Here is a 141114-nt window from a genome sequence, read left to right as displayed (position 1 = left end):
TGTTTTATCTCTATTTACACAGAGCTAGACCAAACCCATGTTACTTCTGAGCTACTTAGGACTGAAGATTTATATTTGGGCATCACCTTTCTCAAGATATCAGGGACAATTTCCAAAGATCTTTTGGCACCTAAAGACTAAAGATACAAGCTTTTTAGGAATTCCAAACAGCATTTAATTAATACCGGCCAGGAACTTCACAACCCTAAAAGCCTAAATACTCTCCCTACCCCCCAACTCATCCCCAAAATCTCAGACATGTTTAATTTTAACTTTCACCATAGGCCAGCCCAGCTAAACAGGTGTGTTTGGGACTTCAGCTGGTCACTGGCTTCTTCATGTGGCCAACTTGGGAATTGACAACCTCCTAAACAACATTATTCCTCTCCCTCCCCAAAAAGTAGTGACACCTTTATTATTGAACAAGACAAGGCGGAAATTGCTGCGGCTCTCAAGAGCTCGTGCTTCTGAATTCCCATCCCCTTCCCTGAGCACGAACCCAGCATTAGGAGTTGAGCGCACAAGTGGAAGTTTGATTGTGATTGTTGGAAAGGATTAATCCCTGCCTGGGCAGCTGACTTCTAAAGTGCAATAATTAAGTGGAACCGTTGCACAAGATGAAGCATGAGGAAGGAAATTAGAGTATGCCATGCCAGGGTTGTTTTGTGCTAGAGCTGTCCCCACCTGGGCTTACACTCCATCACCATCACTTTACGCAATTCTACCAAGCATCTGGACTAATCCATTGTCCCAGTATTAAGTGAGGAGTACACAGGGCCAATCTCATCGCTCCTCTTTGTAACTAATTGCAGGAGACAGTGACTTGCTACTGTGTGGGAATAGAGGTAGAAAGACCACAAGAAGAGGTAGAGCCCACAAGAAAGCATATATAAGACAATCAAAGCTGAAAGTAAATACAGACATCATCTTTCAGCAACAAAACTTGTGCCCTTCCTAAACACCAGGCATAGAATTGCACACCCAGATAACATTAAAAAACAAAATAAAAACTATGTTGCAACAAATGCATGACACAAAATATAGAAAGGCGGAAAGTCCTGATGAGCAAAGCATACACAAAAACCTGCGGCTGCCCAATAAAGCTCTGACTTATGTCAACAAATCACTTCAGAGGCAGAAGGTTTTGGCCTGCCTAGCCTGACACTGACACAGGGCCCCACACTGAGGATGGCAGTGCTCTGCTGGGAATACCCTTTACCTGAAAACTCCAAGAGCATCATGGAAGACTTAATGGTAAAAGGCACAAGGTCCCTGCTCCCATCCTAGCTCAGTGCCAGGTCTTCCAGAAGCCCTCTTCATTCCCCAAAGCAAAACCAACAAAATAAAGACAAACCAAAAAACCCATTGTTTTGCAGTCATCAGATGATAGATGGTGCTGCTTGGCAAGGAAATTTCTCTCCTGCAATGTGTCTGGATTAGGTGATGGCCTCATGGTTCAAAGCAAATTTCCTTTGGACTTCTGTGTAAAGTTGCTTTTACATGAGACAACTCCAGAATCAAAAGCTCAAAATACCGAGACAGATATGTATTTAATATATAGCTAAAAACATCACTCTTGAGGTCCATTCCTCATCCTGGATGGCTGCTCCTGCCGCAGCGACGATGATACCGGGGGCACAACAGATCCTACTCACAAGCTCTTCCGCAAATCCTAGCTACCAGCAGTGGTTCAGCGCAGGAATAAAAGGAAGCAGCACGGGTCTTGGGGTGGAACAGGGATGGCTTTATTTACCCACAAGGAGAACGAAAGATCTTAAGGCCCCGAGACATGGAATTGGGGCAAACAAGGGCTTTTATAACCTCACTCAGAAGGAGGGGTTTAGGGTAACGAGCTAATAGGGGTATGGTTGGGGAGGGGTTGAAGGCAGGACATTTTACACATAAACCAATAAGGGAGCAATAGAGAGGAACCTAACTTGGGTAAACCAATAGGGTGCTAAAAGACGCAGGATAGACAGGGAGTTTTCCAGAAGGGAGGGCAGGTTCAAGGGAGGATTGACACTCTGGGGGAAGAAGGGACAAGAGGGATTGACAACTGGGGAGACTGAGGATTAACACTTGATAGGGAGTGGCTGGGTGGCAAACAAAGAGATTGACATCTAACTGAACTGAATAACAATAAGGGAGCAGGTCTAATTTTAGAAACACAAGATACAAAATGAGGAGCCTGTGCCACTCCGAAGGCAGGGGGAGGACAATACAGGAGGATAACAAAACCCACAGATCAAACAGTGAACAAAACCACAAATTAAGAAATGAACCTGTCAAACAAAGAAAACACACTACAACCTGCCCCATTCCTCAAAGTGTTCCAGGAACAGTCTTCCAGGGTCTAATGGAAGGTTCCTAGTGGAAGGTGTCCCTGCCCATGGCAAGGGGGGTTGGAACAAGATCATCTTAAAAGTCCCTTCCAATGCAGACCATTCTGTGATTCCTTAAGAACTGACAGGACTCTAGTCAAATGAATCAAGTTACACTGGTTGAATGGCATCAAGACATCATGTGACAGAGCAATTCACAGAAATTGAGGGCTAAACAGCTCTCAGACTCTCTTTGAAATTAAAACCCCTAAAAATTAGGTCTCCAAGAGATGCTGTGCACATAGAACATCATCTGGTGTGCGAGAGAAAACTGCATACAGTCCAGCCTGTGAACTGTGCACTACCATAGCACCAGGACACAACAGAGTTACTGCTCCTGGGGGTGCTGGAAATTCTGGATTTCAGTGAGCCAGGTCCAGGACAAGCCCTTCCCACCTCAGAGATGCACAAACTGCAACCTGGCCACATCTGAGTTTCCAGCCTTGTACCATGCCTGGCCCAAGAGAGGTAGGACGCCGTAATGGAGATTTCCCTCACCATGCCTCCTCACCAAGCTGCAGGGCAACTGTGCTGAAGCTCAGATACAAATTCATACCTCCCTGCCCCAAAAGTGGCCACAATTTGAAAAACTAAGCCAAGCATTTTCCCATTCCATGATATTTAACAGAAATATCAGTCTTATCCATACAATTCTCATATCTTGTGTCTGTCTTGTATTTAAAAACAATGTAATTTTTCTTATTAGCCAAAGGGTAAGGTCACACAAATCATTACAGAGCCTAAAAGCCAGATATTAATTTTAAAATACTGTAATAGCTTTGTGATCTGTGCAAAAAAAGAAAAATCATCATTGTTCCAGATGATGTCTGATATGCACTGGCTTCTTTGCAAAATGCATTTACCTTTTCATTACTATTTACTGACTGTGCTTGTATTTCATTTGTATGGATTTTATGCAGCACAAAAAGAGCTTTAAAAATTTTAATAAAAATATGGAGACACTGAACAATCAGTGGAGTCTGTATCTTGACTCTTGAAGCCACAGGTCTGCTGGTTTTATTACGTTCATTTCAGAGAAACAAAACACCGTTTTTAATGAGAACAAATCAGGATTGGTAAGTGCGTGGCCACATTCTGCGTGGCACAGCAGCACCCAAAAACACGTCTGGGACAAAATCAAAGAATTCACCCTCACTGCTAGGCTCAAGCAGCCAGCTTATCACACACATGAATATTAAAAATCCCCATGACTTTTAGTAGCTCAGTCCACCTGCATATCCTCAACACAGGGCTGAGTCAAGCTCTGTTCTGCAGCACATACTGGCCTACATCATGCTCTAGTGGTGTCCCTCAGGGGATGCACTGGAACCAGTATTAACTTCATCCATACATACTGGGATCCAGTACCCCCTCAGCACGTTTGCAGATGACACCAAGCTGAGTGGTGCTGTTGACACATCTGGAAGACAGGATACCTGAACAAGCTCGAGAAGTGGGCCCAGGGAGACTTTGTGGTGGCCTTTCAGTATTTGTAGGAGGCTTACCTCAAAGATGGGGACAGACTTTTTAGTAGGATATAGGACAAGGTGTAATGTTTTAAGCTAAAATGTAAATTTAGACTAGAGATAAGGATGAATTTTTCCACAATGAGGGTAGCAAAATGCTAACACAGGTTTCCCAGAGAGGTGGTTGAGGCCCCATCCCTGGAAACATTTGAAGTCAGGTTGGACAGGGCTCTGAACAGAGTGGTCTAGTTGAAAATGTCCCTGCTCACTGCAGGGGGGTTGGACAGGATGGCCTTTAAAAGTCCCTTCCAACCCAAATCACTGTAATAACACTGTATTGTACCACAGTTTCAATCAGAGCTTGCAGTCTAAGCTGAAGCACAATTACATACAAAATCAGGCTTCCTTAGTGCTAGTACTGATAAATACTTTTGTTTATCCAACAGCTACTTTATGTCCCCATCCAAAAATAATCAGAACTAGGAACGTCCTTCCAGAGCATTAGTACTGATACCTTGGAGAAGGCTTCCCAGCCAAAGTCAGCTTCCACCTTGGTTGTGTATCTTTGGGGTTTTCTTTGGCCCTTTCCTTAAATATCTCAGTACTGTCTCAAACAATTTCCATTCCTCAAGCAAGAATTTGATAATATCAGGACTATCCAATTCTTGAGACGCACTAGTTAAAAATAAGGAAGAGCAGGAATACATCACATTTGCCAATCTGACACTTGAAGTCTTCTTTGAATTAGACCAGATAAATATTGGGGGAAGACCTAAATCTTGACTAGAAACCTTTTTATCAATCTGTTCAGTAATAGGAGGGACAAGGACATTTTTAAGTACCTTAAATTTCAGGATTGGGCCAGGAACTTCCAGAATCACACTGATATTTTTAAAACAAGTTTCCAAAGAGTCTCAATTGAGTTTTTCTTCATTAGCCTCCTTCATGTCAATTAGGAGCTGTCCATAATGACAGTCTGCATATATTTAATGTATTAGAGGCAGAGCAGCTTAACAGGATACAAATGGAACCCTTGGCTATACCCACAGTGCTCAAGGTAGAAATAACAGATTTCAGCAGCAGAAAAATTATCATTAACATTTGAATTGGATTTTATCATCACCTTTAAAACCACCTACCTGTCCAAATCCTGTAGAGTTTTATCAGAGGCTGAAAGGAGCCAACCCTTCTTAAACTCAAAGGTCTTTCTCAAATCTAAACAAAAATATGCATTTAGGTCCTAAAATAAGAATCAATGCTCTGTGCTCAGCACCAGAAATTAAAACTTCCAGTTCAACCATTGATTTCTTGAGCTATCGCTACTCATTCAATCCAATACAGCTGCAAAATTTCCCATCTGTCAGTGGAAAAAATGTACAAAAAGCTTTCCAAAGGCAGTAGAGAGGTCTAACTGGCAGTGAGTCAAGTCACACCTTCCATGCACTGGCCCTCTGCTATTAGTCATCTCTGCTGCCCTACAAAAATACTTCTCCGAAGTCAAAACTAAACCACCCCAAAAAAGTGGATCTCATGTCTGTAACAAATCTGGGACACAATCCAGAACCACCTATTAGTTTTCACCACTGACCACATAGCCTCTCTGAATACATTTTCAGAGCTAACTGAAAAGTCTGGGGCTATACCGCCAAGAGTCAAAGAACACACAGGACTTTCTGCTTAGTAAAGATGTACAAGCTGCTGCAGGTTCAAGAAACCTTAGCCTATTCACCTATATATTCTCTATTCAGAAATGACTGCATGATGCCTCTGGTCATTGCCCATGCCACTGACACAGCTAAATCTACACAATTCCTTGACAAATTCTCTTCAAAATAAGGCAGATTTTGTTAAAAATTAGTTAGATTTGTAATTAAGTCACAGAACTCCCTTTGGCTTGTCAGACATTTCATTACAGCATCATTGGATTACCTTGTCATTATCATTTAACTTGGCAGAGCTTTTTGCCTTAAAATTCAGTTTTGCCCTAAGCAAGAAGCAAACTGCAGCCTTGAGCACTTTTGCCAAAGCTCACAATCCTGTTGCTGTAAACACATGCACCTAACAGAGCATCCAAAAAAAACCTGCAGTTCAGTTACTGATGATCAACTCAAAAAGCAGGAAGAAAGCAAGAGGGCCAATAAACTGGCTGTGAAGGTTCTCTTAGGAATCATGTATTTAAACCTTCAACCAGAACAATTCTTGTTCCATCTGCAGATAAATACATCATAATCTATACCTTATAAGAAACATTCAAAAAAGATATCCCAATATTTATACAGAGTAGATTTTTAAATGTGTTACCTAAACTGTATTTTAGGTGTGTAGGTATATAAAATAGGCAGGCATGTTTTTGTAAGGGCTGTCCTTACAAAGCTTCCTATTGTGAGTGCAATCCAGGAAAGCTCAAGCTCACAGCTAATATCCATAAATTATGACAAACACTTTCATTAGCCCAAAGCTTGCATGACCAGATCATCTTAACCGTAATAACAACTCAGACCACAGCTGAACTCTGTTCACCTTAAGCAAAAAAAGCCTTTGGTGTGTCTCACTTGTCCTACCATTCTAAACCTGAAAACACTTCCCTATATATTTGTTTGTGTAAGTGCATAATAGGAAACAGGAATTCTTTTTCTAGGAGAATATGCTCTATCAGATTTTTAAGTTTTGATTTATAGGACAGTAATTTTCTTCCATCATTAAATTTAATTTCTAAAAATTAGAAATTAATTAATTTCTAGTCTTTTTACTAAAAGGAAAACACTACCTAGAAATGAACTCAGTTAAAAATTTAGAAGCGCAGTTCTTTCCCAGTTAATTACATATTCATTAATTGAGTCTCCCTGATATGACTTCATGCTGTAATTTCAAGATGAGCCTGCATGAGTTACTGCTACTCTAACCAGGATAAACACCAAGCCATCTATGTGCCTTAGAGTCCAAGAAGAGGGTAAAAAAGGAAAGAAAGGTTAGAAATCTGTAGAACTCAACTACAATTGGTCCTTTATGTCACTGATTGAAGTTTCCATGATTCCATGTTAAGGTCTCAGGAAGTATAACTTTTTCATTATATAGAAAACAGTAGTAATGCCACACAAGACCCATTAGAAATATAGAATTTATTTCTCATACATTCAGACAGCAATATATTGCAGATTTGGACATGTAACGTCTCATATCAAAGCTGACTTACTAATCCTATGTTTATAGTTGTGATAGCTATTGCTAGCCCAGGAAACACAAGATGTGTTTCTGGAGTGGCCCTCTTGAGAATTTCAAGCCATTAACCATAATTTTTGCAGATGGGCACTCTTGACAATCCACAAAGATTCATCTGTCATAGCCTACATTATCCAACCTTTACTGTACCTTAACTTTACAGCTCCAGAGCTCAAGACAGCAATTTCAACAACAGCAATGGACAGGGAGATTGAGGACTTGCCAATTATCTTCCCTCAGGAAAGAGTTCTCAATAAAGGCAATACCATGTTATAAGGCCACCGAATTCCTCATGTTCCATGGTCTGTGCTTTTGGCAGCTCCTTTCCCATCTTGTAGGGTCTCTGCAACCCTTGCTTCCATTCCCTCCTTGCACATCCAAGTGCAAGCTAACAAAAAGAGTCAATCTCAGTTCTGACAACATCCTAAAGCATGTGATTTAAGTCATCTACAACAAAAAGTCTGTGAGCAACAGGCAAATAAAAGGACAAAATTTTGTTATGTTTAAACCTTTAAAGTACCATGAAAGAGGTATCTTCATAAGCAGCGTGCTGACAGCATCTGTTCAGTGTACTTCCCTTCATTCTTACCAACTCAAAAAAACTGGGGTGTTTTTTTTTCATCTTCTAACTCTGCAGGCATTCAGCTTGGGAATACCAAGAGCTGCAGTGCATCATCACATGAAGATGGAGAGGGGCAGGATAGTAAAAGAATGAACAGGAAAGAACACAGAGACACTGCCGTTGGCAGGCTCTGCACCAGCCACACAGACAATATGAATACACACAATGAAGGATTTGTTGTTTTCTTGCTCTATTTTTTGACAGTTTTTTTTTTAATTTAGAAAAACCACATTCCTGCTAAGGCTGGTTGTGCAAAGTTACTTTTCAATAACCACCATTCAGTCTGACTCAGTTTCTGCAGACAAGCTTCCTACAGATCCATTTCTCACTAGCATTTTGCTGTAGTTCTTCTGCTGTTCTTCTTTGAAAGTATCTTTGACTTTTGCTCGTTTCAGTCCTCCATCCCTGGAACAGAGAAAGAGAGAACAGTAAACCATCAGAGCTGTAATGGCTATTGTTATCAAACTATGCATTACACTAAAACTCTACAGTTGATTAAGGTAGGTAATCTAAATTATTATTATTAAAGGCTTTTCTTCAGAACTTCTACAACATTCAATTTTAAGCAGGTTAATTAAAGACTTTACCTTGAGCACAATGTTTACAGAGTTCAAATTTTGAATTCAGCTCATTAAAGCAGTCTATTCATGTTGGTAACATGCTGTACCTACAATAGAAATCTTTGGCATTCTGGGATGCTACTTCCCCAGACTGTAGAGTCAGTCAGTTTTTTGCAACACTGCAGCTGTGTCTTGCCTTAGATTATTCAGAGCTGGGTTTCATAGGTCTCACAGTTGAATCTATTTGCTCATTCTCATCATCTGAATTTCACTCTCAAGTTTGTGTCACATGAAATCTAGGCATTATCCTGCTACTTACTGAGGCAGGACATCAGAAGTCAGAGCAGGAAGTCTCAAGACCTGTTAAATTTTTTGTTGTTCATCAGATTTGCCAAGAAACTTCACTTTTGTTACTTAACCTCAATGTCAGAAACAAGTGTGAATGGACCTACTTCAAAAGCATCAAGCCTTTAGATAAGACTCACTGCATGCTACGTGCTTCAAAGACTTCATACATCTTTTAATTTCACATATGTTCATGTGAAGTTACTCCATTGTTTCCCCTGAGTGGAATAAAGTGATGTTCAATGTTATTTGTCAGAAAGCTAAGGATGAAAACACCTATCAGTCAAACTAATCACAAATAGTCCATGAATTCTAACAAGGAGAGCATCACTCACCATGGGAGTTCAGTCAGTCCTCCTTGGCGAGCAATGGCTGACCTTACTCTGTTGGCAAACTGAACAGCATCTTCATCTTCCTTCAAGAGCCACAAATTCAACATAATCAAAGAGAGAAGGCAATGGAAGCAGACTTTCATAACATTTTTCATCTGTTGCCTCATCAAAATAGCTCACTTTCAAACTACCCATTCCTTATCATGCCAACACCATAATCTGATGTTCCCATGTGATAATAGCTCATTTTTCCCCTATAGTGTTGAAATTAGGAGAAAATCTTGCTTCAACAAGATGGAACATTATCATTATTGCTACTGCGAACAGCACTGTATTTACTGTTATCCTTTGTATGTTTGATGCACCGCTGATAGTACCATGCTGCATCAGGAAAAGCAGAGTCCAATCATACATCAGTCAGCACTGACAAAAATCCAGTATAAAACTGATTTGGAGACATGGGGTGGGCAGAGCTTTTTTGGGGGAAAAAAAAGAGTAAAAGTGCACTTGCAGACACAGTCAAGTTTTTAAATAGCAGCCAGGCAACCAGACACGGGATTACCTTTCTAACCATTGGTGGCAAGTACCACACGTTGCAAACGATGGCCCAGCTGGTCATTATTCGCAGCAGATAGCTCACGATATTGTATTTGCTGCTGTTCCAGAAGGCATCTCCAAACTGAGGATCATACTGCAAAGGATCACAAAAAACTATTGATTAAGCATTTCCCCAGACAATCACAGCCTCTCAGACCTGGGATTACATAACAGAACCAGCAGCAGACGTCACCCATTTGCCTGAACAACCAAAAGAATTAAGTCTGCTGTGAGCAGGATGCTTCCCTTCAGCACTGGGAAAGACTAGCTGGATTTCTCTTCCTTCCAGCTTTCTGGAGGAAGAAGCTGACTCCATCAGGCCTACCATTCAGGCTCTACAGGCCAAAGGACTTAACTTTAATTTCAGCCACTTATTCTCCAGGAGCCATCCACAGCATTCACCCAATTGCCAGAGCGACTGTGCTTTTAATAGCAGCTGTATTGAGACAGCTTCCTGCCCCTCTGACAAAAATCAATCCCACACTCTGAAATCCAGCAGCCACCTATTTGCACTTACTTTTATTGCAACAGGATAGATTGTCCCTCCTATTTCAAAGCTCCCCTTCTTGAACATCATCACAGATGTATTGTTTATGCAGGTTCCTGTCCAGAAGAAAGTCATTGCTTCACACAGCCATTTCAGTACAACACAACATCCACAAACAGGTCTTACCAATAAAGAGCCTGCATTTGCTGTTCACTGAGTTAAGCATCTCTCCCCTGCTTGCTTTTAGCCTTTGTCTTGTGACTGACTCCCTGAATGAAGCCAGAAGGTGTGCAAGACAAAAATCAGAGTGCTGCGGTTAAATCTGTAGGACAGCAAATTAATAATCTCAGGGCAAAATAAACTATCTTTCCCTTCTTCTGCTTGCAGCTTCTGCCAGGAGAAGCAACATCCAGAGACAGTATTGTGTTGTCTCCATGTATATTCATCTTATAGTAAAGATGAAAACTAGGACTGCCCTAATAAAGTTGAAGCCAGAGGTGAAGACAGATTCGAGCAGCAGAAGCCATGAAGAGAGAACAGGGATGACATCTACACTGAATGGAGATAAGTAGTTCAGCTTCTTACCTTCTGGAAAAATTAAGATTGGGAGCTTGCTTTTATCTGCCACATGTTCCCTGAGTCTGCGGAAGCAGAAGGAAAGCTTAAAAAACAACTCCTTTCCACTCTTCTTTCCCCACGCTGGTGCATTAAAAACACCTTTATATATCACATATGTATGAAACCAAAACCTTTTACTAGACACTAATTTGCACTTGCCTCTTTCTTCTACAGAAACTGAAGCTTTGGGCCTGCCATCCCTTAGGCCCCTGGAGCATTACATAAAGGCAACATCCTGTTTTCTTTCCCCCACATTATTTTACTAATGACTGCCAGAGCAGCCAACAATTATATGCCATTAAGCCAGTCTAACTAACTGATCCACTCAACCTTCAAGAAATTGCCTATATAAAAAATATAAAGCATATTGATGCAGTGGTCCATCCAGCCTCTGCTACTTAGCAGCATATTCCTTAAAAGGGGACTTGTAAATGCCTACAGCTCACAGTACTTGGACAACTTGGCAAAACTGTCCTGCTGTGCAGAGGTCAATAATCCAGTGAAGAAGTTAAGCTGTCAAAATTAACCTAAAAAGTTCTCTACAAATTAGGAAGATTTTTTATCCCTGTACTACACTGTTCACAGGTATGCTTTTGGTGACATCCTGCAGAAAACCAATTTTGTACACAGCTTATATTCTTATAACAAGATTTTTGCCTTTCACCCAAACAAATAAAGCTTTTTATTTCTAGAGGTTCACAATTTCCAGTGATACTGAGTTTTTGTCACAAAAATCCAATTTTATCATCAGTATTTCTCTTTAACAGAAAGTACCAGAATTTAAGTATCTTCACATTGTTTCCAAGTACACACCTGAATTCATCAGACATTAATTATTATGCTGATGGCTTCCCAACTGAGATGTTTTGTGACAGTCTGCAATCCAAAGCTTCCCAGAACCTTTGGTCTAAACAATGACACGCTATATAAATGTTTCAAGCCTTTCCTGGTGACCTGGGAACCTGACATTTTGACCTCAGTACTACACCAAAGCCCACACAAGCAAGCACACTCAGGTCATTCTGAGTGATGCAGTGTGCTGCACACGACCCCTGTAACTCATTCCCAAATCCAGGTCTTTGACTGCCCAATGCCTCTCCAGGGAGGCAACCCAGCACACACCTCACCTTTTGGTCACTAGATGGCGGTCCTTGATCTCCGAGCGCTCAAACCAGACATGAGGACAGGCCTTGACCGTGGCTCGCTGGATAATGCCCATCAGCCCACCGTGAACCTGGCCCACCTGCAAGCCCAGCAAGGCACATCAGTATGAGAGACACCTAAAAGGCAAAACTTCCTACTCTCCACCCCTCCAAAAACATCCAACAAACACATATGCACTGGGAGGCTGCAAGCCAGGATTGAGCAATGACCACAGAACTGTTAAAATGCATTCACTTGAAAGAATTGAGACATTCACATGGTACTATCTCAGGTACTTCAACAGAAGAAGAGCCCAGCATTGGCAGTCCAAGGACAACATCTCCAGCACACAATACAGACCAATTTCAACACAATTTACACTTTTCCCCACTGACTAGTGCAAAGCAAACATCAAGCAAACATCTCTGCTGTGAAAATTACTGTGAAAAGTACTGAAGTCCACAAGCAATACCCCACAGTCTTTCCTTTTCCTGGTCCCTTTGCTGTGGTTATCTTAGATCTCCTCATACCATTGCATAGCATCCATCATTGGTCAAAATGATCGCATCTATTGGTGATGTATGGTTGGCAACACAAATTCCTCCTTTCTGAGGTCTGTTTTCCCTGCAATTACATATTTTTTTGTTAGACTGCTAGTGCATTAAAGCACCACATTACACACCAAATAGTTCCATGAAGCTGTCAGATGAGTCAGCCTCTAGAGTGCGACATCAACTTGCAGCTCAGGAGAGAGCAGTCCCCATTTTCAATGGGATGTCACACGCACATAAGCATATACACACTTTTGCTCACTCACTTGTTATGGTAATGGATAGTACCAGACAGAGCTCTGACAAGGATGCGGGAGCACGTGAGGTGAACCACTTCACTCAGGTAGCTTTTAACACTGAAAGAAATTAGACATCTGAAGCATCCTGGAAAGCAGCTAGACACACATGCAATATTCTCCCGCCTACTTGACACAACTTAGGGCTGAAATCTTCCTGGTATTCTGAAGCACAGAGGGATATTCCCAGCTCTACTACTCACTTGCTACAGGAGCTCAGCCAAGATACATCATGCCCTTGGCACCACTTTGCTAGGCAAGGCTGTCCTCTCTCTTCTGGGTGTTTCTCATCCCAACGCTACTACCTGCCCTACAATGCTCCATTTGAGTATCTCATGCCAGCAGGAGAAGCCCACAAGAAATCATCAACCTCAATGCCAAGACTGACAAGAACCCAACCCCAGCCCAAATTAAAAATGCCACTAAAACAGGGTCCACAAATTTGTGGGTGGAATGGACTATTGGTAGTCCGTTATAGGTAAAAATCTGTCCACTCCTAGTCTTCAGCTGTTTGCACTGATGCAATGTGGAGAGTTCATCCTTCACACACAGTACCTACCTGCCATTTGGCAGCTGTCCCACCATAGTTGTTCCCACAATCATTGATGTAATCCCAATGGCAGCGAGGCTAAAGCTACAGACAAAACAGACATTAAACCTAAGTAAGTAGTTTTGCTCATTGTAATAACGCTTTCCCCTCTTTAAAATGGAAAGGGGTTGCAGAAATTCAATTATTCCTCAGATACTCAACATATGCAGTTCTCTAATTCAGCAATTCCTGAACATGTTGCTTAAAGTCATGGTGTAGCAAAGGCAGAAGATCCGGATATTCCAAAGCACAAAGCATCAGGGAGCTTTAGAGCTTACATTTATTTTGCTAAAACACATTGACTTAAGGGAAGCATTCATGGAAAAGATGACCACCAGCTCTACTCTACTCTCCACAGCAAGTAAGTACTTCTTAACATAAAAGGAGCCTTTAAGCAAGTTAATATTTTATATCTGCCAATGCTGCTTTTGGGTTAAAGAAAACTGAGATGACATTTACCAAGAAAGCACAAATTTACCCATTCTCAGGCTGACAAAACCCCTCAGCACCAGAGCTTACCGTAGGGGCAGCAGGAAGCAGTACCGCACAACTACCCCAATGACCCACACAACAGTCAGCCTCAGGCTGATGTAATGAAAGTTGACATTAGTTCTCGTGAGCAGATTCCAGGAGAGCAGCTCTTCTGAGGAAAATCGCTGAGTGACTTCATCTTCCACAATAGCCTCAAACCCCTTTCTGCAGAAGTAAAAAATGTGGGAGAATTCGAAGTCTGCTCGATGCAGAAGAGCAATTTCTTTCTCCATAGGCGTTTCATCCCTTTCAATGATACCTTGGGAAGGAAAAGGGTAACCACCTGAGAAAATAATTCTGTGATGTAAATAACAGTCACCCTCCAGACCACTAGTCACTTTGTATTACTCAAGACAAATTTACAGTCAGAACCCCTCCTCGGACAGGAAGAGAAACTGCGCAGTTGAACACAGCATACCCTGCAGGAAGCCACTTCCAGCTCCCCTTCTTCACACCAACACCTTGAGCAGCAACTATATCAAGCTCTGTTACCTACTGAACGTGAAGCAAGAAGGCAAACTCTTTCCCACCATCTGACATGTTCTCAACTCAAACTTTATCCAGGACTCTCTTATGCATTAAGAAGAAACCAAATGAGACCTTGGCTTTTTCATTCCCTCCTGTGCTCTGTGTATTTAAGGGCATTCAATCTCCTCGATGGAGGCCTCCCTATTCCCATCTTGTCTGACATTCTGGTGTCCCACAGCCACAATACTGCCAAAGCCCCAAACCACAACACTGTGCAAGGACCAGCTCTGAACCAAACACACCTCCCTGCCATCACAGCACAAATATTTTCTATAAGTACAGGCAGACCACACTATTTTTTTTTTATTTTACTTAAAATCAAGCAAAGAAAAACCCTCCAAAACACTACATCAAAGAAAGTTGTGCCTAGAGAAGCTTTAATTTAGCTCAGCACCAACAACTGTTTCAGCGGAACTCTGACTACATAATGCATGGAGAGAAACCTAGAGAGTTCACAATTGCAGTGCAAACAAGAAGTATTCCTCTTCCTCCAACCTGTTCATTTTTTAAGCTTATGGTCTGATAAGCACAAATTTCTCATCAGAGCTTTCAAAGGCAAGAGCAAATTGTGTAAGCTAAACACAGATCAAGTAGCTGCTTGCTGGTAAGCAAGTCTGGCTCCAGAAACTGATGACCAAAGAAATCTAGAGTAACAGTTAACCAGAACAACCATCCCCTGAGACACTCAACTTGGATTACAGAGGTCCAAGTTCAAGTTGCCACTCTGTCAGATGCCCTCTGATAAATTGCATAATCTCTGTGCTTCCATGCTGAGTTAAAAAAAAGGTAAAGGACATAGCACCCAATTTCATCAAGCTACTAGGAACTTTCCACATCCTAGAATATGTTTTTGTACAAAATCTTCCTCCCAATTAAGTCTTGTCAGCAGAAAATCTCTCAATATATTTCCTGTGCCAATAATTGTAACATTTAAATTACAAGTGATATGGAAAATCTTATCGCACATACTGATATGGCACATATGGGATAACATGGGAAGCTTCAAGATACAAGTCGCACAAACCACTGTAAACATTAAAGAACAACAACACTGCAACAAAACCTATTGGCACCTTCAGCTTGGAACCTGGCAGGCACGACTCCCAATTGTACCAGCAGGTCACCTCACTACATTGCCCTATAACAAGCCTACAAATATAAAACATTAGTATGGCACACCCAAAAAGGCACATGCTCTTCAGGATCAAAATTACACAAGCATGCATCGCAAACATTTACCAAAAGAGACTACACTTATGTCATACGTTAAGCCCAAATCAGAGCTCTAGCTTTTGATTCAATTTTTCTCGCACTCAGAAAATCTCCAAACTGTGAAATATCCAGGACTGTAGGTGAGTCAGTGCAACCTGTCTGCTCCATGCTGCTAGAAACAGGTTGTAGGCAAGAAACCAGGGGAACGCTCCAGCACCCATCACACAAGTACCACCCCTCTCTCTAGCTCCCAGAGCTGGGAATGTTTACTCCTTATCCAGCTGTTATCCTTCCCTTATTCAGCACCACTCAAGCAGCTGATCTAACTGCAGCTCCTCAGCTGAACCCAGCTGAGAAGTTTAGCATACTGCTAGCAAGCTGAGATAGCAGGGCTGGAGTGTCTAGCCTCATCAGCCTGTGCTGTCGTTGTCACATAAGACCCCCAGGCACCAACTGCCCTGCAGCCTTGGGACAGCTACTCCAAGCTAAGATCTCAGTGCACGTGAAGGTATTACGAACAGAATTACACACACACTGCTCTCTCTGGTGATGTACTTAGCCTTCTTGTAATCACAAGTCACATTTAATGGCCTTTAATCCCTTGGCCATAGGCAGAGCTGAGCTGGCCAAAGACAGCACTATGCAGGAGTAGAGTAAATATTACTCTCAACAAAAAAAGCCACAGTCACTGTTTTCCTCAGCCTTCAAGCTCACATACTCCAGACAACTAATTATACCAGGATCAAATTTAACACCATCTACTTACAAAGCAAGTAGATCTACTTAGTAGTATGTAGTAATTAGCTCCTTAGTAGTATCTACTTATGTAGTAACTAGATACTACTAACAGTATTTGCATAAGCTTTTCTTTTATTGAATGTAATTTTCAAATCTCTTATTAGCACTTTTGTCATTTTTAAACCCACCACCTTGAAGACAACACAGCCAGCACCCACACAAAGAGCTGAGAGCTGGTTGTTCAGTTGCAGTGAGATAGACACCTACCCTCCAAACACCTACTCAGCCAAGAGCTATCACGGGGTCCAGCACACACTGCCCTCTAACAGAGAAGGATCTTGAGGTGACAGCATCACATAATTCCCCATGTAATTACACCAGCCAACTTTTCTTTTGAAACTATTGCTTATCACACCACCAATACAGAGGCACCTGCAGCCCTTTCTGCCAAAAGATGTAAAGCACAGTGGATTTGATGCTGCAGAGAAAGGTGGTGTCTCTTCAATCATCTCCACTTGGTTTTGGGGTTGGTCTTTTTTTTTGCTTGATTTTGTTTGTTTTTTTACTGAGGGACAAAATTTCAAAGTGTTTGGGGAGGACCATTTTTGCTCTGCCAGGGAACAGGAAAACTTGACTTAGCACATACATCTGCAGTGCTCCCTTCTATCCTGACCCAACTCCTAGTACTGTCTGAGTGGTCAAGGAAATCATAAGAGATTATACACACATCTGTTCAGCACTTACACATAGGTGCATACACACACACATTTACCTTTACCCTGTTTTAATCAACTACTCTGTAATTCATTATCAGCAGGAGTTTCTCCTCCCTCAGTAAATATTGTGTAATGCATTTAGGCCTCTGTCTGACTGTGTTCTGTCACCTCAGCAGTAACCACCTTATATAATGCACTATTGGACCTACACCTGCCCTGGCCCTCAAGTACTTTCTTCCACAGCCAGGAACTCCTAATCAACAAGTCAGTTATTCCTGTGCTTTAAAAATTCCCAAGAGCAAGATATGGAGCACAGCTTGGCACCACGTCTCCCCATACTTTCTTAAGTAAGGAACAGTTAAGATTCCAGCTTCCAGCAGAAAGAGCCACCTCCAGTGGGGAAAGATTTTAACTTTTTATTTCAGATATACGAAGGACATTAAAAGGGACTTCTGACTACCATTGTGATTGTGTATCCCCTTCCATAAGACTGCTTGAACATAGCCTGCATGCAATCATCTATATGAATCACCTCAGGCCATTTTTACTATCTCTAGTAGTAAAAATAGTCCTCCAGACAGCAAAGCACACTCAACTTTGTGCAGGTTCTGAACCACAGCACATATTAACACTACACACCCCTCAGCTGCAGGAGAAATAGCTACTTGTAGATTTTTTTTAAGGGTAGCTCAAAGAACAATCTACTAGCTGGGACCTCCTTCCCTTGATGTCTGTTTACTAGAGAAAAAATAACTATGCATAAGAATGATCAGACGTCTAGGAGGATGACAGCTAAATCAGCACAGTAGGATCTCTTGCCATCTCACTGGCCCATGATGTGATGGGGCACCATCAGCCTTACAGGAAGAAAAAGGATATCTTCCTGCATCATTGACAACCTGGGAAGCAGACAACATGTCAATGACAATTAGCTGAAAGGACCACTACCTTTGCCTTTCCCCCTTTCCTCCCAAAAAAACCCACAATTTTCAGGACATTGGTGAGTGATATAGATGTACTTTTTCTCAGCCACTTGTAAGTCAGCAACTAAGCAAGACAAGTTTTAACCTGTTTTCAAAGGTGCTGTGCAGTACCTCCAGTTTATTATCACAGATGCTGACAGTTGCATCGGCTGCCATGGAAGCCAGTTCTATGCCTGGCCTGCAGACAGTGAGATCCCAGTGTTTGCAGTATTGATAAGGATATCCCTTTGGAGCTGAAACACACATACCCGGCTCAGCAATTCAGTCCCCACTACTGGATCATGTTCACATGAGCTAATCCACAGGCTCAGGTAACAGCTGACTTGTCTGCTAACTAGCAGGCTGGGCCTGCTTCCAGTTGTGTAGCCTAAGGAAGGAACACACAGAAAATGCTCACACTGCTGACAAATGCTGTCAAAACAGAGCAATTGAATAACAAAACTGAAGCATTCAGGAACCAGGAGGAACCCAAGTGCTGACTGCAATGCTTTGTTCAGCCTTCACCTGTTTCCTGGGCAAACTCAGACTTCTCTCATGGCTCCAAAATCATAAAGACAACTCTGACCTACTACAGTCTACCACAACTCACACACAGTACAGGTTAAGATATAGTTAAAGAACTAATTTCAAAACTAGGCTAAAGGAAGAAAGATGAAGCAACTTTTCAGCTGTCTTTCTACAGACAGTGAGTGCAAGAACTTTGGCAAACACTGATACTAACTCCAGAAAGTAAAAGGTCAATAGCAGCAGACTGAAAAAAAGACAAGCCCACCACACACTTTCAACAGTCCTACCACAGAAAAAGCACTGAGCTTGGGAAAGAAAGGTGCTGTCCAACAAACACTTTGATCTCTTCAGAGAATATTCAAGTGCACTCTAATGCTGTTAGGACTGAGATAGCTTGCCAGCAACCCTGGAAGCATCAGGGTAAAGACAGATTTCAAGATGAAAATTAACCTCATATTTAAACACAAAAAATTCCATCAACTAAGAACAGTCTCGATTTTAAGCTCTACTTTGTTTTTGTTAAATTTCATGTTGTTTCATACCCTTCATTTCCTCATCCCTGATTTTTCAATGACTCAGTATGAACCAGTAAAAGCAGCATTTTATGCTGCAGGAACTGCTTGCTAGCTAGTAGCATTGCAAAACGATTAGATATCTAAGCGTGCTGGTTTTCAGTGGGGTAGAGTGAATTTTTTTCAGAGTAGCTGGTATGGAGCTGTGTTATGGATTTGTGCTGAACACACAGTTGATAATATAGGGATGTTTTTGTTATTTACTGAGCAGCATTTACAGAGCCTGGGGCTTTCCTGTTTTTCATACAACCAGGCTGGTGAGGAAGTTGGGGGTGCTTGGGAGAATGGGAGGAGACACAGCTTGGACAAGTGACACAAAGTGACCTTCCAGACCATATGGCATCATGCTCAGGATATAAAGTGGGAAGAAGAAGGAGGAAAGCAGTACATTTGGAGTGATGGTGTTTGTCTTCCCAAGTCACTGCTACCCATGATGGGGCACTGTTCTGTGGCCTGCCCATAGGAAAGCAGGGAATTCATTCCTTGTTTTGCTTTGTTTGTGTGTGTGACCTTTGCTTTCCCTGTTAAACTACCTCTATCTCAATCCATGGGTTTTCAGGCTTTTACCCTTGTGATCCTCTCCCCAGTCCCACTGGGGCAGTGAGTGAGCTCATATCCTCAGTGCCTGAGGATATACCATGACTTTCAGTGAGCATGTAACACCCCACCTCTTCACAGGCTCTCTCACACACACATCTAACTGCTTCATTTGAGAAGGCCTCAGTACTCCAACATCACAACATTAGTCTCATCAATGTGACTTGACCCCAAGCTCTCACCATTGGCAGTAGGAGTCCGTGGCATCTGCAGCTGCGGCTTTTTGGCACCTTTCTGTAACCGGATAGTGGCCCACTGTTGAACAGAATGAAAACATTATTTCACAAATGCAGTATTCACTTAAGGAAAAAAGTCACCAAAAAAACCCCAACAGTTAGACAAAGACATGTTGTGATTTTCAAAGAGTATCTTCATCAGGTAATCATCATTCATCCTCCTCAGATGTGTCCACAAACCCAAAGCCATACACAGTTCTTATGAAGAAACTCAGAGTAATTAATAATAATTAAAAAAAAAATCAAAACAACACCCAGTGCTAGTCAGTACTTCTCAACTCTGCTTTCAGCCTTCAGAGAGCCAACTCGGTGCTCCACACGTTTCAGTTCCAGTTCAGGTACACAGGTACCAAGAGCCTGAAAGGCCTCTGTCAGCCTTACTACTGCCACAGCAGCCACCAAGTCCAGGTGGCATGGAAAGCCCCAGGAGCTGAACTAGACACAGGACACACACAGCATGTGTTCACAAAGCTGACAGATATATCACAATCCAGACTGTCTCCTTTCAGAGTAGTTTCATCATACTGAAGCAAAAAAACAAAACAAAACAAAAAAAAAACAAAAAAAAAAAAAAAAAGAACCACCAAAAAGTCCTATCTGGCTCAAGTGAAACTGAAGCCTGCACACAACTGATTTCACTAAAAACCAAAACCAGCATTTGCAGCCATGAGAAATTTCAATTAAATTCAGACTCAACCCAAAAAGGATAGCACCCAAGAACTTTCCAAGCTGCAAACACCTGACATTTCCCTTGAGACTGCAATTGCTCGTTTCTTGGCATCTTCACAGAATCACAGAATGGTTTGAGTTGGAATAAATCTTAGAGATCACCTAGTTCCAACCTTCTTCCATGGACAGGAACACCTTCTACCAGATCAGGTTGCTCAGAGCCCCATACAGCCAGGTGTCAAACACCTCCAGGGATGGAGAGTCCACAGCTTCCCTGGTCAATGGGTTCCAGGTGCCTTCTCCAGGCTGAACAACCCCAACCCTCTCAGCTCTCATTTTGAAGCTCTGAGCAGCAGAAAAACAGGCCAATTCACCAGCTTTGGGGTGAGCTACAGAGAGAGCCCCTTCATTCTCAGTTTTGCTGCTGCTAAGGCAATAGCTCTTCCAGGAATTATTTTTACCAGATGATATGCTGAAGCTGCTCCGGTGACATCTGTTGCCTCCTCACTCCTGGAGATACAGCTGCCACAGTCCCTGAGTTTAACGGACTTGCCCACGCCTCCCATGTGGCAAACAGTAGGAATAACTCACTTCTTTCTGTAGTACTCAAGTACTTTCAGTAACTTTCTGGCTACATTCTTAGCAGTACCGTGACCATAAAAGTTCTGTGAAATACCACACCAAAGCAATGTTCAAAGAAGAACCTATTCAGAGCACTATCATTTTATGTTTTGTCTGTGGAATGGATTTGGGGGTACAGAGGGACCAGCAAATACATTCAGGCAATCATTTCTGACCAAACTTGAATCACTGCATTCAACAAATTACTATCTCCACAAACAGCTAACTCACTTATCACACAGAAGAACAAGAGCATATTTGGCCAATGGTCTCAGCCATACACCCCAGCAGAAAAAAAAAAGCTTTCATCTTTCAAATCCTCTCAAAGGGATAATTAAAACCCGAAAGAACACTTTGGTGCTCAGAAAGAGAATGCAACACTACATTCAGAAAGCTCTTGCTACAGAAATCTTCCAGTTACGGGTTCATTCTAGACTGTGTCAAAGCCTGAGCCTCAGCACAAATCACAAGGACACAGGTTATTGAGACATGCATTTGTAATGCGCAAAAGCTTGCAACACCCCCCTATACTGCAGTATCTTGACATTTTGCTACGGAAAGGAGGCAGTTCAATCTTCCCAAAGCAGAGAAATTGTAGGGTCATGTAATTCAGGTGAGTTTCTACTGCTCAGATACATTCATTCATACATTCAACCCTATTCAGAAAAGCCCATTTCTTCTTCCTAAGTGGTCTGACCTTTGCTCTTCCTGTCCATCTAACTCCAGAAAGGTGCAGCAACCCACCTAGGGGATGGAGGAACAGTGGCAAAGAGAAAGGCTGGAGAGGACAGCTCCCTTTGCACTCTACCTGTGCCTTCCCAGGAGATGGGAGCACTGCCACAAGCCTGACAAGAGCGTAGCATCATGTACAAGGGTTGCACAGTGCATTCCAGGGGACAACTGACCTGTGCTCCACAAGTCAGTGGCTGAGGCATTTTTACATTCCATGCCAGGTCTCTTAGGGGATTTAAGCACACTTAATAAAATAAGCAATAATGACACCAGCTCTCCCTCTTGATCAGGAGCATTTAAGCATTCTTAAGGACCCACATCTAGCAGATGACAGAGTAAACAAGTTTTAAGTTCTCTGTCAGGTTTTTTCTTACCTCAATCCATCATATTTCCAAAAAATGATGTATGTTTCAGCAACCAAGGAGTGAGAAATGAGAAATTTTTACTTAACATCTAATTCTTTCACATATTCTCAGGCACCTGAATTCAAGTCACTACCATCAAAGCCAGAATCTCAGCTTTGAGATGAGATTTGATCAAGTAAAAAGCTTGTTTATATCCAGGCTGGGAAACAAAAGACACAGCACCTGCACTAATATGAGTAATTCTCCTTCCTTCCTGCTAATCAGGGATATGTGCCATCCATCGCTGCTTCAGCGATGGTTCCTATGCTGAAGGACAACAAGGTTATGCTACAAAGAGCTATCACAATGTGAGCCGATCCATCCCACAGATGGGAAAACATGTTTGTGTATTAGAGATCAAAGCATGAAACTATTACAAGTCATAGCCTCCCTTCTACCCAGGAAATGAGCAAAAAGCAGACTGGCAAGTCTTTTGGATCTCTCAGTAACACTAGCACAAATCTAAGTGGCTTCTCCTATCTGGTGCTGAGCTGGCAGTCCCAAGAAATTGGTGCAGACCTGCATTTTTAGTAGGGATTTCTTGAAGCATTTTTGGGGAATAAGTATAAAACACCAGGCTCCTGAACAGACTAAAAATAGTTCTACACTGGGGCTACCCAATGGACTGAAAATATAAAGTTAGAAAACAGCATGATCCCAGAACTATAAGCATCACCACAAGTCTGATTTTGAAACTTTAGTATCCTAACCGCTAACAAGAAAGTAGCTTGGATGCTTTAATTATGCAGTGCAGAATCTGAAGATATCGCGCTTCACTAGGCAAGGAAAACATCAACTTTCCCCTGAAAAGTTCTCCCTTCTTATCCTCCTAGAAAAGTCCTCTAATTTATCAGCCAAAAGATCAAATGCGCTTACACATCACTAAGCAACTGCCACACATACAGGACCTATGCAGTATTTGAGAAAGATAGTTGTCTATTTAGCAACTGTCTTATCTGGAGTTAGGAAGGGTTTTTGATATCTCTTGTGAATGTGAGATCTTTGCCTCTGATGTCTGACTATGTCCAAAGCCAAGCTGGACATAGTCAGACATGACTATGTCATTTCATCAAAGCACATCTAGACATTTTTTGCTGGGATCAAAATACAAATCATTAGGAACATCTCAAAGTGTTGCCTGTTCCCCTAAGAACTGGGGCTCAGCCTTTCACCTCATACATCACCTTTACACCACCTCTGACTTAACAATGTTTGACAATTTTTTGGAAGGGAGAGATGACTTAAATCTGCAATCACATAGAGACAGACCACTGGCGTTCCTCTTTTAAAAGCACCACTGGATCAGAGCCAAAAGTTTATGTGCTAGTTTAGGTGAGCACTCCGCCTTGGAATCTCTCCAAACCTCAGTAACAACAGAAAGATTGCAGAGCACATCCCACACAATGCCACCTTGTTTAACACAGCAAAATCTGCATGGCAGTTATTGAGTTGTTTAGTGTGAGGAAAGAACACCAACACCACCAAGAGGAGCAATAATTTCTGAGTCAGGACAAAATGTCCTCTCTCATCTCCCATGCACCTCTTATTCTGATGGGACACCCCTGGCACTGCCTCCAAGGAGCTTCCCAAATTCTTCTGCACACAGGAGTTGCATAGCAAGTCCTTCCTGGTGGACAGGTATTCAGTGAGCAATTCAGAGTCCAGCTTTATAGGATAACACCAATGACATCAGCAAAAGGAATGTCAAGCAGCTTCTTTTACAGCAGCTTCACAAACTCCTACTTCAAGGCAAGCTCTGAATACAGCTGCTGTTATTTTTTTAACAGTATTTGATTATTAACAGTGTTCACATGCTGTAAAATTGAGAGCAGTTTCAGACAAGAGCTGTTGATCTGGAATATGGTGCATTAATTACTGATGCAACTACAGCAAAGAGCAACCCCCTGCTCTGCCAATCTTACTGATATACAGGGACTCATGATTTTTTAAAACTGTGGTAAACATAAAGGCTTTCAAAGGACTGGGGTCTACATTAATACAGGCCAGGGATTTACTTCAAGATTCTGCACAAAATTTGCTAAAATACTATTCCAAAAGTCAGCATGAGCCGTGTAAACAAGGGTGCATCATTCACACCAGGCATGTCTCCAAGACATGCTTCTCATTACCATCTGAGCTGACAGCTTTCAGAGCTCTCTTGGATTCTCCTATGCCCAGCAGTCCTTGAAGGATACCAATTACACAGAGGCCTTCACAGACTCAGTGCAATGACATTAGTCAGCAAAGCTTGATGCTGAGGCCAGTGAGTTACACAAGCAGCAGTCAAAGCCCACAATGATTCATCTATTTATCAGCTTACATCCTCTTCTTCTCCATTCCCTACACTCATGGCCAGCACCACACAGAATCCTGATGGTGACTCATGGGAAGAAGCTGCAGCCTGGCATACCTAGTACCAGTTCATCCCACCGGCCCTGCACAGCCACAATCTCCAGTTTGACCAAAGGCACTGAGAGGTCCTTTCTTCCTCATATCTAGGGCCATTCATATTGCCAAGGTCATCTGCAACACAAGGAACTTGGGCTTAACCTCCAGCTACAGAATAATATTATACTCTTGTCCAGAAAAAATACATTCCCTACAGGCAGCATAATACAGTATCAGAAATCGCTTCTGTTACAAGGGGCTGCTGTTAAACCCTGATGGATCAGTTACAGGACTTGAACAACACCTACAAGTGCAGCATCTGCTGTGCATTACAGCCAGCAAAACCAGCCACACAAGAAGCACTCTCTGCTCGCCACAAACCCCCCCAAAAAGCCTCGAGAGACTGGGAAGGGGAGTACACTAAAAGTGCTTACAGTCATCAACAAACCATTAGTCCAGAAATAGACAATAATGTGATGTTAGTTAATAGCCAGATTGTTTGTTTCCTGACTGAAATGTGACCTAAACACCTCACTTCCCTCAGGCTTTCTTGTTTCTTCATGTTTCACAAGTATTATGCACAGCACAGTTTAAAAAACACATGAATCTTTCCCACTAGAAAGGGCAAGAAGGGCAGTCTGTACAAAGTGCTGCTGACAACACTACTGTCTCAGGCAGAAAGGCACACCCCCAAAAAAACCCCCAGCAGACTGGGAAAAAAAACCCAAGTATTTAACAAGATGAACTGCAATCCATCCAAGCAGAGATCATTACTGGGGGGGGTGCTTTGCTACTGCCAAATATACAGAGACACAGTCCAAACCAGTCCTCCAGATGTTCTACAATCTGATGGAAATAGAGAAACTGATCCTCTGTGTCAGTGACTGCTCTATGAGCCTCAATGAAAGACAAAGGACTTGATAAAAGGTTGGATTCTCCAGTGCTTAGCAAGACACCTCCAGTGGCATGTTTGCAGGGGCCTCCACAGCCCCAAATCACATTAAGAGTTCACAAGAGGCAATGAATTGAAATAGAGCAAAAATGGGACCAAGATGTAAAAATGCACTAAATTTAAAATTGGAAGCAATCTGTTGATGTTGAAAAAAAAATAGGGAGCAATGCAGCATGCTGTGATGACTGCAAGAGACAGTCTCCAGCATTTCAGCAGTAGATAATATTTCTGTAGCAAGAGACTTGACAAGCATCAGGACAGCAGGTGCCTAGTCCAGACTAGCTCCTCATAGGGCCAAACAGCTGCTAGAGATGTTTCTCCAGCAGTACTCCCCCATTTTAAAAAACCATACTAACATGGTGCCAGAAATCCTTCTATTAACACTGGAAGGAAAGCCATAAGCAAAAATGAGCTATCTCCTAAAAGTCTGATGAGTTTGGTAAGGCAATTCAGAAGCAAGTCCATGCACTTTCAGGAATACCCACATAAAGGGGGGAAGCAGGCTTTCAAATAGCAAGGGCTGCCTGCTGCACTTCTTTAGCACAACTTTCTACACATTTCCCCTTATCATGTGGAAAAAAATACAATCACATAGGAAAAAATATATCCATATAAAGCTGGTAATCCCTAGTGCAGTACTTAAGGGTCAAATGCAACCCAACAGCCTCATTTGTACATGCTGCATTTTCTTAGCAGCATGTGCTTGCTGAGGCAGCTCAGCAGAGAGAAAAATCTATTGTGCACCAACTGATGTCCCTTGTCAGAAATGTAGGATGGTCAAGATACAAAACCACTTTGTTCCTAAAAGGAGTTTCCCCCTCCCTTTTCTCAGATCATGCTTGCAGCACCAAGAACAAGCTTCTGCCCTCCTGAAACAAGCAGAAAAGGATTTTTTTTAATTGGCAGGAAAAAAAAATCAAGCACAAGCCCCCATCATCTTAACTTGCTCCATCTCACAGCCTACACAACAACTGAGCACCACAGACTCATTCTTGGATGTTTTGTTTTGTCTGACATGACCTGATGAGGTATAACAGCAAACTATAGAATTGTCCCTGACCTGTGGACAGACTTGGACCCTCAAAAGAGATTGACTTGAATAAAGCAGATGTTGTAGCCTGACAACACAGGCCATGTAGGAAACCACGGTCACTGTGTCCTTCCACTACACCAAGACATGGGATATAAACAGGCAAGGCCAGAGTATCGCCTGTGATACACAAACAGCCACCACTTTGCAGACAGTTCCTGTAATCTGGCTCATTAAAGAGGCAACAAAAGCAGCAGCATCTTGACTGAACACTGTGCAGGTGCAAGAGCCCACCCTCCTCCTGGAAAAGAGGGGGAAATGCCTGGGGAGAACCAGGGCTGGGAGTGGAAGAGGAAGCTTAAGGAAGCTATTAAGTTAACGCTGCTGAAAAAGGCCTCAGCTATCAGAGACTTAAGCATCATGGGACTTCACAGAGCCAAAAAGCTCTTCTCAGGAGAAAATGTGCACACTCAATTCAACATTCTAGGGAGTCTCAGACACCCAGCTAGCAGCACATTTCACTGTTAACAAGAGAGCTATTAATAATTATCCCTTATAAAAGAAACACACCTTCCCAAATTATTTAAATAATCTACTTCTTAAAAGTTTGACATGCAAGGATACAGTACTTTTCCCAATATTATTCTGATTAATATCCACAGTGTTGCATGAACCTGGCTGCAGACAATCATCTTCTGTCGGGCTTCTAACCAAGACAGACGTGTGAGCAAATTAAGAGGAGACATCCCACAACGAACCACTTCCTTTCAGGTATTATCCCCATGCAAGTATTCTGAGGACAAAGAATTCACAGGCAAAGCAAGGCCAAGTTGAGATAAGCAGAATACCTGCGTGGATTGAGCTTCTTCACTCTCCCATAGCAAGTCAAATTTAGCTGACTCTTCTCAGAATACTTTCCAATTTTTCATTGCCTTTCCTTTACAGATACATTATTTTATATCATATCTATGTCCAATATAATTATGTATTAATAAAATTTTTAGTATATTGAGCAGCATGCAACCCCAGAAAGTATTTAATGCAAAAGTAATGGTAGCCACCGTCAATATGCCACCAGATACTTCTCCACAATTTTGCCCAAAACATTTTGAGTCACCTCTTGTTGCAACATTTGATGACACTAAAAAATAATTATTAATGATCTACGAATAAAGAATGTAAATTGTGGTTATTCACAGGTGAAGGCAAGTCATCCAAACAAGACTATCTCACTAGGCCATCTGGATTGCTCCCTCAGGCTAGGGTGATCTTTACCTCCTCAGCTCCTGCCATTCAAATCCTTTTTTCCACTAACAATTGCATCTTCTCTCCTCAACAGTCATCCTGATACCATTCACAGTCCCAGAAATTACTGAGAGTAGATTCATTCTCACCCAAAAGCCTAAAAACATTTTGCCTGAAGATGTATTCAACAAATGCTGATTTAATAGGTGGAATTTTTTAGCCAGGCACGGAAGTACACGAACAAGGCTTGCCTAAAAAACTCGAAGAACAAGAAGAAATTAGACAAAATCTACTTTCCATAGTCGCATAGTGATGTATATTGCATAGCCACTGACTGTGCTGTGAGTCATTTCACTTTTCCTCCTTATAGCTGTTTCCGTAGTTTGGGTGTGCCTCCTCCTTGGAAAAAACGTAGTTTGAAAAGATTCAAATCTGATCGCGTCCAGCAACAATTTAAAAACACGATTGCTCACCACTACCATGAGCTTCAGAGGGAGGGTTTTCACACACATATTAAATATGCCCCATGCAGAAAGCAGTTCCTCTGCGAGAAACTGGCTATCCCTGAGAATTTTAGAGGCAGATGGCGACTAAGGTGTTAGACATGCTCAACTTGGATGGGAGTCCGCGTCTCTGAGCATCAGCACTTCTGGCACCAGACCTTTGCACCCTCCGAGAGCATGACCCGGCATCATTTTCCCCAAGTGGAGCGCAGCTGCCACAGCGACAGCCTCGCCCAGGCCATGGTACAGCCGTAGGTAACAAGGTTTATTCCGCTCTCTTGCGGGTTCAGGGACAGCACTCCAGAGCCTAGGCAACCACAGAATCAACACAGATCTCCAGTTTTACTTGAGGGCTTTAAGCCCAAAGCTATAGCCGGGCAGAGCTGATGCCAGGCAGGATATGACCCACCCGCTCTCCTCTACAGGACACTATAGACGCTCCTCCGGGATATCCATCCCCACACACGCCCCGGCCGGAGAGAGCCATGCCCGGCCCGCCGGCCCGCCTCGCCCCGGGGGAAGGGAGTGAGGCGCAGCCCCGCGGGGGCCGCAGCGCCAGGGACACCCCCCCCTTCCCCTCCAGAGCTCCCGCCTACCTCCAGTGTCTTCACCAGCACCCACATATAGGCTTCAGAGATGCCCAGCGAGATGCCCAGCGCCGAGGGCAGCATGACGAGCCCGAGCACCACCGCCACCCACACGGCGCCCACATGCCCCAGGGCACACACGACCTCCATGGCGGGGAGGGCCGCGCGACGCCAGCGTCGGCAGCAGGGACCGGACAGCGCCGCCTCCCGCCGGCCCTAAAGGCCCGCGGCCGCCCCGGCCCGCCCCGGCCCGCCTCGCTCCGCTGCGCTCCGCCCCGCCCCGCCCGGGGGGGACCGTGCGCCCGGCGGCTGGCCGAGAGCGGCTGGGCTGGTGCAGAGTTGGAAGCTGGTATGCCTCGGGAGAGGGCGCCCGCGGGGCGGGAAGCAGCTAAACCTGGATTTAGCGGACGGCACGGAAGGCTGCTCGTGTAGGAAAAACGGCTCCAACGGGTGCGGGCGGGAGCGCGGTGGCACTGCCGTGGCCAGCCGGCTGCCTCGAGGCAGCAGCGTGGGCTGGAAAGCCGTAGGAAACCCGAAACGAGCAGCTCGAGGAGCAAAAATGAAAAAGAAAGCTGGGGAAAGCGCATGTGTCTGTGAATATCAAAGAGGATAAGGATAAGTAAAGAAAGGCAAAGGGGCAAAGTCTGGACTCCTGTGTTTTTCTTCTAATTTGAGCAGGGAAGACGGATCCACTGAGGGTTCAAGAGAGCGGAAACTTGGTGGCAACTGGCTGGAGAAGGGTTTGCCCGCCCCGGCCTGGGCGCAGCCAGTCCTACAGCACTTGGCGTGACACAATCCAAGGAAGTGGTGTTAGCAGAAAAAGGCTGAAGAGGAATGTCAGCCCAAAGCATCAGTAGATTCTGTCTAAATCCTGAGGAAAACAGTACAGTGTTCACAGTAATGGGTCATACAGTTTTGTATCTCCCTGACATTTCAGTACCTTCATTTAGACAGCAACCAATGGCATCTAATATTGCCATCTGAAGCAGGAATTGCAATACAGGTAATCCTGTGCAAGGCTAAGTGTTGCCTTGTGTGTTTGTTGAGAAACCAAACCTTGAAAACTGAAAATAATTTTGCTTAGTCTATGTGCTTGTTAACCTCTGCTTTAGTGAAATGGCGCACTGTATGTCAAATTTGATGGCATGTGGCAAATTCCTGAATCTCAGAAGGCTGGAATCCATTAGTGTATCTGGAGAAAAAAAAGATTCTGGAGACCTCTCCTTGTAATATTCATCACATGGAATTAAGGCATTGCTTTTTTTTTTGCTGCAATAGCCTGGCTATTGGACCGCTGGCACTGTCCTCAGGCTCCATAAACAAAGAGTAGGAAGGGAGCAGTCTCTACCAACATTTGTGTTTTAAGAGCAGGGGAAGGTAGCTGGGTTGACCCCTGCTCTCACTATGCAACAGTGGGAAAAAACACTCATGACAGGAACACTCAGTGAAAATGAAAACACTCAGTGAAAATGCCTCATGACAGGAGGCAATTTTAGGCACAGGCAGCCATCCTGTGTGAGCTAAACAGACCAAGACAGAGGCAAGACTTGCACATAAACACATACTCTTATTTATTGCATCCAGGCTTCACCTCCATGCTTGCATGAATAATTCACAAAGCAATTAATGTTAAATGGGAAGGAAAAAAAGTCAATTCTGTTATTGAGTTGCTTGAAAAATTACCTGCTCCACCTGGGACAACAGGAAGGAAACATGCCTGCTCATCCAATAGCCTCCTGGTGACAGAGCTGCTACCAAAGTCCTATCATAACTATGCTGAAGTCTGGCCTTTGCACAAATCTTGCACTCCCACTGAAGAATAGTTGGCTGTTTACTGCAAAAAACTGTTGACTTATATAAAAAACCAACAAACGTACTTGTTCTCTTTACTAGTGGCGTTTGCCTTTTAAAGATAAAGCTGTTAAAAAATACTGATCACCTATCTACTGACAATTTCATTTCAAGTTGATTACATCATTACATTTTATTTGTTTGCACTGTAATCTGTGAGAGCATAAAATTTCTCTGCCTCACTTTTACCAGTGAGCCTGTTTTCCTAAGAGAGAATGGATTTTTTTTTTTTTTTTTTTGGTTCAAGCACTCAGACCGCAACTGTCAGTATGGGTAAGACAGTATTATATACATTGAAGATACAAAAAAAGTGCCAGTTTTAAAAAATTTCCATGCTTTAATTTTTTCAAGGCCTATTTCATGTAGAAAGCCTACAGTTAGTCATGTTTCTAATGGAGTATTTCTAAAAAAAAAAATCCCTTGAGAATATACCAGTGTTGCTATACTTGGAAGAAAACATTTTCATATATCCTTATTTTTCAATTTATTTCACCAAATACAGTGCATACAAAAAACGTTGCGGTTGAAGTGATATGCTTCAAGTTTACCTAAATCAGACACTCCAAATGGGTGCAAAAAGTTTTGTTGTTTTTTTCCTTTAACTTTGTGAGAAGTTTCTGAGATTCTTAATTTTGTCCTATTAATACTAGCAATAGTGTATTTTTACATCTATAGCAAAAGTATGTTTATTGTCCAAATAAACATGACTCTCTGATGTAACACATGCTTTTAATGGGGATTGGATTGAATCAAAGACAGAGGAAAAGGATCAGTCTCACCACAATACCTTTCTGAATTTTTTTTGGTTTTTTGTTTGTTTGTTTGGCCACACTGATTTTATCCCCCCCAATTATCAGCACCTCTAAAGTTTTGGTGGTATGGAACATGGCTACAAATTTCGTTTCCGGGATGGGGGAAATCTTATTAACCAGTCTGGGAAGAGAGCCTGTACCTCATGAGGTTGTCCCAGACTCCCTTTGCTAAGTTATTGCATGTGTTATTGGCTTCTGGTAGGCCAGATCTAATGAAAAGTGGCATTTAATTTGTCTCTTGTCACTGGAGCTGGGCAGCTTCAGAATATCAAACAGTTTCATCTCATGTAAATATCAGTGTTTTATTGTAAGTAAATAGGGTCAGGGTGGTTATCCCAGTGCTTGTTTTTATCTTGTGCTGTTGAGGAATGGCAGGTAGCCAGCAAACCACTCAGGGGAATTCTGCACTCTCTCATCTTTCTTCTGCCTGCTTGCTCTCTACCACTGTATTGCTATAACTCACTGTAAAAATTGATACCTTTTATAAAAGGAGTCAGATGTTTTCAGCTTCACTTTGTATAATAAGTGGAATTTTACTGTCTGCTGTCAGGGACTTCCAATTCTTATTACAGTGAAAATAAATAGAAGTAGTTTGGCTTCCACACAGCCTTTGAGCCTGGCAATGTGCACTGATGGAGCTACAGCCTCGTGTGTTGTCTCCAGCAACAGCAAGGGCTTATAAGCACTGTGTGCTTCATGAACACAGTGGGCACCCAGGCTTGCCCCACCTCAAACAATTAAATTTCCATAGTTTAGAAATTTAGATTTCTAGGAATTAATTAATCCAACTCAATTAAAATGAACTGACCCAGCAGACGTGCTAGAATTTGTTACACCAATACAAGGAGCAGGCCACAAGGATGGCAGCTCCTTTGGCTGTTGGCCATGACCTGGCAGCATGGATTTCCACTGCATTGAGAGAGAGGAAACAGTCAACAAAAACACATGGAAGTATTATTCCAGAACTCCACAATCTCCTTACTGACTGAAACTTCCAGGGCAATAAAATTAACCACTTAAAAAGAAAATTTTTTCTATTCACAGCCACATTTTAAGGAAAGGCAAAACATGCTGATAGCCAGTAAATTATCTTTACATCTTAGTTTGTTTGCTTTCTTGGGTTTTTTTTGGGTTTTTTTTTTGAGTGACATTAAAGCTTGCACTTCCCAAAGGAGCATTAATAAAGCTGTAGTCCTCATGGCAGCTCAGATGCGCACACAGGGGTGCCACTTCCTAGTGCTGCTGTGCAGTATAATCCTTGAGCTCGATGCAACCACCTTGTGTCACCCGTACACTGCAACATGCAAAGAATAACTTTAAAGCCCAAATGTCTTAAGACAGCATCTGGATAAAAATCACCCTCAGCTCAAATCTAACTAGAGTGTATTTTTTATATCAATTTCCATCCTTCTAATCCCTTGTAGGTGGATTTCAGAAAATTATATTAATAAAACACTGGACAGAGTGGTTATTTGAAGTGTAACAAATTTCAATTATTATTTTATTCAATGCATGTACATACATCTTGTTAAAAGTCATAAATTACATGAGAAAAGGAGGCTGTCCATAGCCACATACAATGAGCATTTTAGGAAAAAAACATCTATTATATAATTGATAAATGCAGTATTTAATGTATGAACTCGTGAATGCTTACAAAAAAGGTTATTTAACAGATAAACTTAAAGGATAGTTATTACTATAATAATATACTGTATAAACTTAAAAGATAGTAACTTTAGTAACTATTAGTTACTAAAGTATTAGCTATTAGTAACTATCCCTTATAAAAAGAATACACATTTTCAAATTATTTAATAACCTACTTTTTAAAATTTTGATATGCAAGGATATAGTACTTTTCCAAATATTACTCTGATTATTAGCCACAGTTTAGATATTACACATCTTTCATCACACACATCTTTCATACTGTCAAATAGAAATACTAGGGGACATCAACTGATATCAATAATGCACAGCTGCACACAAATCATGACTACTGATTAGTAAAGCAATTATCATATTAAATGAGTTCAACAGGGCCCAACATACTGTAAAATTAGAAATCAGTCATTACCATAGCTGTTATATAGAATAGCATTGATTGGATGTACTAAACATGAGTCTTGATGACAATTGATTACAATGAACTCTGCTCACAGAGGAGTCTGGTACACTAATTGAGGAGCCATCCTTAAATAGAACAATAAATAGAAGAGGAGGGGAGAAGAGAAATGGCTACAGAGCTAAGGTGCTGCCTGTCTGTGCAACGAAACAATAAAAAACCAAAGAACCAGGAAGGCCTCTGTATGCTGGATGTCTTCTAACTTCCAAGTCCCATTTTCAAACACCAAATGAACCTGTGAACTCCTCACAGGTCATCTCCACGATCTGTGCCACAGCTGGCAAACCTGCTCAAAAGAGTCTGAACAACACCTCAGAAGAAACATTTCCAAAGGCAAATCCCACAAAGAGGCCATAAACCCCAGAAGTCTCATCTGCGACACACGTGACCAACCTCCATTAGTCTGCTTGAAATCAGGCCTCAGACTGCATGTGTAACCAAAACTTGTTCCTTAGAGTGAGGAGCTGCCTGGGCTGCCTTTCTTGGTTTTGTTCACGGCAAGCTGCACATGGAAGAGTTTGAATGAAACACTGCATTATTAAATATGGCACTAACAGTTTGTAGTTCTCACTACAGCTCAAGGAAATGCATGCTGGTAGAAAACAAGTTCTGAACATCTTCATTATCCTGAAAACTTATTCTGAAAGTATATAGCCCCAGATCAAGATCAAACAGCTTCAAAGTACTGAAGGAACATCCCGCTCTACAGAGTGTTAAAATACAAAAAAAAAAAAAAAAAAAAAAAAAAAAAAAAAAAAAAAAAAAAAAGCTCAGGGGTTAGACCCCTACCTGATTTTGAATGAAATAAATGAAATAAAGGACATAATTTGGTTTTGATTTTGGTTTGTGACAGGGAAGAGATGGCCTGGAGAAACCCCACACAGCAAAGGCTGCTGAAACTTCAAGCAAGCACAAGTTTTGCAGGTAGTAAACCACAATCAATGTTCGAAAACGCAGTTTCCAGAGTATGCTACGTTATTTCTACGTTTCCGTGGTTTCCTAGAAATGGGAGAGCCGGCTGTGCGAAGCAGTTTGCTGCCACTGACTGGACGCCACCAGATGGCCTCCTTTGCATATCTCTTCTAACCCTCAGCCATGCACCTTGAACAGCCAGTCAGACAGGAAAAGTCAGACATTTAAACGTTCCGAAATGTAAGACCACAGTAGAAAAAGACATTTGGAGCCAAGGGAATAAAGGATTTGAGTTACACCAATCAGTTTTGCAGGGATGTTACAGGGAAAGATCATTATAAAAATGAGCACACTGCCGAAGTTTCGCTAAAGGAGAAAATTTTAAAATATATCTGGTTTTCTATCCACACAGCTGTTAAAACAGTGATATCTTCAAGAATTAGAAGCAGCAGCTATTTTTGTTCAGCATCAAATTAAAAAGCAAGTCTCCCTAGACCGTAGGTCTTCCCTGCACTTATTAGCTGTATCATACTTAATTTGGAGATTAGGTCATCCAGTCAATTAAAAGAACAAGGCTCCTTGGTTAAGGTCAAATATATTAAATGGTAAACAATAGAGGAAATTTGTGCTCTGGAGGAAGACAGTGTTCACAGGCTTGTTCAAGATGATGATACATCTTGTCTATGTTGTTTGCACAGCTATCAGATAATAAATACATTTAAAAATATAACAAGCAAAAACATTACTGACACTGACAGGGTTTGGGGTTTTTTTGGTTTTTTTCTTTGACTGGTTTTGTTTTGGGCATTAACTGCCTGGTCCACCCAAATACTCCACTTGCTTCCATTTTAGACTATCATTTCTCACAAATGAGCACAAGACCCTGCTGCATTTGATCCTGCAAAGGTACATGGTAAAAAAGAGGAGCTCTAATGATATAACATCTCCTCGAGCCAGGTCTTATGAGCTGTCAGAGAAACATCACACCCGAGATAGCCCAGCTACCTCAGATGGCATAAAATCAGCAGGATGGCTTCTGTGGTAGTGTTGGAAACAGAAAAGTTTTAATAAAAGGCAAAATAACAAAGCTCTTAACAGAGAAAAACTGAGCCAGAGCCAAGAGGCTCTTGCTCCTGGTAAAAACACCCCACAAAACTGATTACTTCCTTTGCACTCTTTCTAGTGAATTGCTTAAGCGGGACCTTTTGGCTTCTGTCCAATTGGGTATCCTTAGTTTGAGGTAAAATCCTAAAGGTCCTATGAGGCATCTTTTACCAAATGGAGGAGGGAAACTTCTGGACTTTTTTCATTTTTAAGGAGACAAAGGATAATTTGTTCACTCTGTCAACAGGGGGCACATTCCTACACTCTAATAGTTTAGAAACCTGGTTCCTGCAAGACCAGTGAAAGATAAGGAGTAACACAAGTGCAAGATCCTTGATTGTAAAAAATAAGCTGTTCGTCAGCTTCCCACTCGTGTTGTTGTCATAACATGTTCTTTTTTACTGTCACCATGCCCTCCTAGTGGAGGAGGAAAACACACTTATCTGTGGAGACCTTTTGGATAATAATCAATTCCTCCATAACCTTGGCAGTCAAAAGGCAATACACAATTTCAGATAAAACCAATTGCGAAGGCCTATGCTGATACATGCCTTATTTCATTTGCATTGAAAGAGAAAAGAAAGGAGGTGGAAAGCAAGTAGAGAAAATAACACCAAAAATCAGAAACACTTTTTTAAAGTGTTTCTGATTTTTAAAGCAGGACAAGACAAAGTAGTCTCTATTTCAAGACAGACTGGCATTTTTATCAGCAGGTAACAAAGTATGCTCCACTTGTAACTGACAAGTTTGTGGGCTCATCACTTGTTTTATATTTCCCCATTTCTATATGTAAGTACCCACTTCACGGAGTTTTCAGCTTGCTTTGCTAAGACAGCCAAAAGATGACTGAGAGAATACTGACAATCCCACCATCCTCTCACAAATGATACGTAATACTCATACATTCAGAGGCCTGAGCTTTACTTTTACATAACTTGGAGTCATAACCATAATGAGGATTGCACTTTCCAAGGCTCCTCTTGATGAGCTGGAGAAATGTTGCAGGACAGGAAAAAAAGGTATATCAATCTCCTAATTTCTTACAGAAGCAGAAAATTTCTCTTCCAGCAGTTGTTCTTTATCTCCCCATATTTTCCTGTGTCTGGCCCCTCTTTTTGCCTATTCAGTCTCCCATTTTACCTCTGAGAACAAAGAAAGCACACAGTAGTGCAGAAAGAATGGTCTCAACACTTCTCTTACTGCAGTGTCTATTAGCAACTCTCAGAAATCAATCACACAGAAAGACAATCTCCCAGTTTTAAACTCTGGCACACTGAAAACATTTGAGAGTAATCAGGATTTTCAATCACATTTCTTCACATTTTTATACGTAGAAAATAAATCAACAGCTTAAACAGCCATGGAAGCACATCTTACTATAGCTGGGAGTAAGTAGACCTGTTCCAAATCAGGAGAGCATGAAGCAATTTTCCTTACTGCCTGGTGGCTTTCCTTTTAGCCTGCGTAGCTAAAAGCTGCACAAAAGGGCAGATTCTCCTACTGCTTACCCATGACACCAACACTTAGACTGACTGATCCACCAAAGAAAATGATACACCTGTAGCAATGCCAGGCCTGGCCAGAAAAGAGGAGAGCTCAGTTCTGTGCTACCTCTGTGCCATGCAGCCCCAGGGCAATTATCACTTCTGTTAGTCCGTCCATGGGATATTGTTTTTCTAGACTCTTTAGGGCTGGGTAGAGTTGTATCTGTGCATCTGTCCCTCTGTAGGATGTATTTATTTGTGCTCACCAAGACTGATCCTCTGTCTTTTCTGAGACTTCAGCCCATGGGCTGCTGTCATGTAAACATTATTAACTGTTCTTACCAAGGTCTGTCTTAACAGCACCTTGGCCAAAACAGCAGCTATTTGTGTGTTTCATTAGGGACATTCAGATAGTTTAAAAAGCCTGATCCTTTGATATGAGAGCTACTTACCAGGAGAGAAAATATTTTATACCAATAAATGCTGTAGGAGACAGAAACATTCCCACTGCATACTCCTTAAGTGCACTTGCTCTGTTCCTGGAGGGTGGGCATGTCAGAGGCCAAATCCTCAGCTTTCACATCCAGTGGTAACACAAGCAAGCAGCTATCCAGAAATAACAGCAGCAGAGGACAGTGGATGTCACATCATAGGCTTTCTTTAATTTGTGTAATGCATACAAACAGACTCAAAAAGGACTCTAACAAAACCACAAGATATGATTTAAAAACACAGGATATTTTCTATTACAATGTCCTTGGCTGTGATTAATTTACCTCAACTTCACACACCCAGACATCAGGGACATGATGCCCTGGACACTGTTCTGCTCTTTGTCATAGCAGAAAATATTCTACCATGCCATCCCTGGTCTTGTGACATGGAGGAGAAAGTCAACATCTGCTTTTTCCCTCTGACATGCAACATTTCCTCTCCAACATGCAATTCAGAAAACATATTTTGGTGAAATGCTTCATGTCTTCTGACATCAGGAGATCTATCTCTAGAGCAACATGGTTACTGTGGCTCACAGGAGTATTCCTAGTCTAAGTCGCTGAGAGAGTCTAGCAGTACAGAAGTGATTTATTAAAGTAAGCATTTAAGTCCTCAAGGTATTGCAAATATTTTAAAGTTGAATTTTAATGAACATAATTAATTTTACTGCAGATTCTTCTCAGCATCAGGGAGAACTTTATTAGCATATTTTATGTTTTCCTATTTATAAAATTACAGTTCTTTGCTTTAAATAAGGAAATTTCTTTGTTGTTTCCCTGCTGTGTCACCTGCAAAATATCTTACGGGAACAGAAGGAAAACATGTTTGGTTTAATAAAAAGACAGTCTATTTTCTGGTAGAGATAAGTCATGGAAAAATGAGATAAAATAAATAGCATTTAACAAACATTTCCATTTCCCACAGATCCATTTTCTATTACTATCTGGCAATATTTTTTCTGTTGCTCTTCCTTGAAAGACTCTTTGGCCTTTTTCCTTTTCAGTCCCCCATCCCTGAAAGATAAAGAAAAGAAACAGCCTTAAACTCACTTCAGGGTAAAGGCAGAAAAACATTACTATATTTAGACTATGTAGTCAAAGCAGTTTCCCCTCTTAATGTTGACATCTCTAAAACAATGCTAAGTGATTTATACTGCCAAGACTTACAATACCACAATACCCTGCTTTTAACCCAGTATTTAACAGGAAAGTAATTAATTTTCACCTAATACTGCCTGCTGTCTAGATCCACCTGTCAGCTCTGTTTCTCTCTATCTACTATATTATTTTAATGTAATTTTTCAAGTAATAAAGTAACATTTTCTGACTCAGAGTCAGTAAGTGTGGTGGACTACAGTGTAAACAAAGCAGGTTTTAAAGGATTCCATGCTAATATTTCAGAATACAGAGTACCTTTAAAAACAATTCCAGAGCTGTTGCTTCTTACCAAGGAAGCACAGACATTCCTGCCCGAGCAGCAATGACAGCCTTGACTCTGTCAGCAAAGTGAACAGCATCTTCTTCTTCCTGGAAAGAACATATGCATTAATTGCTTTACAATATAGACATTTTCTCTGTGCCTCACTTAAAAAGATAGGTTTTGTGAGACAGCAGGCAGTGGGGTTTATGCCTGACCCATGAGCCAAATGTGAGCAGTTCCAGCTGATCCTGGTTTGCCACTATTTGGTGCCAAAATGAACTACATGGGAGGCTCTCTGGTTTCTGAGACAGCCTGAAACAGCACACAGCCTGAAGTCCCAGGTCTGGCCAGAGCAGGGGATGTATCCTAGATAAATCCAAGACTTGGAGTGTAGTGTTGCTTCCTGGCCTTTGTCCATTAAATTATCAATAAGGATTGAGAGCACCTTGTGTGGTAATGCAGACCTCCTTCCAGACAACATTTCACAAGCACTTTCAAAACATACAAAAGTATAAGAACCTCTTTGACCATCGGTGGCAGGTACCACACATTGCAGACAATAGCCCAGCTGGTTAACACATTAAAAGCATAGGTCATCATGGAATGCTTTGTGCTGTTCCAGAAGGCATCTCCAAAGCGGGGGTCATACTGGAAGACAAGAAGAATAAGCTGCCTTGGTTTAAATCACATAAACAGCTTTTTTTTTTTTTTTTTTTTTTTTTGGCCACAAAGTCTCAATTCAACTTATTAAATAATGGGCAAATCTAATCACAGCTCCTGAAAGCATCAGTAAATTCAGAGTAAAGTTCCAACATTTATTACAAGTTTCTAACAGTTACCATTTACAAGCAATGCATGACATCAAACTGTAACAGACCTGCAACAAAACTATAGCAAAAGATTTATACAAAACGTAGAAACTTGTCATCTACATATATGCTGATTACAAAGGTTTCCTTGACAATACTCACTCCAGTTTTAAGAACTTCCAAAAGATCAGGTAACATTATAGTGCCAGAAAAAGTAACTAATATTTCCAGATCTAGAGTGACATGGCTAAAGCTGTCCAAGAAAGACTTGAAAGTGCCAAGAAAACTGCCCTTATCCTCAGAGCACATAAGAGCCAGGACAGAAATTACAGGTTTCCCATACTGCTTAAAACCACAAGTTTCTGTCTCTCAGGGCTTATTCAGTACTTTATGCACACCAAACATATCCCTTTTCAAGGCTTACACATGAACAGCTTCTCTGGCATTAGAAGTGTTTGCAACCAATCCTTCCATGTTTGGAAAATTGCAGTTACAGTACCTTGATTGCCACTGGATGGATGGTTCCTCCTACCTCAAAGCTTCCCTTCTTAAACATCATTACTGATGTGTTGTTAATGCAGGTGCCTGGTAGGAATTAAAATAGATGAAGGGCTTAATCCACTCTGAGAAAAGTATCAGGAAATTAATCCTAACCTGTCTTAAGGGGACTTAGTTGTTAAAGGAGAAAGTAAGCTTTAGTTCTGGAACATAATCCCAGAGACTTGTATGTCTTTATTCTGTTATATGCTAAAGCAAATAAACTGTCATAAAACTTTTGTAAAATACTAGAACCTGACCTTTAATATCTCACAATAACTAATTAATTCTACATATTAAAAACAACCACAATTCTAAAGACTGGATATAATAAACTGCACTCAATGGCAAGAAGTGAGAAGAGCAAAAAAAAATCAATACAGTTGCTTCTTACCTTCTGGGAAAATTAAAATGGGTAACTTGGCCTTATCTGCAATGTGTTCTCTAATTCTGTGGAGAGAAAATAAAATTTCAGTGTACACTTCATATTTATTTTGTCCAAGAATCAACATTCATTACCTCTCACATAGGACAAAAGCCCTTGCCTAATTGCCTTTTGCCCAGTCAGTTGCCTCATCTGGAATATGTTCTGATTTCAGACCTTTATCTCAGTGTCTCTTGATAATTAAAAAAGTAGATTTTCTACAAAGCTCTATGAAGTTCCATTTTAACCAGAGAACTGTGGTACTTGAAGCATGTGAAAATAACTTCCCAGATTCCAGCTATGAATGCAGTCAAATTTTTTTTTAGACTGAAATATATTCCAAATTTCTAGTTTTCATGCTTTCTAGGTTCCCAACATCAGTTTTACATGTATCTCATGATTCTCCATGTTTAGTTAAGTGACAGGTCACTATCTTACTACATTTGCTGCATCACTTAAAACCACAAATATCACCACTAAACAGATTACTGACACTAAAATTGGTCATTTCGAAGACAACTGTGTTTCCTACAACTCAAAAGCATGGAGATCCTCTTTGGCCTACATTAAAGGACAAAATCAAAACACAAAACATCAAAAAAAAAAAAAAAAACCCAAAAAAAAAAACCAAACCAAAAAAACCCCCAAAAACATAGCAAAACAAAACCAAACCAAAACAAACCCCCCCCCCCCCAAAAAAAGAGACGATGACAAAAAATGTCAACACTGATGACAAATTACCACACCAGACCAGACAATGAAGCAAACACCTCACTACCTTACTTTTTCCTCACCAGGTGACGGTCTTTCATTTCCGAGCGTTCAAATAAGACATGCTGAGAGGTTTGCATGCAGGATTTTTGAATAAGTCCCATAAGCCCTCCATGTACCTGGCCAACCTGCAAGTCCAAAAGAAACTTGTTACAAAGCAAACACACACACTTAAATTATTAAATTCTAAACACAGATGCAACCATTTCTAAGCTTATTGACAAATTATACCAATCTCCTTGGTCATACATGTGCACATACCTGCCTGCATCTAGTTTTTTGCAGTTCAGAATGTGAATTTGAATGCTGTGAAATCCCAAATGTTCTGTGAGGAAGTTCATCCTCTTAACCAATGCTACATCTATGGGCATCTCAACATTACTGGTATTTACCAACTGTCTTGTTCATACCAAGGAATAGCATCCATCACTGGCCAGGATTAGGACATCCAATGGAGATGTGTGGTTGGCTACACAGATGCCTCCCTCCTGTGGTTTGTTTTCCCTACAAGGATAACCATAAAAGTAATTAGTTAATGTTTATTCTCCAGACTACAATCCCAATCAGGTGGCAAGCACTGAAAAATACCCAAGTGTCTGAAGAGTACTACATCATCTACACACACCCTGCCAATACACAGCAGGAAACACAGGAGGGCATGTGAACATCCTGAGAGAGTCTGGATGATCCAAACAGCTTTTTGGATCAAGTTGTACCATCACCAAGTATCCAGGCAGTAATGGAATAAGAATCCTGCTCCAAAACTTGAGCTGTTAAATACTGCAAGAAACAAATTCCAGACTAATAAAGGGCGAGGTGGCAGCACTCACCTGTTATGGAAATTAACAAGGCCACTCAGACATCGGACACCTAAGGTGGCACATATCATCTGGACCTGGTTGCTCAGCCAGCCTTTAACTCTAAAAGAAATGAAGCCATAGATACATTTCTATGGAGTCACACATGCAATGTAAACTCTCTGAGTTATCCCAAATTGCTGTTACCTCAAAGACCATACTAAGGCTCAAACTGCATGTCTGCTTTCAGATGCCATTGCCATACCTTTCTCTCATAACACTCTATAATTTTACAGGAGAGAAAAAGCCACCCCATGATAGTCCACATCAATCCTCTGGACCTCAGCAGAGTTCCAACTACTAGTTCAAATCCTTAAAGAAATACAGAAGAAATTGAAAGAGCCCTCAGCAAATACCTACCTGCCATTTGGAAACTGTCCCACTACAGTAGTGGCTAACACCAACAACAGGATGCTGAAAACAGACAAGCAGATGCTACAAAGTAAAATAATCTTAATTAAATGGCAAGAAGCAAAACTGGAGGAGTAAGCAAGAAAGTATTCTTATTTGACTCTTTAATCCACTTCACAATGCTTCCTTTCAGCATTAATAGCTAACTAGCAACAAACTACTAGCTAACCAGCACACAAACCCCTTAATCCAGCTTTGCTGAATTTTAAAAGCAAATTAATCACTAATAAAACATATGAAATTTGAGAATTTTTTTTTAAGGGATATTTGAGTTTAGATGGCTTCTTGGAAAAGTCATGCCAGATTCCCCTTCCTCCACTAGCCAATAGTATATTATTTCACAATTTCTGTAAAAAGCACCATGAAATACGATCCCAGCAAATCCTGTCTGGCTCACCGGAAAGGCAGCAGGAGGCAATACCGAATAAGGATGCCAGTGACCCACACAGCAGCCAGTTTCCAGCTGACATGGTGCAGGTTGGCATTGGTCCTGCTGAGGAGATTCCAGGACAGCAGCTCCTCAGAGGAGAACCGTCGAGTCACTTGATCCTCTGCAACTGCCTCACAGCCCTTCTTGGAAAAGTACATGACATCAGCAAGGCTGAAACATCCTTGGCAGTGGCCAACAACCTCCTTTTCCATGGGAGTCTCATCTCTCTGGATGATCCCTGCATGAGGAAATGAGTCTTCCTTCCACAAGGTGAAATGAACAACATGGATTCCAAAGAGAATATCAAGAAATACATATGCTTTTTAGAAACAGCTCTCCTGCTCAAGCACGATAATGCATTGCTATGCCTCATTTATGTACTAACAGCACATTCCATGAGTTACTTCTCTAATCCTATGCAATATAAAGCCCCTAAGTTGCTAAGGAAGGAGAAAAGGATTCCAATCAAGCTGCAAATAAAACCTTGAGCACAACACCTACTTCATTATTGTTTACCAAATAACATAGGCACTCACACCTAGAAATGTCACATATACACTGCCAAGAGAGCAGATCCCTGCTGGTACCTTGACTCAAATTCAGGCAGAGTTTGCATGATTGCTCCTGCTGGTGTTGATTAGCTTTATTGTTTCCCAGCTGTAAAGAAACACCTTCCTCTGCATTTTTTTTTCTTGGAACCTTCTATCTCCCCCCATCCCTTCTCTGTTAAGAGTCACTTCCCTACCAAGAAACTTGAAAGTGCCTGGGTTTCCCCCCCACCCAAGACATACATAGCATTACACAGACACACTGTGCAGGAAGAATGACAGCACATTCTTGCTCTGTTATTTGTAAAATCACACCCCATAAGACAGCAATGCAGCAAGTCTCAGATATCTGCTGAGGTCACTCTGAGACCAGATTCTTATCTGGCTGGTTACAGTGACTAAAATTCTCTTGGTTCGTACCAGCTAACACTTGGCTTTCTGGTTTGCTCCCCCCACCTCTTTTATTTTTTTTCTTTTTGATGGGACGTATTGGATGATATTATATATGCATTATAAAAATACACTTATCTTGATCAACCTACCTCTCCCTAATCAGAATCACAAACCTTTCCCCCATCTGCACTTCAGTAAAAACCTTCAACTCCCAGGAAATCATCAGACCAGAAAATTATTGGCTGACAAACAAAGCAGCCTACCTGACTAATCACTAAAAATGGCCTACAAGTAAAAGGATAACTATGAGAACTTAACTCTTTGGTCAAAGAAGAAAGGAAAAATAGTTGGGGAAAAAATTATTTGGATTTTATCCTCGTCTCTAGAAAAGAGTGCAAATTCTATCTGTGATCCATGGGATGCTGTAACTTTTATTTGAGAGCCTGGATTTTTTGCATGCTAGGAGTTACAAGAAGCAAAAGATAACTATGCAGAGCTATGACAAGCACAAAGAACACTAATTTATCCCAATCCTGTAAAGAGAGAGCTGATGGAGCCCAAAAGCAAAAAGCACTTACGAAAAGAGGGACGCTTCCCAAATGCCTATCAGCAATGTCTTTCTATATGCACACTAGTCTCTAATTCCTTTTATTCACAAAACTCAGGGATTATATTTTTTTATAACATGCTTAGGTATATAGCTTCAACAGATATTTGCTCATCAAACTCCTTTCTAAGTAAGATTGTTAAATAGCTGCCTTTTTACATGATAAATAGAGCTGTTTCCCCTTCATCAGAGATCTTACCAGTGGAGATTAAATTTTCAAGTGCCATCACCTTCTGCTTTTTTACTCCCTCCTCAATCTGCAGGGTGGCCCACTGTTCCCAAAACAAGAAAAGGAGATGTTGATGGTTTTCATTTCATCATTTCCAGACATTCTGCAATTACCTCAGGTAAATTGTCTGAGCCTCTTTTACCCCTGCCAGGTCTAGGATTTTCATTTTTCAAATTCAGCCTGAAGGGTGCCCTGCAGGCCTCCTGTTTCATTTGTTACATAGACTACCTTTTGTCATTTCCAGGAAAAATTGTTTGGCTCAAACTTCTTTTCAGGACACAGGCAGTTGTTTTTTTCTGGTGGTCCAACAAATTATTGAGCTACCTATGAGACTCTATAAGATCCAATATATCCAAAACTCGCTCTTCTCCAGTTAGTTTCAGGCAATAGGATTATACAAAATATTATCACTGACATTGGAGGTATGCCAAAAAAATAGAAATAAAAAATTGATTTTAAAGAATAAAAGAGATTAAAGCATTTTGAGGGCATTCAAGTGGTCTCTGCACAGAAAACAGAGCTGGCAACACTTTGTATCAATAGTATTTCAGAAGGTAGCAACTATGATAATGAGCTTTTACCCTTCCCTGTATTCCTTTTTTTTGGGCTAAGCAGTTTCTTCTCCTTGTATAGAGCATCATAAAACTTACCATTAGCAAAATGAAATATAAAAATATGCCTGATTTTTGAAGCTTTCCTAGTTTTGAATGTTTTCATCATACATACATAGACATATAAATAGTAACTCCCATGAGTACTAAAATCTGGCTGTATTTATGTCAAGGTACCTGCCCTAACAAAGGGCATAGGATGCTTGAGCGTCGGCTCTGCTCATTATTAAAGGCTCAGTGACCCACTCAGTTTATGCCTTCACCTGCTATTAAGGGTTCCCATCTACAATAGATAAAGATAATCCAACTGCTTCATATAAACTCTTGCTAAACAGTGTATTTCCCTCTAGCTGACGTGTGCAGCCACACAAGTCACCACAGCTGATCTCAGTCTTCACTACATTACAACATGACACATGTGCAAACAGCAACCAGATTTTCGCCACCCTTAAGTTTTGCATGCTCTTTCTGTAGCTATCAAAGTTAGGTCAGTAACAAAATGGACACTTTGCCTTGACATAACTAGGATATTTTAGTTACCGTAGCTGACCTTTTTTTTTTAACAGCTTCATAAAAGAAAAGAAAAAAGTGAAGGCAGAATAGGCTTTAATGTAGTATTTTAAACTCCATACAAACATTCTTTAATAACACCATAAAGCAAACAACCTCCCCAAAAAAGAAATTAAAAAACCTGCAACACAGAGCATCATCTTGTCTATACTTTCCAATTATTCTCCTGAAAAGGTGAACAGGTACATCATCTCTCAATCTTTTGCAACACATGGAGAGTCATTCAGAATGGTGGAGCCAGGGGATGTCATGAAAACAGCAGCCCACACACTGAGAAATGAAAGAACATACAGAACAGGCACAGGAATGTTGCAAAAGAGAGAAAGGCAGACGTGGCAAATTTAACCTCTTTACAAAATACTGCTGGTCCTCATCCCTTCCCCAACATCCTTTAGGATAGTTGCATGGCATGAGGGAGGAAAAAATTATAAAGCATAAAATATTTGAGACCGACAAATAAAGCCTTCTGCCTTAGTCTCTGCTTTCCCATTTCCTGTCTACCACCCTTATCTTGCCTAACATTGTCCTCCTACAGAAAAAAGCACTTGTCAGCTGGCCAGGACTGCCAGAAATGAGCTTGCTCATACTGTCCTGAAGGATCTGGAATACCTCCAGGAGGCTGGCTTTTGATTTCCAGATAGAAAGATGGTGACAGTCACTGACCAAGCTGACTCCAAAAATACATGTTAACTAATCTAAGTGAGCAAGACAAGTCAAAACCCATAAAAATTTATAAAGCTTACTTAAATTATAAAATCTTGCCTCCTAGCACAGAGAAAGAATGAGGCAAAAGTGGCAGACTTAAATTAGTCAAGGCTACAAAGGCAGTGTCCCAGAAAGATGAAGAAGAGCTTTCAAAGGCTGAACAGTTACACAGGGCTCGTTAGCTTGGAAAAGAGCTGGCTGAGATGGCTGAGACTGGCATCTACAAAGTCTGAACTGGCACAGAGCAGATGCTTAAGGGGTAGTTATCCATTTTCTCTTCTACTACAAGAACTGAGGTTTACCTTGGGAAAGCTTTGGGCAGAGTATGTGAGCAAGAAAAAAGGCAATATATTTCCACAAACCATCACAGAACATGAAATTCTCCTAACTTGTGGCTTGGCATGGGAGATTGAAGAACAAGCAGTGAGGAGGGAATACAGCTGTAGAGTCACCCAGGTCTTAGGCTTTCAGTCCAGCCATTGAATTGACACCTGCCAAAGCCATCTGTGAGGGTCAAACTCTGGACTAACTAACTCTGCAGTGGCTACTGTGTTGTTCTGCCTTTGGTAGCATCTGTATGTATAATTTGTTTTCCAAAATGAAATAAGGCTTTGTGATCGCCTTTGTGTTGCACAGTATTGAGACAGAGCTGTCACGCTGGTCTTTGTTGCAAAACAGTAATGAAAGGATGTTTTAAATACCTTACAAAAAAAACCCACAGATGTTGCAACTAACACAGAATTTAAGTATTAAATGTAGCAACTTCATTCCTACATCTGCTGACTGAATGAGAACTTAGATGTTGTGCTTTCCCTCACTCCCATTTCTGAAGTGATGAGGATACAAGAAGTCCAAACACCCAACAGTTGATCCCACCTGAAATAGAATACTTGACAGCTCAAGTCCAACAGTCCAACAGTCATTTGTTTGAGCTTCCTATAATTACATTCTAAACAAAATGAGGATGCCCAATACTTCTTTATGTTAATTACTGTCTTCACAGGACATGACATGAAATACAATGTGGAATGTTCATTTCCTGAAATCTCATATCTTGCAGGATTTGTCCTCCCTTTTCGCTTTTGTATTGAGTACCGGCCAATACTCCATCTTTCTATACTAAGTAACAATTCAGTTTTGCCTCTCTTCCATATTTTACTACCTCTTCTCTCATATTCTCACAAAAGGTTTTTCTAATCACTCATTACATGAACTTTTCTCAGTCTTTCCTCATGTGTGACAAAGGCTTTGGGGCAATTCCTCCAGGTAAAGTCTTCCACTACAGTGTCAAAGAGAAGTTTGGTAGGTATTCAGCATCAACTAAAATCACTATCTAAGATCAAGCACTTGTAATCTCTCTTCACTCAACAGTGGTTTCTGCATGGCATTATTTCCTCTTGTCCATTACAAACATGAACACAGATCAAATGGTGTGAGTGTTACACTCAATATCTGAGAAGATGTGACTGTCCACCCTCAAGCTGCGAAAAGGACTCACAAATCTCCTGGCTGCTCCATGAGGACTGATGCAATGGGCTGAGAAGGGTTTGTTTGGGATAAAAGCACAGATATAATTTGTTTTGGTTTTGATGGAGAGACAAGCTAAGGATAACCATGTACTTAAAAGCACAGCAGTGCAATTTTTCACCAGCTGAAGTGTTAGCAACATCTGCCATACTTCAGTAGGAGTTCACAGCATATGAGCTACCTCCATGTACAAGTGAGCTCTCAATGCAAAAACTAATCACAATTTTTAGCTGGCTGATTTCTTTTTCTCTAGAAGCAACAATGCTCCAATTTCATACAGAACTTCAGATCTTGTAGAGCTCCAGAACATTTCTTGGCAAATAGAGCTACAGGTGTTTAATGTGTTTCTTTGACTCTTCAGAGGGATCTGAGAGCATGGCATAGATTTCATCCTAGCAAATGCATCTTCTTTTGCAATCACTGGAGTAACATTCCTGGAACAGCTTTGCTACTATCCTCATCTTCAAAAAATCCCAGGATGGACAAAGCTCAGAGAAAAGACATTATTTACAAATAAAAGTTTACAAGCATATGTGAAAGAATAACCCTACCAAAACTCAAACCACATTCACCTTTATAATTTCCAGAAATACTTGAAGGATAATTTAGGGTAATAATAAGAAGAATAATTATGGGTTAATATATGCAATTGAGAAATTACTGTGTTGGAGGTCTTTTGCTATTGTATTATCCATATGTCCTCAAAAAAAACCAAACCAAAACAAAACAACAAAACAAACAAAAACCCAATCACAAAAAGACCCTGCAAACAAAAGCAGTCATGCCAAATTTTCAAACCTTGAATCTTGCTTTTATAAAATGATTTATTTTCTTTCTAAAATAACAAGTATCTAGATTCCTTGGTGGAAAAGCAGCAGAAGGTAAAAATTATTTCCATGCATGATAACATTTTTCCCATTTATTCCAATCACCACTCATAGTGCTAAAACACTTCAGTGAAGTCAAGAAATCAAAGCGACTTATCATATGCCATTACTCATTGCTTACTGATAGACCTGAAAACTTGAGTTTTATTCTGAAACACCTTTTTTTGCTCCCAACAAATTAAGTAAGGTCTAAAGATACACTTTCTTTGAAAACAAAATTTAAAAAAAATTTTTTTTTTTTACTTTGAAGTCCTTGATTTCAGTCTCCACTCTTCTATTTTTCTCAAGTTGCCAAACATGGAGGAAAATAAAACATGCTTTTCCTCTGCTCAGCTGTAAGAAACAGATAAAAAGAAACTCCTCGGGTTAGAAGTTTTCTTTTAATTTTGCTGGTCTACATAACAGACTAAGTCAAATGCAACACAATGGAGTGACCAGCCATAGTGCTCAAGGTTGGATTTTTGCTGAAGCATCACCCAGTTTGGCACTTCCTCGAGCAGTGATATTCCTGCAATATAGTCAGTAGTGTGCTAATACTTGACTAAGCATCTTCAGCATTTCCAGCTCAGCTCTCCGGGAAGGCATCCTGTTTCACTATTCCAGAGGACAACAGGAACCACAGATGGTCTCTGTGCATTATCCCATTAGCAATATTGCAGGAACACAACACCACAGCTAGAAACCAGCCAACACCTCTCAGGGTTTCAGTGTCAGGTTTTTCATATCTCAAACAAGCCTGCCTTAATGCTGACTTACCCTAGGCTGCAATTTTGGCTGTATTCTGGTGAAAAAGCCCCAGGACTCCAAGAATAGGCCCGGCAGTTCCATGTACAAGCTTTAACCCAGAGTTTTCCAGTCCTATCCTTTCTTCCTAAGAGTCTAGTGGGCCATGTTACAAGAAAAAGGGATCTAACAAGCCTTCTATTCTTTCTCCCTCCCATTTTCCACCAAGATAGCTCTTAACTACTTTTGTGGCACAATGAAAAGCATTTGACAATACTTCAAGGAAACCATTGGAATTAATTGTAAGATGAAAACAAGAGAAACTCTTTTTTTTTTTCCCACAGGACAATTAGGAAACAGCTTTGAACAAAAGAAAAAAATGAGCCAGCCTAAACAGCAGTGCATGGAGTTATGCTGTTTCTGTTATTAGCTGCTGTGGCAACAGGGAACTAGACACAAAAGGCTATAGCTGATCACATACTAATTAACTTATTTATTTTTCAGAACATTGATCCTCCACATCGTGAGCTATTATGACTCATAATCTGTTACAAAAACTATGGAGAGAAAAATACTTTAAGTGCTTTACCAAAGAGAAGTGCATTCCTGCATAAAACACACACTGAGTGGGTCAAACACCTCTTGGAGTTGGGAAATGCACGGGGAAAAAAACCCCAGAAATTATTTTGATGCTCACCAACTACAGCAGCAAAGTTGTCTAAAGACAGGTTTGATATTAGAGTAGCTCTTAATTAGGGTATGAATAAGAATTTAATTAGCATACCACTGTCTGATTAAAAAATATTTCACATATAAAGGCCAATATTACATACAGCCACCGCAGGCAGTCCTTGCCTGCTGACATCAGTATCTGAAAAAAAATAAGTAACCCCTAAATTTTGCAGTCATCTGCACTATGCCAAATGTGTTCAGACAGCTGAAGACAGATACTGCTCAAGAGCTCCTAATCAGTATTAAAACAAACAAACAAACAAACAACAACAAACAAAAGAGAACATAAGAAGGATAAAAGACAGAATTGGCAAGGTAAGATGGTCATGAGATTAACTGTATTACACTGTTACAGGCATGTTCTACTGAAAAATAGATTACTCTAAGGGCTTAATAATAATAGCAAAAATAATAGTAACATGTTTTCTGCCACAAGTAGAAAGTATATTCACAGAAAGCAGGTTTATGCCAGAAGCACAAAGTCAATTTACTGGAAAATGGAAATGCTTTACTGTTTAATATGATGAATTCATAGCACCTACTTCTGGCTAATAATGGATATCAAAAGCCAAACTTGAAAAACTAAATGGGATTCTGGCCTACAAAAAGCCCCAGAAACCTTTTATTGATAGAAACAGGATCAGCATCTTAGCCATTATCTGTTTAACTCTAAAAAAATTATACTTTTAGAAGGTTGCACACAGATTCCTTTAAGTCTTGTACAGCAGAACTTGTAACTACTGGATCCCCCAGATTTATAACTGGGTGAAGCAAACCCACAGAATCAGTGTTCTTACCTGGAATATTAATTCCATGCAATTAAAACAATCCAAATAAAACCACTGAAACTTATATACATCTAAAAAACATGTTTTTATTACTCCACAAACTAATAGATCTTTTTCTTTATACTTGACTTGTCACGAGAATTCTACTTGCATGAAGCATTCTAACAAGCATGAACAAGAAGAAAATACCATGGAATCTCTACTTTAACCCCAAACAACCTCAAACCAGTAGTAGATGATAAGCCAGCACATAACTAGATATCATTAAAGATACCCCTCAAAAGATTATCATATAAAATAAAGCTGCAAATAACACATGCAAGTTAATGGATTTTGTTTTCTTCTGACTTTTATGGCATTTCTATAAAATGTACAGATTTTAATTTTTTTATTAAAAATGTCCTGTAGCAAACACATACCTTTTGAACTCACTTCTCAACTTACCTCTAACATTTTAATTACAATTTTCACATAGAAATGAGAAATCCCCAGTGACACTCGAAATATCGAAGGCAACAAAACTAACGCCACAAACAAAATCATCCAGATAGACAAAATTTTGCCTTCTGCAAGGCCATGACCTTCTCTATTTTCTTCCATGTTTGCCCCTCCAAAATGCCAACCAGCTGCCTTTCTGAGAATATATGCTCATCTGTAGTGGAGAATCTAGCAAGCTTCAAGAGACAGAGGCAAAGAAAAATTCCACATTCTAAGAGCCAAAGCTGTCTCTAGGAGAAGGCTGTTGCTCACTGAAGACTGACACTACTGATACTCTCAATGATAAAGTAATTTCTACCTTTTGTCCCGCCCTAACTCCACCCACTTCCTTGTAATTGATAAGAATTTGCTCATCAGGGGAGAAGAAAGAAAAAACATGATAAATAATAATATATGTTAGGTAATTAGATGTCGCCAATAAGGAACCTTGTCAATGTGACAACTGGTTTTCACAGGGTGTCCTGCCAATAAATTACAATACAGAACTAGGTGGGTGTGTTTTTCTGACTGCCTAAAATCTTCTCTTATTAACACAGATGAAGCATTTCTCCAACTGATGTTTGCACAAATATGTGACTTTTTCACTCAGATTTTCTATTTCATGGTGAGATAACTGACTTGTTTTGGTATTTGAACAAATGAATGAAAGAGAAGCTTGAGGTTCAAGTGAGGCTTTTTTAATTTTATTTTATTTTTTAATAACACATTTGAAACAAAGATGCAAGTTTCAGCAGGCAAGGACTGACAAGACAATAAACCTGCTCCCTCCACTCTATCCCTATTAGAAATTCACCAAAAAAGCCTGTATTACAGGGTTACAAAATACACTGCGGTGAAGAAACAAACCATCTATCTTCACACATATTCAACTACAGAATTGAAATGCAATAGATAATCCTGTTTCTCCTTCCAGCCTATCAAATTTCAATAATTTAATTCAGTATATTTTAGAAAACACCCAGCTCAACCCCTTTACAGCCACCCTTCTGCCTTTTTGCATGCATCACAGATGATATAAAGGTGAATAACTCTAGAACCTCAGGGGAGCCTACCAGCTTCTTGTTTACAACCTTATCACAGAACGAATTAACCAGCCTTGGTGGAAGGAAGATTTAGGGCACAACTTCCAAGACAGTGACATGCTGGTCCGCAAAAGATTTTCCCTTTGCCAGTAAATTGGTGTGTTTGTCTGAAGCTGGGGCTGTCCTTTTAAAATATTCCTATCCCCGAGTACCATTGCTTGGTTTGTGTTGTGAAGCAGCAAGATGCCTTATACATGGAAGCAGCCGCAAAGATCCTGTGTAAAATGTGCATCCAACACTGCCCAGGCAGTAAGAGAAGCACAGATGTCAGAGGGGGCTGCACCACCTCAGATTTACACCACACACTCAGGCACCAGCACACAGACTCCTAACACTCAAACAAGCCCATGAGAATCCATGGCACGCTTCTTGTACCACACAGTGAGTTGAGTAGCTTCTGTACCTTCAGATCTGCTGCTGCATGACATCCCTCAGGTCTTTCAAATTACATTGCAATCTTTTCCAGCAATAAAACTTCTCTTTGCATCTTTTCATTACTTAGCTTCCTCACCTTTTTCTCCCCTTGCTGGCCACCTTCTGAGCCTTCTGAATCCTCCACAAAACCTCACTGGGTTTTTTTTTAAGTGTTTCTGCCTTCCCAATGCTCTTTCTCCTTGTTAAGCCCCTCACTCTCCAGGCTGCTGCTGCCAGGTACACCATTTACCACTATTTCTTAACTGCCCTGTCAAAAGGCTTCTCTAGGAACAATGCTCTGTTGTAAAACAACTTCGGTCACCCATTTCTCTTTAGCTACTATTCCTTATTCTCCTTTCTGGTCTCCTCCTCAAGCAGCTTGCCCATCCAACACACATTCCCTAGCGGGGCCTGTGGAGGGCTGGAGGAGAGGGCGTTGATCCACCTGGCAGCACCTGTGAATAGCTGCCATCAGCCTCGGCACAGGAGATTGGTATGCACAGAGTCTAGGTGCTAAAAACTCCGTGGGCGGGAGGGTGGAGGTAATTTCTGGGACCTGATTTGAGGCAGTACAGGGGGGCAAAATGAAGTAGTGCAAGGAACAGGAAGATGTGGCAACTTACTTGGTGGGATGCCTCAGCAGCAAGTTTAGGCACACAAAAGACAGATTTCTTAAAAGCACAGAGGGAAAGACAGACTTGCCTAGCCTGGGTGGGAGGAAGAAGTTTCCTCTCTTGGATAAGGTAGAGCTGTTTTTCATTCAGTAAAACCATATAAAGAAAGAATTGAAGAGTTTCTATGTGCCTCTCTATTGAGGTGGTCAAACCATCCAGCCCAAAGGTACTACAAGATCCAAATGGCTAAGGCCCTTCTTACAATTATTCTTTGCTTTATCCACTTTGTGCCTCCTGAAATAATGAAAACCATTTTGATATTCTTACTACTCTGTTACCATTGATGTCACATGGTTTGGAGAGAGAAAGAAGCAAACACACAAACAAAAAACCTGCACCTCAACCACCCAAACTGGGAATGACACCAAAATCAAGGAGATTCTGCATGTCTACCTAGTAACAATATGGAATAAAAATTGTAATTCAATGGAAAATTGTCCCAAAACCCACTAAGGATTAAATCTGAGAACTAGAACTTGTCCAATCATGACCAAGGAGCTTAATTTCATTAAATTTCTTCCAAAAATGGCTGCCAAGGCTTCTAAAGCATCCTTCTGCTCTTGAGACCTTAAGCATAAAAACAACTGAGACATGATGGTCTAAGCACTGTATGTCTTAACTCCAAAAAACTTGGGACTGCTATAGAAGTGAATATGGATTTGAGTTTTATTTCTGCCCTGAATGAAGGTAATGAACTTGCTCATGACATGAAGAAGAAAGGAAATTCTTTATTTCTTCAGGCAATTCATAACATAGTTTCCTACTTTTGGCCAGAAATTTGGCATAGCTTTTTGCACCCCATCACAATAATTGATGATGATGATATTATTATTACTGCTACAGAAGAGTCATGAAATGTCATTTTTGTCAAATTCCAATGTGAATAGATATGCATCCAACACTATGCTGAATAACTACAGTTTGTAATGTGACTTCATAAAATTCCTCAGCAAAATAATTTCTTTCCAAATTAGTTCTGCCATCCACTGACTAAACAGAGATTCTGCATGTCATTCTTCTGCCCTTTTTGTCCCTCTTACCAAGAGCTAGCCTGCTTCAATCATATCAGTTTAGAAGCTGTGAGAGAGGTTCTATCCAGAAGAGGGAAAGTATTGCAAATAAAGAAATAAACATGCAGCAACAGAATGCAGCACTGATTTGAAAGGTCCAGTAAATAACAGGTGATGAATTTATACCAGATAACCACAAGCGCTTTTTTATTAAGTACCCTACATGTTAGGAAAAGCCACCAGAAAACAGGCAAAACTCTCTGTTCATTTGGAAGAATGGAACTCAGAAGAAAGCAATGTGGGTGACACAGGAGGAATCCAAGAGCAAAGCTCCCTTTAAATTAATGAATCTCAAATTGACACCCACAAGCATAACAAATTCACTTGAAACAATTCCTGGTCTCCTAGGGAAATGACAAGGTGATGGAATGGGCATCAGCTGCCTACTCCAGGTTCTAGATCCCTTGAGGTCATTCTGCTAATTTCATATTGCAAAACATTGCCTATTGCCCAACTGCCAATTGTCGGAGGGAACTGGTATTACGACCCATTTATTTTTCCAGTGCAAGAAGAAGCAAACACAGCACTAGCTTGTATCTATTTGTAGTGCCTCACATGGAAGGGTTAAAACAAGTATAAACAGCCCTTTCCTGCACAGCAGTCAGCTTTTAAGCAGGTTCAAATATACTGTGAACAGATTAAAAACTGCAGTGGGAAGCAATAGCTTTCAAGGAGTGCTACTATGGTTTTGCCTTCCCTCTGATGCACGAGGGTAACACAGCCTGGAAATAACAATTGCCATGGTCTTCAAAAAGAAGGAATCACATAGTCAACCACTATTTTGGCAACCACTCTTTCCAGGTATGCTTCCTTCCTGTCCAACACTAACCATTCCAGTGATTCCAAAGGGATGTCAGGGTAGAGTTTTCAGCCTGCCTTTCTTGTAACACCTTTCTTATCAGACCACCCAAACATCCCATGTCCCCAGCAGATACTGCTCCAAAGCAGCACTGGCACATCAGCTTCAGCCAGGTGGTGCTTCAGATGCTGAAGTAACACACTCCCTAAGGATTAACAAAGAGGTATTTCTACCTGAGGCAACTGACAATGATCATGACTGTCAATCAAGGTCAACCTTCTATCACTTGATCCTTTTTTAGGAAATATGCAGGGTATAATTTTTACCGTTTGGAGTAGCAACATTGTCCAAAGCTGCCTGCAGCCAGTAAACAGAAGTACATCCTCTCATTGTCATTAAGCAAGGGAAGATGGTATTATTGCTAAAATTATTCTTCTGATACCAGTTGTAGGGCTCCCTGGTATTTCTCTGTGAGTTTTTCCATGCTACATAGCAGACTAATCTATTTAGAAAAGTCTTGTAAGTCAATGACACAGAGTCAGACAGCAAACCTGGGATGATTTACCCACATCACTTAACATCCAAGGATACCAGGATCATGTTTTTCAGGATAATAAAGTGTTTAAACAGGACTGATCAGAACATTCTACACCCCAGTAATTATGTTGAGTGTACTCAGAATGAAAACTACTAAGAACATCCCTTTTTTCAACTAAACTTTAACCAGATATAACAACAACAAAAAGCCTTTATCAGTTTTGCTTATGTTTTCTCAATGTTTCAACCCCACATTCATCAAACTCTTTAGCTGATTACTACTCAAGGGTGAGAATCTCTGGTGGTTTTGTTTTGATATTTATCAAGACTGAGGTTCATGCTTTACATGCGGACAACTCTCCAAAAGGCTAGAATAACCTTAGAGGTCAGCTATTGCATAGGAAGCAGGGTCAGGTGCAATATTTATTAATGGAAAACACACTGTCTTCATGCACTGAAGTGCAAATATGTGCTCCTCTGCATTCTCACTCTGAGCTATGTCTGCTATTCTTTAGGTCTCTACAGAATCCATCTATGCCACCAAACAGGAGCATCTTTATATCTGACAACAGTACTGCTAGTTATGCTTTATCTTTGGCCATCAACAGTCAAATTATGAAAACCCTGAAGAAGTATCTTTAACTACAGTATCACTCACATTAGAATGACTGTAACAAATTTAGCTCTGACTACAGAAACATTATTGTTTCCATACAAGATAAATTCAACAATTACAGAAAGTCATTTATTGTATCCTGCGGCTTACAACAGGCTTGAGTGTTTGTATTTCAAAACAGGGAAATCCACTACTGTTCTGATTACATTTGTTTGCCTCAGCAATGTATAAGTACCCACAGATGTGTAGGCATTGCATGGCTGTCAATACCTATCTCATATATTGTCCATATAAATCTTGTATCTGGTTTGTGTACCTTTGACACTGAATGCAATAAATTAATTTGTCATTGGCTAAAACTTATTGCACTGATTAAATGCATACAATTTTCTCCCAGCTCCGGCTTAGGAGTGACAGCAAGCACAACACAGGGTCCTTTGGGAGAATTCCTGAACTGAGTGAGCATTCTGTGTCCACTTTTACCATTTTCTCCTCAAACAGCTATACAAGCTTGTCGTATCATCTGTTCTTGTTGCCTCTACCGCAGCAATACAGTCTATAATGGAATCATTTGTTGTAATATATCCCTTTAGATGTGTTGTACTTGTTACCTATTTGTTTAATACCACGTGGTCTGCATTGCAAGAAATGCATGCTAGCTCTTCCCATTCAACCTTGTCTATCATTCTGTACTATCCAGAGACTTGTCATCCCGTTATTCAGAGATCTAGATCATTTATGACTGTGTTGAGAAATGAAAGTCTTGCCTGGTCCCTCTCTCTACTGTAACAATAGTTAAGAGTCACAACAGTTTTCCCTTCTAAATACTAGTATCATTCACATATATTTCAAATAACACTTAAAGAATTTTATTTGAATATACCAGGACTCCTTCTAAATCTTGAAAAAAAAAAAAAGGGAAAAGAAACTGCACTGAAAAATATTAATTTTACAGGCAACTTAAAAAATGTGTGAGACCTAAAAAGCATGGAAATATGTCTTGAAAGACCACAGGTCCATACCTCCTATTTCAAGAGTCAGAAAATTAACGTCTAAGGCTGAGATTGTGCTTACCTATAGTCCTGATGAGTGATGAAATCTAACACTTGCTCTCCTGAAGTAAAGGAGTAAAATCCCTGCAGCCTTTAGACCAGATCTCTGATCATATTTCAAGGAATGTCATCACTTGTAACTCTCTCTTCCTGAAAATGTTTTCTAGGACTTTCTTCTGGCTGATACGTCAGGAACACCTGCTATAACAGGGAAAAAAAATGTTAGTACAAGTATTAAAATAAGTAAAATGTGACAGCTTAAAAATACAAGACATGCATTCTGCAAACAGTCCACATCTGAGGAAGAAGTGGTACAATTTACTGCTGCCTGATCATCATTTAGCATTATCATTTTATTACCTCCTTATCACATCTTATTAGGTCATTAACTCAGAATATTCTCCCCACATTCTCAAAGAGCGCAGTGCATAGACATACAGCTGTATGTCCTATTTGGAAAGGCATAGCCTTGGTATTAAATCTCCTTTCTTGTTGACTAGGCTTGAAAGCAGACAAAGTTGACACCTCAGAGAACATCTTCTCTTAAGAACATTTTTCCAAACTCCGCATTTTGCAGCTGTGGAGAGATCCCGGGCCCCGCCGCGGGGCCGCGCTCCCTGCGGGTTGGGATGCGGCGGGCCGGGCCCGGGCGCGGCGCTGCCGCCGGCGGCCGCTGGGGGCTCCCGCCCGCCGGCGGCCCGTCCCGCCATTACTGGCATGGAGGGCGAGAGCACCTCGGCCCTGCTCTCGGGCTTCGTGTTCGGCGCCCTCACCTTCCAGCACCTCAGCACCGACTCGGACACGGTGGGTGCCGGGGGAGGGCCGGTCCGGGTCGCTGGGAGAGGAGGGAGGGGCGGGCCGGGAGAGCGCCCGGCAGTCTTTTTGTGTGCGAGCGGCGGAAAAACGTGGGCGTTCCGGGTTCGAACGAGGCGAGTGGCGGCTGCAGCGCCATGTCCGCCCTGGGCCGAGCGCAGTGCTAGCTGAGTCGCCCGGCCCCAGCCTTGGCGGGCAGCACCGCACGGCCGCGGACTGCTGGGGCTCAGTGAACACGGGATCCACCGCTAACCGACCAAGACACAGCACAGCGTCGCTGAGAATTTTTTCCTTAGTGCGGACTAGTATTGAAAAATGAGAGAGAACCCTCTCTGTTAAAAGAAAAAAATAGAAAAAGTTCGTTTTGACAGCATTTTTCCTCTCCTGAAGACAGCACTCACACTTGGTATTAAACAAAATCATGATAGAGTATGCTGAGTTGGAAGGGACCTACAAGGATCATGTAGTCCAACTTTTGGCCCTGCACGGGACACTCCAAGAATCCCACCACATGCCGGCGAGAGTGCGGTCCAAACACTTCTTGAACTCTGCTAGGCTTTAGTGCTGTGATCATTTCCCTGGGGAGCCTGTTCCACTGCCCAAACACCTGGGGGAAAAGCCTTTTTCTCATATCCAACCTAAACCACCCCCATCTCAGCTTCACACCGTTCCCTCAGGTCCTGTCACGGTCGGCAGAAGGAAGAGATTAGTGTCTGAAGCTCCACTTCTCCTCCTGAGGCAGCTGTAGAATGCAATGAGGTCTCCCCCCACTCTCCTCCAGGCTGAACAGACTACGTGACCTCAGCCACTCCTGCTGTGGCTTCCCCTCTAGACCCTCCACTATTTTTGCAGCCCTCCTTTAGACACTTTCTAATTGCTTTGTATTTTTCTTACATTGTGGCACCCAAAACTGCACACAGGACAGGGGGTGAGGCCACACCAGCACCGAAAGCAAGAGTGTCTGTTCAATGCTACCGTTAATGTGATTTTTTTTCTTCCCTCTTCCCTTCTAAAGGAAGGTTTTCTCCTTGGAGATGTGAAAGGTGAAGCCAAGAACAGCATCACAGACTCACAAATGGATGATGTTGAAGTTGTTTATACAATCGGTTAGTGTGTCCACATTTTTCATAGCCTGCTTGGTTTTGGGCAGTAAATGACAGCTTTCAGTTTTGAGGGACAGCAATCTACATCAAGATCAAAGCTCCAAGATCCTACATGCTTCAGGGATATAAAAAAAGAAAAACCCTAACAACCGAAAACACATGGAAGGGCTATTTTGTAACATTTTAACTACTAAAAAGATTACAATTTTACTGCAGAAAACACAGTAATTTAAAAGAAATAATAGTTCCTAGTTCCTTGGATGGCTACTCTTTGCCAAATATCTTTTACATTAAATATAACTTAGGGTTTAGACCCTTGTTTTGGCTACATCACAAACTCTCCTGGACTGTAGTTGCCCTGGAAAAGCTTTGTCTATCAGTGATATGAAAGACAAAGCTAGAGTATTATAGATAATAATAGATGCTAACGTATTAGCATCTATTGCCTTATTTGGAGCTTATAAAATTATGTGTGAAGGCTGCAAGCTCTTTAATAATTTCACTAAGCAGATGCCAGTTATTTTTTGTTATCATCTTGATGTGATTGGAGTGGATGTGCATTGAATAATGCAAGTGAAATCCTTCATACTACATATTTCTCCTTCACCCAGCAGAAGGAGAAAAATACAAAGTATCCAGCTTGATTTTTCAGTTGACATAGTAGAAAAGCATACAAAAAATGCAGTTTATATTAGTGGGTCCCTTTATATTTGACAAAATTAATTAGAACATATTTTAAAAATATTTCCTTTCTTCACTTATTTAATTTTATGTTAATGCATTCAATTTTTCTTGGTCCTTTTATGAGTTCCATGTTGATCATAGCATGCAGAAGAATATACATCTTGAGCTGATGAACCCAGAGTAATGTTACTTTCTCATTTCAGACATACAGAAGCATATTCCATGCTACCAGTTGTTCAGGTAAGAATCTCAAGGAAACGGATATTGAAAATTTAAAATTAACCCTAATCTGAACTATTCAAGTGTTAAACTGACATTGCCTAAGAATATCACACAGCTGTAACTATTGTAGCCTTATCAACCTCTTGGAATTACAGATGCTATTCCTATTTTGGTTCTTTATATATATTTTTTTTTTCATTTCTGTCTATACATATAGAATAGAGATAATGCATATTGCACCTTCTGGTGAACTAAGATGCCATATAAACTTCAGAACAATGTCAACACACTGAAAAAAAGCATTCCATACGTTCTAACCCCTCACCCTTAATAGTATTAATTTTTTTTTTTTAAGTGAGATGATTCTCAGCATGGTAAAGTTATTTTTCCAGTCTTATTTCTTCCCCTCTAATTGTCCTAATTTTGTTATAGCTTTTATAATTCTGCAGGAGAATTGAATGAACTTGCCCTGAAGAAAATACTATCAGGCTGTATGAAGGTATTTTATTCTTAAATTTAAACCATACTGAGGAGCTCACTCAAATTTTAGAGGCTGTTCTGGATACCTCTTGCGTCAAGGTTTTTTCTTTTCTCATTTTAAACCTTTTATAGTCCCTCATGCTGCTGGTCAAGGCAGCTAGATCCTTTTCCTCTATAAAAAAAAAAAAACCAGTTAAGCTTATATTTGACTAGGATTTGCCTACATACATGTCACAACTTTATTTTGAATTACTAATTTCTCAAGTGAACATTCAAGGATCCCAAAGGAATTGCACCAATTTCCACCTTAAGATCAGTTGAGGTCAGCTCACAAGTGGTTCAGGACCACTACATCAAAAAAAAACTTAGCTTTTTTCCACAGAACAAAATTTTACAAGGGGAAAGTAGAAGCTGAAAAGAAATAGCAAAACAGCTTGCAGTTTCAGCTTGAACACAGGCTAAGAAACAGACCAATTCAACACATGGTTCTGAAGGAAAGCAGATGGGAATTAGGCTTAGAGGTTTTAAAGGATTCAAGTTAACTACTTGCTTGACTATGCACCTACTAGCAAACAATTCAGAAATGAACTTTGCACTGGATGAAACTTGCTTCAGTGATGCACAGGGACATCATGATACAACAGTAACTGTGAATTTTCTTCTGCCTGCAGAGTGTAATAGGATGGTACAAATTCAGACGTAACACAGACCAGACCATGACATTCCGGGAAAGAGTTCTTCATAAAAACCTGCAGTCACACCTATCAAATCAGGGGCTTGTATTCCTCCTTTTAACCTCTAGCGTGATGACAGAAAGCTGTTCTACTTACAGATTAGAACATGCTCTACATCGGCCTCAGGAAGGGTAATGTCTACAGCATGTGCCAAAACTTGAAAGTTTCTCTACTTTGTTGCAATTGAATCAGTAACACTGTATATTTTCCCTTTGAAACTTAAACTTTTAATAATATTGTTCCTTATGTTGCCACAGCCCAGTTGAAGGCTTAATCTGGAATTCTATTCTGGGATTGTCCTTTTTGTCTATAGTACCAGCATCACCAAGCAGACACTGTCAGTTTATTTACACATGTAAGCTACACCTGATCAAATTGTTTAGCGTACAGGACCTCAACCATATATGGTGTTCATCAAAATATTTAAATTGGTGTTAACTTTATCTTCAGAGATATTTTGCTCACAGGCTAGGTTTAGCAAGCAAATGTTGAATTAGTTGTGTGTTGTAGTCAGAAAGAGGGGAAATTATGGGCATTGCTCAGCTTCTGGTTGCTCTTGGAGTTTGCCTTTAGCCTCATCTGCACATGATGTAATACATTTATCAAGGATTAACCATACTGCAACCCTTCCATTGGATCCTGAAAGGCCAAAACCATTTAACTTTCAATGAAACATCTTTGGATATTAATAGATCATGTTTTCATACTTATGCATTTTAAGACTTTTCCAGAAAGTCCCTTTGGTGGTTACCAACTTGGGCATGGGAGAACAGCAAGGTTACAGAACAGTGTCCGGTTCCTGTGTATCCTCTGGTTTTGTGAGAGCCATGAGACAACACAGGTACACTACATGTTGTATTTACTGACAGCTGTAGCTTCCCACTACCGTAACTACACTTACTTTTTTTATAAAAGCGTTTAAGTACTTTTGCAAATGTTATAGCCATACCTTGTTTCACTTGTTGACCTGTTTTCTAGAATTACTTATCATTCCAGCATACTAGGAAATTAGTTCAGTCCCATATTTTGCCAGGAGCTGTCTGTCTCAACACAGGCATCTGGCATTGAAGCTCAAAATGCTTCTTTACTCACTAAAGCTCCTACTAAGTAAGCACTGGGATCACTTGTTTGCAATTATGCTGTTCTATTCCTGGTCACAGGTCAGAATTCTTTCATGAAGATGGGTCCCTACAAGAGGTTCATAAGATAAATGAGATGTACGCCACCTTGCAGGAGGAACTGAAGGTAAGCCAGGCAGGCCTGCCTACCTTCATCAGTTCTACAAAACCAAGGCAGCCAAGGGCTACAACATTTTGCACTGCATGAGAAAACAAAGCCATGTCCAAAATATGCATAATCTGAAAGGTCAGCAAGTTCTACTTACTGCGCTGCACACTACATTCTCAAAGCTGAGGATTTAAGTTCCCATTTCATTATAGTACAATGTTTAATCTTCAAGTCCATTAATAAATTCTCACAAAAGGATTATTTTGAAGGAGTACTCTCTGTAATTTGTTAGATCTTCTTTGCCTGGATGGGATCAAATAAAACATCTTGCACCTTGTTCAACACAAGGTTTAAGTTAGCTGACAAATCCACCTCCAAATCATTACTTAAGTTTTTACTGCTCTGTGTCCAACTTAAACATGAGTACCTTCAAGGATTTTTCAACAAATTTAAAGTCAGCTACTGTGAATACTGTTAGTCTGATCAACACACTCTTCTTCTTGCAGAAAATATGCATTACAGTAGAAGTCAGTGAACGATCTGTAGAGAAACTCTTAGCAGACGTGAGCAAATTAAAAGAAGAAATAAAGAGGAAAAAGCAAAAAAATTGTTCAGGTAAGTTAACCAAATGTGATGCAAGCCTTGCCCTTCCAAATTGACTCAAGTGGCAGAAGCAGAAAACACTTCTGAACCTGAGGCAGCCAAAACAGCAGAGGTGCAAGAGGTTCTGCAACTCTGACTTTGATTTTTTTTTTCCTCAGGAGAAGACAAAAACCACCCAGCAGAGCCAAAGGAGAATGTTCTCCTTTGCCAGGCACTACAAACATTTTTCCCCAATTCCAGACTTCAGACATGCATTATTAATTTCAAAGGCCAACAGATATCCAAGAACTGCTGTAACACAGACCATCATATTAATGTCATGGACAAACTGACTCTCATGGTAGAGGAAAGAGACTTCACTGAAGCTGAAACAAAGCATCCAAGCAAGCGTAAGGTCAGGGAGACCACCTCAGTTTCAAAGTCATTCAAAAAGTCCAGATCATTGCAGCTTCACCAAGAACCACTTGAAGACCAAGAGGACAGTGATCAGGAAAGGAAGCTTACACTGAGTAGCACTGAAACAGATGAGGATGTGTTTGAAAAAACCAGAGATGGAAAGAAATACCCACACTCTCCTATTTTCTGATCTGTCAGATGACTTCAAGCTAAAAACTACTGCTGGTGTATTCCAGCAGTATGTATCAATCTCTAGCACTGCAAGGATGTATGTAACAGGGCATTTTTGCAGGTTGCTTTTTTTTCTCCCAGTGCACGAATCCTGTTCAGCATAAAGACAAATTTAAGATGACATTCCCTTTGCCTTCCAGAGTTCCATCTGTCTTCTCTCTCTCAGGGTTCAAAGCCTATGCTACAGGATGCTATCAGTCAGATAAGCATGTCATATGCTGTCTCAAAGTGAACAACTTCAAGCTGCTGGTGAAGAAATAGTGCTACCCTCCTGATGGAGGGAGCATCAAATGAACGTGTTACAGAATTAGCTGTCTACATTAACTGCCACAGTTTAAATACATTAATTTATCCTCAGGAAACCAGCTCTTGTTTACTTCTCCACATCTTGCAACCCAGCAAGTGGAAAAACAGCCACCTGAGCTTTAGCAAGACTGGTGAGCAGAGGAAGGGGTCCATATAGCTGCCAGTTTCTATTATTGCTTTAATCTTCCTTCAGACAATAATTTTCAGAGACTTCATGAAGAAAAATAAAGGAATGACTGACATCCATCCCTCAGTCAACAACACATTATGCTAGCAAACCACATTTCCAGCAAACAAGCACATAAACATGAAAAACAATTTTATTGTTTATTTCTGTACAGTATATCACTCTGGATACTTGATGTTACATAGCTTGGGGTCTGTGATAAATTGTGGGTTCTTAAACATAACTGGCATAAATCCTGTTTGAAAAAAAGATGGAGGTGTTCTTAGTAGAAAAGTAGTCTTGAGTTAGAAAATTCAAAAGCAAAATCATACTTACCAAATACATGAGCTCTTTTAATGGCTTTTGTAATTTCCTTCTGCTTCTTGTTGCACAAGCCTAAAGAGATGAATTATTTTCAACACTAAGCAAGTCATGAGAGCGTGAAAGGCATGTTACTGACAATTCCCTCTAACTTTGATTAAGTCCCTCTAGAAAAATGCGTGGGTGCTTTTACTGTTAAATAAAAAATACATACAATTAAAGGATATTTTAATTCTTTGATCCAGGCTACTAAGTCAGGGGAATACTCTTATAAAATGTATGAAGTTGGGACTAGTTACTTTCAGAAAGACTGCTGATGCAGTTACTTAGACTCACAAAAATATTATTGCCCCGTATATGGTTTAATTTAATACTTCACATACCTGTGATATGCCTGCCATAAATGGAGCCAGTATATGGAGAAACAAACTGGGAAAGAAGCTACTTAAAATTAAGAAAAATCAAAGTCAGTTTAAGAACTTTTTTTTTTGGAGCTTTATGTTACTACTTGTACTCTATTTTTCATTTTTTCATCTGTTTTTTCAAAACTCAGTTCTACCTGAAGAAAAAAGTACAGCTTAGAGCTAGACAGACTATGCTAGAAGCATAGTCTATACTATGCTTCCATGCTTTGTGGCAGCTGAATTGTAACCAAGGACTCTATTTGTTAAACAGCAAAGTTGTCACACATAGTTAGTAGATTAAGCATCTTAGCATGACTACATTATTTGGCCCTTGACCTACACACTCATAAGTTTTAAACTCCTGCACATATGGATGGATTATTAAATTGTTTTTTTTACATCACTTTGGACTTACTATACACACATTTAAAAACAGTCAACCAGTTCCCTTCATCCAAGGACAGCAATATTAAAACTCACCTGCACATTCTTGTAGTCCACATTTATTCCACATAAGACACATCTCTTTGGAGGGTCTTTGTAGGGGTTCTCCATCTGTATGGGCTGAAATCAGAGAATGATTAACATCTGTAAGCTTCACAAAAAATAGAGAACATTTGTTACTTTTAATCCTTCAATCAATATTTGTCTTGAAACCAGAAGAGATATTTAGTACACCACTGAACTTTTCAATAACTTCATTAACTCAGTTCTTGGTACCTCACAACTTCAGAGAGTTCAAACAACTAAACAGCCTTTTATATTTTAGAAACAATAACACTAGCAACTCTATTAAATCATTCAGTAAGATAGTGCTTACACCTCTACTTGAAGTCAAAATCTGCAGAAGCTGGTAAAAATGCAGTTCTGTCTGACAAGTCACAAGAAATCTTTTGTTAAAAAATAATTTCTTGGCAAATGGCCTGAGGAAGCTTCCATGTTCTCACACACATTTTAAAGAGAGATCAGAAATAACTACCAAGGAGCCTCCTTGGGAGGTATTTCTGAATAGCCTCCTCAAGCTTCAGAATACAACCAGCACCAAATTCTTACAAGATATGAAAGGTGATTTTTCACTTTTCACAAAGTCACAGAACAGTCAGTGTTGGAAGGCACCTGTAGAGATCATCTGGTCCAACCCCCTGCCAAGGCAGAGTCACCTGGACCAGGAGACACAGGAACACATCCAAGTGGGATTGTAATGTCTCCACAAAGAGAGTCCATGACCTCAGTTGGCAGCCTGTTCCAGGGGTCTACTGCCCTCAGTGTAGAGAAGTTTTCCCTCATGCTGAGGTGAAACTTCTTGCGTTTTTAGTTTATGGCCACTGGTCCTTGTCCTTCCGCTGGCTCCACGTCCGAGCTACTGAGATATCAGGTTAACAGACTCTCGTTAAGATATTGAAATACAGATCTGTGGGGTCTTAACTTCCAGGGCCTGATGACCTCCTTCTGCGCTGTGCTCCCCACAACGGATTAGGGGTCTGATGAGCCCCGAGCTACACCGCAGCCAGAGCAAAGTGATTCCAGCCAGCGCTGGAAACGGTGAGCAGGGGGAGCAGCGGGACGGGACACGTCGGTGAAGCCTCACCTGGTCCGAGCGCTCAGGCTGCCGCTCAGGCTGCCCCTCAGGCTGCCCTTCATGGTGGAGGCGGCGCGGCCGCGCCCACAGCTTCGCTGCAAGGGAGAGAGCGACAAGGTTAGCGACGGCGCGGCGCGACAGACCTCACATGCGAATTCCCCCGCAGCCGCTCGAGACAGAGGAGGAGCGGGAGGGACGCACCGAGAACCAGGCGCGGCCAAGGCCTCCGCGGCGCCACAGCCTGCGCCGCCATGACACCCGCACGGCGAGCCACCCCCCCCCCCCCCCCCCCCCCATTCGCCAATAGCAGTGCGGTGTTCCCGACTCGGGACAGACGATTGGCAGCAGCCTGGCCACGTGCTTTCCCCGGCGGGTTGTTACCAGAAGTGCCCGTTCCCGCCATGATGGTTGCGCCTCCGTGGGGCGGCCCGGTGGTCCCGCTTCGGGTCCTGCCGTGGCCGTGACGGTCCCGCGCAGCCCCTGCGGCCATGGCGGAGCCTAGGCTCGCCGTGCGGAGGAAGAGCCGTTCCAGTTCGGAGCGCAAGCGGAGCCGGGCCCCAGTGCAGCCCGTTGCTGCTAGCTCGCCGGTGGCTCGCAAGAGACCGAGCTCTGGTGGCGAGGGGCCTCCAGCGGAAGTCCTGGTAGGGGATGGCGGGATCCTGGGGCTGGTGGCGAGGGGGGGGAGCTCTGTCTGGCAGGATGGTGTGTGTCGGGAAGGGCAGTATTTTGTATACTGCCTTTCCCGACACAAACCAGAGGGTATGCTGCTCTTTGGCTTTAGCTTTAAAAAAAATCATCTCTCTGTGCAGGTATTCTCCTACTTGTAGGTTATCTGTTTCACTTAGTCAAAGGGTTTATTCAGAACCTAAGCTGGCTTTTCCTTACAGACGGTATCACACAAAATGCTTTTGTGTTAAGCTGGGACAGACTTAAGCGACTTGGGTCTGATGTTTGCACTCTGCATGTTTCTCTGCATTCTGTGGCATTGCCTCAGGGTGTCAATAACTCCTGTTTCGTTTTTGCAGTGCAGTAATGATAGCGAGGAGGATATGTTCGGTGGCTGTGACAGCTTTTATGGAAACGATTCATTGATCGCTCAAGTGGATGATATTGACCACAAATACCTGCAGGATAAAAATATGGATGTGGAAGCAGCTGGAGAGATTGAAAGTTCCCAAGTACAATCAGGAGTTCACCAGAAAGAGGAAGATAACTTCTTTGCTTCACAAAATGTGGTGGTCCTTAACAGTGACAAAGAGGGGGGTGCCTGCCAAATGCGTGACAGTGACACAGCTGATGGCAATCAAAAATTAACTGAGTCTATTTTAGATGACTTGCCATTGTCGCAACTTTTGTATTTTGAAAAAATGGATGAACTTTTTTCTCCTTCTAGAACATCTCCACTCTCAAAAGGAAGAGATGAATGCGTGAATTCTTTCTCAGACAAAATCAGAGACCCATTGTCTTTTTATACTGGTGTTGAACACCGGAACAGACCTATTGATTCTTCTTCACTCTCCAACTGTGTTTTATTTAAATCTGAAAGTCTCAAAGATCACCTGAAAAGTGCTATGACTGGGAATGCCAGAGCCCAAACTCTGCAGGTCTCCAAGACCAAGCAGCTCAAAGAAGCTGTTTTATCTGAAGAGATTTTTGTGGCTAGGAAAGCTATTGAATCTTCTTCTCTTGATATAGGCCCTTTTTATGGATTACCTAGCAAGGTTAAAGATTTATTCAGACAACTTCGAGGGATTGAAACACTTTATGGTAGTGTAACCAATGGTCTGTTGGAAAAAAAAAAAGAACTTCTAGTAGAGTATTTTCTGTTTCACCCATTATACTGTAAAAATATTTAAGGTGATGCTTTACATAAACCACATTGGAAAAGTAGTTGTCCTATTTTAGGAAGTGGCTATTTTGGTGTTTGAGATAGATGGCATGGATAGATGGTATCCGTCTGGATTACAGAAGACTTTAGAAGTCACCATCACTGAAGGCTTTAAGTGCTTTTTTGAGGAAAAGCTCTCAAAGGCTGAGCTCAGAGTGTTCTGAATGAAACGCAGGCATTTTCATATTAACTAACATTGTTCCCCTGGGGTTGCTGATAATTCCATTTTCATTTTACAGAGTGGCAGCATGATTGCTTGATGTTAGAATCCCTACAGCAAAGGAAGAACTTGATATACTCATTGCCAACTGGTGGTGGAAAAACTCTTGTAGCTGAAATAATAATTCTCCAAGAATTACTCTGCAGGCAGAAGGATGTTCTGATGATCCTGCCATATGTTGCCATTGTCCAAGAAAAGGTCTGGATACAGTATTTCTGATACTACTTTGTTTGATATAAATCTTTCATGCTATGCTTTGCTTACTTGCTCATGTGCCTGGTTTGCATAAGGTTATTATGAATATGTGATAGGAAGTGAGTGACCCCTTCTAAATGCTGCTCTGACGGTCAGTAATTTTGCAATGGAACAGACACAAATTATGAGGTAAAGATGTTGAGTTATGAAGTAAAGGGTGCTGAATTTTGAAATAATGGCTTTTTGGGATGTTTTGTTTAATTGTGCAGCCTAAGAACTGTGCTGCCCAACTTGCTAAAGAAGTGATCTTGAAATAAAGAAGTATTTTGATATAAAGGGAAAGTTAGTTTTAGAGAACAGATGAAACCCATCTATAATATGTGTAGACAGTTCAATTTTGTAGCTGGAGTAGATAGTCTTAGCTAATATGTTTCACTAATTCAAGCAGCTGTTTGTGGTTGGTTTTCTGTTGAGTTGTTGAGGCAGATCTGAAATCCAAACTGAGCATGAATTTGTTCTCTAATTGATTTTTCTTTTATAGGTTAGGGGTTTATCGAGTTTTGGGATAGAATTGGGTTTCCTGGTTGAAGAATATGCAGGAAGTAAAGGAAGATTTCCACCAATTAAAAGAAGAGTAAAAAAATCTCTTTATATTGCTACTATAGAAAAAGGACATGCTCTGGTGAACTCCTTAATTGAAACAGAAAGAATCTATGACCTCGGCCTGGTTGTGGTAGATGAGGTAGGCCACAAGATGTACTCCAATTTATCAGATGCAAGTTCCTTTAGAGTTCTTATAAGCAATTATTTAGGGGGGAGCAGTTCTTTGCCTGCTTGATTTTGCTTAGAGTATTCATCATGAAATTACTTTTATTTTCTGTGTTCTGAAACTGGCCCATAATTCTATAATTTTGAAAGTTGTTGGGGTTTTTTTAATGAAGTATTTATTGCTTTTTCAGAGTAATAGATTTATATTGAGAAATCTACTGTGGTAGTGGTTGATGGTGAATTCCTGCATAACTACTTGTCACTTAGAAGTCTCTAATGGGTTGAAATAAATAATTTTAATTTTATGGAATCTACTTTATGAAGCATAGACCTTAACTTGTAGGTGTGAAGCCATGCAACTTTGTGTCTGGTAGTAATGATCCAGTGAAACATTGACAAAAATGGAAAATACCAAGTAACATTTGGCTGTGAGAATTTCCTGTTGCAGTGGTGGGGCTGAGTTGCCCTGCCAAGGGTTGATTATCGGATTGAGTAACGTGTATAATGTCTAATGGAGATTTTAATTCCTGGAATCAGGCTGACTGACCATACTTTAGCACTGCAGCTTCTAAACAGAGGGCAGCTGAAGGACTAAGGTCTGTTTTTTCTAGAAGCTGGCTGCTAGGAATGTTTTTATTTTAAGTGTTGCTTGAACCACATTTTGTTTAAAATTGCCTCAGGCTGGCGAATACAAAGATTTCCACGCTGTTTACTGTCAGGAGTTAACTGTGTCAGTTGTGGTCTAGTTAAATGGAAGGTAAATCTTGTTGTCTACATTTGCCCATGAGTCTGTTTTTCTGTGATTCTTAAATGCTTTTTAAGTGAGGTAATACATCTGAACTTAATAATCCAAATTTTCAAAAGGGATATCTTTAGGAAGTCTAACAAAAACAGTTTTGTAGTATTTCTTTATATCTATATATTTTGGAGGGTTTTTTAGAAACACTCTCAACTCATTAGCATTCTTGCCTTTTCTTTTCCCTTCTGTCCCCAGCTGCATATGCTCGGAGCGGGAAGTCGTGGAGCAGTACTGGAAATTACTCTGGCGAAAATTCTTTACACCAGTAGTAAGTCATGGCTACAGTTAATGTCATTAGCATTTTGTAGTTGTGGCCTCTGAGAAAGTCACTCTCACTTTTTGGATTTGTGCTGTTTTGGCTGCTTTTGAAAATCATGGCATGACTCCATGAATTAACAGCATATACTCATTACTTGTTAATTGACTCTCTAATGATGTTAGGGGTTTTTTTGAGGCTCTTTTGATACTTCTCTGTTAAATCCTAAGTACTGTCAAATGTCTTCCATTTATTTGTAGGAGCCCTTTAGGCATCCAATTAAATGCTTCTTTCTTTACATCTAAGTCTCAGTTACTATTTTGTTACTTAATATTATTTCTTAGTTAGTTAGTATTTCTTTAGTAGTGGCCTTTCCCTTCAAACCTGCTACTTTGGCATTTTGGAAAGATTGATAGTGAGGAAGGAGTGTCATGACTTAGGTACTGAATAGAAGTGTTAAAAATTGGCAATGCGACAATAAATTAATTTCAACTTCTGTTTTCCAGAAAAGACACAGATCATTGGCATGAGTGCAACGTTAAATAATGTTGGAGACCTGCAGAAGTTCCTGCAAGCAGAGTACTACACTAATAATTTTAGACCGGTCTGTATACAAGATACCAGGAACTAGTAAAGAATATATTTACCTTTAAAATCATAGTAAATCTGTTTAGAATTGTATCACACCTTTTGTGCTTAATTGCATAGTATAATATAAGGCCTGCTATTGCTCTCTAATTGCTAACAATACAGTAAATATACCATGCATTTCTAAATACACAAATGCAATAACCTTTATACTGCTGTGCTAAGGCATTTGCCTCTTTTTAACTTAAGCAATTCCTAAATTACAGCTACTATGATGAATCACTGTAGTCCATTTGCTATAACTAGAATATGTAGTGCTGGTTCTTGTATGCTATCAGGACAGCATGGTTTATAAGTAGTTCATGGGATACAATTTTGGCATTCTTCATTATGATTCCAGGCTTTATCGAGGCAAATAATTAAAAAAATTAAGTTCTCTTAAAAATTCCAAGGTATGTAAGTATGTATATGACATGTGATGCTTAGAGAAAAGCTATTTCTGTACATCAGCCATAGCTTTAGAGAAAACTGAGTAATTTAACTAAAGTTTCTCTTTGCGGCTTCTACCTTTCTAGGTAGAATTAAAGGAATACATAAAGATACGAGACACCATTTATGCAGTTGACAGCAAAACACAAAATGGCTTTGCTTTTTCACGTCTCCTTAATTTCAAGGTAAAAACAAAGTGCTTATAGTTTCTTAGAACTGTTGTGAAATGCATTATTTTACACTGATTTGCTTACAGGCCTTTTACTGGAGAAATTATTTAAACATGATAATTCAGTTGTAGTACCCATGAGAAAGAAGTAGTAGGCTTTGGAAATGAAAAAAACAGCCTTAAAATGCTGAATGCTTAACTTGATTTGCACTTCTTTTTGCCTCCTCAAGGTAGAGGTCAGTATTTTGACCTGTGAAAAGTAATATGCTTGAGTATTCCAGATACTCAATATTTTTTGTTCGGGGGTAGCGTTGATCACTCTCAGACAAAAGTGAAAGAAGATACCTTTAGGGGGTTTTGTCAGTTTACTACTGCCTTGTAAGGATTCTTTCAACCTTTACCAAGGAAAATGCATCTAATGGTAGACTGCCAATATCTCAAGCGTTGCTAAAAGAAAATGAAGTATTAAGGGGAAAAGCAAAGAATTTGATTTGTATATCTATGTATCCCTCAAGTTTGATGTCTTTCATGTGAGGACTGGGAGAAAAGCTTATCCTACAACTTCTTGGAATTACATCACATTAAATCCAGTGGGAGTATTCAAGCAATGGTTGAGAATGAGTGTTGAATATTTAGATTACGACTTAATTCCTAGGTTTAAATATCTGTCAAACTGTGCTTATTACAGTATTCTAGTAATCTGGAGAAAGCAGATCCTGACCACATAATTGCGCTGGTTACTGAAGTTATTCCTAAATATTCCTGCCTGATCTTTTGTCCCACTAGAAAGAATTGTGAAAATGTGGCTTCAATGGTGTGCAAGTACCTCAAGAAGTAAGTTTCTATTTTTTTTTTAAATTATATGTGAAATAATTGCTTACAAGTTAGGGTTTATTGTCATCTAGTTTGCAAGTGTTTTTCCCTGGTGATTACATGGAGTCATATAAAGTTGCTAACAGCATAAGTGATAACATACCACAAAAGGCTTATTAAATTTTTTTTTTTAAGTTCTTACCTTTGTACCAAAACAGTTGAAAAAGATGATTGCCAGAGGAAATACACTAAAGAAAAGGAAAAACATACTAAATTAATCTTTGTGCCTCTTTGGCACTGGTTTCTGGAAGCTTAGAAAACAAACATTTTTCTCTTAGAAAACAAACAGTTGGTATTTGGTCATGTACTTTGGTAGCCAGTTGAATATCTCTATTCCCATATCCACTTTGGAAACCTGAGTTGTAAAATCTAAAGCAGCCAGTATTTGTTCTCTTCTGTTGCTGTGTTTCCAAACAAGAAATGCTCTATTGCAACTAAATCAGCCTCCTGTGTATTGCTGTTTCAAAGTTACTGGAAAAAACTATTTCTTCAACTTAGATGTTAGAGAAATTAATGATGGACACAAGTAGACAGTAAGCATGTCTTAATTTTTATTTTCTTTTTGGTTAATGATCAAAGTCTAAAGAAATGCTTTTCCTCCTCCAAGGGAATTTAGAGCTCACAAGGGGAAAGAAAAACAAGATCTCATCGAGAACCTAAAGGGTATTGGAAATGGAACTGTCTGTCCTCTTTTGAAGCAAACAATCCCTTTTGGTATTGCCTATCACCATAGTGGGCTTACAAATGATGAAAGAAAAAGCATAGAGGAAGCTTATTCTGCAGGTGTCCTGTGTCTGCTTGCTTGCACAGCCACCCTAGCTGCTGGAGTGAACCTACCAGCTAGAAGGTTAGTAGCCAAAAGATTTAATTTTTGCTTTGTAAAAAAAAATTCTTTAGTAAGTTGGAAATCTCAGTGCTATTTAAGGTGTGTTTGTGCTTTTACCGGCAAACTGGAAATATAAAGGATGTTGTGTTCAATTTGGGACACAAGACTACAACATTCATGTAGGAACTGTGAATCAGTAGGAAGTACCTCAGAGTGTATCACTGAAGAGCACTTATGTAAATGATTAAGGAAGTTTTAATAAATTGAAAAATATTTTAATGTTTTTAGTAATGTTATTCAAAAGAACAGTGATTTCTTTAGATAATCTCCTAGGAACAGTGTTTAAATGGTAAAATAAACCTTTTCTAAGGAGTTGCAGTTGGAATATGTTTTAAAACAAAAATGTGTTATCTTTTCTTATGCAAGTTTTGATGTTAGGGCTGTTGTACTCTGTGTGACCAAAGATTGCTTGCTAAGAATCCACTTCTGTGTGCACATTTAATACACCTTAAATAGTTTAAGGCTCTACAATTGATTTACACATCTGTCCAAAGAGGTGCATTTGATTTTTATTAGTAACGAGGTAAGGGGCTCATATAAACAATGAATTTGAATTTGTAACATTTCATTGCTGCTTTAGTAATTTGAATATAAAGCATAACTTATTCAAGACATCTTTGCAGGGTGATTCTCAGAGCTCCTTATGTTGGCAATGACTTCCTGAAGAAGAACCAGTATAAACAAATGACTGGCAGAGCTGGTCGAGCTGGTATTGACAGTGCTGGAGAAAGTATTCTCATAGTGCAAGAAAAAGACAAACACTTGGTAATTTTTACAAAGCTGTTGGTATTTTAAATTGCTGAGTTAAGGTGATGGAATAAACAGGAAGAGCCTAGCTGCCTAGCTTAATTTTTGTTCACCTCTTAAAGTTGTAAGTATTCGATTTATGTAATACATAAACTTCCTTTATGTAGCTTGTTTTCACTTGGGAACTGTAAACTTTCGATGTTTACCCTTATTTTCTTTGTAAGATTAATCATGCATGTCAGTTTGATTTTTTTGAAAGTATAAAATTAATGCATGAATATTCCTCTGTACTAATATATTCCTTGCCTTTTTTAGGTTCAGGATTTAGTTCACAGTCCTTTGGACAATTGCTACAGCAATCTTCTGCTGGAGTTGACCAAGGGAATCCAGAGCCTGTTGTTATCTTTGGTTGGACTGAAGGTATCAGTTAACTCTTCTCTGTGAGTAACTTAAGTGCTTGGAAATGCTAAGAATATGTCACCTGTTGATCCTGTAGAAAAAGACAGACTGCTTAAACACTCAGGCTTTCAAGTTCAGAAAAGCTTTAATCAAATTTTTGTCCTTATCTGATTAGATCTTCTCATTTAACTCAATAAGTAATCCTCTAACACAACAATTACCTTATGTGTAAAAGCAAAAATTATATATATCTTATTATACAATAGAATATTAATATTTCTATTTCTGATACTTGTTTCAAAATACAAATAGAAACAGTGGAAACAAATTAACATGATGCAGTAGCTAGAATAATAGAACAGATGGAGAGCAGTCCATCAGATCCACCACTGAGAATCTATCATTCAATTTGTTGGGGTGTATTTATAGAAACACAAGCTCTTTCTTTATACAGTAATTTTTTCTTATGTCTTATTAAACATGTGAAATTATAACTTTAAATATGCAAATCATTTCCCAAACTGGTGCAGATAGCAGTTACCCATGAGGAAGTGGACAATTTTATGTCCTGTACACTGCTGGGCGTTCAGCAGCAGCTGCTGTCTAAAGAGAAGAGCCTCTCAGAGATAATTAAAGATGGGCTGGAAAATCTAATAGAAAAAGGACTCCTAAAAGGAAGAATAACTGAGAAGGACCACAATTCCAAATCTGCACTGACAATCACACCCTTGGGTAAAGCTACATATAAGGGTATGGAGTTTTTTATTCTTATTATTAAACTGCAATGAAAAATAAGTTGTCAAGGAAGAGTTTTACTACATGATATAGACTGAAAATGGGAGTGAAGTAGCACATGACTGAAAGTGATGTGAATGAAGTGTGGTACTATTGATCCCACTGGGAGCAAAACCAGAACTGTACCCCTAAAAAAAAATCACTTGATTGATCTAGTGTTGTAATTGAAGTGGCTCAGGACCTTGTTTTACAATTAATTGTTATAAACAGGTTATTGTAAACAGAAGGATTTCTTGCAAAGCTTAAGAGGGAAAGGGAGCATATGACATGTAGACCAATTATAATAAAAATAAATATATCAGGAAGTTCTGTTTTCTTGTCATATCATAAATGTTTTGGGGTGTGGAATACAGTTGAAATAGGATGAGTCTGACGGGTTCCTTCAATCTACAAAATAATTGTAGGATTTCAGTAAAGCCAAGACATTTCACAAGCACTCCAAAACCACACAGAATAAACATACATGGAAATAGGTGATTGCCTTTCCTCAGCTTTGCTTCACTACTCATGTTAGGTTAGAACAGTAATTCAGGTTACAGATATTTCTCTCCAGCTCAGATGGCATAACAAGCTTTTGTGGAAGTAAAGCCAATACTGATTCTATGTTAAAGTGTACTTCATTTAACTCTGTGTGCCTGTTTATAATTGTGCTTATTCTTACCCAGTGTGCTTATTCTAGGCTCAATAGACTTGGCATACTGCAATATTCTGTACAGAGAATTGAAAAAGGGTTTAGAGGGGCTGGTTCTTGAGAGCAATCTTCATCTCCTATATCTGTCAACTCCCTATGATATGACTTCTACTTGTAGCCCAGATTGGATGATATACTTGAGACAGGTGAGAAATTGCTAGCAAACATGCATTGGGGCATTCAGTAATCCTGTGTATTAAATTTGCAAGGGGTTTGTACACATAGGACATGAAATGGGGTAACAATCTGATGGCAAATATGCTATTTTTTTTTTTACTGGGGGTGCACTAAAAATCTGTTTAATTCTGTTAAAATGAGGCATTCAGAGATGGACAGTTGCAGATAATTCAGACAAGTAGGCAAAGAAGCCTCAGAGCTGCCTGTTACCGGTGACTGTAGTACTACTCAACTTATACTATAGAGATATTGAAAAACATTGTTGCACTGTGAACAATGTACTTGTGTTTTCCATTATATTAAAATAACTAAATATCTGAAAATTCTTCATAAAATTTTATTTTAGTTCAACCAGCTAAGTGCAGCAGAGCAAAAAGTAGCAGATATTGTGGGAGTACCTGAAAGCTTTATTACAAAAAAGGCTTCTGGTCAAGCTGTCAGAAAGGTAGGTTGGCAATTTCTCATACCTAAGATGACAGTTTAGTAATTTCATTTGATTTTTTCCAAATACCAGATTATTTTTCGGCTAGTGTTGTTTATTGCTGTTCTGATTATTATTCTTTTAAGCTCATTCGTTGGTTTTCTTAATGTTTTTAATGTCCTTGTGTGTAGTATAGAAATGTTTTAAAGCTGTGAAGGGAGTAGAGATGAAAAGATTTGCCTTGCAGTACTAACAGAACATCTGCAGTGTGATACTAGCTCTGAATTCTAGCTTGTCTTATTCCTAGAATGTGGACAATGCTGTGGTGAACAGGTTCTACCTGACATTTGTCCTTTATTCACTACTGAAAGAGACCAATATATGGAGTGTTTCAGAGAAATTTAATTTGTCCCGGGGATATGTGCAGAATCTCCTCAATTCTGCTGCCTCCTTTGCATCCTGCCTTCTACATTTCTGTGAGGTACTGTGTTAAAGAATGTAAAATTCTTTGTGGCTTGGTTTTGCAAACTCTGGAGATTTTTCATCTTACTTTAGAACTGAATACAGGTGCGGTATTTCACCTTTCCTGTGCAAAAATGTTTCTTTGCCTTTCCTGTTCTATGTTATTTTTTCTGTTGAGCAAAGCTCAACATTGTCATACAATGACATTTCTGATAGTAAAAGCAAGCTTTATGCACTAAGAATGTGAAAATATACAAATTGTACAGGGCATTGATAACTGCCAGTGCTGTTGGTGAAATAACTGAAATAATGCATTGCTTATCCTTCAGAACTGCCCCACCTTTGGGATGTTCAGCTGAAGAATGCTGAATATACCTCTGCAGCTCTCTGAAAGGATGACTTGGAGAGATAATAGTGCTTCCATCATCTAAAAGACAAATATATACTTTTTGCCTTAGTAGAGTTTTGTCAGTCATATTTCACAAATACAGAACTTTGGAGCTGATTTTTAGCAATCTTTGTCTCTGCAGGAATTGGAAGAATTCTGGGTTTATAAAGCCTTGCTGATAGAGCTTACCAAGCAGTTGACATACTGTGTTAAGACAGAACTCATCCCTCTGATGGAGGTAGCAGGGGTTCTAGAGGTCAGTAAACCTGGCTGGATGAAACTTTACAAGTTAACTTGTGTGCTAAATGTTACTGTGCCTTTCAAGTGTATCTGGAAAACCAAGTAATTTGTTACTGGGAATTCAGCATAATGCAGATATTCCATAACAGTCTGGAGGTTGGGAGAAAAGTGATCTGTTTAGGAAATGGAAGCTGAGGCCTATGGTTTTCTGGCTTCTGCCACAGCAACTATGAAAATATTATATTTGGACAATAATTTAGGTGTATACTCAGCTGGAAGTTGGAGTCCTCCATTTTGGCTACAATAACCCCCTGCACCATTATAGATTGGGGAACGGTGTGGCTGGACAGGGCCCAGGCAGAGAGGGACCTGGAGGTACTGGTTGACAGCTGGCTGAACATGAGCTAGCAGTGTACTCTGAAGACCAATGGCATCCTAGCCTGTATCAAGAATAGTGTGGCCAGCAGGAGCAAGGAGGTCATTCTCCCTCTGCACTTGGCACTGGTGAGGTCATACCTTGAGTGCTGTGTCCAGTTCTGGCCCCTCAGTTTAGGAAGGATGTTGAGATGCTGGAGTGCATCCAGAGGAGGCAACGAGGCTGGTGAGGGGCTTGGAACACAAACCCTGTGGGGGATGACTGAGGGAGCTGGGGGTGTTTAGCCTGGAGAAAAGGAGACTCAGAAGTGACCTTATCGCTCTCTACAACTTCTGAAAGGTGGCTGTAGCCAGGTGAGGGTTGGTCTCCTTCTCCAGGCAACAACTGACAGAATGAGAGGACACAGTCTCAAGCTGCGTCAAGGGAAATATAGGTTGGATATTAGGAAGAAGTTTTTTACAGAAAGGGTGATAAAGTTCTGGAATTGTCTGTCCAGGGAGGTGGTGGAGTCACCATCCCTGTATATGTTTAAGAAAAGACTGAATGTGGCACTCAGTGCCATGGTTTAGTTGAGGTGTTAGGGCATGGGTTGGACTTGATGATCTTTAAGGTCTCTTCCAACCTAGTCATTCTGTGAATTCTGTGGAAAACAGAGTCCAGGTTTCTTTTGTGGTAGGGATTCTTCAATTCCTGGGAGTAAGGAGGAATAAGAATTTACATAAGTTAGAAGATCCTTACAGAAATAGGCTAAGTCATGTTGGAACTGCATGTATTTTAAATAAGAAATTTAACTAGTCTCTGAATCAAAGACTCCTATTATAACAAACGCTCTTTTGGGACTTCAGTCCAAGGTTCTACTCCTTGCAAAATTATTTAACTTGCCTGTCCAGCATATTGTAGAATCAGGTTGTCAGAAAACCATTGAATGTAGTGGCAGTGAGGTTTTAATCTGAGAAACTAAACAAGACAGACACCTCCAAAGAATGTGGGACTGTCATGCCTGTCAGTGACAGTGAATGCAGAAAACATGGCAACAAGAGAAGAGAGCAGCATTGGTATCATCTAGGCTCAGAGAAAATAAAGGCAAATGTAGTCATAAGACGTGGATAAGATTGCTAGGGTGGTAAGTCTTAGAGGCAAACCTGTGCTTTTAGGCTGTAAAGATTCTCAGTGAGTATTCATGTTATAAAAAGAGAATTGGATTGATGTGCAGAATGAAATGTGTGAGATTGGTGCAGAGAGTGGCATTTACGAGTAATTCTTATTTCCTGTCCGGATAATCCAACACAATTTTGTACTTTCAGGCACGAGCAAAACAGCTTTACAACGCAGGGTACAAAACGTTAGCACACTTGGCTAATGCAAATCCAGAAACTTTGGTGAGGATGATTGAGCACTTGTCACGACGTCAAGCCAAACAAATAATTTCATCTGCAAAGGTGAGTTAGAATCAAAGCTATAAAAACCTGCTTCAGAACTCCAATATGTCAAAAGCGGATGTTTGACATTAAAACGGAAGAATTCAGTTTACCAGTAAAAGCATTAGTGGACATTTGTGATCTAAATGCTGTTCGGTTCTAAAAACAATCTGTTGTGTACAGCCAAGTGGTGCTGCTTTTCAGAGAGGAAGCAAAAGGCAAGAATGCTTGACAGCTCGTCTGATATTTGAAATGCTTTGTTCTGCCGATATCTCAGGACTTACCTTACAGAAGTTCTAGTTCTAGTGGTGACAAAAGAATAGGATTTGTAGGGTTGTAGAAATGGAAACCCACAAGTTGCAGGATTAACTTCACCTGTTAACTTCACCTATGTCATGCTCTTTTAATTTTTCCTGTCTTTTCCATTTTGAACATGCAGGGTCTGTAACAAACACTGAGTTGTGTCTAAACAAAAACTGCAGGAAGTACATCATCAAGGGATGGTATTCTCTATCTCCATTCATCATCTGCTGTTGCAATGGTATTGGCTTCATGTTAGATTCTACTAAAAGAACAAGCTTTTGGTGAAGTAAGGGAATGTCCAGAATAAAAGGATGGGTGATTGGTGTAAAAATAAGGCAGTCAATTAGAAAGTTTTGGTTTGCACATTCTCATGAAGTAAACATACCAGTTTTGGGGGTTGTGTACTTTAAAGGTCGTGTTCTGATAATGTTGTAGGCTTCCTGTTGCTTTTTTCGTTTGCTGCTGTGGGAGCCAAAAGAAAGGGATATATGCAGGTTGCTTATCTACATCAAGGACAAATCTAGAAAGCTACCCTTGGAGTTTTCTCTAACTGAGAAGTTAGAAGAGTGCTTGCATGGGGTTCTGTTCCTCTCCATGCCAATAACAAACAGTTCAAGGGCTGTGGATTAAACAACTGCTGATATCAGGAGTCTTGTATGTCTGATGTAAAATGCTGTAGTAAGAAATTTCAAATAAAGGAAGTACTTAGCTTGACAGGCACAACTTAAAAATGTTTATTCTAACATGGAAAATGAATGTCTAAGGTTAAAAATGTTCCTTAACAGTTCCAGACAAAACTGTTCATATTCTGTAAATTGGTGTATTATGTGATGGCAGAATCCAGAAAATCATCTCTGTGCTGTATGAATTTTTGTGTGATTGCTTTCTATATGGGTGTAAACTAATAGACAAAAAAATGCTGGCTCTTTGATGTAAAGCTGCTGCGGTCCTGGGAGCAGCACAGCAGTCTTTTACAGATCCAGGTGCAAGTTTGGAAAGAAACATTGGTGTTTTAATCTGCCTGAGAGTTATAGCTAATACCTGTATTTGTTTTCTAATTTTTGTTTTTCTTGAGTGAGCTACCCAGAAATGCCTGCTTGCAGGATTCTCTCTACTCTTTTCTTTGTGTTTTCTTGTTGTAGATGCTGCTGAGTGAAAAAGCTGAGGCTTTACAGGAAGAAGTCGAAGAACTCTTAAAAGTGCCAAGGGATATCCCAGGGACCCGCTGATTCATGGAAAAAAGTAATGAATCCAAAATTCAGATATTTTAAAGTTTTTAACTCTCCTGTTTATGCCACTGTGATTTAATAAATATTTAATGTCTTTCGTATACCACAATTTTGAGTGATTTCTGAATTCAGAAGTTGACTATTGTAAACAAGGTGCCCCGATGAAGGTAGGAATGATGCATCTGACTCCATCTTATCAGAAGGCTAATTTATTACTTTATTATACTATATATTAAAGAATAATATACTATATGTTATACTATTATATTAAAGAATACTATACTATACTAAAGAATACAGAAAGGATACTTACTGAATGCTAAAAAGATAATAATAAAAACTCGTGACTCTTTCCATAGTCCTGATGCAGCTTAGCCCTCATTGGCCAATGAGTCAAAACAACTCACACCTGAGTCTGATCAGGCAATCACCTTTGGATAAACAATCTCCAAACATATTCCACATAGCACAACACAGGAAAAGCAAATGAGATAAGAATTGTTTTCCTTTTCTCTGAGGCCTTTCTCACTGCCTTTCAGCTTCCCAGGAGAAAAACCCTGGGTGAAGGAATTTTTTCAGAGACTGTGAATGCCACAGTTGACTTTATTTGAAGGTTTGGATTATGAACTTCTTGAGCAATAGGAGAGAATCATCTTCATTCCTGGTTTTAGACATAGGCCTAGGAGTGCTTTGGGAATTGGACTGACTGCTTTGTGTGTACTTCTGCTGGGAGCTTATGCTCACAGCTGACTTAAATGATATCTTTGGATATTCCCTTTAGGACGCCTGCACTTGAGTGACCTACCCAGAAATGCCTGCTTGCAGGATTCTCTGTACTCTAAGTGTAGCTAATGGAAGGAGCTGCAATTCATAACAAATAAGTTGTCCCAGAGTTGTGCAAGAGATCATAAATGATGCCTAGTTTAAGTCTTTTTTTAAAATGCAGCTATTAAATTCATATTCAGCCTCTGGCAATTCCCTGAGATAATTCTTTCAGGATGCCTTTCAAGCAGTTTTCCAAACAGGTTTACTTTTTTAAAATATTTTAAATTTCTTGCTTAACTGTGAAGACTAAATAAAGATGAAGTCTTAAAGAACTGGCATTTGAGAAGCCCTGTTGAGTTCTGAGAGTCTATGAGCACCTGTCAGTCACCCTAGTCAGGATTTTTAAAGGTATCTGAACCTGATTTGCTCCAGCAAAAAGTTAAGCTTCATTATAGTAGTTTTGAACCTACTTTAGAACCTACAATAGCCTGAACCTTCCTCAGTTGTGACACAGTAAACTTCTAAGCTGGTGTGTAGTACTTGACAATGGCCTGCACATTATGACAGACTTGAAAGCTGGGGCAGCCTGATGTGTTAAATTACAGAATCATGGACTGATTTGGGTTGCAAGAAACCTTAAAGATCATCTCAGTCCAAACCCTCTGCCATGGGCAGGGACACTTCCACTAGATCAGGTGTTGAAAGCCTCACCCAGCCTGGCCTTGAAGACCAGGCACAGGGCATCCACAGCTTCCTTGGGCACCCAGTGCCAGTGTTTCATCACCCTCACAGTAAGGAATTACTTCCTAAAATCCAGTCTAAATATCTCTTCTTTTGGTTTAAAGCTATTCCATCTTGTCCTACCACTATCTACACCTCTAAAAAGTCTCTCTCCCTCGTTTGTTGTAACACCTGGAGTCTTCTCCTGGCTGAACAACCCCAGCTCTCTCAGCCTGTGTTCATAGGAGAGGTGCTCCACCCCTCTGAGTATCTCCATGGCCACCTCTGAAGCTGCTCCGACAGTGTCCATGGCTTTCTTGTGCTGAGAACCCAAGATCTGGATGCAGTCTTCTAGGTGGGGTCTCATGAGGGCATGAAAGTAGTTTTGAATTATGGGAGCCAGTGTAGCGGCACACCTAAACATGGCATTTCTGTGTAAAATTTGGTCTCAGTAAAGGAAAAGCAAGATAAGCCTTAGTTAAACTGGGGGCTTGATAGGTTAATTGCGTTGCGGTTCTAGAAATAAACAGAAAGGTTTTTAAATCCAGTGAGGATGTTAGATGTTGAATGCTTGATAGAAAGTGGTTATGGTGAAAAACTGATGAAAATGCTGATATTCTACTACTCATTCTGTTGTTGTGTTAGTGAAATCATAGGTAACAACTGAATAAATTCTTTATAAACCCTTATTTGGCATAAACATGCCTTTAAACCCATACTTGTGATATTTCATAGTGGCTTACATGGTTTGGATTAATGCAATATTTGACTGCTTTCAGTATTAAACCAGGTCAGGAATTTAAAATCAGTGCTTTTTAGAGGCAATGTGATTCATTTCCACTGGTAAACTGAGTGTCTTCAGGGGAATCCTGTTACTGATATTGAAGTGCCTGAGGCACAATTGTATTTGGAAACATGAAAAAATGTGAAGTTGGTCTTCAAGGGCAGAAGCAATATTTGCCATGACTTGAGGCAATATGTAAGTCTATCTCTTAATGCCTTGCCCTTTTAATTAAGATCTACTTTTGACCAAATGATAGATAACATTAAATTCTCTATTTGTTTGTGTTACATTCAAAAGACAGATGATGCTCACTCCAGCATAACAGTGAATACATATCTAAGCAGAAGATGTAGTACCCACATAAGAAAACGCAACTACCTTAGAGGTTTATTGGTACTTGATGGTGCTTTTCCAAAGTTTGGTAGAGTTTTGTGTGGATTTGACAGGGGAAAGAACCCCAGGAAGTTACTATAAAATTATTCACTCTTAGTACTGAGTTACTGCAATAACAGATGTTATGGAAATAATCCATTAATTGCTGCATCTATTACAGAATAGTTAATGAGCCTGTAACATCTGTCACAATTCTTTGCATATTTGTACTTGTGCGCTAATTAAAATGTACATTTTATGTATTTATATAGCAGAGGGGAACAGCAGGAAAATATCATTCCTGCCACTAGCTAAATGCACCCTCACACTATGCATGACCATAATGCCCACCACTGCTACAAGATCAGGTTTTGATGAGATACATGTTTAGGAAAAAAAGTCAAGCATTCCCTACAAATGCCAGAGCTCCTGTGAAAATGGTAGGAAAAGCTGGTTTGAAACAAGAGAGTGGTTTTAAATCTGCATAAAGCTGGTCTGGAAAGAAAAAGAGGTTGGCAATTGTTGTCTCTGCTGTTCTCTTTGCACAGACTGTGCTCTGCCTTGATAGATGAGTGTGCAATTCCCTTAAGGCTTTCTCTGTGACCTTAGAGAGGATCAGAAATTAAATGAAGCTGCACTAATTTGCACTGAAACTTTGCTATATGTAGCTTGTCTTATTTTCCTGAAATCAAGCTTATCAGGCAAAGCAGTACATGTATTTCATACCGCTTGTATTAATGTGTGATTAAATACTTTTCATATAAAGCTTTCTTACCCAGTCTTTTCCCCTGGATGGAGAAGAGAGAAGAGAAAAAAGAAAATACAACAGATGCTGCTTATGGTATTTTTGTACTGCCAGATATATATATATGAAACACTCAGGTGTTGGAATCAATATGCATTAGTTTGGCAAATGTCTGTTATGGGTGAATGTGCTATGGGAAAACTTATGTTGAGGATGGATTCAAGGTATTTTGGAAAGCAAATATTTCTCACTTGCTTCCATGGGATTTTTTTATCCTAAGGCCTGTGTTAAAGGAAAAGAATCAACATTAATGAATTTATCTTATTTCCATGTGATATAATGGTAGATGCTTCAAAGGTAAGTAGGTCATAAAATATGCTCCATCAGATGTTCCTGCCAATGTCTTCATAACCCACAGGAAACTGGATGAGAGCTATTGTGTGTGCAAGTCTGTTCAGGTGCAGAGAAATGTTCTGACCTAAAACCTCAGAGCATATTTCTTAGTCTTTATTTCTATTCATTCCACTTTCCAGCTTGCCTACATAGACCAGTTCTTGTGTTTGTGTGATTCCCTTTTGTCCTGGTTCAGGGCAAATTTGGAAGAGAACCCCCAAAGGACTCCTCTAGGAAAACAGAATCAATTGGCCCCTCCCCCCATCCGGTCCGGGAGAAAATACCTCCTTGGAGAAAAGTGGAAAAAAACTGTTTATTAAACAAGAAAACCTAAACAATATTAAACAATAAAACCCCTTGCTGCTCCACAAGAGATGACAAACTGAGAAAGTCCCCTCCCCGGTTTGCAGTTCAGCTCACTCAGTCCCTTATCAGTCCTTCCCGTGCTGGAAATGTCACGGGCCAGGCCCGGCCTGGTGGGCCACAGGTGTGAGCCGCCGGTGCTCTTCTGGGTGTTCAGTCCAGAGCAGGTTTAAACAGGTCCAAAGAAAAGGGAGAAAAGGAAAAAAAACACAGTCCAGGGAACATCTTTGCTTCAGCTAGCTAAAGCTAACTAAAAGCAAAGGAGAGCTCTGTCCTGTTGTCTGTCCATCCACAGACAACACAGTCCAGGAGCAGGAATGTGGAGGAATGAGTTCAGTGTCTGAAAACAAACTGTACGCTTCTTCTCTCCCCCCTTCAATCTCTGGAACAAGTCTTAAAGGTGCAAAACTTATTATTCAGCACAAACAGAACAAGATGATTTGAGATAAAAGCATCATATGGTCAACCTAGTATACCTTTCTTCCTATGAGTCATGATTCCATGAACCTCTACGTAACTTACTGAAAACTGTCTCCCTGGAAGGACTAGTAAGAGAGTCAGGCTTAGGATAAGGTTTGGCTGTTAATTTTCATTGTGTGAATGAGACCTATTACATTCCTATGTTCTGGAAAGACATTTCCACATGAGTTAGTCCTGACTAGCTCTCACTTTGTCCTTCCTTTTAAAGTTTCATTTAATCTCTGTGTGCATATCAAAGAGAACTGCTAAAATCTAGACCCAAGGTGTCATTTTCATCTCTGAATAAACAGGGTGTGCCATCTCAGACTCCCATAACCATCTGGGTTCAGAAATAAAACCAGCAGGGAGTACTGAGAGCTGTGTGCTGTCAGGACAAGGTCTGGCTGCAGGCTTGGGGCAGAGAGGAAGGATAGCTCACAAAGCCACTCTGATAGGCATCTCTGTTTTTACAGTTTCCATGCTTTCTTGGCATCAGCTTAGCCCTAATTTCATCTTCCTGAGGCTTCTTACATAGAAACAGAGCAGTATCCTAACACAGGTCAGCTCTGTTTATCTGCCCAAACATCTGTGTCAAAAGAATTGTTTGCCTTTTGCAAAGGCAGCTCTTCCCTTCTGAACTCCCTTAATATACACAAGATAAAGTACTGACATATATATAGGTACAGGTATAAATATATCACTTATATCCTGGTGCTTTCCCAGGAACAGCAGAGGTGTCCCTGCTAGTAATAGCACATTGCTGCTGCTGTTAGTTGAAATGCCTGAAAGGTTTTATTTTTAGTTCTTCCTAGTTATAAAAACCTAGTCATCACAGGGTGTCTAATGGCATTACTGGGAGAAGTAATGATAGGAGCTGCAAGACCCAAGCATTTGAATGTCACAAGGCAGGGGATAGGTTTTGTGTGAAATGAGGAAGAGGGATGGGATGTTTGTTTGTTGCTGGCTTCAAGTAACACTCAAGTGGGCTTAAGCCTAGTCCTAGTTCTTTAGTGCTCCCCTTGTAGTTCACAGGGCATTGCTCAAATTCTGCCCTGATTTTCATAAGTCCAAATACATCTATACTGAGCTACCCTACTCTGCAATATTTAAAAATGTGTATAAAACCATGTGAAAAATGCCCAGGCAAAAGCTGCTACTTTTCATTTAGTTCCTTAAGCTAATGCTGGAAGGCATTGTTTTCCAGCAACAAGGTTTCGCATGCTGTTAAAAACACAACACATGCCAGACTTCACATACATACATCTGTACACAGCAACTGATCCCAAAACATAGCCTTGAGCATTTGAAATACACACCTTGTGCCTTTGCTGTGAGGAATACCATACAGTAGCAAGTCACCCAAAATACGTCCTGTCAAAGAAGATCACGTAGGAAATAAACGCAGAAGTAGGGAATTCCAACAGAAAGAAATTGTGCACAGGCTACATCTTGCCTGACAGCTCCTGACCTTTCCTGCTGCACCTGTAGTAACAACCTTAGCTAGATTTGCAGCAATTATTTTTTTCTCACACTGAACTACATTCTTATATCCTTAGTTTACCCGTGGGGCTGGGTAGTTTGTTTGGTGCTCCAGTCATCAGCTGATAGATGAGTTATTCCTCTGGCAGATAGTCACCCCAGCCCTTCCTGGGGTGTAGGCATATAATTGGTGCTGCACCCTCAAAATGGGAAGCATTACCCTGACTAAGATACTGAGACAGAAGTGCTGATGTTTCCTTTTTGGCAGGGCCGTGGATGTGCTTATCAAAACCAGAGTTAATTTGGTCAAGTTCTTCTAGTTCCGGTGGAGAGTTACTTAATAGCACAAAAATGTGAGCAAGCAGGAACAGGAAGGGCCAGGCAGGCAAGCACTTGAGCCACAGATCAATGCCCCAACTTCGGTGTGTGTGGGAAGCGCTGCACCTGAATAAAGTAACAGATTAGCAGCCTGTTCCAGCAGACAGCCATTTTCAAAACAAACTTCCTAAGAAATGTGGATGCTTCAAGATTAATTGGTGCAGGTGGGAAATGTAATGGTGGTGTTAAATGTAGTTGTTTAGAAATTCTGCAAATGTTTCAGTAGTGTGCATAAAAACTTAGAAACATTCTTGCAGCCCAGGAAGCAAATTGAATTCTGGGTTGCATCAAAGGGAGAGTGGGCAGTAGGTCAGGGGGGGTGACTGCCCCTTCTACTCCAGACTCCATCTCTGATATTGCATCCAGCCCTGGGCCCCCCAAAACAAGAAGAATTTGGACATGTTAGGAAGCCACAAAGGTGATCAGGGGGTTGGGACAGCTCTCCTTTGAAGAAAAAGCTGAGATAGGTGGGGTTGTTCAGCCTGGAGAGAAGAAGGCTCCAGGCAATTTCCAGTATCTGAAGGGATCACAAGAGAGCTGGAGAAGGACTTTTTACAAGGGCATGGAATGCTAGGACAAGAGAAGAATTGCCTTAAGCTGAAGGAGGGTCAGTTTAGGCTCAATGTTACTAAGAAATTTTTTACTGTGAGGGTGGTGAAGCACTGGCAAAGGCTGCCTGGAGAAGTTGTGTACACCCCATTCCTGGAAGTGTTCAAGGCCAGGCTGGATGGGGCTTAGAGCAACCTGGTCTAGTGGGAGGCATCCCTGCCCATGGTGTAGGGTTTGGAACAACCTAAGCCATTCCATGACACTAAGCCATACCTGCTCCATGGCTGCAGCTGGCTCTTCTCTGACAGGCCTCCCCGGCAAGGTCAGCTGCTGCCAAAGGAATTTAGACTGGATTTTGCAGGGAGCACCTAGAGGGCAGACCCAGAGCCTGCCTGAAACCTTTTTATAACAGTAATTCCAAGTTTCATACCTCTGCAATTAGGACACTTATTCCAACAGTATGGACTGCTGCAACAGACAGGTTTCAGCCTGACAGGCCTGTGTGCTGCTGGGAGTCAGTTTCCCGCAGTGAAGGCTGCAGACGGGGTGCCAGGCTGACATCCCAGCCCTGGAGAGGCAGCGTTCAGTCCTGTAGCCCGCTGGTTGTACACTCTGGAAATGCCCAGGGCCGCCCGGGCAAGGCGGGATGTTGGAGGAGGTGGCTGCAAGGCTGTGAAGGTGTGAGCAGGAAAGGAACCAGCTGTAAACACGGGTTCATTTTGTAATGGTTGAGGCGTTTGGGCAACGTCGGGTGTCGGGTGTCTTGCTGCTGATTTGAGGCTCGAAGATGCCGTTGGAGCTCTTGAAGAGGGTGAGGAAAGTCCTGCTCACGCCAACGCGGTCCTCCCCGCGGGGAGCGGAGCGCTGCAGCCCCGGGCCCGCCCTCCGAGCTCCTCGGGGGTGGTGCCGGCGGCATCGGCGCGGCGGGCCGGGAGCGGAGGATGCTGCTGCCTCTCCTGCTGCTGCTGCCGGCATTGGCCGAGGAGCACAGGGCGGCGATGCTGCGGCTGGGGCTCCGGGACAGCCCCCGAGGGGAGGTGAGTCCGGCTTTCCTCTCCTTCACCCTGGATGCCAGCCTCGCCCGGGACCCGCGCTATGTCGTCTTGCTCAGGTGAGCCGCCTCTCGCCCAACTGGGCAAAGGAGAAAGGGTCTTCAGGGGGAGGAGCGGGACATCCCGGCAAATGCGCTGCGGAGCGAGCTGGGGGGAAAGGGGAGTCCCTCACCCCTAGAAATGGGGTCGGGGAGAGGCTGCTGGATCCCGTCTGCTTCGGGGTTCACTAATTCCGTCCTCCTAGGGCAGAAGGCGGTACCTTCCCCGGGCGCGAGCCGCGCCGGCCCGTTTGTGCTCGGAGAAGGAGCGGCTGGCATGGGGGAATGAAGGGAAAGCTCAGCTCAGGAACAAGCCTGGTAGAGGAGCTGCTTTGCCAGCAGCGAAAAAAAAAAAAAAGAAAAAAAAAGAAAAAAAAAAAAAAAAAGAAAAAAAAAAGGAGAAGGAAACGGACGGAATTGCGGTTGTTCGCCCTAGAGAAATGGAGGCTTCAGGGTGTCCTTATCGCCCTCCGCAAGCACAGGAAAGGAGGCTGTAGTGAGGTGTGGGTCAGTCTCTTCCAGCTAACAACTGACTGGATGAGAGGAAACGGCCCCAAGTTGTACCAGGGGGGCTTCATATTGTATATTAAGAAAAATTTCTTTACTGAGATGCATTGGAACAGGCTGCGCAGGGAAGCAGATCACCACCCATGAAAGTGTTCAAAAAACGTGCGGATCCTTCAGCTCTGCTTTCCCACTACATGCACGTTTTTGTCTTCACTGAGCTGGTGAGAAAGGTGTCCAGCTTTACTGGAAAGTGCTCAGATCTCCAACACCCAGCCCCATCTTCACACCTTGGGGTTCAGCCTGAGGCCAGCCCTGCCACCATGAGGAGTAGGAAGTACTTGGTGGCCTCTAATCTGCTGTTTGTCACCACGGAGCAGATAGCAACTAACATGCCCAGAGCCCTCCAAAGCCTTGTGGCTTTCCCCAGAGAAGGCTGGCTGTCGGTGCTGCACATCCTGCATGGGATGTGAGGTGCTGCACATCCTGTATGTGAGCAAGTCACAGTTATGTTCTTTTGTACATCTATTTTGATAGAGTTAACACCTGTCCCAGCAGGGACTCTTAATCTCCTTTGGGTACAAAGGCAATTGCTTTGGCAGTTGTGATGAAAGCTGGGGCTGATGACTTAAAGTCAGTTTTGTGCTCAAATTCTCATAGGACATTTATGTTGGTGTTGCACAAACAAAACCAAAAAATCTAGGGGAGGAGGATATTTAGGATGAAAAAAACCAATATTGTTTTTAAATTTTGCCTTACTTTGCCCCCAGCATTTGGCTCCCTGCTGATGTTCCCTCAGGAATGTTCTCCCCTTGTTGCCCATTAGACCCTCTCCTGGCTCACTTGACCATCAGCATCTGCCTTGTATAGTGCAGAGGGCTGGAATGCAGATCCCAGTAAGCCACTAGGAATTCCTTGAGGCTACTGGGTAGCCTCAGGCCACCTACTGCAGCATGTTCCTCAAAGTGCTTGCTATGTTTACCCTCTACCAGTCTGCATAAGTATAGTGGTTTTCTATTTCTTGGCATTCCCTCCTCAGCAATTCCAAGCTGCGTACCCTGGCAACGGCCTTGTCCCCAGGTTTCCTGAGGTTTGGTGGCACTGAGACAGACTTTCTTATCTTTGATCCCAATAAGGATTCAACTTCAGAAGAAAAAATCTTCTGGGAATTTCAGGCACAGCAAGGTAAAGTGGGTATCAACTTGCTAGACTTGAAATCATCTTAGGTTTTGGAGGGTCTTTGACACAGCCTGAGGATGCTGCAAGGGCACAGCAGCAGCACCTCAGCTCAGGGGGCCCTCCACAGTCTCAGTATTGCTATCATCCATGGAGAGGAGATCTGTGGACTCTCAGCATAGTTTGTGGGAAGAGCTGTGCCAGCTGTCGGAAATTGAGAAAGGATGTAGGGGAACTTGTATCCTCTCTGGCATCTCCTGAGACTCTCCCTTTGCTGCCCTCTGCTCCCTGCAGCAATCTGGGGAGTTCCCTCACTGTCAGGGAGATGGTCAAGTTCAGAAGATGTGGCTTCATAATGAAAATTAAGGAATAGATGGAAGAAATAACCTGAGGAGAACAGAGTGTTCAACCTCTCTCCCAAAACCAGAGAGCTTGGCTGGGGGTGCAGCCTTGCCCTCCTGCTGCTTTGATACTGATGAACCCATGCCAACTGCTTGAGCTTGGTATTTTTTCTTTGAATTTAGCAAAAGCATCAAGAGGTGTTTCAGATTAAAAAAATCCTGTATATTCCTGTGGCACACAGCACTATTGTGCAATCCTACATTACTGTATCACCAGTGATGCTCAGTTTTGAAGTCAAGTGGTACTTTTCCCTCATAGCACTTTGCTAAGTAGCCACTTCCTGTGACTCTGACTCATGCCTTCTTTGGTTATGGCCTGTTCCTGGTTTGCATGCCAAGAAAAAACATAAGCTTTGAAGGAAATGTGTCTTATGGCTCTTGCCAGTGAGCCATGTGGGGAAGTCAGCACTTTCCCCTGCATGAGATGGCCAGTGCAGGAATCATTGCCCTGTTCCTGCCTCCAGCAAGATGGGTCATGATTCCTGCTACACCATTGCATGCCAGGTTGGCTTACCTGCTCCTCAAGCATCGCAGCCTATGCTTTGTCAGCTCACTGGAACAAGGACTTGCTGGCTGTGGAGGTGAGGAGTTAATTCCTATCAACCTTCTTCTACCCTACAGAGGCTTGTGGCTCAAGGCCTGCACTTGCTGCAATTGAGAAGGTGCTGCTGGCCCAATGGCCCAGCCAGGAAAAGCTGATTCTTGCTGAACAGAACCGGAAAAAGCACAAAAACACCACTATTACAAGTAAGATACAGGGGGATGCAATTCTCTGCCCCACCGTAAAAGGGCCATAGGCTATTACAGCTGAAACCACGGAAAAAATAAATATTTCACCCACTTTGAAAAATATTCAGAGAACTCTTTTTCTACTGTTTGCCATCCCACATTTAATAGTATTCAGTTGCAGGGATTGGGAGGTTCTCAAAGCTTGCAAGATGTGTAGTGAGGCCTGACCTCTTCTGTCTGGCTGGGAAAGTTTGGCACATCTGCAACATCAAGCTAAATAAATACAGGCAGTAAAGATTGTTGCTTGGCCAGAGCTCAACTAGCATGCTCTAACCTTGAGATAAACACCCCTCCTTTCCTCTCTGTGCAGAAAATACACTGGATATTCTCTACAACTTTGCAAACTGCTCAGGGTTTCACCTGATCTTTGGACTCAATGCCTTGCTGCGGAAAGGTGGCTTCCAGTGGGACAGCTCAAATGCCCAGGCACTGCTGGACTACTGTGCTTCCCAGAAGTACAACATATCCTGGGAACTTGGGAATGGTAAGTGCTTGTTGGCCAGACCAGCCATCACCTAGAAAAGTACCATCGGATGGTATGGGCTAGTAACTTTGGATATTTTGGATGATGGCACATCAAGGCAAGGTTATGTTTTATAAAGAGACACTAAGGTCTTAATTTGCAGAGGTATTTTACAAGAAGGCAAAATGAATGAGCAAATTGAGATGATTTTGCTGCTCCTATCAGGGCTTTGCGATGGGATGTACGATCTCCCACAAGGTGCAGGATGTCGCCTATGGCTGGGACAGAGTACTGGAGAGCAGCCCACAGTATCCCCCAAGCTTTTGGTTTCATGCTCACCTTCAAATATCTCACCCACACTATGCCAGATCAGGTGAAGTCTTAGGGAACTGGTGCTTCCCATGTGAATGGAATTGCCCTATTTTGTGCCCCAGAAATAGAGTGGCGTATTGATATGCATGTGTCATCCTCAGAGCCCAACAGCTTCAGGAAGAAATCTGGCATCCACATTGATGGCTTCCAGTTGGGGCGAGATTTTATTCACTTACGCCAACTGCTGAATAACTATGCCCTCTATCAGCACGCCAAGCTCTACGGCCCTGATGTTGGACAGCCCCGAAAGCATACGCGGAGACTGCTGAGGAGGTAGGGGTGAGGTTCCAGCAGCATTCCCTGGAGTGGGGCAGGTGTGGAGAATTGTGGCTTGTCTGCCCCTATATGCAGGAGGCATGAAGAGGCTTTAAGGCAGGGGTTGAACAATTTTTTTTACCTTGACAGATGACAATTATAACCTTACCTGCATGCTTGAGTTCAAGGCCTGAATACTCAGCCAGGTAAAACTCAGCTGCTGGAAGTACATCAGTGGTCCACACATTTTCCCATTGAGTACTGGCTCTAGGGTTGTTCTAACAAGGGCTTTTAGCCCGAAAAACACCCACATGTTATACAAAGGTCAATTCATCCTCCCAGCAACCTGTTGAGGAAGCTAGGCTGCCCAAAGCCTGCTTAAAAGCCATGGCAAGCCTGGCCCCCAAGCATTCACCATCAGTACTGCCAGCTGTGGGGAGAGGGGAGGGCTGTGCATGGCGTTGCACTAGTGGGAGGGCCATGACTGGTACTGCTAACCCCCCATCATCCACCATTCCCTCTGGTTGCAGCTTCCTGAAATCGGGAGGGAAGGTGATCGACTCTGTCACATGGCACCAGTAAGTACCATTTGGATACCATTGTCACTCTGATTATTGCCTCATTATCTTTAAAAAATGTCAATTTGAACAGAATTATCAATCTCAACAGAAAAGAGGGGGGTGAAATGCCCCTTTCGACAGTTTCTCAGGGGCCTCTCCACAAAGTTCTGTGTTCAGAAAGGAGATTAATTGACAGAGCATATTACAGTAATGCTGAAGCCTCCAAAGGGTCTCCTTGGTGTAGAGACCCAAAAGCAGTGGTGGGGGTTTGTCACAGAGAATGCAACATGTGTAAGATGATAATTTTGTTTGCTCTATTTATGTCTACTTGATATAAAGAAAAAGACCTGTAGGTCTGGCTGACCCCTGTCCATGGAGAATTGCCAGCAGCTCCTCCTGCTCCCTTGAGTCTGTTCTTGGAGTAATTTCAGGGTCTGCCTGGGTAACTCACCTTCAGATCCCACAGGCAGTGCAAACAGCCCTGGCACCTGGCCCTTTGCTCCTGTGAAGTGACTCTGATTGGTAGGTTTAAAGTGCTCACGGGGACAGTGGGGTAAACTGGCCCCAGGGCCATAAACTCCACATATTTGAAAGTCATTTCCATGTGAAGGCAATTTTCTTTCCAGAGTCAAAAGCAGAACATGACATGCAGCAATCAGACAACAGTGAGAAAATATGTACACACTCATTTTTTATATATATGTATACATACATCAATTATCTATGTATTTTGAGCTGCTAGAAAGACATGAAACATGTCCTTTCCCCTTCCTGGGCTGTTGTTTACTCATTTAGGATTATCAGGTTTTAGCTTCCTCTTGTGGCTGGAAGGCTTCAGCTGTTTTTGGTCAGACTGAGTGATAGCAGGATGAACTGCAAAAAACACCATTCCAATTTATTTGGACAAACAAGACATAAAAGCTCTTCTACTCGTGGTGGAGGGCAATCTTCATGCCATAGGGATGCCCATATTTCAGCTCCCTTCAAGTGGCCAAAATATTCCAGCAGATGGACAGCTCTATGAGCTGATATTTTTAGTATATAACTTGATAGAGTAAAGCAAGTAATCGCACAGGAGTGTCGGACTCCTCAACAGGAGAAGACTTACAGAAGCTGGCTCTTGGTGATGTTTTCCTTATTCTTAATAAACAGATGCAAACAAACCTATTACTTCTGCTGGTGGAAATTTCTGTGATATCCTGACTCCCCTGATGTAATTATATCTTAAAGTCCCTTAAATACCAGTGACAGACCTACACATTTGGAAACAAAAAATTAAAAAGCACTGGACAGAAAAATCATGCTGTGGATAAATGCACCAATCAATGGAATACTTTCAGTGGTATTTTGTACCACTGGTGGTATTGCTCCCTAATTTTGTCTATGTTTTTTCCCTGATTTTCAGTTACTATGTGAATGGACAGAGTGCAACAAGGGGGGATTTCTTGAGCCCTGAAGTGTTGGACACCTTTGCCACAGCCGTATATGAAGTCCAGGAGGTGCCTTGTCCTGTTCGATCATTCCCATGTTCAGTTTGCAGGGGGTTAACAGAGAATCCAAAATAAAGCACTACTTCTTACTAGCAATAGACAGGGATACTCAAAGCTTGAGTTCTGCTGACATTGTATATTAAAAAATAAAATTAAAATTAATGATACTAACAATAAATGAGTTCCAACACTTTGCTATGCAGCAAACATGATGCCAGGTACATCACACCATCACACACTTACAACATTCTCATTTATTGATGCAGTAATTACTCAGGGATGTAATTTGTGGTGGTCATCCCATCCCCCAATGCTTTTTTTTTTTTTTTTTTTTTTTTTTGAGATCCTGACAGCATTATAACTTAGAATATAGCACTACTCAGCTCAAGAAGAACTATGGGACCTGGATTTTAGTGATGTTTGTCCTGTTTTACATGGGTAGCAAGTTTGGGTTTTTTTCAGGGGGGAATGTAAATCTACTTCTAGTCCTTCTGATCCAAATTTCTGTGACCTCCCATCTCAGAGTGTTATCCCTTAAATGTAAACATCCTAAGTAAGCCTCTGGCTAAAACACAAAATTTTGTTTATTTCAGTAGCCAAAAAATTAACTGTCATCTCTTTCTCTTCTTTCCTAATGCCACACTGGCCAGATTGTTGGTCAAACTGTGCCGGACAAGAAGGTGTGGCTGGGAGAGACAAGCTCTGCCTATGGAGGAGGAGCTCCCAGATTGTCTAACACTTATGTTGCTGGTTTTATGTGAGTACTGTATCCCAGATGTGGGGAAAATATGTATTTTGACAGCTGAATGGGACTGCCCCACAGGAGGAATGTGGCTTCCTCAGGCTTCCTAGGGAGTGCGAGAAGTTTTTTTCCATCCTATAAGACATGATGACTTTTTATCAGGGCCTGGTGGGCCAGCAAGTCAAAGTCTGATAATGACAGGCCACCTTGTTGTTGGTGCAATGATTTCTCTCAGCTGTCAGACCCTTGGCCAGTTCAGGAGAACCTGCTGTCACTCCTTGTTTCCACCACCTACAAACTGGGGAACGGAGCAACTGTTCCCACCAACTTGGACTTCAAGAGGTGGACTGAAATTATTTTTTAATGTAATCAATGCAAAACTTGAAATTAGTTGTGTGCTTTTAAGGAAGTTAGCATCACTCACTAAGTTTTGTTTTCCTGCTTCCCAATCTGGTTTGAGAAGGGCAACAGAGTACTGCTGAGGTCAGCACTTTCATCTGTGTGATATTTGCCTCATTTTTTGGCAGGTGGTTGGACAAACTTGGGCTTTCAGCCAGGCAGGGGATTGATGTGGTAATGAGACAGGTTTTCTTCGGGGCAGGGACCTATCACCTGGTGGATGCCAACTTTGAGCCTTTGCCGGTATGTAAACAACACCTCCTGAATGCACCTCTGCACAGGCAATTCCGGGTGTGGAAGGACAAGTCAGCTATTTTAACAACATCTTTTTTTTGCTTGGATGGTCACAGGTATCCTTGCACCTAAAGTTATCTCGTGTTCCACTACATGGTAATGTATTATTACATATATATATGTATGCACATAAGATATTTACTCTAACTGCAGGGGTGCAGCCAGTCTTCAGCACAGCAGAAACTGATTTGTGGGACATGATGCTCTGGCTTGTACACAGAAGCTCCTGGATCTCACAAGGTTTTTCTAGTAAAGCCTGTTTTAGCTTGACTACTCCTCAGCTAAGTGATGTGTAGTTTATAAACAGAAGGGAGAAGAGATTTTAAAATCAATAATATTCCTTGTGAAAACCAGGCTACCATGAAGTCAACACTCAAGTGTTATAGGTCATGAGCATATTCATCCTACAGTGGTGGCTTAAGGATAATTAAATTGAAATATACATTTAGTATCGTTTGATTTATTAGGAAATACACTTTGCTGTGATAAAACTTCATTATATGAACTATACATTGTTCTTGCAGATACGGCACATTTCTTTGTACTACTAGCACTTAGATTGGGGTGAGAGGAAAGCATTGTCCTTTTTAGCTTTCCTCTCATTTTTCTGCTTCCAAGTTGTGAATATCACTGATGGTCATAGAGCCAGCCTAAAAGAAAACCCAGCATACAGGGATTTTCCATCCTACTTGCTCAGCTGCTTCTTATGCCAGAGCCTGCATCATCAGGCTTGTGACTTTGGGCTTTTCATTCCCTCATTAAAATAGATTTAATTTGGACTGAAACTGCGTGCCCTTTTCCTCACCTACAGACAGTACAGACGTTAACCAAGCCAATAATGCTACAGAGGCAGGGAAATACAAACCCAGGTGCGTCAGCTGTAGTTAGCACAGAAATGAGGAAGCACATCAGTGTCAGAAGGCCCCACTTCCTTGCAGAGGGATTCAGAATGAAGGCTGACAGCAAAAGTAATTTCCTGGGCTTGTGGTGAGTCAGAGGAGAAACACAATGGTTTTCCTCCTAAGAAAACCTCAAAGAACAACAGATGAGCTGGGAGAAGCTCTCTGAGAGCCAGGAAAGACCTGGAAAAAATGAGCCTGCACTGGGCATCTCCCTGATGAGGCATCATCCTGGAGTATCAGAGGATACATTTGTGATTCAGATTTAGAAATCAATCCTGATACTTGTTCAAAAGTCCAATGTTAAAGGGCTTAAAGTTTAGGAGTTTCTTCCTGGTGTTGCACCTGTGCCTTAGGTACAAGCTTTCCTGCAGGAAGGGCAGCTCACACTCCTGCATTCAGTCCCGAGGCTCTCCATACCCTGCAGAAGGGCATTTCGAAAGCACAATCTCTCCCTGACAGAGCTCTGAGAGTTGCACATGAAGGGGGAAATATGTTTAAGGTAACTTCTAAACACGGTTGCTCACAGGCATGGCTTCCCTTTTAGCTGTGGTGTTTGTGTGAATTTAAGTAGATGTGAAAAGGTTGGTAAAGCAAAAAGCTATGGGGAAAACCCCTTGACATGAGCTTCAAAATCAAGGTTAGAATAAGTACTGTGTGGAGCACCTGGCACGTACAAAAATGTTTCCATGTGTTTTTGTGCCTCCCAGGACTACTGGCTCTCACTGCTCTACAAGAAGCTGGTGGGTACCAAGGTGCTGCAGGTCAGCCTGGCAGGAGCCAACAAGAGGAAGCTCCGTGTCTACCTCCACTGCACAAGCAGCCTCAAGTAAGCCTCCAGAAAGGGCAAAATAGCCTGGAAACTGAGCCTGTGGTCACCCCCTGGCCAACAAATGTCATTTGGGACAGTGCAAGGTCACACATTATTCCGATCCCCACCATCACCTTCTCTTGCCTTGCAGCCCAAAGTACAGAGAAGGAGATGTGACACTGTTTGCTTTAAACCTCTACAATGCCACCCAACATTTAGAGCTACCAGATTACCTATCAAGCAAGCACGTGGATCAGTACCTCTTACTTCCTTATGGCAAAGAGAATATTCTTTCCAGGTAAGTTGCAATTCCTCCAGTCCCTGTGGAAAGACTGTGAGTAGGCTTAGATAGTCTTTAAAACCTCACCTTATTCAATTTGCAAGGAGACAGAAGAGGTTACCATTCATTCATCTGGGTTTTTTTCTGTAAGATCTGACTTATATTAAAGCAGGTCTCCTAAACTCAGGCTGCTGAAAGCTTGATAAGTTATAAGGACATTTACTAGATGTTAATTTGGAAGTTTATACTAGCAGATGTCAGTGTTCTGCTGCTTAAGTCCTGTTTTGGTTTTTTTGCACAATCGTAGGTATATTGCTTTCCCAAATGCTAGCTCCTGATTAACAGCAACATGTTCAGACTCTGTATGTGGGATTTTTTGTTGTTATTTTTAATGCATCCACACGGAAAAGATATATTCTGTGGGCAAAAAAGAATAGTAATATTTTCAGGAGAAAAAGCAATTTAAATTTGTATTTTTCAAAGCCTGTTTAGCTGTTGACCTCACTGGAAGAGAAAGAAATGTACTTTTAAATGTGCTTGTGCTACCACTCTGAAGGAGTCCTTGTAGTGGGAGTGCTGCAGATGTGTGTGTGTGTGTGTGTGTGTGTGTGTGTGTGTGTGTGTGTGTGTGTGTGAACACACATTCAAGGGAAGTTTAGTTTGGCTTTGGGCTAAGTTAATGTTTACACTCAGGCCCAGAGCAGTTTGTGCTCAATGGCAAACAGAGCACAGCTGCCCAAACAGTCTCTCTGTCCCTCTCCAGGTTTATTGAGCTGAACGGCCGTGTGCTACGGATGCTGAATGATGAAACACTGCCAGAGCTTATGGAAAAGCCCCTTGGTCCTGGCAGTCTGCTTGGCCTTCCAGCCTTCTCCTACGGCTTTTATGTTATCAAAAATGCCAAAGCTATTGCTTGCATTTAAGTGGTCCACAAACACACTCAGGATAAATGTAAAGCATTTGCCTAGTAGGAAATTCTAATCCTAGAAATTCAAATTTCTACCACGGGATTTAATTTTGGTAAGGGATGCAAATGTTGCAGCACTAGTACAACTGTTAGCTGGGGAAGACATAAGGTCCTACTGGGTAACTGGTACAAGGAAGATTCCAGGAGAATTATCCAGGTAGAACAAGACCAGGCAGGGGCTGGTTTTGCTCTTGATCTAGTCTATCACTGTGCTTGAGCATGGAACCCTTCTCCACATCATGCAGGGAGCTTCTCACACTACCTAGGGCTCTGCCTACCCACGCACTTCAACCTCCCCTCTCCCTCCTTCTGTAAGCACAGCTCCTAAAGCAGTTTATTCAAAAGCTTGCCTTCAGAAAGGATAAGCAGAGTTTTTATTTGAGCTTTACAGCTGTGACTATGTGGGGAAGCCTGAGAGAGGGTCATGGTTCCTGAGGGTATCTTGGGGTGGAAAGTCTGGACATGCAAAGCAAACCAAGGTCAGGTGCCTGCAGGGGCAAAGGCCTTGCAGAGAAACCAGAGCGTCTATTAGATTTGGAGAGACAACACACATTTTTCTCAAGCTAAGATCATTCAGTCACAAGATGGAGCTGTGGCTCTGTGCTTTACAAAGGCAAGGCAGGAAATGTTGACGTAGGAAATGCAGGCTGTTCCGGTAGGGCGGTCAACCTCTGCCATCACACATTTCTTCCCTGCATGAAAAGGAGAGGAGCCCATCAGGCCCTGGCAATAACTCTCTGTGCTCCAGAGGCTGCACAGTGAGTGCTCATGACTCTTCAACCTGCACCACTCTGCAGGCAGTTGAGCTGGAAAGGACTTTCCTGAACCAATGCACAGGTAAAGCTCTCAAGCTCTCTCTGCTTTACACTCTCTAATGCACCCAGGTCTCTTCTGTCTTGGGGAAATGGGATAGGAAAGAGGCTGAGGATACCACTCAACCCTCATCCACGAAGGACATCAGTTGCTATAGAGCATCCTGGGGACAGAAGTGCACAGTCAGGCTGACATCCTTCCTACTGGGAAAACAGTGATTTTGGACAGAAATCCGTGTTGGTGGTGGCTTTTCTCCCCAGCTGAGCCTACCCCATGCACACTCTGTTGCAGTTGGCTGTGCCAGCAATAGCTCCCTGTGGCACACAGGCTGCTGGTCCCTAAGGCAACAAAAAGCCTAGGACAGTACCTGGGGCCTTCTGCATATATTTATTTGCATCTACTTTTCTTGAAGGTATGTAACCCACACCACTCTCAATGCCTTACATTTATAAGCACAGCAGGGAAGAACAACACTACTGTACCTCCCTTTTTAAGATTTAAAAAGATGCTACCAGCTACATGAGGTTTAACACAGAGCAGGGAAACTTTTTTAATGAGACAACTTTCAAAACTGATGTACTTTTGTAGCTATGATGAAAACCTGCACACTAAAAAGGTTATACTTGAGTTCAGTGTATCAAAGGAGTGTGTGCACCAATGGAGCAGATGCATCCTGTGAAGGGTTATGTATCAGGGGATAACAGATCAGAAATGAGGAAGGCTGAGTTTGTTTACATTGTCTAAGTTCCATAAGAGAAGCAAAGAGAGTGTAAGATGGAAAGTCTTACATACAGTCAACATAAAGTTAATAATATATTCTTATTATTATAAAAATGTAAGTTGCAACTAAAACATAAAACTTATTATTTGCCTGGTAGCTTCCTTTTAGAACTTTTCTCAAAATTTTGTTTATTCTAACGCTTGTGAGTTTTGTATTTGAAGATTTTAATTAAAGTAATTTATACCAACTTTTGGCAATCTTCATTTTTTTTAAGACTCCTTTTTGACATGATGATATCAGGACACTCCCTACTTTTCTTTTGGTCATAACTACTGTGCTTCTTTTTATTATCAATAAGAGTACCCAAGTACACAAAAATGAAAGGAATTCTACACATGCTGGTATGTTTCAATTGTGCTTGCCAACCAGTTCAGAAGCCCTCCACCCAATGTGACTCAGAGGGGATACATGCGCTGGTGGCTGGCACACAGGAACCACCAGGAGGGGCCCCGGGGATATCTGCCCATGCAAATTACAGCTGCTGCCAACCATGTCCCTCTCTGAGCCCTGTTCTTGATGGTGGGGGTGGGGAGGTTTGGTTTACAGGTCAGTAACTACCTTTCTCTTTACAAAGTGTTGCACATCAAGCTAATAGCTACTTTTAGCTCTATACAAGCAGAGCAAGAGGGACAAAAGTGTAGGGAAAGGGAAAGATGCTGGATCCCAGCACTCCAAGGAAGCGATGGTCTGAAACAGATGAATATCACCCTCACAGGACCAGTGTCTGCCCCAACCTTATCTCTGGGGCTTTTATTCCTCTGTGAATGTTGTAAACCTCGGGGGATTAAATATATGTGTGTACATTTATTTGAGAACAGGGAGAATAATTTTTAACACTCATTCCAATTTGCTTTTGCCCTTTTGACTCTTGAAGTCAGATTACTCACATTGAATCTACTGTAAATCAGTTCCTGGAAGGTGGAGTAAGTTGCATCACACTTTGGTACAGGGGATCATTTGATGTATGTGAAAATAAGGAATCTCATAACCACCTTAGAGATGGACATTTTGACCACCAACTCAGATTTCAGCTAAACAAGACAGCTGGGCTTTATTAGTCTGAAATTAGCTATTCCCTAGATTATCTTTCAGTGAAGGGCCAGGCCACATTATTATTAATGTAAATACAGCAGCAGTAACTGTAAAAGTTTACTTTGTAAAAGTTTTCTTTACTGCTCTACTTCCCCAAGCTCCTTAAAAATTTTCTGCAGACAGTCCAGGGTTTCCTTGCCACTTCACACATGTAAAAACACCAAAGCAGCGTCTACAGAGGACATCCACCTGGTGACAATCAGCATCCGTGTTCCTATGCACATGGCAGGCAGAGAGGCTGTGGGGATTCATTGCCAGGACTCACTATTCAATCACACCTCAGGTACTTGTCTGTATCTGAATAAAACCCATGATGACTTTATCAACACGATATGGAACCTAGATTATTAGCTACTCTTCACCAGACTTGACCAATTCTTTCCTTTATGGTTCTTCGCAAATCATTTTACATCTGTGGAGTACTGCTCATTAAAACAATAAAACAATGGCAAAACGTTAAAGTCACTTCTCCATCGCATTCATATTTCACTTCCTCCTCCTAGTCAGCATCTTGGGAAATTAAAGTTCAAAATGGTTTCCATTGTTTTCTACCAGTATGTGAGTCATTCAAGCTGAAGCAAGTGTGCAATGCAAAAGAATTTATACTCCAGAGAGACAATGAACTCACCAAGGAATCTTTTAGCAGCAGATGTGAGGACACTCAGACACTGAAACCATGCCATGAAAAGCAAAGGTTTTATGGTTCTGTCCTCTGCTCTCTGGTTTGTGCAGTAACTCCTAAGTTGGTGTTATGACCCTTAAGGTGAGGTAACTGAGGTTCTTGTTAATGGATCCCTTGGGGTAGATAAGAGTGAATGACACAGGAATGACTGATGTTTATATATAGCAGGTTTAGTTTAGAACGCTGGGAAGGAGGTATGCAGCCATTTCGGGTATTATCTATAGAAATATAACCATAGAAAATATAAAGATCGAATTTAAGAAAATATATAAGGAAAAGAAAGAGAAAGAACAAGATAGGGGGTAGATATGAAGGGAATGAGAAGAATGTGTCTTCACAAACAAACTGTGAGCCTGCCTGTGGGAAAAGCTAGATGCTGATAGGTGAAAGGAGCAACGGGAGTGACCATAAATTTCAGACAGAGACTTGCTCATCTAAGGCCGTATTAAAATCCTGGACTTAAAGATACAAAGAAAAGGCAGGGGTGGGGAGGGATGTTGTGCATATTAGAAGGAGAGACTTATTAGGTGATTCGGGGAGCCTGTACCTCTCAAGTACCTCAGTCAGTGAGGAAAGGAATAGGGTCATGCAGATAGTAAAGTAGGATTAAAAGAAAGCTATGTCCTCCAAAAACTTGAGATGCCAGAGGAATGCCCACGGCTTGTCCCTTTTTTTTTTTTTTTTTTTTTTTTTTTAATCAAGTCAGAGAACTTCTCTGTCTCCTTTTTGGACATAAGCCTCTGGTGCTGTGAATTTTTCTGCACAGATAACACCACCTGTAGACCCAGCAACAAGACTTAATTGATGCATTGAATTTTCATGTGTGATAATCGCAGTCTTGATCCATCAGGGGTGGGGGAAGCCCCTGAAACATGAAGCTCAATGGGTTAATACACAATCTGGTTCAGGTGGGAATGCCCAGGTACCTCCCCTGTTGCTAAGCGTAGGTGGATTTGTTATGGCCACCTCGGCTGATCCTATGCTGGTCTGAGATTTCCCAAGACACACCCCAAGCCCTCTCCTCCTCCCGTGCGGCTCGGGGAGTGCAAGCCCGGCCTCAGACAAGAGCGCGCTACTTCTGGAACTCGCTGATTGTTGGAGTCATTAACCCCCAGCCTTTCAGTCCCTCACACAGCTGGTGGGAGAACTGAGTGAGCGAGGAGAAGAGATACAAAGGCCACATGGGAAATCTGATTTTTTTTATTTATTTTATTTTTTTGTTAATTACCCACAGTGAGGAAAGGTCTTGGAGATGACACAAATGTTCAGAACGATCACGTTAAGTTTCGAGGACGAGGATTTCACTGAGCACACTCGGACCCCACATCCTGCCCCGCCTCAGCCCCGGCGCAGGGTGCCTAATGGCGCCGTGCATGCGCAAGTCCAAGAGACTCCGTCCCGCCGGCAGCGGGGCGGCGCTAAGATGGCGGCGGCGCTGCTGGCGCGGTTGTGCCGGGGTGGCCCCGGACTCCGGGGCACACTCGGGCTCCGCAACGCCCGCCTGCCCCTTGCCGCTACCGGCGCCGCCCCGCCGCTGCTGCTCCGCCGCCCCGCCGCGCCCCTGGGGCCGCGCAGCTTCTCGGCGGCCGAGCTGGTACGCGCCGCGCCGGCCCCGCTGCAGCCCTACTTGCGGCTCATGCGCCTGCACCAGCCCGCCGGTGAGCGCGGCGGGGAGGGTCGGGACCGCGTGCCCCCCGTGGCCTCCCGTTCCTCGCTGAGCCCACCCGCGGGTTTTGTCTCCCTGTAGGGACGTGGCTGTTGTACCTGCCGTGTACCTGGAGCATCGGGCTGGCGGCCGCGCCCGGCTGTCTCCCAGACTGGCGCATGCTGTCCCTGTTCGGCGTCGGAGCCGTGCTCATGCGAGGGGCCGGCTGCACCATCAATGACATGTGGGACCGCGACTATGACAGACAGGTAGTGAACCGTGGGGCAAGGCCGCTTACACGAGCGTGCAGTGACAGGACAAGGGGGCATGGCTTCAAATTGAAAGAGTAGGCTTAGATTAGATATTAGGAAGAAGTTCTTCACTCTGAGGATGGTGAGGCATTGGAATAGGTTGCCCAGAGAAGTTTTAGGTGGCCCATCGCTGGAACTGTTCAAGGCCAACTTGGATGGGGCTGCAGGTAACCTGGTCTAGTAAAGCATCCCTGCCCACAACACGAGGGTTGGAATGAGGTGATCTTTAAGGTCCCCTTCCAACTCAAGCCCTTCTGTGATTCAGAGAACCAAGCATGTGCCTGTTCATCTCCATTGTCACAGAATCAACAGAATTTTTGGGGTTAGAAGGGATCTCGGGAGATTATCTAATTCAACTCCCTTGCCAAGGCCACGTCACCGAGAGCAGGTTACGCAGGAACGCATCCAAATGGGTTTTGAATGTATCCAGGGAGAGAAACTCCATTTAACACATTCTGTTTTTTCTGAGCCATGCACCAAGGATTCTGAAAGCACTGAATTACATGAGCATCACCAGTGATTCCTTGATGAGTGCAGACTCCAGGTTCAGGAATTCCTCCATGTTTCTGTCTGAGATGCACGCAATTGATTTGTCTACATTTCCTCCAAAAATTGTAGAAAGTATTTTATTTCTCTGTCCAGGACTGTAGTAAGTCTTCTAGAATACTCACCTCTGTGTAAGATAAAATACATGCTGTTGGCTGTAGGCAGTACTTGAACAAGTTTATTTTTCAACCTTGTTTTGCGCCACAGAACAAACCAAGTAACACTTTTTTGCTACAGTTGCTGGTGTACAATCTATCCAAAAATGACTTTTTTTCCCCTTAATTTTAGGAGAAGCATTTCCTTTTATTGTTGTACTGTTAATTTTGGCTGTTCAGAGTATCATTATGTTGTATGTTTTCATTTATCATCTCTCATTTGTTCAGAAGAGAGAAATAAGCAAAAGGCAGCGCCCAGTGTGAGATTTTGAAATGTGCACAGGTTTGGGCTTGGAGGGGAACATCCTGGTGATGTGTCACTGTTTGCTCCTCATGTTTTTTGTTCCTGTATTGCTCCTGCAGTTTTGGAGTTTGGGTTTTGGCCCTGCAAGACACAGAATAATGAGCCAATCCAGTATGTGAAGGTCTTAGTATGGCACTTGTGTTTGTGCTGTTGGGAAGGCAGGGAATCAGAATGGGGTTTATACTAGCTTTGGATGATTTAGGGTTTGGAAGGTGTTAAAAACTACATATGCTAAACGGGTTTGATGTGGGGATGTGATAAGTAAGAGGGAATTTCAATATAATGGTTTAATTTGTGCATTATGTGATGTGGTCAGATAGAAAGTTTTTAAAATTGCATTCACAGCTTTTTCTGGGGTACCTTAAAAATCTTCCTTCAACACAGGTGCCATAGAGGCCAGGCCAACAGCAGGAGTTGGTTGGTGATGGTGGTTTGGGGTTTAGATTTTGTGTTACTGATTGTTTGGGACATGTTTTCTTTAAGTGAAACATCCTATGTTTGGTTGCACTGTGCAGTGGAATTGGTCACAGGTAAGTGCCTGTTTACTGCTCCAAAAGCCATATTTAGTGTTAGCATAGCCTGATGGTGGGGGGGAGAACAAGCTAAAAGGGTTTATTTAAATTCACATTATTCAAGCATAGGCAAGATACTTTTTATGTACAGAATATTCTGTAAAATTTGGCTTTTGAACCTCATTGAATAGACTTTCCATCAACATGTACAATTTCATGGAATTGTTAGGTTGAAAGGCACCTCTGGAGATCATGCAGTCCAACCCTGCCAAGGCAGGATTACCTGGAGCAGGTGACACAGGAACATGTCCAGGTGGGGTTTGGAATGTCTCCAGAGAGGGATCCACAATTTCCCTGGGCAGGCTATTCCAGTGCTCTGCCACCCTCAGTGTAGAGAAGTTCTTCCTCATGTTGAGGTGAAATTCAGTCATTTGGAGTTTTTTTTCCGTTGGTAACCTTTGGCAACTATTCACCATTCATTTAACTTTTTTCTGATACTTTTTTCTTTATTCAGTTTACCGTGTATGATTTCTTGCTCCAGACAGAGTTTCTAAACTCCTCTGTATTCCAGTTGGGATTAAATGTCTTTTCACAGCTATTAACTCCACATCAATGGGACTGGATTCTGAAAATGCCATTAGAGAGAAACAAAAGCAAACAGAATTAGGACCTTTTCATTTCTCTTCAGAAAATAGGAAAAAAAAAAGCATTGTAAATTTCCCATCAGTTACAAATGTACCTAGTGGTAATATTATTTCCATTTTTTAGGTTGCAAGGACAGCAAGCAGACCCCTGGCAGCTGGAGATATCTCCACTTTCCAGTCCTTTGTTTTTCTTGGGGGACAGCTCAGCCTGGCACTCTGTGTGCTTCTCTGTCTGAATTACTACAGGTGATGTATGAGTCTTTTGGTTTTTAAAGTCTGGTACTCGGTCCTGAGTTAAGCACAGAGATTTTGAGTAGAAAAGGTGTTGGGGTCAGAGTGAGGAAGTTATTAGTCATGGAATTGTAATTGAAAGGAAAATAATTAGATCAGTACTGTGTACAGCTCCTGCAATGCTGCACTGCGTCTACTGGTCTTTAGCCTGGCAAACAATAATTCTCTTGGTACTTTTTACAGTATCATTCTGGGAGCAGCCTCTTTATTCCTTGTGATCACCTACCCTCTGATGAAGAGAATAACATACTGGCCACAGCTAGTTTTAGGTAAGATGGAAAGATTTTTTTCTCCTTTTTTAATTTCAGATGTAATTTTTGGGGTGTTTTACAAGGTAGTACTTCAGCTTTAGCAATCTGACTTTTTATAACTTTATATCAAAATAGGAATACTTTACAGGCCAAGTGTTGTTGTGCCACAAGCTTCTTAATTTATGACAGGCATTGGAGTTATTGTGTGGCTTTGGGGTTGGGTTTTTTTCGTTGTTAGAAATCAGTTCATTGTTTTGATGCAGTGATTGGAGGTAGAAGAGTAGGGTGGAAATAAACATTTGTCATTTGAGAATGAGCTGTAGTTTTGCAGTTATTTCAAAACCTTTCTTAAATACAGATATGTCTATACAGCATTTCAGTCTTCAGCTTCCAAAAAAAACTCCTGAACAGATACTGATGGTGCTTGTATTTTAGGTTGAGCTACTAAAACATACCTGTGTATATTGGCTCTCACATTCCAGCTGTCTTCAGGGGATTTTTAACCAAAATTGTCATTTTTGCGCTAGAAATACCATAGTTGGCTACTGTGTACTGTTTTGCAGCCAGTTATGCTGATATGTTTTGTTACACTGACACCTGAGCATTTTACCTTCAGACCTGTTGTTAGAGTATTCTGGAATAGTTCTGTGCAAATGTTTCCCTACACTAATGAAGTCAAACTCAAATTAGGGAAAAATGTGTGGCATGTGTATTTTATCTTGCATGTCCAAAGTATTTAATGTCAAATTATTCATATCTATTACCTGCCTGAAACTAAGTGGTAGAAAAACAGAGATGTTGGTTTTATACAAAAGGCTGCTGATATGATATGCTCTCAGATAAATTGTATTTAATTGCTGCTGGCATTCTTGTAACTTTTTTTTTTTTATAATTCTCTTAATGATTTTAGGATTTACATTTAATTGGGGAGCCCTTCTTGGATGGTCTGCCATCAAAGGGTCATGTGAGTGGTCTGTGTGTTTGCCCTTATACTTTGCTGGAGTCATGTGGACACTGGTGTACGACACCATTTATGCACATCAGGTAGGGTGACAGTGAAACTGTTAAAACACACAAGTTTGTATGTTTTGTTTACAAATTTGTTGTCAAACAGCTGAGCTAACCTCTTGCAGTTCTTCACCTGCAGCTGTGCTGAAGCAGCCCCAAAGAAGTCCCAGCCCTTCAAAATTTTGTTGCTGTTTGCCAAGGTTTTACAAGTCACGTGGAAAGATGGAAGAACAATGCCCTTTGTGCTCTTATGCTTTTGCATTGTGGAAATAACTTTGACATTGGTAGTAACTCCTGGCTGCTAAACAGCTCTAAGACCAGCCTTCTAGTTTGAATTTTAATGTGGGGACCTACAAGTGCCATTAAATTGGGTTCCTAGTAAGAAGCATTGAAAATTTCAGCAAGTCCTCAATTGTTATTTTTCTTATGAAGTGGCATTGGATTATGGATTTTGTGGTAATTAATCTTTTCATTCCAGGATAAGAGGGATGACATCATGATTGGTGTGAAGTCAACTGCATTGCATTTCAGGGAGGACACAAAGCAGTGGCTCAGTGGCTTCAGCCTGGCAATGCTCCTGAGTCTGTGTGTGGCAGGGATGAACTGCAACCAAACCGTCCCGTATTACTTGGCTGTGGCTGCCGTAGCAGCTCACCTGGCACACCAGGTTTGATGGATTTATTCATACTTTTTCCATGAGGAAGTTCTTACTAAGAAGTCAGAGGGCTTTTCAACTCACATCAATTAATGAGCTACCCATGAAAAGCAGTTCTGTAAAGAGAACTAAAGTCTTCTGAAAATAAGCTTGGTCTTCGTAAGTACCTTTTGCAGACCTTTTGGTTGAGGAGACCTTCAGTCCTGACCACAAACAGTGGAGCACTGAGTTTCAGTTTGTTTGTAACCAAGAGAAGTGCCACACATCAAGCTGTGATCTCAAGGAATGAGTTTTCTTCTCACTGCCAGTAGCAGCTGCTGCTAGATCCACCTCAATGTGCTGCAAAATACTGTGGTGTTAACTGTTCTGATTCAGTTCTTGCAGTGTCTGGCACGCATAATGGCAGATGTTAACATTATAATTTTATGTTAATTTGACAGTTCTAAAGAGTTCTCTTAAAAGCAGAGATCAATCCAATTCAGTCTTGTAGTTGCTTTCATTTAGAAATTTTTATGAATAAGAGAAAGAAAGAGATTACCTCTGTCAGTAAAGGATGCAGATAGGATCCTGTTATCTTGTTATTTCTGAATCCTAACAACTGTGTTACACAGTGTTGTAGTAAGGGACAAGTCAGTCTATTCAAAAATTAATTGCTGGTCTTGATAGGTAAGTGATGGCAGAGTATTGTGTATTGCAAGTAGTAAAACCATTGCTAGTCTGAGAAGTTAAATTTGCGGTAATGTAGAACTTTTTATATAGCACGTTGATTGTAATGTTGCATTTTAATGGGTGGAGCTCATGCAGGTAATGGATATTAAACATATCACTTGGGAAGAGAATTCTTGTGGTGATGTAGTCTGGCACTCAGCCACTGTTTTCATAGTGACTGTGCTTGGAAATGTATGAGGGAAAGAATACTATGTCCACTGTATGATCATTTACAGTTTGAATTGTCAGAGAGCCTTTGTGCTGTAGTTTTATCATAAATGAGAACCATTTTAAGGATCTTTATAAGTGAGGATGCAGACCAATGAGTATAAATGATGGAGAATTCACAATTGTGTGGACTGCCAAAGTCAAAAGAGCAGAACTGTTCTGTGTACCACAGAGTAGCTTCTTTTTGAGGAATTATTAAAATAAGTCCTGCTTAAACGTTTTTATGCATATCTTCTTGTTCAAGATTTCTAATTGTGTCCTTAGCTGAGTTTAGAAAGCTGAGTAAGATGCCTGAGGATCAGGATTTCCAAGATTTCCTTGATTCACTGAATTTTTGCCTGAGGCAGAAAAATTTGGGTGATGATGATGTCAAATTGTATCCTTCTCAAGAAGTGCACCAATAGAAAAATAACATCTTCTATTTTCCTCGTGTTTCTGAAAGAATAGCTTAGCTGCTGTTGAGTTTAATTTGCCAGTTCAGTGTTTTGAGTTCCCAGTGTCTGAGGAGCTGACAGGTTCTTAAGGATGTGGATCACATCATATTTGAGAAGCTTGTGAAGAGTGTTTTTGATTATTTGACTAGGATCCAGCTCTGATTTCTCTCTACAACCACAAATGAAGCAGATTTCCTGGGGAAGGTTTCACTTCTTTCTGTTTTAACTTTTTCAAAGGCTGAAGTGCAAAGTTTGAGGTTTTAGGGGCTCCTTCTCTGTTAATCCTTTCACTCATTTTGCTCAACATTTCCTCTTGTTATCGTGCTCAAGACTTTTGCACCAAATTTTGATTTTGGGAATATTTTTTCAGTAAATTTGCACTTGCTGTACCTTGTGAGTTGGGGGTTTTTTGGTTTTGTTTTTTTGGTTTTGGGGTTTTTTTGTTTTTTTCCACTTTTAGTTGTGACTCACAGCAGAGAGCTGCCATGTGGGTAAGCCAGGCCTTCTGGCTGCGAGTGCAGGTGTCCTGGTCCTTGTTTGTTGTTGGAAGGGAATTGCATGAACTTGGCTAAGAGCAACTGGACTGAAACTAGCCCTGTGTGGCAAGGCAGGGTTTGGCACTTGCTTTGTTTCACTGCTGGCTCTCCAGTGCCTTGTCTCTACTGAAACACAGAACAACACCTTGTAGCAGAGATGGAAAAGTGCATTCATCTTTATTTAAAGTTACATTGAAGAATTAGGTGGCAACCTAATGAGAAAAATCTCAAGGAGACTTATTTACATGCCCAGATATTTTTGCACTTTTAAGTATCAATCCAGACACACCAGTAACTGGGCTGTTTATATAGTCTTCCATTGAGATGGTCTGGGAATCATGTTCATATGAGGTCCTTGACTTTTCTGCTATATGTTGAAAAAAATCTGTCAAACACAGATGCCAGTTATGCAAAAAAAAAAAAAATTAAACACAGTATTCCTGTTTCTTTTGGAGTTAAGGGTAGACTTTAGAGCTTAAGAATAATTTTTTGAAGTTGCGGATAATTTTGTGATGTTTCCGATATTTATGAGTCTGTAGAATAATAATAATCGTCTTATGTTGTACTGTGCTTTTGCAGATTTACACTTTGGACATAGACAAGCCTGAAGACTGTTGGAAGAAATTTGCTTCAAATCGTACTGTAGGAATTCTGCTCTTCATAGGGATTGTGCTTGGAAATCTGTGGAAATGAAAAGGCTTAAATGTAGAAGATCCTTCAGAGAACAGATAGTTGAAATCACTATACTGATATTTTAGTCTAACTGAAGTGTAAGTATTATAAGAAGGAAAACACTTGTAATGTAAATATAGCTGCTTTATATTGTTTATTTATAAAAGCTGGTGGAAACATTCTTGTTTCTGAAATCATGCAGTTTTGATTATTCTACAATGAAAGTTTTGGTTATCTGGGAATAACTTCAATCTGCATAGAAGCTCCAAAAAGCTCTGCTGATCCTGTGTAGTAGCAGCAAACTTCTGTCAAGCTGTGGAGACTGTGAACCCAAGATTTTATATGAAGCAGGTGTCTCTTAGAGACAGCATGGGTAAAAATGCGAAATTATTTCTGGTTGTAAATAAAATCTGGCTGTAGATGTTTGATGGTCTGATTTATTACAAAGGTAATTTTCAGTTTGAGTTGGAGCTTGCTTCATGGAGGAGTTGCAATAACTGTTTTTCTTCTGTGATGTCTAGAAGCAGTCAGGATTCTAAATGTGTAAGGTCCACAGTAAGGAGTCAGTAGAGAAGTATTTAAGATTTTCTGCTCTTGCTGTGATTGCTGCAGCAGGTGCTTTCCTGTGAAAAGGACGGGCTTCATGTGAAAAGAACAGGTTTCTGCAAAGTTGCCTGCACAGAGTGAGCTAAGCTTGTTTGTCAGAGTGATTTGAGTACATACTAAGGACTGAAAACAAAAGCCGAGAAGCCCAGAGCTGTTGCCAAATATGTGTGAGCAGTGGTTGACCCTGGGCTACAAATTCGTCATGCAAACTTGTTGACATTTTTTAAATTCTGTTTGTTTTGACTTATGCCTACTGGTCTTATTTGTAGTCTTACAGGAAAAACTTGTTTCTAGAGGAATGCCTAGAAACAGTAAAAATAGCAAGTGCAGGCTAACTAAATGGTCCTTACACAGAAGTTGTTCTTAAGTAGGGTTTGTATCCTGGGGTGGAGAAAGTACTAAGCTGAAGAAAAGCAGTTTAATAATGAAAAACCATAGGCTTCTGATCAGTTCTGTGACATAGCTGCATTTTGTAGAGGGAGAATTTGATGCATCCAACTTGAACTTTGTTTATTAGCTGTTTACTAGTAATTAAAAAGTCTTGTAAAGTAAATAGTATGGATCAGTTTACATAGTGTTATTTTAGTGAGGTGGTGGCAACAGTTATTAATCTGCTTTTCACATACTAAAGCATCTTTAAGTAGTTCAGATTTGGGAAGAGCTCACATTTTGTTGTGCATTTGAACCTTCTGGTGTCCTTTGTCTGTTGACTGCTTGTCACAAGTGTGTCGCGTTGAGGGAGGCTTGGGACGCTCAATATGAGAGATCAGCAAGCTTCATTTCTTGATTAGAGCATCAGACATTTATGCACAACAAGTAATAAGCTCATACATATTCTGTAAGCTAAGCAATCTATTGGTTATACTATAGATACCAGTTCTCTTCTTACTTCCTCATTCCTTACAACTTACATCTTCTTTTTCTCATCTCTCTCTTTCTCAACTACAGCATCTTGTTATCATAATACAGCTATGCTCAAGGCCACAGTGTCCTTGCAGGTGCATGGACTCAGATTAGCTGGGTCCGGTACTTTTCCAATTCTTGGTCAGCTATCCAGAGCATGTCTACGTGGCCTTTGTCACGTAACTAGCCCTCCGCACAAGTGTTTGTCTTAAAATGAGAAGAGGAAAAGGGTATCGCTAAATACAGTGTAAAATAAAATTTAAAAACAGTCCTCATGTCCAGAACTTGAAAATCACTTCAGGTTTTCTGTGTGAGTTTTCCAAATTCATCTTAATTTCTTTTTGCACAGATAAGATATAGCTGTATTTTAGGTTCATTGCCTGAAAAACAGAAAGATTTAGGTTCCAGGCTGTAATACTGAGGATATTAAGTTTGTGAAAAATTTTTTGATTAACACAAGGAAATAAATAATTTATCAAGTGCAAAAGAGGTAAAGGCTACTGAGGATGTTAGTTGCATGAGCATTTTATGATTAATACACAGAAAGTAATAATTTTTAAAGCACAAAAGAGATAAAGGCTCTTTATTTCTTATCGAGCTGCTTCCTGGCTAAAACCTTCCTGTTTGGATCTGTTGGCAGATATATGTACATCTCCTCCCTTCATTTCCAAGGTGTTCTATTCCAAATCTTCACTAAGATGCTCTCTGCTGTAATTGGATGAAGTTTCTTAAAAAGTTTTCAAAAACTCTTGTCTCTAAGCATCAGCTTTTATTAGTGTGCTTTTGCAGGACTAAACAACATCCTCTGGAAGTTTCTTCTGCCCTACCATTCCCTTTCTCCCGCACCTCCTTTTCCAAGTATTCCTCCACAGGATGTTGAGATAACAGATGCTTTTTTCCAGCAACAGAAAGGTCAAATGTCACTAACAGTGGCAAACTGAAACACTGCCAGTTGCTCAGTGAAACAGAAAGCTCTATACTAACATCAGCCCTTGCCTACGTGTTGCACTTTGTAGAAGAGCGTGTCAAAGCAGCACCAGCTCTTTGTCCAGGATTAGCCCTATAGAGTTAAGGGTGCTACTCCTGCAGAGATAGAAAGGTTGCCAAGGCATTGGAAACCTGCAGGGTGGGGCTGGATCTTTGCCTTAGAAGACTGTTTTGTACAGTGGCACATGGGAGCTCTCACACTCCCCTTTCCCAGGGAGAAGACTTGTAAGAGGAAGGTCAGCCAAGGCAAACTCTGCCTGAGTTCTGCTGTTCGTATTTCTTGGTAAATATAATGGTGTTAATGGGGCAGGTCAGGGTTTTCCCTCCCTCTGTTCCCAAGTACGTGCTACAGGAGCTATGCTCTGCAAACATCTGGAGTGCCTGTGCCAGCCGGTCTGGCTGCCAGAGAGCCTGGCAATGCCATGGCAGTAGGTCAGGCATCTCACCAACCACTGGTGACATGACCAGGAAAAAAAAGGCATTCCTTTTCTATTTCCACTTTGGCAAAAGCTAGGAGAGGGCCATTAATTCATTTCTAAACACTTCACAGTACGAGGAGAGAAGCTCTGAGCTTCAAAAGAAAGCTACCAAGAAAAAATGTGTATCTTAGCCAGCCATGGATAATGAGAAATTTAGGTACCAGCTGAAGGCTCCTGGTATACTGAAGAGGTGATTTTGCGTTTCCTGCAATGCCTCTCTGCATTTTGTGATATAGGCAAAAGGCCAGAGCAAATTTTAATGCAGCGTGCTAGATGCAGTACAAGAATTACAAAAGGAACAGAAAAAAAGTCATTGGTTTTACAGCATTTTTCTTTGCCTGGATGGTGGTGTTTAAAAAAACCATAAAAAAATACCACTTCCAGGCAGCTGTACAGAAGTGATTTTGTCTGAATAAAGCAGAAAAAGGCCTAATACATTTAAAAGAAACAGAAACAAAACCAACAATAAAAGAAAAGTGTTCATGCCAAGTTTAATGCTTCTAACAATACAGCTGTATTTTTTGGGGTGGAAATTCCCATCCTAATGCAAAACAAAATCCAAAGCCACCCCTGACTTCTTATGCCTGTGAAACACAGTTCCTCCAAATTGCCAAGCTTGTCTGTGACAGGTACAGTAACAAGGAAATACAACTAATACAAAATAAAATAAATAAAATATAGCTAATGTAAAATAAGTTGTATCAACTGCATAAAGAACAGAACCAAGCCTGTAGCGATTTGTAAGGGCAGTGGGGGAAAGTGGTGGCCTGCCATTGCACAAGACCTTATTTTTTTCCTGCCCTGATGTCAAAGCATTCACAGAGTTCAGCTCTGAATGTCTCACTTTCTACAACTCCCTGAAAGGACCTTGTGGCCAGGTGCAAGTTGGTCTCATCTCTCAGGTAGCAAGTGACAGAAGGAGAGGAAACGACCTCAAGTTACACCAGGGAAGGTTTAGACTCGATATAAATTCCTTTGCTGAAATGGTGATCACACATGGGAGCAGGCTCCCCAGACAAGTGGTGGAATCACCATCCCTGAAGTGTTCAAAAGGTGTGAGGTTGTGGTGCTTGGGGACAGGTGGTGAACAAGGCAGTGCTGCATTAATGGCTGGACTCAATGATCTTAGAGGTATTTTCCAACATAAATGTTTTTCTGTGATTTGATACTGAAGTAGAATAATTTTATCTTCAAGTTATCACTGTTCAGTGCTCAACCTCACAAGCAGCAGCACATACATAACACCAGGGGACTGCTTTGGGGAGAAACTTCAACACTGGTGAAACCACTGTTCAGTGTTCACTTCAACACTGTGAAACCACACCACTTAGGTGGCTGCTTAGTAGAAAAGCCTCTGTGCATTTTTTGTTGCCTCTCATGCTGCAGCACAGCCAAATATTTGTCAAACAGATTTTCAGCTTCATCAGAGCTTATTTTCCCCAAATTCTGTAATGCTATTAATCACTTTTTCAGGGAATATGTATAAATGGAAATAACAGTACTTGAGAGGAAAATGGAGGAAAACACAGACTTATGTACACCATAACATGCATTATTGTTGTGCTTTTAAGCATTTGCTGGAAGGCACCTTGAATTTTTTTGCTTTTTCCCCTGCACTTCTGCATGCATGACACTGCCCAGTGCGTGCAGCAAGGCAGTAAAAGAAGGATTTGGCAGACCATAGTTGAGTGTCACTTTGACTGTATCTGTTAGATTAGGGTGGGAGTTTCCTGCCTCCCTCCTTCTTGGAAGGAAAACCCAGGGCAGAAAGCCAAGGCCATGTATATACAGGTTGTCCCTGGAGCTGGTGGGGCTGAGGTTGCTCTTGGCTAGGTAAAGGGCGGGCTGAAGGTCCAGTGTGCAGTGCATGCCTCCTCTCCCAGGTGACAGGTGATAAACTTTTGGTTGCTCAACCCCAAGCAGGACTCTGGCACCTACACAGTTCCTTCCCTTATTGTGTCTTTATCTGATGAATATACTCTCCACAGCAGGACCGCTGCTAGCAGCACCTGGGGACGACTACTGGTGGGTTTTTTCTCATGTGCTGGGTAGAATGGGGAAAGTGTTCTCTCAGTCCTTTCTATGTCTCAGCTCAGCCATGAGATGCTGTGCTGCCAGGTTTGGCAGGTACAGAGGCAGTGAGTGTTGTCTTTGGGGTTTGCTTGAGAAATCAGTGGCAGGAGGGGAAGCGAGAGGCAAAAAATTGCTTTAAAGAATTCAAATAAATCAGCTGCTCAGTGCTGATTTATTTATGACATAACAAGTCAGAAAAATGGAGGTTAAACTGCTGGGGAGCTTCCATCAGAGGTTATAACCTACATTTCCATCAGGGTGAGCAATGTTGGGTCATGAGACTGTCATGGAGAACCAAAGCTCTCCTTTGAAGGGGACTTGCAGTCATGTACATACAGCAGGTGTGGAGCCATACAGCTTCCCCATCTTGCACATCACCTCTCCAGGTTCAACTCTCTCAATACCTTCTCCCATCTGCCTTAAGAAACATCATAATCATTAAGTAGTAAAGGTCTTTTTTAATCCACAGTACAACTTATTCTGCTAAATAACATTGATACATTAAAAAATACTTTTCACTCCTCAAATACCATTGCAAAGTGTGTTGGATGTCCTTTTGTTAATACCTTGGTTAATGCTGGATTAACTTCATGATGCATCCTGTGTGGCTCTTTACTTTGCTCCTGCTCAGGTGTTAAAGCAAGGACACCACATGTGGCAGACACGAGGGACAGCAGAAGGGAAGGTCCATTGTCCCCTGCATTGCTCTGGATGAAGCTGTCAGCTTGGGATAAAACTGCCATAGAAAAGGCAAAGAGCACATGTCCAAGCTGGAAATTAGCCATGGGTCAGCTCCAGAGGCTTTCTGGAGTAAGCTGAACTGCTGAGGTTCTCCTGCTTCCCACCATTCTATGAAGATGGGGATGGGTACAGGAAGATTCGCACTTGCACCCTCTGGTAGTTCTGCTTGTGTGCAGGTGCAACTCAGTGAAAGTTAGGCAGTTAATGAAGCAGTAGACTACAAAATGTATAAGTTGGACTGATCTGTTTGTAACAAGAGGATTGATTTGTTGATTTTTACTTTAGTGGTTTTTTTACCTTGTGAGCTCCTGAGGTAAAGCTTGATTCCCACAGGCATTATCCTGTAAGTCTGAGTGACCTGGAGAAAGAGTGGCCTCACTGAAAGCATGAAAAGGTAGCAAGCCACAGGAAGCAGAAGCTCAGCCAGAAGATGTGTGATGTCTTTCTTACACACGATGTGTTAAGCATCTTGTGACAAACCATTTCTAGTGCTAGCATGCAATTGTAGAGGGATTTGAAACCACTTTTAAGTCTGACCAGCTGTGACTAAGAGCTGCTGTGAAGCTGGTGGTACCATTTGGCCCTGGCTGGGAGCTCTTCACTGTGCGCTGGACTTTATGTTTCGGTGCCTGTGGCACAGGGGTTCAGGCCCCTTGCCCAGATGGCACTGCACACTCCCATCCATAGCATCATTTCCAGTCTGATCAGCCACCCAAGACTCTCTCCACTGTGTGCAGTGTCCCTAGCATGGGAGAGATGAGGGAAGTGCAGACATCCCCCAGGATGGGAGCAGCTCTCTCCTTGTACCAGCTGCAATCACTTCAGTGTTCATGAGATATGCAACTGACCCTCAGCTATTTTCTAAGGGCTGTGACAGTACATTATTCAGAGCTGCCCTTCCCTGAGCAGCAACATCATGTGGGCAAAGTTAAGGGGATAAGACAATAAACATGCAAACTTTTTTTTTTTTTTAAAGAAGTAACTAACCTTGGGAAAAGGAAAAATAATGTGTTCTGCACTTGTAAAGTCTGTGGTTGTAAGGACAGGGCACAGCTCCTGACCTCCCCCTTCAAGTTACCTCCCACTCATTGTATGTTTTTTACTGCTGGCTGCCAATAAGAACATCCGAGGGAGTAAGTTTAGTTTCATCTTTGCCAGAGCCTCTTTGTGCAGGGAGAGGAGGCAAGGCTGCTCACCAGGTTAGTTCTCTGAAAGCATGGAAATATTAGTAACTTGTTAGCCTGGGAAGAGTGGGATAATAGCGTCAAAGTAGAGATTTTTTTTATTTTTTTCCTGCTTAGCACAAAATATAAATCAAACTATCTGGCAAATCCACTTGGGGAAGTCGGGGGGAGGGTGGGTCGGGACGGGGCAGGGGCGCTTTTAAAAAGCTATGTGCAAAAGCTGGATTATGGTAAGTTTACCTTTGCTTACTGCTTTCTGATGCTAACACAATTGTATGTGTTGAAGGAATCTGACTGGTACTCAGTACTCTCTGTTTAAACTGAGCTGCCCTACCAGAAGCTTGGATATTGATGGCTTTTGATACCTGGTCTCTCTCTGTGCTTGCTTGTCCCCTCATTGGGGTGTGCTGTTGGTGGCAAGAGCAGCTATGCTTCAAACTCTTCATTATTGTTTGCAGCTAGGAGAGAAGAAAGTAGGTGAATAATACTTGAGTGAGTGGCACTGCTGTTGGCAGGCAGAGGGAAGCTGTGGGTTATCAGAGGTGTTGCACCTCCCTCTGGACACACACCTAATACTACCTCCAGCTGCACTCCTGCAGGGCTTGTAGACTGGTCTGTGCTGCCAGCTGAAGCCAGGAGTGGGATTTCTGGAGAAGCATGTGTTACTCCGAAGGATAGAGAAAGAAGTGCTCCCCCTCCCCCAGCATCACTCCTTAATTTGAGTTTCTGTTCTGGCTTCTGAGCTCAGGAGCAATAGGAGGAGGAGGAGGAAGAGGAGGAGGCTGACCAGCCAGTAGGGTGGGTCTGCCTTTGTCGAACTGCTGTTTCTAACACATAAAATAAATCAACCCAACTTACAGAAAAGAAGGGTCAACAAATGTGAGTAAGCAGTTTATCTTATCTCAGAGAACCTCACCCAAACCCAAACTTTCTTAGACTTTTTACCTTGAAGTACTTTGTGCTTTTTTACTTGGCTAGGGAATTAGAAGCAGAAAGGAATTGTTCTTGTTGCTATTCTTACTATTATCATTATCATCATTATTATTATTTTAGACCTGAGGTTTACTGGTTTTCAAGGTTTACTTGCTTGCTTAACCACAAAAAGTCAAGGAGAGTGTTTCAGTCTTTGGACATTGATTTTCTCTCTTTCTGGCTCCCTACATCAGGAAACCAGAGATACGAGTTTTCTGTACTACTCTTCTTGTGTGTGGCCTGGCTTTGTTATGAGGAAATGAGTCCACAGGTGCTTCCCACATGCCCTGTGCCCATGCTGTGTAAAATACACCATGTCCAACAACTGGAATGCCCAAGTCACTCCCTTCAGCTTGGGTTCACTGCCCAGCCCAGCTCAGCATGAGGGGAATGAGTCATGTCTAAGCACTAGCAAAGCCTATATGGAGTGGAGTGGGGAACATCAGTGGCCTAATGCTAATTTGAAGGCTGGATAAAATGGCAGATAACACGAAAACCTTGAACAGATAGAAATGCAGGCAAGATATGGTTATGTTCTATCACCTCCAGTGGCAGCTAGGGAGCTGGGCAAAAGGAGGCCTGCTGAAGGGTGGTAGCCACCAGTTTGGTTGGAGGTTCAGACCAGCCATGGTTTTTTCACTGACTATCCTGTTTCTTGCCTCTTTCAGAAGAGGACCTGGGAATGGCTGTCCCAGCTGTTGTGACGATCCAGCCGCAGTACGGCGGGGCCATGTCCTCTGTCTCGAGATGCACATGGCAGACAGGCCTGATGGACTGCTGCTCTGACTGTGGTGTCTGTGAGTGCCTTGGACACACTTTCCTTGCCCCTGCTGCTTGGCTCAGTGGTGCCACTGTGCAGCCAGGCAGCCTGGCTCTCCCAGCTGCTCCGGTGGTTCCAGGTGAGCAGGCAGAGCCTCAGCCAGTGCTGTGTTTCTTCCTCTGCCAGGCTGCTGTGGGATGTTCTGCTTCCCCTGCCTGGCATGCCAGGTGGCTGGGGACATGAACGAGTGCTGCCTGTGTGGGACCAGCGTAGCCATGAGGACCCTGTACCGCACCAGATACAACATCCCGGTCAGTGCTGAGCCTACCCCTCACCCTGCTGCAAGCCTGAAAGACAGGGTGCCCCCAAGGCCCCTCTCTCTGCACTTGAGGGAGGGGCTCAGGACAGCAGTGATCTCCACTTCCCCTTTTTTTCCCATTTGTATCCACTTCAGATGCTGCTTCCGTCTTTGAGCTTTGATTGAGATAATTGTGGGCTGAATAAAGAATAGGTGAAGCTGGTTACACGGATAAAGATCCATAATCAGGTTTGGGAGAAAGGTGGACAGTGCATATGTGAGGGTGTTTCTTCCTGCAGTGGAGGTGGTTGGTGCCATCCCAAGGGCAAACCATAGGGTCCCAAGTTCCCTTTCCCTACATTTTCTGTTCCTGTGAGCATTTTTCTTCCCTGTCTGAACCTTAGAAGTCAAAAGATAAGTAGTTATCTGCAGCCTGCACAAAGGGCTCCTTCCTTCCCTTCTGTGGTTCCTGGGGTGCCAGCCCAGGGCTTCAGTGTTTTCTACTCAGGATGCTGCAGCCTGCCAAGAAGAGTCCTTGACCTGGAATGTGATTAACATTTTCTTGGCTGGAACATGTTCTCTGGGAAGCCTCTGTCCCCTAACCTGTTTCTCCCTAGCAGGGGTCCATTTGCTCTGACTGCTGTGTCACCCTGTGGTGCACTGTTTGCTCTGTTTGCCAAATGAAGAGAGACATCAACCGCAGGAGGGAGCTTGGCATATTCTGGTAAGCTAGGGTTGGTGGTGCTTGTTCATAAAGCTGCTGTCACATGCAGCCAGGTGGCTTCCCAGAGCCTTTCCTGCCAACATCTTGACACCGGACCAAGTTTGCTGCAGTGGGGAAATGGCCATGGACGATTTACCAGAGTGACATGTCCTGAAGCAAAATGTTGCTGTGGACCTTGTGCAGGGTGGAGGACTGGGGCAATACACAGAGTGTGGTGAGGCACATCTCAGTCCCAACACTCCTCTTCCATCCTGTTGCAGATGCTGCCATCCTCACTGCATCCTTGGAGCTGCTGCAAGCAGGAGTCACCACTGCTCTGACTGTTGGGAAATGCACCATGTGGAGCTTGCCTTGACTGCATTTGATTTCCCCTACTTAACTGCAGAAATAAAGTTTTGAGTTTGTCTTCCTACCTCTGTGTATGTCACTCTTGCACCACCTGAGAGCACCCATCCTTTTCGTGCTCCATACATCTCAGCAGCCCCTGGTGTAGCTGAGATTTCCCTGTGCCTGCTGCAGAGAGAGATTTTCACTAGTATTTTGTTATTGGATCAGCTATCAGAAAGGCTATTTAATGCATTGAGGAAGTCAGTGTTGTTCATCCAAGTTTCAAAATTTGGGAAAATGACTACTGCTGCAGGGCAGAGCTGGGTCTTCCTGCATTCAAGTGACTTCTGCTTTTGGTCAGTGACACCTTTCTGAATAGAAAGGAATGGGGTGCCTGGCACCAGCTCACCTTGATGTTGAAGAGATATGGACACTGAGCATGAATTCCTTCACATGCGCAATGAAAAACCTGTCTGGGACATAGGTTGTCTGTGTCCTCTCTAAGTAAAAATAGTGCCATCTTCCTGCATGGCATTACACAGCCCATGCACTGGGCTGTGAGCCCTGCATTCCCATCCAGAAGGTGGAGTTTACATCCACCTTCTCTCCATCACTCTCAAGAGAAATGCTAAAGGACTTTTGATCCCTGCAAATATCTCCCAGCTTCATTCTTTAAGGAGAATATTATTATTTTTTTGCTCCCACCACTACCTTCACCTGTACCATAAAACTTTTTAAGGACAAGTAGTCCATGCTGAGAGGTGTGTGGGTGTGATGGCACTCCCAACTGCTTAAACCCAGGTGGCTCAGATGGTCCTATGGATGATCCCTGACAATGCAGAAAAATGCATTTTTAGCCTGAGAAAGGCCACCCTTGTGTCACCCAGTGCACTTACAGACAATTCTCACAGATGCTCAGGTTTGACAAAGGAATGGTGCTGCACCTCCAGCAGCACATGGCTTAGGGCAGCATAGGAGCCTGGAAACAAACTGCTCTTCTTTGAAAATCTCTCCCACCAGGGCTCTGGGCCTGTAGAAAAACTGGGTGGGGAAAGGTGTGGACTGGCAGCAGAATACAGCAGGGAAGCTGCCATTGTGCAAAGCTGCACCTAAGCTACCATTTGCTCTGTTAGTCAGAGGGAGAAGAGGTCATTTGCCAGAGCACATATAAAGCATGAGAACCAGGAAAAGGGCACATGTCTGCTGGGACAAGGACAGCTCGGAAAGTATGTATGGCATGGCTTTGCTTTGGTTGTGGTATGGAAACTGCTTGTGGCTGAAGTGGTGATGCAGCCTTTCTATTTTACATCGTCAGCACCCCATTGGAGCTCACCCAGGCCCTGCAGCATCCTGCTGCTCATAGCCAGCAAGGACTGGGAGGAAGTAGTCTGTGCTGGGATTACCTCCAGATCACAGTGGTGAGGCAGATATGTCCCTGAATCCTGGCCAGTTGGGATGCTCATGCAAATCCTCGTCTCTGCCCTTCCTCTTGGGCACCCCTTTCTTCTTCCTTGACCCCCAACATCAGCACCCATCTTGTGGCTGTTGTGACTGTTGGGACAGGCCCTCAAGCTGGTCACTCACTGGGATGTTGTATTTGGTACGGTAGAGGGTCCTCATGGCCACGCCTGCAGCTCGTGGGTGTTTGGTGTAATATGCTATGGTGGAAGAGCTGGGACTTGGGGGTGCAAAGGTTTATCCATTGCCTACCATGGTGACAAACAGGGAAGAGGAAGTCTGGGACTGGGGTTGTTCTGTCTCAGATTGGTTTAAAGTTTATTGGTTTAAACAGAGAAAGGTGGGGTTTTGCCCAGAAAGGCCTGCAGGGGGCCCGGAGGCTCTGTCATATCTGTGCTTCTGTGCTGGCACCTGCAGGACAGCACGGGAATTTATTCAAAAATACCTTTTCCCCTTGCTTGTTTTCACCGTCGCAACACCCGCTGCATTTGCCCACTGTGTGAAGAGGCGAGGCTGTGCCACTGCTGACGGAGTGTACATGCGCATAGAGAAGCAGGAGAAAACGGCTGTGCTGTGGTGCCAGCTGGAGCTAGGAGCTGGCAGTGTGCCTGCTGTGGGAACAGATGTCACGGGTGGCCACAGGCATGCTGGGTCACCTCTGCTTCCTCCTGGCTGCTGGTCCTAAATCCTTGCAACGTGCACCCTGCCAGCCAACAGAGCAGGGTTGAGGGCTGGGTCTGAGCCCCAGTCCACAACACATGCAGCTGCCTGGTTTGAGATGGTCAGTTCAGTGACAACCCTGCTGCTGCAGGAGCCCATGGGTGTGCTGAGAGCACTCAAGATCTAGGACTTCTAAGCCACACAGCCAGGAGTGCTATGGTCCCCTTTCCAGGGACAAGTGAGCCCTGTGTCCCCAGAACAGGGCTCCCTGACTGACAAATGCTCCCTGTCTCCATCTCTCCTCCCACAGTGATGGTTGTTTTGGGCTTCCCTGACGGTTATTCCTGCTTGGCATCCTTCTATGCCGGTCCTTGATCATGGAGTCTCCTCCCCAGGTCTCTTTCTCCTCCAGTGCGTGCAGGGATGGGTCCACTGGGACCAGGGACCAAAGCCATGAACCTTCACAGTTAGCCATGTCCTCCACAGTGAGCCAGAAGCAGCCAGGAGGCTGCTGAGCAGACACAGGACACAGAGGTTTTATTTCTGTGAATTTCTTTATTAGAAGTAACTACAAATGACCACTAGTAAAGCAAGTATGTACTTAAGATCACTCACCTGTATTCATTATTTAGGGTGCTACTGGCACAACCCTAGCCAAACTGCTGCCAGCAGTGGGCAGGAAGGAAAAACCTCTTGTCGCAGGTGCTTCACATCACGGAGTCGTAAAGCCCGAAGCTGCACCCGCCCGTATCCTGATCCCGGAGCTGGCGGTCCCTGGCTGTCGCACGGCTCAGCCACTTACTCCCAGTGTTCCATCCTCCTGGCGCACGCAAGGAGGCACAGCAAACTTGGTTTTCCCTCAGGAATCCCGCTTCTCCCGTGAGATCCCTGCAGGCTGTTCCAGCACCGTGTGCCAGGACTCTGCGCTTCCTCATCTGTCTTGCCCCAGGAGCACCGGAATTCTCGGGCTGAGCGCTACTGGGATGGCACCATGTCTCAGGGATATCAAGGGACATAGACCTGCCCACAGCACCCGCATGTGAGGCACCTCTGTGTCAACAATTCCCGGCTGGAGTCAGCCCAGGATTGGCAGCAGTCCCTGCGGTGCGGGCTTACGGCCGAAATAGGGATATTTTCCGGGTCATGAGGCCTTTCTGTCATGGGTTCAGTAATGCTGAACCTTCCTTTCCTGCTCGAGGAGTCCTGCGTTGTGTTTTTCCACCTCTCTTCAGCCCACTGCCAGCTTGCTGGGGCCTGGATGGTTGTGGTTTCCTTGTGATGCCTCCCTTGAGGCCTGGATGGTTGTGGTGATCGCTTTCCTTCCTGGGGCTAAGGCAGGTCCTTGACACAGCTTTGTCCTTGTGTCCTCATGGGGCTTTGTTTGCACAGGCCATGCTGTGGAAGTGCATCAAGGAGCCAGGAGCAGCCAGCCCCAAGCCTGGGGGAGAGGCACAAGTGCCTGCCTCATCCAAGGAGTGTCAAGGGACACAGGAGCTGCAGGCAATGCCTGGTGAGTGCCCAAATTGATGACCTGTTTTGAACAAAAGTTACCGGTTTTTTTAAGAGAAGGGGCTACAGTGGAGTTTTGAGTTGAGCTGGGAATTGATCGCTGGCCAAGAGTTCTTTGTTAGTGAAATGTTGTAATCACATGTTGAGTATCCTTAAGAATTGCTGTTTAACTCTCTATTGTGGAGAATTCTTGTTTTTCAGCACCACCCTAGCCTGTTACCAGGAGGATGACAATCCCCCCTCGGATGGTGGGAAGAGGAAGATATTTGCATCTCAGGAGACATGAAAATTTATCTCAAAACCTAGACTACATTGGGACAGGACCATTACCAAATCCTGGAAAATACCCCAAAAGAGACGAGCCAAAGCAGAATTGAGAGGTCAGGGTGGGTCTGGACAGCAGGGCCGAGGTCCGAAGCCGACAGAGACGCTTGGAAACCTCGGTCATTCCTTGCCCCAATTACAAACGATGCCAGTCAGACCCAGGACCCCCTGGACTGACAACCCAAACTGAAACCCTGGGTATACCCCCATTGCCCTTGCGAGGACAGGACTCCCAGCTCTGCCCCCTTGGGGACAGAGCTGCAAATCCTCCTCTTCTGAGTCACTGCTGGGAGCAGAGGCAGAACACTGCGGATCTGCCAAAACCCACGTTTTTGAGCTGATCACTTTAATAAAGGCATTAAAAGGAGGAAAATCTCCTGCCCCTATTTATTTCATGACCAAACAGCCCCACACCCAGCCATGCTGTCAAGAGGGTCTCTTGCTGCTGGCTAGGGTGGGAGAAGCCCAGCATAATTAGGAAAACCTCATTGTGGGTGATGGATAAGCCCTTGAGATCCCCTCTGAGGGCTGGCTGGGTTGGTTGTGTTCCTGCTGCCTCTCTTGGCACTGTATGAATATGGGTGGGGGGCAAGCAATGCCAGAGGGGGGTCAACACCATGTGGGAAGCTGTCAAAGCCCCCCAGACCAAAGCCTCTCCTAGGAGGTTTGTGCCTAATGTTTGGGGGCCTGGAATCTTGGAAGGGAGCTCAGGAAATGTGATCCAAGAGTTGCTGGGGTCTGGCCAAGCTGCACCCCATTGACAGGAGTTCTGTGTTGTGCTGGGGACAGCCCAGTGTTTGTGGGTATACCTCCTGTGCACACAGTCAGGGCGAAGTGCACCCTGCTTCACAGAGGGGTTTGTGCAAATGCCCTTCCTGGACTGCCCTTCTGGGAGAGATGTGGGACAGGTATCTCCTGAGGATCTCTGGGGTGTGCCACCAGGAGCTCTGACTGACTGGTGTGTCTCTTTATTTTAGCTACAGAGTGTAGGAGAGACATTCTGTGCTGTTCTTGAGAGACAGCAAAGGCCTGCTGAAGCTAAAGGGAAGCCCCGTATCTCTCCTGAGGAAGACACCAAGGTTGTCACCATGGCGATGTGATGAAGGACAGAAAGTTGGAAGATACGGACTCTGGCTGGCTCACAGAATGACATGGCTCCCTGATCACCTACTGAGAACTTTGTCTCTCTCTTATAACCAATGGGCACTGAATGTGTACGTTGAGTGAAAGTAAATATCTTGAAAAATTATAAAAGCAACATGTTGCTATAACAAATCTCTCTTGCACCCTTCTGATGGAGTTGTGGTACTTTGTGCTGTGTCATGCTCTATAACCACATCTGGTGACTGCTCACCATGATTGCAACAGAACTGTAAAAAAGAGAAGAAAAAGTTGAAGGGTACCCTAAAAATTAGTAAAGGCAGTAGGGACGCTGCGGAGGTCCGGACCTAATTCAGACGTCTGATTTGAGGTGAGCGATTTGGCAAAATAATGGGAAATAACTTATCAAATGAGGAAAATACTGTTTTGTCCACGTGGAAAAGTTTACTGAAAAGAAAAAATGTTCAAACTTCTGATTATGATCTTTGTAGTTTACTGATATGATGCAAATCACAGGACTTTGAAGCTGATGCTGACACTGCCTTCAGTGTCCGGGCATGGAAAAGGTTGGGAAGAGACTATGGGAAGTGATATCTAAGGGGGATAAGATGGTTGTTGCTTTGGCTGCTACCTGGAGACTGTTGTATGAGGCATTGAAGGAATGGAAAGCAGAACAAGATAGAGCGGAGGAATTGGAAGAGCGGGAATTAGAGCAAGAAACTGGAGTAGAGGAACAGGAGGAAGATGAAACTGAGCCTGTCCATGTATCTCCTCCTGAGGAGGCTGCTGCAGCTGCTGCGGAGGTTCCCCCAGGGTTTGTTGTCGTGAGAATCAAACGGCAGGGTAAGACTGCTCCTCAGTATTTATCTCTAAAAGACTATGTTAAACCTGTGTATACTTTGCCTGCTCAGCAGTTAGTTGAACTGAGTACTAAACCAAAGTATCTTATGCCTGCACAGCAATTAGCAAAAATTATGTCACAGAAGAAGCGAAGTGAAAAACAGGCAAAGAGGCTGGGTCATCGGCCCTTCTGTCTCTTCCTGGACCATTTGCTCCCCCCTCCTCTGTCAGCAGCTCCTCCCCCCGGCTTTCCCTTGAGCCGTCCACCCCTCCTCTGCTCTCCTTCGAGTCATCTGCCTCCTCTCTATTGCAAATGATCAAATCGGCAGCCAAATTTATAAAAAAATTTTATAAATTTATTAGATTGACAACCAAAAATAGACTATTATAAAACCGCCACAGCAAAGACAGAATCAGCCCCGGACTTTGATGCTGGGTGAACTTGGGTCGGATCGACATAGTGTCAGCGTCTCCCCAGAGTGTCACACCAACTGCTCCAGGTATCCATACAGTTTATTCTGCCTGGAGCAGAAATCACCTAAGATTTCTGTAATTCCCTACATATGTATAACAGGAACTATACAGATTCAGTCTCATACAAAAGTAAGTCCATAGGTTTGGATGGCTGTCTGGGCTCCTTAAAATTGTCTTCCTTTCAGCTGTAGCCAGGACGTCTCTGTTTCCCGATGTAATCTCTCCCAGGTGTTGTTTGGCGAATGTTCTGGACATTCTTGGGAAATGGTCGATGATCACCCAGGAAAGACTCATTCACACATTAATGGTCATGATTTTATCTGGGTGAGTCTGGGAAATCTTTTGGAAATGAAAAACCCTGCTTCTGGCCATGGGGGTCAGAGGCATGGTTGGATCTTTATAATTTTTATACAATTTCCAGAGCATGAATTATCTACATCATATACTACATCTCCATCCACCCCCTCTCTGCCCCCTTTCAAGCCATCTGCCTCCGTTCCATCCCCCGTTGAGCCGTCTGCCCCCCCCCCCCCCCCCCCCGCAACTGTTCGAACAAATGAAGTCTTTAACATTGTGTCCAGTGATAGCTCTGACCTCTGACGATGAACTGCTGGTTATAAATACATCTGAAAAGACACAGGAATCTGTTTCTGTTAGACCTCATAGCAGACCCAGGTCTGCTGTTTCTTGGACTCTGCCTCCTTGCCAGGTGGCTGTGACTCCTCGACACCCTTTGCAATTTTAGGAGGACACAAAAATGAAAGCAGCTGAAGTGGGAGATTGGAATTTGTTAAATAGGTCCACCTAAAAGGATGGAGATGGCTGCTGCTTCTGTGGGCCCGTGGCTTTTCCTGTTTTCAGAGCTTCTCCTAATTCAGGACAAGATAGCCATCAGGTTTTTGCATGGAGGGTTGTACAGCTCCTTCAGTCAAAAGTAGATCAGTATGGTGTTAACTTTTTGCAGGTGATGCAAGTGATTTGTGTCCTAAATGCTGATATACTTGCACCTTATGATATTGCTCACCTTGCTACAATTCTGTTTCAGCCAGTGCAGTATGGTGTGTTTCAAGCTACCTGGAAACAAATGGTTGAAAGGGTAGCTTTGGACAATATGCAGTTACCTCAGCACCATAAGGTAATGCTGCTGTGGGAGCTGATGCCTTGCTGGGCAATGGACCATTCTCTAACCCGGATTTGCAGGCAAGATGAAAGTTCAAAGACAGAAAATCTTGGAAATCTTTGGGGTTGATAATTACCAATACACAAATTGTGCCTCAACTTGTAAAACTGGACATTGATCTTAAAACAGCTGTTGACGTACAGAAATTGGTTGGTGCAATAGGTTGGCTTAGGCTATACTTGGGGATAACCAATCATCATCTGCAACCTTTGTATGACTTGCTATCAGGGATAACTTCCTCTACCAATGAGAGACATTTGACTGCTGCAGCAAAAAAGGCTGTAGAAGAAATTGACTTGGCCTTGACATCCAAATTTGTTGCCAGGATAGATGTTTTTGTTGGTGTGCAATTATTAATTTTGAGAGATGATGAAATACCCTGTGGATTGTTGTGTCAATTAAACGATAAATGGGAAGATAGATTGCATATTTTGGAGTGGGTATTTTTGTCTTTCAGGTCCCCCAAAACAGCTTCAGGTCTGTATTGTACAAACTTTTTGCGGACATCATTATCAAAGGTCGCAGACACTGCCATGAAATCTTAGGCTGTGATCCTGTAACTATTATCATACCAGTACAACAATCATATTTTGAGTGGTGTTTTCAAAACAATCATGAGCTGCAATCTGCTTTATCTTCCTTTACAGGTCAAATAGCATATAATTTACCTTCTCATCCTATTCTGAATTTCACTAAAAGGATTCCTTATTTCCTCATTCCGTAAATAGTTACTGACTCTGTTTATGTTGCTAATTTAGTAAAGCAGTTGGATCAAGCTGTGTTGTATAATGTAAAGGAGAAACCATTATTTGTTATGTTGTTGAAATTGTGGAACGTTATTCGTAATCAAAAGCATTCTTATTTTATTATGTATATTCGTAGCCATACATCGCTACCTGGATTCTTTGTTGAAGGTAATGCCTATGTGGATTCCCTTGTGGCTGCCTCAGCACTAAAAACGGTGCCTAATGTGTTAAAGCAAGCTGCTTTATCTCACCACTTCTTTCATCAGGGTGCACAGGCACTACGGCAGCAATTTAAATTATCACATAGTGAAGCAAAGTCAATTATTTCTTCTTGCCCTGATTGTCATATGTCTCATGTTTCACAGTATTATGGTACTAATCCTAGAGGCTTACTCCTTTTGCAAGAATGGCAAACAGATGTTACAAAAATGCCCGAATTTGTGACGTATGTTCACGTCACAATTGACAATTTTCTCATGCCGTGGTTGCTTCAGCATTGGCAGGTGAAACAGGTCGGGATGTTATCCGTCATTTCTGTCACACCTTTTCCATCTTAGGCATGCCATCATATGTAAAGATGGATAATGGCCCGGCGTATGTTTCAAAGAAATTGCAAGTGTTTTTTCATGCCTGGGGTGTTGGTCATTCTACTGGTATCCCTCATGCTTTGACAGGCCAAGCAATTATTGAATGTGCTCATGGTGTGTTGAAGCTCCAGGTACAAAAACAAAAAGGGGGAATGCAGAAGGAGTCACCTCAAGTGAGATTTAGACAAAGCCGTTTATGTCTTAAACTTTCTACGTCCTTTACCTGACCTACAAGTCTCTCCTATATTCTATCATTTTTCATCTCTGAATTCAAAACAGCCAAACTTTAAGAAAGGTATTAAGGTATGGGTGAAAGATTTAATCACGGCAAAGTGGACTGGCCCAGTAGAATTAGTAACATGCGGAAGAGGATATGCATGTGTTTTAACAGAAAATGGCCCTTGTTGGGTTTCTGCCCATTGTGTCAAACCTTATTTGGAGCGCACAGAAAAGGACAGGGTGGGGGGTTCTACAGTGGGAGAAAAATGAATAGGTAATTGCATTGGTTATTAGGTGGATGGAAGCATGGACCCTCAAGGAATGTGTGGTAAGGATTCAAGACAAAATAAAGGGAGTTATAGGCTTACGCTGAAAATCCAAAATTCAAGTTAGTGGATGTTACTTTTGCTTCTTTTCCTTGAATTCTTTTATAGAGAGGTTGGTAATACTGAGAAATGTGTCTTGTACCATTTCCTCTTGCAGGGCACTGATGGTCCCAAAATAGGGGAATTTGATGCACCTGAGGGAGAAGTGTTGCCTTTGCATAGGAGTTGAATTAGTAGCTGAAGTCCACACTTTGAGCAACTAGGTTGGTTGCCCATTCTGATAGCAGTAACCAGTAGCAAGGTCAAGTGGATGCTACTTGGTTCTAAGTGGTGACTAGGCAGATGACTTGGTCTCCGAATCTGTGTGGGAGAAAGTTATTTGATTAGAGGTGAAGGTGTCATTCTGCTACGAATTCGTCATCTGGAAATTGAGAGGTCTGTAACAGTATTTGAAGACCTGTTTTTATGTGCCTTGTCTGTATATGACCCTTAAGATTGTGAGGGCGTGTGTTGCGGAGTTGGTAGAAGTTGGTTATCGGTAAGTGAATGAAGAATGGATCCCCCCTCTGCTTGGATTTTTCTGCAAGGGTCCTGCAGAAAAATCTCTTCTGCAAGGGTCCTGCAGAAGTCCTTAGCAGTTGTATTTGTGGGTCAAATACAAAAAGGGGGAATTGCAGGAGAGACATTCTGTGCTGTTCTTGTGAGCCAGCAAAAGTCTTCTGAAGATAAAGGAAAGCCCCGTATCTCTCCTGAGGAAGACACCAAGGTTGTCACCATGGAGACGTGATGAAGGAGAGAAAGTTGGAAGATAAGGACTCTGGCTGGCTCACAGAATGATGTGGCTCCCTGATCACCTACTGAGAACTTTGTCTCTTTCTTATAATGGGCACTGAATGTGTATGTTGAGTGAATGTAAATATCTTGAAAAAATATAAGAGCAACATATTGCTAAAACAAATCTCTCTTGCACCCTTCTGATGGAGTTGTGGTACTTTGTGCTGTGTCATGCTCTATAACGACAACAGAGGGGACTCCACCGCCTTGTGCTGCTGCCTCACCTGCAGCCACAGCCCACAGCCCCTCAGAGCAGGGCTGCCCAGAAGAGCCTGGCTCACCCTCATCTCACTTCTGCTGTTAGGAATGGGACTTCATGCAGTGAGGAGCATGTGACATGTATTTAATCCACGAGAGAAGAGGCCAGGCTCCTTGCTGAGTAGAGCTCCCTGTAGAGGACAACCCATGTGGCTCCTGGGTGGCAGACACCCTGGCTCCAGTTGATAGACACCCCAGCTAGTTTGGATTAGAGATGCACCTGTTTCTCACCGCTCTGACTGATAAATGCTCCAGCTGCTTACAGCTCAAGGTATTTATTTGATGCTCTAAGTGATTTCAACTACTGCATTTTCCAGCTTCAGCTCCAGATCACAGTTCTGGCTGCTCTGCTGTTGAAGTACAAGGTGCTCTTGCCAGCAGACATCCTCCCCTTGATGCACCCTGGGTTAGGGATACAGGTTTCTCTTGAGTTTCAGGTCATTCCAGCTCCTGGATGTGATATGCTAATTACAGGCAATGGGTTTTCCATCTCAGGTTATTTGAAACCCTGAGCTATTTTGGCTCCAGCACACACCAGAGAAGAGGTGCTCCCACTGCTTCTGGATGCAGAAATTAGTTTGGGGGATGTTTGCAAACAGTCTGAAGGGCTCCCAGAAATGGGAGACAGCCTCTCTCACAAAGCACACTGGTAAGGTCGGAAATGCCTCCAAGACTCAGTCCTATTATCAACCTAACACTGCCATGTTCATCACTAAACCACATCCCCAAGTGCCTCATCTACACACTTTGTTAACACTTCCAGGGTTGGTGATTCCACACCCTGGGCAGCCTGTTCCAATGCCTGACCACTCTTTCCATGAAGAAATTTCTCCTAATATCCAATCGAAAGCTTCCCTGGAACAACTTGAAGACATTTCCTTTCATTTCCTCTCATCTTGTCACTTGTTTACTTGGGAGAAGATATTGATCCCCGCCTCTCTACAAACTCCTTCCAGGTAGTTGTAGAGAGCAATAAGTTCTCTCCTGAGCCTCCTTTTTTCCAAGCTAAACATCCTCAGCTCTGCATTGATCCCACAGGGACATGAGATGATGTAGTGGGGCATGATCCCTGAGCATTGGATCAGACACTCTCTTCAAGGCTAATGCAGTGTGAGTATTGATGTAGTGGATGGTGGTAAAACCACAACTTATGCAAGCCTCTCCTGATACTGCCTTCCTACATTTCCAGGGTGGTTCTGTATGTTTCCAAGAAGCTCTTTTGCTGTTCCTTCATTTTTGGTGCAGAGCAGTGGTGATGCTGCCTGCATGAACTACAGGAAAATAAACCAGACCACCAAGTTTCACATCCCACACTGTTACTAATGGACAAACTCGATACTATTTCTTTTCTTCCCCAAGGCCTGGCCCAAAGCAGGTTTGTGTTTCAGGATCCTGTGCAGCATGAGCTGGGAGAGCAGTGTCAGTCACAAGAGGGCACAAGGGAAGAAGGATGCTGAGAGCTCCTCTTGTTTCTCTGCTTCACAGTTCAGCACATGAAGGAGGGACTGTTCTTCAGCACCGCCCTGCTGCTTCTGCTGCTGCTGTTTGTCCACAGGCAATTTTGCCATGACAAAACATTTCTGCTCTGGCAAAAGATCACAACAATTTAGCAGTGAGAAGGAAAAATCTCAGTCACTGCTACATATTAGAACAGACATGAATGGGTGTAAAAACTCTGAGGGTATCTATCAAGTTGTCCTTGCCCTTTGTTTGTGTTCAGGACATTTCACAGAGGGTGCAGTGCTTGCCATTGGTGTGCTTTAACTCCCTCCCTGGGACTTGCTCTCTCAAAGAAATCAGAGAGCTGGGGAGGAAAATATGACTGCAGACATGGAAAGATGTTAGAAGAATCTGGTGTTAGCAGCTTAAGAGACTGCTGTGTTCACTGAGAGGAAACAGAGGTCTTAAATATCTCCCAGGTGTGTTAATTCTCAACTAAGCCAGGTTTTGGCCTGCAAAGCAAGGTGGAGTCAAAACACCTGTAAGACAAAGCAAGGTTGTGAAGGATTATAGCTCTAAGCCTAAATTCAGGAGGTTGGAACACGTCAGTAAAATGCAGCTCACTCTGAGCAACAGAGGACCTGCTAGGAAATCTCCCACTCAAGTAAAATATGTGATGTTAACATCACAGTGATTAAATTGGTACTTTTCTGGGGCACAGTTTAAGTAATTTGTTATGGGAATGTTAAACCTTACAAGGGAAATGTTATTTCCAGGGCAAATGAGAGAGACCAAGTGATTCCTGCATGTTGTAATAGGACATGAAATGAATGACATGCATATAGCTGAAACATCGAAGGCAAAAAAGCAAAGTTTATTTTTGACTCTAACATTTATAGACTTTTAAAAGTGACCATGGATTGGAGGATGAAATTGCCACTTCTCCAGCTACGCTGGTCAAACCAACAGTTTATCAAATTTCTCCTCCTCCAGAAAGGAATGCAGAACCATCATTATTTGCGGCAATCCATGTTTTTCCTGGGCCTTATATGAGTCCAGTCCGGCTAGCTTAAGACTCCAGCCCACACAGACCGCATAGACGGAGGTAAAAGACGAGAGGCGCTCTTCTCCACGTGGGTGCAAGTATCCTGTTTATTGGCTTGGGGCAGGACACAGGTGATGGGGTCACCCAGGTACAAAAGAGGGATTGGAACTCTCACACAGGAGGTTTTATACCCTAGGGGGGTGGGGGCGGGGGAGAGAGAACTGGAGCCAATGGGATTCCACTGGGGAGGGGCGAAGCGCCTGTGGGACAGACCAGGTGTGTGTAACGGGGAGGTGTGTGAGGGGGAAACCATGTGATGAGGGAGGGGGAAAACCCCTCACCAGTGCAACAACTAAATAAACTATTTAGTGCAATACAACAATTATTTACATGAAATGTGCGTGAGAAACTTCATTACAAAAATGTAAACATCAGAAGGCTTAGAAGAACTTAGAAGAACAGGGCAACTCCTGAGAGGTTTGACACCAAGCTGGAAATACTGCACAATATCATGCCAGCCTGATCTGCAGCTCAGGAGAATTCCTGGTGAGCATCATGTTGATCAACATTAGAGTCAATACCTACATCCCTTCCTTGAGGTTCATCACCTTGAGTCTTTCAATTGCAATTACTCATACAAGATGTGTTTCTTCTCCCTGTAATAAAATTTTATCATGTTTTTAAACATTGCCTCCCAGTGCTGAGGTGAAAGCTCAGAGCTTCATTCAACTCCAAACAAAGAAGTCACAGCTCAGGACACACCTTGGCTGGTGTTGCTGCTGTGCAGGTTTAACCTTTTATTTTGGTTAATGGGCCTTCTGCCAGATTTAATAGTTAAACAGAGCATGCAAGCTGCTTGGAAGGACTGTCTGATAAGGTGATACCTCACTTATGGTGTGTTTAACATCTCAGGATTTATGCATCATGAACTGACCAAAGCTCTCATGCATGTTATGAGTGTGCCTCACATGTGACCAAGCACAAAACAGAAGTGTGAAAAGTTGAACTCCATATTTAATCAGTTGCTAACATTAAGTAATCCTGCAATACACCACAGGTTTGCCCAAAGATAGATGAGAGAAAATTTATAATAACTTTTTGTGCATTATCTGACAAATAAGTACCTGGGGCAGGCATGGCCTTGGAAACAGTAAGATAGAAAAAGATTTATTGGAGTAGAATTCGTTACTGAGTTTTGCACTCCTGAAAGGCACAGATTTCAAGCCCTGCAGCAATACATGAACCTTGATCCCTGTGGGAGCCCTGCAGCAGCAAAACTGATGAGATGCCAAAGTGTGCTCTGTCTCTTCCTAATGAAATATGTAATCTTATCTCTGAGGAAACATGTTCTTACAATGCATTTCTTTTATTGCTTATTTGAATGTGAATGGCTCTGTGCTATCTTTATACAGGACCACTAAACATCCTAGCAGCTACCAGAGTTGATAACACAGTCCCTTCAGACTGTCTATACATGTGTCCTATACATGTGTCTAAGAGAAAAACTTCCCTGTGAAGTTAAATTGCTCCTGGCCAGCTCCTGAAACTGCAGAAAGACTGAACTCCTTTCACTCAATATTTCAGACTCTAATGCATGCATCAGTTGAGGCTTTCCTTCTCTGCAGTCTGCTTCATGCCTGAAGACAGGAATAACTGTGAATTGATGTATTCAGAAACAATCTCAAGGATACCTGTGTCCACAATTAAAAAAAACCAACTCATATTGGCTCTTAAAAGTAGAGCAAATATCCAGATATTTGCAAACATAATAACCACAGGTTTTCATCTCCTTTTGTTGTTGTTGTTGCTTGGTTGGTTTAAGCTGGAGCACCAGTCATCCTGAAAGCAACAGTCACCTCTCTCTTCATCCTGCGCAAGTGCTCTGGTTTTTCCTAACTCATGGAAGAATATCTTGAGTTGGAAGGGACCCAAGAAGGATCATAAAGTCCAACTCCTGACCCGTCATAGGACAGTCACAAGAACCACACCATGTACCTAAGGGTATTGTCCAAAATCTTCTTGAACCCCGTCAGGCTTGGAGCTGTGACCACTTCCCTGGGGAGCTTTTTCAGCACCCAACCACCCTCTGGGTGAAGAAACTTTTTTCTAATATCCAGTCTAAACCTCCCCTGACACAACTTCAGGCCGTTCCCTGGGGTCCTGTCACTGTCACCATAGAGAAGAGGTCAGTGTCTGCCCCTCCTCTTCCTCTCACAATTAAGCTGTAACTGCAGTGGGGTCTCCCCTCTGCTTCCTCTTCTCCGGGCTGAACAGACCAAGCGACCTCAGCCATTCCTGGTGTGGCTGACCCTCAAGGCCCTTCACCATCTTTGTTGCCCTCCTTTATGTGCTCTCTATAGTTCATACTTTCTTATATACTGACACTCCAAACTGCCCCAGCACTCAGGGTGAGGCTGCCCCAGTGCAGAGCAGAGCAGAGCAGGACCATCCCCTCCCTTGCCCAGCTGGCAATGCTGTGCCAGTTGCCCTCTTGGCTGCCAAGGCACTGCTGACTCACATTCAACTTTCCATCGACCAGGACACCCAGGTCTCTTTGCACAGCACTGCTCTCCAGCCTCTCATTCCCCAGTCTGTCCGTACACCCAGGGCTGCCCTGTCCCAGGTGGAAAATACAGTACTTGTCTTTGTTTAATGTTCATGTGGTTGTTGATTTCCCAGCCCTCCAACTTGTCAAGGTCTCTGCAGGGCTTTCTAGGGAGTCAACAGCTCATCCCAATGTATCAGTTTATTACACTTTTGAGTCCTGCATCCAAGCTGTCTGGGGATAGGCCAGATCTGATACTACAAATTGTCTGCTGAGGTTTCCAGCCCAGGCTGCAGATACACTCTCCCTGAACAGTATTTCTGCACCTTTTTGGAGATGTGTGCACCTTCTCAAATACCACTGGGATTATGCAATGATTTTCACTAGCTGGTGGCATGCTTCTAAGTCTCATATAAATACAGTAGAGAGTTAATTACTATAAAATCATTGATAAAGGAAAGAACAAAGTCTTAGAAGCATGGTTCATGGACAATGCTATACTTACCTATCCCAGGTTACAGCTACATAAAAAAATCAGGCCCTGTGGTGGTTGGTCCAGGAGAGCTCTTATGGGCAGCCTTGATATTTAATAATTAATGATGAGTCTTGCTTGGAAAAAGAGATGATTCAAAAAAATCATGATTTTAAATGGAAACCATCCATAATATGTACTCTTCTGCGTCATATCCCAAGGAGAAAGATTGTGACTCCATGGGCTCATGCATGTGTCAAAGCTCTGGCAGAGCCCTCATGTGGTATGGTGCCAACAGAACTGAAGGAGTTCCTTCAGTATCCCCCAGAGTTTGCCCAACCTCATCTTTGGGGTTATTGGGAGCTACATCTGTCCTGGAAAGCAAAACTGCATCAGGGAACACATAGGAGAAGTGGCATACCTGTTAGCGATCCTGCTCCCAGTTAGCACAGCTCCTGGAAATCTGTGGCTGATCCTGCCCAGTAACCTCAGCTGGGGACCAGTGCTCCTACTTTGTATAACAAAGGCTGCCTTACCTTTGGTTCTTTCCACAGCGTCAATGTCATACCCACATACTGTCCTGTGAAAACCCCACTCTGATGGGCTCAGAAAAGCCTTTGCATTTCTGCAGGTATTTGGAACTGAAGGAAAATGCATCTGTCTCCAGGATACTGGGGGAGAAGATATCACAGCTAATTGAGCCTTGTCTGACTTGCCATGCTGGGATTCACCCTACCCTGCCAGCTTTGCCAGCCCTGTTCATGGCTGCAAGCCTCGGGCAGGTGGAGATGCTCTCCTTCACTCATACTGTTACCACGACCAGCGTGGTTGGGTTGTGGCAGCTTACGAGATGTTCAGCTCAAAGGAGAAAAGGTGAAAGCAGTGGCTTGCCCTGGCCCTGCCCTCCCCACAAAGGGAGAGGGTGGAGACTCCCCGGGGTGATGGAGCACAGGGTACCCAGCTGCCAACTCGTCCTGCAGCAGATGTGAGATCCGGGTGGCACTGCCCAACCCTGCAAGCTGAGGGAGTCGTCGGAGCTGTGCCACACTCCTCCATTTCCTAGATCCTGCATCCCTCCCAGCGCCTCTGCCACCTCCTTAGCAGCCCTGCAGCGCCGACCCGGACCTGCTGCTGGTGAGTGAGTCTCTAGCAGCAGTTCAGCCCTTTTACTCAGACAGATTTAGCTCGATGTAGTGGCTTGCTCCCTCGTCCATGAATTGCTTGCACTGCCATTGCTGTGGAATAATATTCAGCAGCTGTTTTTCTCCAACACTCAAGGAAACCACAGCAAAATGCTCACCTGCCTTCTCCCAGCTTTTCAAGGGATTTACTGGGAAGGCAAGAAATCAGTAAAAATATGCTTTATAAAAGGTGGGGGTGCGGAAGCTTCAGGGCATAAATTAAAACCAGTAAAAAGGTGAAAAATTAGAAAACTTTGCAGAAGCTGCCATTCTCAGTGCTCCCTCATGCACGTTAACATTTGTGCTCTTTTCATCGAAAGTAGATTACAAATCCGTGGTAAATAGGCTGGCAATTAACTTATAGATTGCCTCAATCGCATTATCCTCATTTACTCAAACGGTTTTAATTTCCTGCACATGTTGTCGAGAAAGAGGAATGTATGGTCCTGCCCCCTTTGCATCCCTACAGCCATTCTCTGGTCAGTCCACATCACTGGAAATGGCTAAAGAAGGAGGGGAGAAAAGATTCTGTGAATTTATATAGATTGAAAGGTTACAGCTTCCCTGAATTTATATATATATATA

General features: G+C 42.2%; 8 protein-coding genes across 23 annotated transcripts; 5 read left to right on the top strand and 3 right to left on the bottom strand.

The window, feature by feature from the left end:
- Positions 1-6947: 6947 nt before the first annotated feature.
- Positions 6948-29176, bottom strand: LOC103826085 (glycerol-3-phosphate acyltransferase 3). The gene is made up of 12 exons (XM_009101364.4): positions 28967-29176; positions 19773-19845; positions 13726-13996; positions 13177-13251; positions 12588-12677; positions 12301-12394; positions 11755-11870; positions 10595-10650; positions 10040-10125; positions 9488-9616; positions 8929-9008; positions 6948-8093 (listed from the first exon to the last, which is right to left on the bottom strand). Exons 1-12 carry the CDS (start codon positions 29105-29107, stop codon positions 7967-7969), a joined length of 1338 nt encoding a protein of 445 aa, XP_009099612.1. The 5' UTR covers positions 29108-29176; the 3' UTR covers positions 6948-7966.
- Positions 29177-37888: 8712 nt separating this feature from the next.
- On the bottom strand, positions 37889-66188 carry LOC103826086 (glycerol-3-phosphate acyltransferase 3-like). Of its 7 annotated transcripts, none has more exons than XM_018926932.3 (14): positions 66133-66188; positions 65765-65824; positions 58486-58664; positions 45149-45221; positions 43369-43657; positions 42921-42995; positions 42534-42623; positions 42114-42207; positions 41716-41831; positions 40903-40958; positions 40471-40556; positions 39682-39810; positions 39190-39269; positions 37889-38756 (listed from the first exon to the last, which is right to left on the bottom strand). In XM_018926932.3, exons 4-14 carry the CDS (start codon positions 45174-45176, stop codon positions 38642-38644), a joined length of 1158 nt encoding a protein of 385 aa, XP_018782477.1. In that variant the 5' UTR covers positions 45177-45221; positions 58486-58664; positions 65765-65824; positions 66133-66188; the 3' UTR covers positions 37889-38641. The 7 variants fall into 7 exon arrangements, with proteins under 7 accessions (XP_018782477.1, XP_050829279.1, XP_018782478.1 ...); XM_050973322.1 differs by having other exon boundaries at positions 43369-43639; XM_018926933.3 differs by lacking the exons at positions 65765-65824; positions 66133-66188 and adding an exon at positions 58824-58966.
- ABRAXAS1 (abraxas 1, BRCA1 A complex subunit) lies at positions 59143-65989 on the top strand. 4 transcript variants are annotated; one of them, XM_030238710.2, is made up of 9 exons: positions 59143-59267; positions 60292-60382; positions 61267-61303; positions 61718-61784; positions 62437-62630; positions 63221-63340; positions 63660-63744; positions 64233-64341; positions 64488-65082. In XM_030238710.2, exons 1-9 carry the CDS (start codon positions 59181-59183, stop codon positions 64913-64915), a joined length of 1218 nt encoding a protein of 405 aa, XP_030094570.1. In that variant the 5' UTR covers positions 59143-59180; the 3' UTR covers positions 64916-65082. The 4 variants fall into 4 exon arrangements, with proteins under 4 accessions (XP_030094570.1, XP_030094571.1, XP_050829280.1 ...); XM_050973323.1 differs by having other exon boundaries at positions 59162-59267; positions 60296-60382; positions 64488-65989; XM_050973324.1 differs by lacking the exon at positions 61718-61784 and having other exon boundaries at positions 59238-59267; positions 64488-65989.
- On the bottom strand, positions 65565-68015 carry MRPS18C (mitochondrial ribosomal protein S18C). The gene is made up of 6 exons (XM_018926941.3): positions 67934-68015; positions 67742-67827; positions 66634-66717; positions 66133-66190; positions 65765-65824; positions 65565-65684 (listed from the first exon to the last, which is right to left on the bottom strand). The coding sequence occupies exons 1-6, from the start codon at positions 67983-67985 to the stop codon at positions 65608-65610; spliced, it is 417 nt and encodes a 138-aa protein (XP_018782486.2). The 5' UTR covers positions 67986-68015; the 3' UTR covers positions 65565-65607.
- Positions 68016-68101: 86 nt separating this feature from the next.
- HELQ (helicase, POLQ like) lies at positions 68102-82618 on the top strand. 4 transcript variants are annotated; one of them, XR_007777462.1, is made up of 19 exons: positions 68102-68373; positions 68758-69514; positions 69860-70038; positions 70577-70777; positions 71798-71870; positions 72365-72462; positions 73022-73120; positions 73793-73938; positions 74585-74824; positions 75487-75628; positions 75926-76030; positions 76540-76759; positions 77484-77641; positions 78019-78117; positions 78401-78574; positions 79086-79199; positions 80864-80998; positions 81417-81518; positions 82423-82618. XR_007777462.1 is itself a non-coding variant. In XM_018926928.3 (18 exons), the coding sequence occupies exons 1-18, from the start codon at positions 68221-68223 to the stop codon at positions 82507-82509; spliced, it is 3165 nt and encodes a 1054-aa protein (XP_018782473.3). In that variant the 5' UTR covers positions 68102-68220; the 3' UTR covers positions 82510-82618. The 4 variants fall into 4 exon arrangements, 3 of the variants coding, with proteins under 3 accessions (XP_018782473.3, XP_030095112.2, XP_030095113.2); XM_018926928.3 differs by lacking the exon at positions 81417-81518 and having other exon boundaries at positions 68758-69499; XM_030239252.2 differs by lacking the exon at positions 81417-81518.
- Positions 82619-90312: 7694 nt separating this feature from the next.
- Positions 90313-102793, top strand: HPSE (heparanase). 2 transcript variants are annotated; one of them, XM_050973750.1, is made up of 13 exons: positions 90313-90627; positions 92150-92295; positions 93309-93434; positions 93787-93960; positions 94413-94584; positions 95097-95144; positions 96532-96625; positions 97267-97373; positions 97886-98000; positions 98108-98147; positions 99661-99779; positions 99913-100059; positions 100805-100947. In XM_050973750.1, the coding sequence occupies exons 1-13, from the start codon at positions 90458-90460 to the stop codon at positions 100811-100813; spliced, it is 1467 nt and encodes a 488-aa protein (XP_050829707.1). In that variant the 5' UTR covers positions 90313-90457; the 3' UTR covers positions 100814-100947. The 2 variants fall into 2 exon arrangements, with proteins under 2 accessions (XP_050829707.1, XP_009099618.3); XM_009101370.4 differs by lacking the exon at positions 98108-98147 and having other exon boundaries at positions 100805-102793.
- Positions 102794-105795: 3002 nt separating this feature from the next.
- COQ2 (coenzyme Q2, polyprenyltransferase) lies at positions 105796-122016 on the top strand. Of its 2 annotated transcripts, XR_007777483.1 has the most exons (8): positions 105796-106034; positions 106124-106290; positions 108618-108739; positions 108968-109053; positions 109946-110079; positions 110522-110710; positions 113184-113374; positions 121890-122016. XR_007777483.1 is itself a non-coding variant. In XM_009101371.4 (7 exons), exons 1-7 carry the CDS (start codon positions 105800-105802, stop codon positions 113295-113297), a joined length of 1047 nt encoding a protein of 348 aa, XP_009099619.2. In that variant the 5' UTR covers positions 105796-105799; the 3' UTR covers positions 113298-113697. The 2 variants fall into 2 exon arrangements, 1 of the variants encoding a protein (XP_009099619.2); XM_009101371.4 differs by lacking the exon at positions 121890-122016 and having other exon boundaries at positions 113184-113697.
- Positions 121896-123415, top strand: PLAC8 (placenta associated 8). Of its 2 annotated transcripts, XM_050973876.1 has the most exons (4): positions 121896-122018; positions 122168-122292; positions 122900-123003; positions 123264-123415. In XM_050973876.1, coding segments are annotated over exons 1-4 (345 nt in total). In that variant the 5' UTR covers positions 121896-121903; the 3' UTR covers positions 123265-123415. The 2 variants fall into 2 exon arrangements, with proteins under 2 accessions (XP_050829833.1, XP_018782489.1); XM_018926944.3 differs by lacking the exon at positions 123264-123415 and having other exon boundaries at positions 122900-123007.
- The last annotated feature ends 17699 nt before the right edge of the window (positions 123416-141114 follow it).

This window comes from Serinus canaria, chromosome 4 (assembly GCF_022539315.1).
Source record: "Serinus canaria isolate serCan28SL12 chromosome 4, serCan2020, whole genome shotgun sequence".
Classification (NCBI taxonomy): Eukaryota; Metazoa; Chordata; class Aves; order Passeriformes; family Fringillidae; genus Serinus; species Serinus canaria.
This window is presented reverse-complemented; position numbering and strand designations above follow the sequence as displayed.

Excerpts from the sequence above, each read along its gene's own strand:
- LOC103826085 (XM_009101364.4), bottom strand. The coding sequence starts at position 29,107 with ATGGAGGTCGTGTGTGCCCTGGGGCATGTGGGCGCCGTGTGGGTGGCG. Across the intron at positions 11,871-12,300 it reads ATGATGGATGCTATGCAATG|GTGGGCCAGGTTCACGGTGG; the intron begins GTATGAGGAGAT and ends CTGGGCTTGCAG. Across the intron at positions 10,126-10,594 it reads AATCTTAATTTTTCCAGAAG|GAACCTGCATAAACAATACA; the intron begins GTAAGAAGCTGA and ends TCTTCTGGACAG.
- LOC103826086 (XM_018926931.3), bottom strand. The coding sequence starts at position 52,321 with ATGGAAGAAAATAGAGAAGGTCATGGCCTTGCAGAAGGCAAAATTTTG. Across the intron at positions 45,222-52,165 it reads TTGTAATTAAAATGTTAGAG|TGGGCCACCCTGCAGATTGA; the intron begins GTAAGTTGAGAA and ends TTTTGGGAACAG. Across the intron at positions 40,557-40,902 it reads CATTTTAATTTTCCCAGAAG|GCACCTGCATTAACAACACA; the intron begins GTAAGAAGCAAC and ends AATTCCTACCAG.
- ABRAXAS1 (XM_030238710.2), top strand. The coding sequence starts at position 59,181 with ATGGAGGGCGAGAGCACCTCGGCCCTGCTCTCGGGCTTCGTGTTCGGC. Across the intron at positions 60,383-61,266 it reads TGAAGTTGTTTATACAATCG|ACATACAGAAGCATATTCCA; the intron begins GTTAGTGTGTCC and ends TTCTCATTTCAG. Across the intron at positions 64,342-64,487 it reads AAAGCAAAAAAATTGTTCAG|GAGAAGACAAAAACCACCCA; the intron begins GTAAGTTAACCA and ends TTTTTTCCTCAG.
- MRPS18C (XM_018926941.3), bottom strand. The coding sequence starts at position 67,985 with ATGGCGGCGCAGGCTGTGGCGCCGCGGAGGCCTTGGCCGCGCCTGGTT. Across the intron at positions 67,828-67,933 it reads TTGGCCGCGCCTGGTTCTCG|CGAAGCTGTGGGCGCGGCCG; the intron begins GTGCGTCCCTCC and ends TCTCCCTTGCAG. Across the intron at positions 66,718-67,741 it reads AGCCTGAGCGCTCGGACCAG|CCCATACAGATGGAGAACCC; the intron begins GTGAGGCTTCAC and ends CTCTGATTTCAG.
- HELQ (XM_030239252.2), top strand. The coding sequence starts at position 68,221 with ATGGCGGAGCCTAGGCTCGCCGTGCGGAGGAAGAGCCGTTCCAGTTCG. Across the intron at positions 73,121-73,792 it reads CACGTCTCCTTAATTTCAAG|TATTCTAGTAATCTGGAGAA; the intron begins GTAAAAACAAAG and ends TGCTTATTACAG. Across the intron at positions 74,825-75,486 it reads GTGAACCTACCAGCTAGAAG|GGTGATTCTCAGAGCTCCTT; the intron begins GTTAGTAGCCAA and ends ACATCTTTGCAG.
- HPSE (XM_009101370.4), top strand. The coding sequence starts at position 90,458 with ATGCTGCTGCCTCTCCTGCTGCTGCTGCCGGCATTGGCCGAGGAGCAC. Across the intron at positions 90,628-92,149 it reads CGCTATGTCGTCTTGCTCAG|CAATTCCAAGCTGCGTACCC; the intron begins GTGAGCCGCCTC and ends TTCCCTCCTCAG. Across the intron at positions 93,435-93,786 it reads CAAAAACACCACTATTACAA|AAAATACACTGGATATTCTC; the intron begins GTAAGATACAGG and ends CTCTCTGTGCAG.
- COQ2 (XM_009101371.4), top strand. The coding sequence starts at position 105,800 with ATGGCGGCGGCGCTGCTGGCGCGGTTGTGCCGGGGTGGCCCCGGACTC. Across the intron at positions 106,035-106,123 it reads GCGCCTGCACCAGCCCGCCG|GGACGTGGCTGTTGTACCTG; the intron begins GTGAGCGCGGCG and ends GTCTCCCTGTAG. Across the intron at positions 108,740-108,967 it reads CTCTGTCTGAATTACTACAG|TATCATTCTGGGAGCAGCCT; the intron begins GTGATGTATGAG and ends TACTTTTTACAG.
- PLAC8 (XM_018926944.3), top strand. The coding sequence starts at position 121,904 with ATGGCTGTCCCAGCTGTTGTGACGATCCAGCCGCAGTACGGCGGGGCC. Across the intron at positions 122,019-122,167 it reads CTGCTCTGACTGTGGTGTCT|GCTGCTGTGGGATGTTCTGC; the intron begins GTGAGTGCCTTG and ends TTCCTCTGCCAG. Across the intron at positions 122,293-122,899 it reads GCACCAGATACAACATCCCG|GGGTCCATTTGCTCTGACTG; the intron begins GTCAGTGCTGAG and ends TCTCCCTAGCAG.